At 49.5% G+C, this 130,974-nt stretch overlaps 40 protein-coding genes and 1 non-coding gene across 41 annotated transcripts in view; 27 read left to right on the forward strand and 14 right to left on the reverse strand.

Moving 5' to 3' along the window:
* Positions 1 to 795: 795 nt before the first annotated feature.
* SODALDRAFT_378236 (hypothetical protein) lies at positions 796 to 1,792 on the forward strand (the record flags this gene model as incomplete). The annotated part of the gene is made up of 3 exons (XM_028614967.1): positions 796 to 1,318; positions 1,459 to 1,660; positions 1,779 to 1,792. Exons 1-3 carry the CDS (start codon positions 932 to 934, stop codon positions 1,790 to 1,792), a joined length of 603 nt encoding a protein of 200 aa, XP_028466931.1. The 5' UTR covers positions 796 to 931.
* Positions 1,793 to 1,905: 113 nt separating this feature from the next.
* Positions 1,906 to 2,786, reverse strand: SODALDRAFT_358992 (hypothetical protein; the record flags this gene model as incomplete). The annotated part of the gene is made up of 4 exons (XM_028614139.1): positions 1,906 to 2,149; positions 2,230 to 2,307; positions 2,385 to 2,653; positions 2,691 to 2,786. 4 exons carry the CDS (start codon positions 2,784 to 2,786, stop codon positions 1,906 to 1,908), a joined length of 687 nt encoding a protein of 228 aa, XP_028466932.1.
* Positions 2,787 to 2,844: 58 nt separating this feature from the next.
* SODALDRAFT_358993 (hypothetical protein) lies at positions 2,845 to 4,802 on the forward strand (the record flags this gene model as incomplete). The annotated part of the gene is made up of 9 exons (XM_028614140.1): positions 2,845 to 2,869; positions 2,962 to 3,256; positions 3,339 to 3,420; positions 3,530 to 3,632; positions 3,738 to 3,765; positions 3,832 to 3,970; positions 4,115 to 4,237; positions 4,366 to 4,397; positions 4,787 to 4,802. The coding sequence occupies 9 exons, from the start codon at positions 2,845 to 2,847 to the stop codon at positions 4,800 to 4,802; spliced, it is 843 nt and encodes a 280-aa protein (XP_028466933.1).
* Positions 4,803 to 5,013: 211 nt separating this feature from the next.
* On the reverse strand, positions 5,014 to 9,250 carry SODALDRAFT_323576 (phosphoribosylformylglycinamidine synthase; the record flags this gene model as incomplete). Its single annotated transcript, XM_028609812.1, has 2 exons — positions 5,014 to 7,361; positions 7,504 to 9,250. 2 exons carry the CDS (start codon positions 9,248 to 9,250, stop codon positions 5,014 to 5,016), a joined length of 4,095 nt encoding a protein of 1,364 aa, XP_028466934.1.
* A 13,491-nt stretch (positions 9,251 to 22,741) lies between these two features.
* SODALDRAFT_332550 (PQ loop repeat protein) lies at positions 22,742 to 24,297 on the forward strand. The gene is made up of 3 exons (XM_028611748.1): positions 22,742 to 23,084; positions 23,210 to 23,431; positions 23,564 to 24,297. The coding sequence occupies exons 1-3, from the start codon at positions 22,924 to 22,926 to the stop codon at positions 23,991 to 23,993; spliced, it is 813 nt and encodes a 270-aa protein (XP_028466935.1). The 5' UTR covers positions 22,742 to 22,923; the 3' UTR covers positions 23,994 to 24,297.
* A 351-nt stretch (positions 24,298 to 24,648) lies between these two features.
* SODALDRAFT_358996 (hypothetical protein) lies at positions 24,649 to 25,310 on the forward strand (the record flags this gene model as incomplete). The annotated part of the gene is made up of 3 exons (XM_028614141.1): positions 24,649 to 24,740; positions 24,930 to 25,066; positions 25,162 to 25,310. The coding sequence occupies 3 exons, from the start codon at positions 24,649 to 24,651 to the stop codon at positions 25,308 to 25,310; spliced, it is 378 nt and encodes a 125-aa protein (XP_028466936.1).
* Positions 25,311 to 26,367: 1,057 nt separating this feature from the next.
* On the forward strand, positions 26,368 to 27,563 carry SODALDRAFT_323578 (hypothetical protein; the record flags this gene model as incomplete). The annotated part of the gene is made up of 3 exons (XM_028609813.1): positions 26,368 to 26,470; positions 26,617 to 26,769; positions 26,854 to 27,563. 3 exons carry the CDS (start codon positions 26,368 to 26,370, stop codon positions 27,561 to 27,563), a joined length of 966 nt encoding a protein of 321 aa, XP_028466937.1.
* Positions 27,564 to 27,779: 216 nt separating this feature from the next.
* On the reverse strand, positions 27,780 to 30,777 carry SODALDRAFT_332556 (methylenetetrahydrofolate reductase). The gene has a single exon (XM_028611749.1). It carries the CDS (start codon positions 30,293 to 30,295, stop codon positions 28,244 to 28,246), a length of 2,052 nt encoding a protein of 683 aa, XP_028466938.1. The 5' UTR covers positions 30,296 to 30,777; the 3' UTR covers positions 27,780 to 28,243.
* A 919-nt stretch (positions 30,778 to 31,696) lies between these two features.
* On the forward strand, positions 31,697 to 35,210 carry SODALDRAFT_310401 (leucyl-tRNA synthetase). Its single transcript, XM_028609138.1, has 2 exons — positions 31,697 to 32,364; positions 32,443 to 35,210. The coding sequence occupies exons 1-2, from the start codon at positions 31,786 to 31,788 to the stop codon at positions 34,828 to 34,830; spliced, it is 2,967 nt and encodes a 988-aa protein (XP_028466939.1). The 5' UTR covers positions 31,697 to 31,785; the 3' UTR covers positions 34,831 to 35,210.
* On the reverse strand, positions 35,107 to 35,193 carry SODALDRAFT_t111. Its single transcript has one exon. It is a non-coding gene; the product is annotated as a tRNA-His (tRNA).
* A 411-nt stretch (positions 35,211 to 35,621) lies between the features above and the next one.
* On the forward strand, positions 35,622 to 37,258 carry SODALDRAFT_294397 (WD40 repeat-like protein). Its single transcript, XM_028608749.1, has 2 exons — positions 35,622 to 35,895; positions 36,004 to 37,258. Exons 1-2 carry the CDS (start codon positions 35,850 to 35,852, stop codon positions 37,104 to 37,106), a joined length of 1,149 nt encoding a protein of 382 aa, XP_028466940.1. The 5' UTR covers positions 35,622 to 35,849; the 3' UTR covers positions 37,107 to 37,258.
* Positions 37,259 to 37,478: 220 nt separating this feature from the next.
* Positions 37,479 to 38,881, reverse strand: SODALDRAFT_275584 (glycolipid 2-alpha-mannosyltransferase; the record flags this gene model as incomplete). Its single annotated transcript, XM_028607987.1, has 4 exons — positions 37,479 to 37,635; positions 37,714 to 38,332; positions 38,406 to 38,666; positions 38,740 to 38,881. 4 exons carry the CDS (start codon positions 38,879 to 38,881, stop codon positions 37,479 to 37,481), a joined length of 1,179 nt encoding a protein of 392 aa, XP_028466941.1.
* Positions 38,882 to 39,590: 709 nt separating this feature from the next.
* SODALDRAFT_378248 (Spc97/Spc98 family protein) lies at positions 39,591 to 43,348 on the forward strand (the record flags this gene model as incomplete). Its single annotated transcript, XM_028614968.1, has 7 exons — positions 39,591 to 39,760; positions 39,847 to 42,457; positions 42,552 to 42,682; positions 42,774 to 42,851; positions 42,962 to 42,990; positions 43,070 to 43,085; positions 43,211 to 43,348. Exons 1-7 carry the CDS (start codon positions 39,689 to 39,691, stop codon positions 43,346 to 43,348), a joined length of 3,075 nt encoding a protein of 1,024 aa, XP_028466942.1. The 5' UTR covers positions 39,591 to 39,688.
* A 100-nt stretch (positions 43,349 to 43,448) lies between these two features.
* Positions 43,449 to 44,972, forward strand: SODALDRAFT_294406 (DUF572-domain-containing protein). The gene is made up of 3 exons (XM_028608750.1): positions 43,449 to 43,830; positions 43,900 to 44,011; positions 44,087 to 44,972. Exons 1-3 carry the CDS (start codon positions 43,678 to 43,680, stop codon positions 44,746 to 44,748), a joined length of 927 nt encoding a protein of 308 aa, XP_028466943.1. The 5' UTR covers positions 43,449 to 43,677; the 3' UTR covers positions 44,749 to 44,972.
* Positions 44,966 to 45,924, forward strand: SODALDRAFT_359005 (hypothetical protein; the record flags this gene model as incomplete). The annotated part of the gene is made up of 7 exons (XM_028614142.1): positions 44,966 to 45,012; positions 45,046 to 45,084; positions 45,184 to 45,257; positions 45,355 to 45,393; positions 45,431 to 45,592; positions 45,654 to 45,769; positions 45,805 to 45,924. 7 exons carry the CDS (start codon positions 44,966 to 44,968, stop codon positions 45,922 to 45,924), a joined length of 597 nt encoding a protein of 198 aa, XP_028466944.1.
* Positions 45,925 to 46,347: 423 nt separating this feature from the next.
* Positions 46,348 to 48,396, reverse strand: SODALDRAFT_359006 (hypothetical protein; the record flags this gene model as incomplete). Its single annotated transcript, XM_028614143.1, has 11 exons — positions 46,348 to 46,362; positions 46,459 to 46,582; positions 46,688 to 46,747; positions 47,193 to 47,351; positions 47,416 to 47,515; positions 47,612 to 47,668; positions 47,736 to 47,807; positions 47,923 to 47,962; positions 48,078 to 48,132; positions 48,279 to 48,321; positions 48,375 to 48,396. The coding sequence occupies 11 exons, from the start codon at positions 48,394 to 48,396 to the stop codon at positions 46,348 to 46,350; spliced, it is 747 nt and encodes a 248-aa protein (XP_028466945.1).
* Positions 48,397 to 48,479: 83 nt separating this feature from the next.
* SODALDRAFT_359007 (hypothetical protein) lies at positions 48,480 to 49,163 on the forward strand (the record flags this gene model as incomplete). The annotated part of the gene is made up of 3 exons (XM_028614144.1): positions 48,480 to 48,763; positions 48,808 to 48,927; positions 49,082 to 49,163. The coding sequence occupies 3 exons, from the start codon at positions 48,480 to 48,482 to the stop codon at positions 49,161 to 49,163; spliced, it is 486 nt and encodes a 161-aa protein (XP_028466946.1).
* Positions 49,152 to 49,984, forward strand: SODALDRAFT_152963 (hypothetical protein). Its single transcript, XM_028606878.1, has one exon. The coding sequence runs from the start codon at positions 49,442 to 49,444 to the stop codon at positions 49,907 to 49,909; it is 468 nt and encodes a 155-aa protein (XP_028466947.1). The 5' UTR covers positions 49,152 to 49,441; the 3' UTR covers positions 49,910 to 49,984.
* Positions 49,985 to 50,500: 516 nt separating this feature from the next.
* SODALDRAFT_294409 (FAD/NAD(P)-binding domain-containing protein) lies at positions 50,501 to 52,138 on the forward strand. The gene is made up of 2 exons (XM_028608751.1): positions 50,501 to 50,864; positions 50,985 to 52,138. The coding sequence occupies exons 1-2, from the start codon at positions 50,740 to 50,742 to the stop codon at positions 52,027 to 52,029; spliced, it is 1,170 nt and encodes a 389-aa protein (XP_028466948.1). The 5' UTR covers positions 50,501 to 50,739; the 3' UTR covers positions 52,030 to 52,138.
* Positions 52,139 to 52,502: 364 nt separating this feature from the next.
* SODALDRAFT_359010 (hypothetical protein) lies at positions 52,503 to 53,381 on the reverse strand (the record flags this gene model as incomplete). Its single annotated transcript, XM_028614145.1, has 6 exons — positions 52,503 to 52,609; positions 52,730 to 52,763; positions 52,829 to 52,877; positions 53,040 to 53,142; positions 53,226 to 53,255; positions 53,315 to 53,381. 6 exons carry the CDS (start codon positions 53,379 to 53,381, stop codon positions 52,503 to 52,505), a joined length of 390 nt encoding a protein of 129 aa, XP_028466949.1.
* Positions 53,382 to 53,418: 37 nt separating this feature from the next.
* Positions 53,419 to 54,422, forward strand: SODALDRAFT_332566 (hypothetical protein). Its single transcript, XM_028611750.1, has one exon. It carries the CDS (start codon positions 53,533 to 53,535, stop codon positions 54,256 to 54,258), a length of 726 nt encoding a protein of 241 aa, XP_028466950.1. The 5' UTR covers positions 53,419 to 53,532; the 3' UTR covers positions 54,259 to 54,422.
* Positions 54,423 to 54,490: 68 nt separating this feature from the next.
* SODALDRAFT_378256 (hypothetical protein) lies at positions 54,491 to 55,449 on the reverse strand (the record flags this gene model as incomplete). The annotated part of the gene is made up of 3 exons (XM_028614969.1): positions 54,920 to 55,449; positions 54,665 to 54,792; positions 54,491 to 54,604 (listed from the first exon to the last, which is right to left on the reverse strand). Exons 1-3 carry the CDS (start codon positions 55,071 to 55,073, stop codon positions 54,491 to 54,493), a joined length of 396 nt encoding a protein of 131 aa, XP_028466951.1. The 5' UTR covers positions 55,074 to 55,449.
* A 325-nt stretch (positions 55,450 to 55,774) lies between these two features.
* Positions 55,775 to 57,229, forward strand: SODALDRAFT_332568 (cobW-domain-containing protein). Its single transcript, XM_028611751.1, has one exon. It carries the CDS (start codon positions 56,002 to 56,004, stop codon positions 57,112 to 57,114), a length of 1,113 nt encoding a protein of 370 aa, XP_028466952.1. The 5' UTR covers positions 55,775 to 56,001; the 3' UTR covers positions 57,115 to 57,229.
* Positions 57,060 to 58,482, reverse strand: SODALDRAFT_332569 (S-adenosyl-L-methionine-dependent methyltransferase). The gene has a single exon (XM_028611752.1). The coding sequence runs from the start codon at positions 58,377 to 58,379 to the stop codon at positions 57,189 to 57,191; it is 1,191 nt and encodes a 396-aa protein (XP_028466953.1). The 5' UTR covers positions 58,380 to 58,482; the 3' UTR covers positions 57,060 to 57,188.
* A 294-nt stretch (positions 58,483 to 58,776) lies between these two features.
* Positions 58,777 to 60,465, reverse strand: SODALDRAFT_359015 (hypothetical protein; the record flags this gene model as incomplete). The annotated part of the gene is made up of 1 exon (XM_028614146.1): positions 58,777 to 60,465. One exon carries the CDS (start codon positions 60,463 to 60,465, stop codon positions 58,777 to 58,779), a length of 1,689 nt encoding a protein of 562 aa, XP_028466954.1.
* Positions 60,466 to 61,548: 1,083 nt separating this feature from the next.
* On the reverse strand, positions 61,549 to 67,001 carry SODALDRAFT_344145 (solute carrier family 12 member 3; the record flags this gene model as incomplete). Its single annotated transcript, XM_028613148.1, has 5 exons — positions 61,549 to 63,486; positions 63,555 to 65,555; positions 65,717 to 65,903; positions 65,961 to 66,028; positions 66,926 to 67,001. The coding sequence occupies 5 exons, from the start codon at positions 66,999 to 67,001 to the stop codon at positions 61,763 to 61,765; spliced, it is 4,056 nt and encodes a 1,351-aa protein (XP_028466955.1). The 3' UTR covers positions 61,549 to 61,762.
* A 978-nt stretch (positions 67,002 to 67,979) lies between these two features.
* Positions 67,980 to 71,114, forward strand: SODALDRAFT_310426 (vacuolar amino acid transporter 3). The gene is made up of 3 exons (XM_028609139.1): positions 67,980 to 68,206; positions 68,345 to 70,587; positions 70,669 to 71,114. The coding sequence occupies exons 2-3, from the start codon at positions 68,461 to 68,463 to the stop codon at positions 70,843 to 70,845; spliced, it is 2,304 nt and encodes a 767-aa protein (XP_028466956.1). The 5' UTR covers positions 67,980 to 68,206; positions 68,345 to 68,460; the 3' UTR covers positions 70,846 to 71,114.
* A 180-nt stretch (positions 71,115 to 71,294) lies between these two features.
* On the forward strand, positions 71,295 to 73,456 carry SODALDRAFT_332575 (RBP11-like subunits of RNA polymerase). Its single transcript, XM_028611753.1, has 5 exons — positions 71,295 to 71,519; positions 71,586 to 71,637; positions 72,472 to 72,530; positions 72,608 to 72,718; positions 72,784 to 73,456. The coding sequence occupies exons 2-5, from the start codon at positions 71,621 to 71,623 to the stop codon at positions 72,981 to 72,983; spliced, it is 387 nt and encodes a 128-aa protein (XP_028466957.1). The 5' UTR covers positions 71,295 to 71,519; positions 71,586 to 71,620; the 3' UTR covers positions 72,984 to 73,456.
* On the reverse strand, positions 73,443 to 74,020 carry SODALDRAFT_275852 (like-Sm ribonucleo protein; the record flags this gene model as incomplete). The annotated part of the gene is made up of 6 exons (XM_028607994.1): positions 73,443 to 73,475; positions 73,538 to 73,601; positions 73,677 to 73,704; positions 73,767 to 73,805; positions 73,878 to 73,934; positions 73,996 to 74,020. 6 exons carry the CDS (start codon positions 74,018 to 74,020, stop codon positions 73,443 to 73,445), a joined length of 246 nt encoding a protein of 81 aa, XP_028466958.1.
* Positions 74,021 to 74,633: 613 nt separating this feature from the next.
* SODALDRAFT_276396 (ribonuclease H-like protein) lies at positions 74,634 to 76,398 on the forward strand (the record flags this gene model as incomplete). Its single annotated transcript, XM_028608015.1, has 2 exons — positions 74,634 to 75,627; positions 75,689 to 76,398. 2 exons carry the CDS (start codon positions 74,634 to 74,636, stop codon positions 76,396 to 76,398), a joined length of 1,704 nt encoding a protein of 567 aa, XP_028466959.1.
* A 1,077-nt stretch (positions 76,399 to 77,475) lies between these two features.
* On the reverse strand, positions 77,476 to 77,989 carry SODALDRAFT_359021 (hypothetical protein; the record flags this gene model as incomplete). The annotated part of the gene is made up of 2 exons (XM_028614147.1): positions 77,476 to 77,610; positions 77,963 to 77,989. The coding sequence occupies 2 exons, from the start codon at positions 77,987 to 77,989 to the stop codon at positions 77,476 to 77,478; spliced, it is 162 nt and encodes a 53-aa protein (XP_028466960.1).
* Positions 77,990 to 78,289: 300 nt separating this feature from the next.
* SODALDRAFT_359022 (hypothetical protein) lies at positions 78,290 to 78,887 on the forward strand (the record flags this gene model as incomplete). Its single annotated transcript, XM_028614148.1, has 4 exons — positions 78,290 to 78,306; positions 78,381 to 78,429; positions 78,464 to 78,601; positions 78,678 to 78,887. The coding sequence occupies 4 exons, from the start codon at positions 78,290 to 78,292 to the stop codon at positions 78,885 to 78,887; spliced, it is 414 nt and encodes a 137-aa protein (XP_028466961.1).
* Positions 78,888 to 79,000: 113 nt separating this feature from the next.
* SODALDRAFT_359023 (glucan synthesis regulatory protein) lies at positions 79,001 to 80,707 on the forward strand (the record flags this gene model as incomplete). The annotated part of the gene is made up of 3 exons (XM_028614149.1): positions 79,001 to 79,011; positions 79,076 to 79,128; positions 79,182 to 80,707. The coding sequence occupies 3 exons, from the start codon at positions 79,001 to 79,003 to the stop codon at positions 80,705 to 80,707; spliced, it is 1,590 nt and encodes a 529-aa protein (XP_028466962.1).
* A 150-nt stretch (positions 80,708 to 80,857) lies between these two features.
* On the forward strand, positions 80,858 to 81,967 carry SODALDRAFT_359024 (hypothetical protein; the record flags this gene model as incomplete). Its single annotated transcript, XM_028614150.1, has 4 exons — positions 80,858 to 80,896; positions 80,974 to 81,249; positions 81,481 to 81,583; positions 81,750 to 81,967. The coding sequence occupies 4 exons, from the start codon at positions 80,858 to 80,860 to the stop codon at positions 81,965 to 81,967; spliced, it is 636 nt and encodes a 211-aa protein (XP_028466963.1).
* Positions 81,797 to 83,042, forward strand: SODALDRAFT_332579 (UPF0220-domain-containing protein). The gene is made up of 2 exons (XM_028611754.1): positions 81,797 to 82,182; positions 82,435 to 83,042. The coding sequence occupies exons 1-2, from the start codon at positions 82,090 to 82,092 to the stop codon at positions 82,855 to 82,857; spliced, it is 516 nt and encodes a 171-aa protein (XP_028466964.1). The 5' UTR covers positions 81,797 to 82,089; the 3' UTR covers positions 82,858 to 83,042.
* Positions 83,043 to 111,985: 28,943 nt separating this feature from the next.
* Positions 111,986 to 112,681, forward strand: SODALDRAFT_153168 (hypothetical protein). Its single transcript, XM_028606879.1, has one exon. It carries the CDS (start codon positions 112,103 to 112,105, stop codon positions 112,622 to 112,624), a length of 522 nt encoding a protein of 173 aa, XP_028466965.1. The 5' UTR covers positions 111,986 to 112,102; the 3' UTR covers positions 112,625 to 112,681.
* Positions 112,682 to 119,529: 6,848 nt separating this feature from the next.
* SODALDRAFT_153205 (Pkinase-domain-containing protein) lies at positions 119,530 to 121,270 on the forward strand. Its single transcript, XM_028606880.1, has 6 exons — positions 119,530 to 119,754; positions 119,816 to 119,988; positions 120,048 to 120,131; positions 120,188 to 120,536; positions 120,613 to 121,011; positions 121,088 to 121,270. Exons 1-6 carry the CDS (start codon positions 119,712 to 119,714, stop codon positions 121,219 to 121,221), a joined length of 1,182 nt encoding a protein of 393 aa, XP_028466966.1. The 5' UTR covers positions 119,530 to 119,711; the 3' UTR covers positions 121,222 to 121,270.
* Positions 121,271 to 121,681: 411 nt separating this feature from the next.
* On the forward strand, positions 121,682 to 122,134 carry SODALDRAFT_332585 (hypothetical protein). The gene has a single exon (XM_028611755.1). The coding sequence runs from the start codon at positions 121,775 to 121,777 to the stop codon at positions 122,003 to 122,005; it is 231 nt and encodes a 76-aa protein (XP_028466967.1). The 5' UTR covers positions 121,682 to 121,774; the 3' UTR covers positions 122,006 to 122,134.
* A 426-nt stretch (positions 122,135 to 122,560) lies between these two features.
* Positions 122,561 to 125,682, forward strand: SODALDRAFT_294442 (hypothetical protein). Its single transcript, XM_028608752.1, has 4 exons — positions 122,561 to 122,768; positions 122,850 to 123,325; positions 123,433 to 124,513; positions 124,593 to 125,682. The coding sequence occupies exons 1-4, from the start codon at positions 122,708 to 122,710 to the stop codon at positions 125,375 to 125,377; spliced, it is 2,403 nt and encodes an 800-aa protein (XP_028466968.1). The 5' UTR covers positions 122,561 to 122,707; the 3' UTR covers positions 125,378 to 125,682.
* Positions 125,683 to 126,024: 342 nt separating this feature from the next.
* Positions 126,025 to 127,989, forward strand: SODALDRAFT_378274 (WD domain-containing protein). Its single transcript, XM_028614970.1, has 2 exons — positions 126,025 to 126,254; positions 126,335 to 127,989. The coding sequence occupies exons 1-2, from the start codon at positions 126,158 to 126,160 to the stop codon at positions 127,675 to 127,677; spliced, it is 1,440 nt and encodes a 479-aa protein (XP_028466969.1). The 5' UTR covers positions 126,025 to 126,157; the 3' UTR covers positions 127,678 to 127,989.
* Positions 127,990 to 128,154: 165 nt separating this feature from the next.
* SODALDRAFT_294449 (Sec8 exocyst complex component-specific domain-containing protein) overlaps positions 128,155 to 130,974 on the reverse strand; it is a 3,915-nt gene continuing 1,095 nt past the window's right edge. Inside the window, exons 1-2 of the mRNA XM_028608753.1 lie at positions 129,208 to 130,974; positions 128,155 to 129,100 (exon numbers count right to left, since the gene is read on the reverse strand). The exon at positions 129,208 to 130,974 is cut by the window's right edge and continues 1,095 nt beyond it. Of these exons, the coding sequence (XP_028466970.1) occupies positions 128,434 to 129,100; positions 129,208 to 130,974 (2,434 nt within the window). The 3' untranslated portion in view covers positions 128,155 to 128,433. The remainder of the gene's footprint in view (positions 129,101 to 129,207) is intronic.

A 130,974-nucleotide genomic window follows, 5' to 3' on the forward strand; every position in this document is an offset into this window, starting at 1 on the left:
TGGCACGCGGCATGCACGTACCCAGGATGGTCCCCTACCGTATTTTCATGGAAAAATGCCCGGAGATTTCCGTTTACGCTTGAAATGTATGTGCGTTGTACATGGGATTTTTTCTTTTTCTTCCTCCCCCCGGCTACAACGTACCTACCCGGGTTTGGCTGGTTATAGGTCAGAGCTCGATGGACTGGTCAGATGTCCGAAGTCTTAGAACATTATGTTGACAGCGATATCTCTGTCCTAGCTCTGGTCAGTGCAAAATTCTCTGTTCGAGCTCTGACCTATACCCACCCCTACCCGGGTAGGTACGTAGGAAGTAATACATCGTACGACACGTTCAGGATACCATTTCAGCTTGCACAAGTATCGTCACTGGGCTGGGCACAGCGTTCATCCGCATCACCTGGAAGGAAACATATATATATATATATATATATATAATAAAAAAAAAAAAGAGAGAGAGAGAGAGAGAGAAAGAGATAACGGATCTATTGGTCTGACCCAGAGTGGGTTGTTCGTACGATGCATAATTAAGGTACAGATACTGATCGACAGCTCCGACCATGATTCATGTTGCCTTTGCGATCGACATGCATCATGTGTCCCCAGACTGACTGACAAGATGGTCTGCAGGTTTACGTCAGCAGTTACACACTTTAGTCCCGGTTCTGGTTTTTTTTCTTCTCTTCCTTATTAATGATATAATAATAATAAAGTCGTTTTTCTTCCTGTTCTCAGTGTGGCTTCCAGCGCCATACATATGTACTCCTTAGTGAACGGGTGTGAATACCAGAGGCTAGAGGCATGACAAACCAGAAATCCCTGCCGAGCTGTACATATGTATCACATACCTATATTGCCTCGCTACTAGTGTATAAAACCGGCATTTGCCTTTCCTTGCCTTCTTGGCGACCGAGTCAGATACCTAGTCCATATGGTGGAACGGGGGGAAATCGGTCCCCTAACAAATGCCGCGGTTGTGGTTACGCAAGTAGGTAGACGGGTAAGAATTATACGTACGCCAGCAGCATGTTTCTCGCTATTCAGTGAGTTGGGATTCAGCATTGCGACCCAGACATGGCGCTCCGTTTATTCTACACGTACCAAGAAATGTACAAAAGTGGGGGAAGGACACAAAAGAAACAACAAATGGGAGAGAAGGACAAAAACAAATAGGGCAGATCGGCTCGCCACATGGGTGATGCAGGATGTCTTAAGGAGTGTGGCAAATATGGGTTTATTTTCCGACCCGTCCCGCCTACGACTCTCCCTACGGCGGAGGTACTTCAGATCATCCCCCATGCCCAATAACACCCGTTCTGTAAGGCGCAGGCGCATAATTATACACGTGTAGAGGGAAACTCGGCTTCGGTTGATGTCTCTTTTTCCCGTCTCATCAAGGAGAGAAGAAAGAAAAAGAAGAAAAAGAAGAAAAAAAAACCCTTCGACCGGTGTGGCTAGTTCCAGATCTTCTCGGCACCATCGAGCCAGTCGAGTCGCGAAACGCCGAGCTCGTTGTTGGTATGCCTCGCTGGGGCGCCACCATCGACCGCACGCCGCAATCAGGCATCTCGCGAAATCGTAGGCGAGTCTTGGTTGGTTGGCGCCCTGTCCCCCAAGGAGCTGAGGATGAGTAGCAATGTGAGATGTGAGGCGGGTGAGAGTGCGTGCGGAAATCAAATCCGAAAACAGCCTAGGAAACGAGATGCCAGTATCGAGACTCCCTGAAAGTACGGCGAGAGTCAAAAACCTTGACATTCCTCCCTCTCCGCGCATGCAAGGCAAGTCCAGATAGGGCAGCACCGGACTGCGTCCTCGCAAGGCTACGAATCAGGTGCTTCAGATCGCGCACCGCTCAAGGATTCAAATCGAATCGAGGGTGGCACAGAACAAAGCATTACCCTCCCCTCAGGCGTGCGTGCCATGGACGAGATGGACAGATAGGCTCGGTCTGGATTCGCCGAATTGGGAATGGACATCCAGTGGGAATTTCGCATGCATACGACGCGGCAGGAAGGGGAGAGTCCGCACCGGATTTCCGACGGCGCTCGGGAGTTGGGCGGCACTGGGGGAACCGCTCTGCGATCTGCACTGCACCATGAGAGCCATGCCATGTGTCTCTCGTAGTATCGTGTCTGGTGATCCTCCGTAACTGCCGCGGTCGTCAGCGCGAGGATGAGGCACAGGCAAGAGAGGGAGTAAGAGTAAGAAAAGAGCGTATGTACAACGTACGGATGGATATGTATGTCGGCACGGGGCATAACCTCACCCAGGAGGATGAACGGGGGGCGCAGCATGAGCAGGGCAAGCCTCCCTTACCCACCCCCTTTCTCTGTCTTTTTGGCCCCTTTCCCTCTTTTACTCTGATTTTTTTTTTTTTTTTTCACGCGCTGCTGGGATTCCGGGGAGGTTTCCCGATTGAAAGCCCCGACCTCTGTTGGTCGACCGACGACTCACTGCAGGGCCAACTGCCTGGATAATACTGGGCCTGTTCGGGCCTTTTGATACCCGGCGGCACGGCTGTCATCAGAACCAGGGTGCCAGCGAGTCGGCGGCGGCACAGGGCAAAGGCAGAGGACAAATGGGGGGAGGAAGCGTCGATCTGAGGCCCAGCTGCTGCTGTGCCCGACACTGTGCTCACGATGTATCCCGGTGACTATCCCAAGTTCCGGCTTGTGCTGAACTGGCCATACTGAAGCGGGATCTAGGTCGACTCGATTCAACTGCAAGATCTCGGGCAGCAGTGGCTGGCAGTTGGCAATTGGCAGTTGCGTTGCTTTGCTTTGCATTGCTTGCTTACACGCACGGGCATAGAAAGGAGACGAACCACCCCAAAAATCAAGTGCCATGCCCGCAGCACCCGACGCGGAGAGTTTGAAATGCCGTGTCCGTTCGGGAGGGAGGCTAAAAAAAGAAAGGAAAAAAAAAGGAGAAGAAAAAAAAAACCCATAAACACCATTCCAGTTGGTGAAAATGCATCGCAAACCCGGGCTGAGGCTCCTATCCCCATGCTACCCGGGTCAGCTGTCAGCTCATGCACGGGTGTACGACCGCGGGGAACGAACAGTAGGATCGCCGACCATCATCATGACCAGCACCACCACCAGCACCACCACCAGCACACCTCGTCTAACTGGTTCCCACCCTTACCTCTGCCCTCGTGGTCCATCCTACTGGCAAGGATCTACGAACTCAGATGCATCTCGCTCGCTATCGTGGCTGATTGGACCCTTCGAGCGCCGCAGAGAAGAACTGCGAAGTGATATTACTAGCCACCCTCCTAGCCATTCCTTCCCATAGAGGTGTGGCTGCTCGCCACTCAACTGCGCGTGCGTCTCGAGATCTCATAGGAAGAATATGCCTACAGGCGCCTCGATCGTGTCTCATCAAAAGCCACAAAGTGATCAATCGCCCTTCGCCCAGGTTCGTCAACACCACACCCACACACAGATAACACAGGCCCTCTCTGTGTTTCTCTCTCTCTCTCTCTCTCTCTCTCTCTCTCTCACACACACACACACACACCCCCTAGCCTCTCTCCTCCGTGTCTAAGCGAGAGAGAGATGACAGGATTACAACGTACGCCCTGGACATGTGCCAAGCCCTGCGCCAACAGCCAACAAGCACAGAACAACGTACGACGGGGGAAGAAGGCTGAACAAGGGCCGCCGCCGCCAACAGGGAGGGCCGAGACACCCCTACTTCGTACACTACCACCATGAAACCACAAACTCCCACAGCGTCCATACACAGCGACGCAAAAGAATGGTAATACCACGAGGCAACATAACTTTGTCTCGGTGGCAGTCGGTGCGAATCGCGGATATTTCCCAGTAGAGAAAGTCGACCAGACTCTCGGGACGACCACCAGTTAATTACTTTACTGTTACCTCCTCCCACTGCCGGCTGCCTAACCAAGAAGGCCAAGGAAGGGGGGGAAAACGATGGGGAAGTTCAGTTCTCCATCCCGAGCGTAACGACGGGCCCTTTATTAGTTAGTAATTATTACTTTCGTTGCCGTCTTTCCCCCCCCCCCTTCCCCCCCCTTTTTTTTTTTTGCTTTCTTTCTCCACCGCGTTGTTATTTGTTGGCGCTCCCCTCCCCCCCTTGTTTTCAGGCTCACCTGAATATTGCTGCGGAAATCGTCGCGTGGAAAGTGTTAAAGGAGGAGGGAGGAGGAGACAAGGCCGAGTTTCGACGACAACGACCCAGATGTCCCGTCTTCCAGAAGCTCTACCTGGTCTAAACCTCCTTCTCCTCGCTATCCCGGCTGAGGATTCCGTTCTGCCCCCCTTGGAGATTCCATCTGTCTCACGGCCTGTGCCCTGTGCCCTGTGCCCTGTGCCGTGCTCCTTGACATCGCCGCAGCCTGCCTTGCATCCCCAGCCCCTGGCATGGCAGTTGGCGCTCTTCGATCGTTTAATTTCAGTTTAGTTGTATTTGACGATTGTAAATCTTTTTTCGAGAAAAGAAAAGAAAAAAGTCATCTCTCGTAGGCGTAGACGTAGTCGCCACTGAAGCGAAAAGAACCGATCTTGCATCTGGTGGGCCGCTGTGTCGTGTAACGTGGAATTGACCACCATCCATCATCGATCGTTACGAACAACACGAAGGTGCACCTCGAGGTTTGTCCTATTCGCTTTTTTCCCACGATGCTTTTCTGTTGTATTGCTATTCGGAAGACAGGACCGATAAACTCCCAGATCACAAAAGGAAAAAAGAAAAAACAGAAAAAAAGAAGAACAAAAAATCCCAAAATAACCGCCACCTGAGCACACACTGTCCCAAGACCTACCCCCGTCTGAAATCCACATGGTATTGGTTTCTTTTCATTTTCTCTTCCCTCTCTTTTTCCGCTGTCTATCATCTTTCTTGCAAGTTAGGCACTATCCATAGAATGTGTAGTAGATTTGAATGTGAAATTTGCGTGGTCCCGATCCCCCAGCAGACACCGTCTGGACAGGAGCACCTTGATCAGATGGCTAGGCAAAGGCATGGAGCTGTACTCCCAATGATTTAGCCCACCCAGCGCCTAGCGCTCCTGAACATCCTGACCCACGGCCCAAATTCGCCCCATTCTTCAATCTGCTTGGGGTCCGTGTAACTGGCGACGTCGGCCATGATGGTACGTTCCGGGTGCGGCATCAACGCGAACACCCGGCCGTCCTTGCTCCGGACACCCGCCACACCCCCCGCGCTGCCGTTGGGGTTCGCAGGGTAAGCGTCGGGGCCCGCCACGCGCAGCCGGTTGTCCACGTACCGCAGCGCCACCAGGCCCTCGGCCTCGAGCGACTCGAGCTCGCCGGGGGACGAGAAGGACGCCCTCCCCTCCCCGTGCGACACCGCGATCGGGAGCGACGACCCGCTCATGCCGTGGAGGAAGACGGACGGGGCGGCGGCGCGGCTGTCGTCGACGATGGCCACCATGCTGAAGCGCGCCTCGAACTGCCGGCTCGCGTTCTCGACGAACGTCGGCCAGTGGTCCGCGCCGGGGATGAGCTCGCGCAGCCGCGTCACCATCTGGCAGCCGTTGCAGACCCCCAGCGTGAAGGTGTCCGGCCGCGCGAAGAAGGCCGCGAACTCGGCCCGCGCGTGCTTGTGCTCGAGGATGGACTGCGCCCAGCCCACGCCGGCGCCGAAGACGTCGCCGTAGGAGAAGCCTCCGCCGGCGGCCAGCCCGGCGAAATCGGCCAGCGACCGCCCGGCTAGGATGTCGCTCATGTGCACGTCGACGGGGTCGAACCCGGCAGCTTTGAAGGCGAAGGCCATCTCGGCGTGGCTGTTGACCCCGACCTCGCGCAGGATCGCCACCTTGGGCGCCTGCTTGAAGAAGCTGCCCACCGTGGCCGTCAGGGGCATGATATCCTCCTTGGGCTGGTACCGGAGGTTGTACGAGATGCCAGGATCGCTCTCGTCCGCGATGGTCGCGAACTCGGCGTCCGCGCATGCCGGGTTGTCTCGCTCCCTCTGCATTGCGTAGGACGTCCTCGACCACCACTTCTGCATCTCAGCCCGGTCGAGGCTGACGATCGGCGCCGTGCCGCCGTACCGAATCGTCAGCGTCTGCTTCGACGTGACCTTGACGACGCCGATCTTGTGGATGAGGCCTGGCGGCGGCCCGCAGGTGGCGAAGCACCGCTTGAAGTTGATCTCGTCGCCCTTGCGGACCTGGAACACGGCACCCAGTTCTTCGTTGAAGAGGGCATCGAGGATGTCGGTGGCGGACCCGGACTTGGCGACGCCGTCGAGGAGAAGGTCGACACCGCAACGGCCGGCGAACATCATCTCGGCAATGGTCGCCATCAGGCCGCCGTCGGACCGGTCGTGGTAGGCGAGGACGACGCCACTCTCGTGTAGCTGCTTGAGGGCATCGAAGTAGTCGGCGATAAGCTCGACGTCCCGGACGTCGGGGGATTCGTTGCCCAGCTCGCCCAGAGATTGCCCGAGAGCAGAGCCACCCATGGCCTGCTTCGCGCCGGCCAGATCCACGAACATGAGGACGGACCCGCCAACGTCTTCGATGCGGCGGAGCTGAGGCGTCCAGGTCCTCCTGACGTCCTCGACGACAGAAACGGCCGTGATGATGACCGACATGGGAGCCGTCACACTCTTGGTCTCACCAGTCTGCCGATCTTTCCACGCTGCCTTCATAGACGTCGAATCTTTGCCGACAGGGATGGAGATCTTGAGCTGGGGGCACAGTTCCTTGCCGAGCGCCTTAACAGCTTCGTACAGGCGCGCTCCTTCTCCTGGGTGGTTGACGGCCGCCATCCAGTTGGCGGAGAGCTTGACTCGGTTAAGATCTCCGATGATGTCGGCGGCGCCGAGGTTGAGCAGACTCTCGGCCACGGCCATCCTTGCGGAGGCAGCCGCGGAGATGAGCGCGAGTTGTGGACGTTCGCCCATGGCCATGGCCTCTCCAGTCCTGGGCCGGGGTCCGAGGCCGAACGAGGTCGCCGTCACAGCGCAGTCAGCCACGGGGGTCTGCCAGGGACCAACCATCTGGTCTCGGACGGAAAGACCGCCAACAGTCCTGTCGCCAATGGTGATGAGGAAGGACTTGGAGCCGACGACCGGAGTGCGGAAGGCTCTCTCCGTGGCGGCAGCAATCAATGCAGCATCGGAAGCGTCGTTCCCCAGGACGGACTTGAGAGAGGAGACGGCATTGAATGCGGGTAGGTCGAGCTGGCGAGATTCAACCACTCTTTCGAGGCGGCGACCGGGGGGAAACAGGGCTGACATCGGAAGATCGATGGGAATGGGATGGTCGGACGAGTCCCTGTCGGTGACGACAAGCTTCGCTTTGCCATTTGCGTCCTTGGCAACAACTGTGCCAACATCGGAGAAGGGGCACCTTTCGCGACCTGAATGAAATTGTAATAAGCACTTGGGCTTCTACCGTGGGAACCCATACACGCGGATATGGAATATGGAATATGGAAGTGGAAAAAAAAAAGAAGAAAGAAGAAGAAAAAAAGAAGAAAAAAAAAAAGAAAAGAAACTCACGGCAAATGCTCACAAAACGGTTCAAGCTGTCCTTATTTACGAGGACGACGTAACGTTCCTGGGACTCGTTGGACCAGATTTGAAGCGGGCTCATGCTGCCATCGGCAGTGTGGACCTGGCGAAGCTCGAACTTGCCACCAAACCCGGCGTCCTTGACCAGCTCAGGGAGCGCATTCGACAATCCGCCGGCGCCAACATCGTGAATCATGGCAATAGGGTTCTCGTTGCCGAGGGAGACGCACGCGTCGATGACCATCTGAGCGCGTCTCTCCATCTCCGGGTTGCCGCGCTGTACGCTGGCGAAGTCCAGCTCGGCGGTTTCCTCCGTCGAGGTGGTACTCGAAGCGGCTCCTCCACCAAGACCGATCAGCATGCCGGGGCCTCCTAGCACGATGGCATGAGCGCCGTCGAGGACGTCCTCGGGGTGCTTGAGAGCATGCTGGGGCCGGACTGTGCCAACGCCGCCGGCGATCATGATGGGTTTGTGGTAACCGCGCCATTCGGGCGAGTCGTCTTTGCCGACGTTGGTCAGGAGGGTGCGGAAACATCCCAGGAGGCAGGGTCGGCCGAACTCGTTGTTGAACCGAGCGCTTCCGATGGGGGCCTCCAGCATGATGTCCAGGCTGCTGGCGAAGTGGGCCGGCTTGCCGATATCGACCTCCCAAGGTGCTTTCTCGTCCGGGAGAAGCAGGTCAGATACCCAGAAGCCGCACAGTCCGGCCTTGGGCTTGGAACCACGACCGACGGCGCCCTCGTCGCGGATTTCACCTCCGGAACCCGTGGCGGCACCGGGGAAGGGGGAGATGGCGGTGGGATGGTTGTGCGTCTCAACTTTGACGAGGACGTGGACAACTTCCTTTGTGAGCTTCCAGCTACCGGTGGAGTAGTCGGGGGCCCAGAAGCTGGCGGTCTCGCCCTGGATCACGGCGGCGTTGTCGCTGTAGGCAGAGACGGTGAAGTCGGGGGTCGTCTTGTGTGTATTCTTGATCATTCCGAAAAGACTCTCGGCCATGGGCTCGTCGTCAATGGTCCAGCTGGCGTTGAATTGCTTGTGACGGCAGTGTTCCGAGTTGACCTGGGCGAACATGAACAGCTCAATGTCGTGGGGCGGGCGACCCTGCTGCGTGAACACCTCGACGAGATAGTCCATCTCTGAGTCGTCAAGAGCTAGGCCAAACTCCTTATTGTAGGCCTTCAGGCTGTCGATAGGGGTGGAGCCAGGAGCGAAGATATCCACAACCTGAAGGGGATATCTCTGACCCTCGACGAACATGGTAGCCAGATCGGGAAGATCCAGGCTCATGGTCTCGGTCATGCGATCATACAGGACATCTTTGAAGGGGATTTCGTCACCCTCGACATCCTTTTCAAACGTCAAGGTGACGGCCCTGCCCCTTTCAATCCGCTCGACCTGTTCCTTCAGACCGCACACATGAACGATGCTCGTGCCCTTGGAGCTCCATGGGGAGATATTCCGCGGGGTCACGTAATATGTCTTAACGGAGGCCGAGTTGGAAGGAAACTGAACAGAAGCCTGCTCCGGCAGTTCAAGCCACTTGGACAGCTTCTCTATGACGAGAGGCCTGTCCTTCCCCTTCAGATGGACGTGGTAGACCCACGTTCCGGCGACTGTAGTGACGGGCGAGACGGGCGAGATGGGCTCCTCATGCTTGTTGATGCGGAGCTTGAGCTCGTCTGCCTGGGAAGGGGTGAAGGCGGGGCCTCCGGTCAGGGTAAGAAAATCCATCCTATCCCAAAGGACTCAATGGGATGTGTTTGGCAGCATGGAGCTAATGATTTCGAGGTGGGAGATGGAAGAATCTCGGTGAGTCAAAGGCGAAATATTCCGTGACGATGAAATTTTGGCGGGGCAAGAACCAAAAGGGTCGTTCGTGGGTGTGAGGGGTCTGGACGCTGTCGTTGGAGGGGCATTTGTGGCGCAAACGTCTTGAGATTTTACGAGGCTTTTTCTTTTTTTCTTTCTTTTTTCCCTCGGCGTTGTGGCTAAGACATTTGCATTTATCGAGTCGAGTCCGTGCGTGCAGATGTCAAAAGGTACAGTGTAACTCCGTACAATTTCAGCTGAGTCATCACACTTGTGGTACTTGAGATATAACCGGGGTTCACCCCATGTACGAATAGGATCCACAGCTCATAGCACCTTGGGTGGAGGCACTCGGCCGTTAGGGGAGCGGGTCCCAAAGCACAGTTCGTAAGACGGAGCACAAGAGCCGAACACATACCTTGCGATGTTGAAACACCGGGGTTGATATAGCAATAGACCTTGTCGTCGAAACAGGAAATCCTCTCGGGTAAGCTTCAATCTACCTAAGATAAGTAAAAGTACGTTGTACCTAGGTAGTGCTTTCACATTTAGGGTGGGAGTGCAGTAGTACATTAATTACTGCATGCTGGGCAGTAGCAGAATCAGGTGTACCTATGGACTATTGAAGGGCCAAGCAGCGGCAGCACGCACCTTGCAGGGGCGGAGGGTCCTGATACAGCAGTTTACAGTCACAACGTACACCCTCCGAGTGACCATGGCAACATCTGCTGCTGGCCAGATATTGATCACGCTTGGGATGATTGGAATAAAACGAGTATCCTACAGGCATTCCCCGTGCAATTCCTGCATGCTGAATGTCGACAGTGAGATGCGTGTATCTGCTCCAAGCGTGGAGCACTGGATGTCACATCAGCTTTCGACTCGTGGGGGTTACCAGGATGTTCAACTGCCGGCGCGGCATATGCCGCATTTTTACGATTTAGATCCAGCCCTTTGTTTCCTCGCCTTGTTAATCATCCATATGCAGGTATCCATAGATTCAAGAACGGCAAGTGTCAGAACATAAATAAGGTATGCGGAATTATATATGTATTCATCTAAGTAAAGTTTGTAATACTTCACGGGAATGTCTAACTATACGGAAAAAGCAGGGGAAATAAGGGTGGATATATAGGACCGAGGTACTCTACACGTCTAACACTATATAGTTTATCACACCCCGATAAGGCGGCTATAGTATCTAATACACCCCCCTAGAACTGCAAAATTGATCCTGACTATTCTGCTTAATTTAAAGCCGTAAATCTAGGGTAAAATAGTGGCCTAGATATTAATCTAACGGTTAAAGAACGGCTTATTAAAAAGCGCGCTCCTTTTATGCCTAAAAATGTTAAAAATATGTAAAAACAGGTAGTGAAATTAACCTTAAAACCACGTTAAAAACAGGTGTCTAAATAATAATCTAAAGGGCACTAAAACCACGGTTAATCTAGGCTATAGATTATAAACTCGGCACCGCGCCTTTTATGAATTGCCTTAGGCCCCGTGGCTTAGGACCTCTATCCCTAATAGATATATAAACGCCCTGTGTTTCTGCGGGGGCAGTACCTTTATAAGGCTATCGCTGACTATATCGTGGGTAGCGATCTAATTAAACGAGACGGTCCCTTTTTAAACGGTTTATCGGATCTAAAGGGCGTGGATATCGAGATACTTTAATTTCGAGGTAACCTATAGCCTAGGGGATTCTAGTAGCTGCTTAGTCTGTTAATTATCGTAGTATACTATTAGTGGTTCCTCTTTAAAGGTTAACGTTAGGTTCTTTATTAAACGCCTTATCGCGATATACTGCCTAGTAGTAGCAGAAAGTGCTATAAGCTCGGCCTTAGTACTAGAGGTCACGACGCTTATTTGCTTATTTACTTTCTAGTCTATAGAACTGCCGAATAGCAGGGTCGTGTACCCTTACGAGCTATACCTGGTCTTACGGTCGTCTGTGAAGGCGGCGTCGGAAGTATAGAAGAGTATAGGCATTTAGTAGTCTTTACGTGGTCCGAAGTAAAGGTATAGGGTCTTTATCGAGCCGAGATACTTCAGGCACTTATCGGCAGCCTTATAATACTATTTTAACGGGTTAGTGCTAAATTCGGTAAGCCTTAAAGCGGCTTTAGAGATATTAGGTCGGGTCTAATAGGCGGCGTAATTAATAGAACCGACCTTCCGAAGATATAGATAGATTAATTCCTCGGAGGCTTATTAGTCGGCAGGTTCTAGAATATCAGGATAAGGAAGAGGGCTTTTAACCCTCTAACCTCTATAATCCACCTATAACGCCTTTATCTTATCGGTGATATAGTTATTAAGCGATAACTATAGCTTATGTTATTAACGATCGCGTCCTACGCGGATTCTAAGGAACCACTTAATTAGTCCTAGATCCCTGATTTAGAAGCTCTGCTATATCTGCTACACTAGGTTATTAATAGCAGATTAATATTCCTCACGGTAGATTAGGATAATATCGTTAACGTAAAAGAAAGTAATCAGGACCTCGTTCTCAAAGACGTAATCGTCTTCGGTTAATTGCTTTAAACCGTACTTACCTAGTACGGAAAAGAGCTATTAGTGCTATAGCTTTAGGGAACGCCGAAGGCTATATAATACTCGACGCAGCTGTTAAATCCCTCTTCGTTATATAGGAGGGCGTTACTTTAAAAGGTCCTCGAGCTATTCGTGGGCTTTAAGGCCCGTAGCCGACTAGAGTAACTACTAACCAGGAGGGTCCTTAATATAAATCTCTTCGTTAAGCAGGGTATTAGTAAATACGTTAACGGCGTTAAGCTACCGAGTCTCGAGATCGAAGTGGGCTATAATACCTATCAGCGATCTAAAGGTCCTTCTAGCGAGGGTGGAGGCGTAGGCGTTAAGGTGGTTATTTAGTTATTAATCCCCTCGAACGTATAGGCGTGCCTTAAACTTATTAACGTAACTAGTAGGATCGACCTTATACTTAAAAACCCATTTAAGGTCTAGTGGCCTTAGAACTGATTCAGGTAGTCCTAAGCCGTGCCCCTACTAGTAGGACTATTCCTACTGTTTAAAGGTGCCTATTAACCTAAGCGTGCCGACCTCCTATAAGGCGGCCTTAATCCATTCTAATTTATAGAGACTCTTTAGTATTTAAGACTAGTTTAGAGGTTTCTTAGGTATATCGCGGCGTAGTAGCGGCTTCTTCGGTATCTCGATCTGATTATAGAAGGTATAAAAGGAAGGAGGGGTATAATAGTCGGTTAGACGCCTACTACGGGTAGGCCGATCGGTAGCGGCCGTCGGAATAATAGGAGGGCGGCTTCTTTTGCTTATAGAAGCAGTTTAGTTAGCTATAGTAGTGGAAGAGGAGGTTTAAGGAGACTTAGCAGGAGCCGTAGATACCGGATTAACGGCGGTGGCAGTAATTAGTTCCTCGTCGAGGACTAATTAGTTAGGGGATAATAATCCTATCGCGACGGTATCACCGGTTACGGCCGTGTCGTTAGATTAATCTTCGGTATCGTCAAGCTATTTAAAAACAGGCGGTAGATCCGTAGTTCCAGTTTATAGTGTAGGAGGACCGTTTATAGTTATTAGAGGAGGGAAAATAGGTGCCGTTAGAGGCATAATTATAGGTGTAATTATAGAAGACGTTAAAGTAGGTGCCGCCGGAGGCGTGGAAGGCGTTATAGGGCTTATTTACCCTATTCCACGTGCTTATTAATTAGGTGCCTCCTACTATTCCTGCTATTATTATTCTTCTGTAGATTCTATAGTGATTATTAAACCTGCACCTCTATCCACCCCCCCAGAAGTATTAGCAGCAGTAGCAGCCGCTATAGCCTCCCTTATAGTATTCTATTCTAGCAGCGTTTAAGGGTGAAAATCGACTACGTTAGTAGTAATACCCAGAGGATCGTGGAGTTAATAATCTATAGGCAGATGAAGCTACTCGAAAACCTTAATTAACACCTTAGGTTCGTAGTCACGATCTTTATATAGCTGTTTTTCGTTAAAGGTAATATCACTCGTCCGTAAGATCCTCCCTAATTTTAGCACCTAAATCCAATATATATATTAGTGCTCTTATAGCCGATTAAATAGCCGATATATACTCTCTCCGCGAGCTTAGCGTTACGGTTACGACCTTATTAATAGTCGGCGGTTAGTGGATATACCCTATAACTATACCTCTTTAAGTGGCTAACGATAGGCTTCGTTAGAATCTTCTTTAGGCCTTATGTATTAATCTAATCCTCTATCTGCCCTTAAGGGGCTTTCCACTAGAGGTCCTTCCGAGGGATAAGATTATATAGATATACTATAGGAGCCACTAGTTCTGGCTATATTTCCTATTAGATATCTAAGGCCGTTACGAGGGTCCTCGCGATAGTAAAAATAACGCCGCTATAGCGTTCTGCCTTCGGATTCTACGCGGCTATATATAGCGATAACCTCTTAAGTAAAATCCCTCTCTTATCGGCCTATTTATTAAAGCCTTTCTAAAAGGATCTTTCTCTATCCAGGCGGATTACTATAATTATATAGTGGTACTATCTCTAAAGAAAGAACTTAAAATTCACTAACGTGGGTAAGGCTAATTTATAGTCACGCAGGAACCGTATAATAGCTTAACGAGTACAGGGATCGTATAAAAGTATCACGACCTTTATACCGTTATAGGCCTTATTAAGGCTAAAAAGGTTAACCTCTACCCTATACCACGGTATCGTCGTTGAGTAGTTAGGCGACTATCTAGATACTACCTTCTTCGCCTTACTAAGGGTATAGGTCTTATAATCTACTATAAGAGGACCTTTTCCTTTAATAACGCCTCCGATAAGGGTATCTCTAATTTTATTAAGGGCAGTAGCGCTAGTATACCCTAGCCTCTTATACTATAAGCGAGCGTCTACCACGCTTATAGTAGGCGTTATAGAGCTATTAAAGAAGCTACTTAGTAGGTGCTATTAATAATCCGTTAGAATAAGAGCGTATTAATCGTTAACGTTATTTAGAGGTAGGGCTAGTAAGCCCTCTACCTTTAGCACTTTAAGGCCGGAATTAAAAACGATACCCTATTTCTTTAATCTTCTAGTTACGATTAAGATTATTATGTAATCTTATATAAAAGTAACACGATTTAGCACTAAAATAAAGGGATTACTATATTCGTCGTCTACTTCTAATTATATCCTGCTATAACCCTTAACTAGCTTAGTCTCTCCATTACCCATCTAAAAACGATACTCTTCTATAGTAGGTTCGAAGTCCTATAATAGGTGTTATTAGTTAGTGATATACCTAGAGGTGCCGGAATCGATTAATAGCTGGTTAAAGAGATTATTACTAACGTTACCGTTTAGTTATAGAAGAGAGTATATCCTATAGAATTCCTCGTCGGAATCCTTGTCCTAGTTATCGATAAAATTAGATACCTTTATCGACGATTCTTTCGGCTATAACTTCTAAGAGTCCTTTTTAGCACCCGTTTTTACTTAATAATCCGGTTATAGCGTTCTAAGATTCTTTTAAAGGTGTGTATCCCTTTTTCCTGCGTGCTTCGTTAACGTTTAGGCACTTCTATAGAGGCTTATAGTTATATTTACTCCTCTTCTTATTACGGTAGTCGTAAAGCCACTCTTTCTTTTACTATAAAGAGGACTACTAATTATCTTACTATTCTGATTATACCCGCTAATCCTTACCTTCTTTATCCTTACCTAGGAAGGTTACCGTATAAAAGGATACTACGGTAGGCTTCTTTTCGAGTCGGTACGGGTAGCGGCGATAAAGCTATATCGTATATTCCTCTATAATAGATTAAATTAAGGGTAGATCCTGCTCTTCTAACCGGATAAACTATATAAAGCGTCCTTCTAACTACTCTAGTACTATATAGCCGATAGCGTTAAAGAAGCCGTTTATCTATTATTCCTTAGTATCGTATTCTCGGACTTTATACGTCTCGGCGTCGCGATATAGCTTTATAAAGTCTTCTAGCCAGCGCTTATAGGGTATACGCCTAACGGTTTAGAGGTATTCGTCCTAGCGTCTTTTAATTAGCGACTTTTAGGCCGCGTTCGTTAGCTTAAGGTGCGTTTTAAGGGTATATAGGATATCTTTAACTTCCTTTTTACCGGCGTACTAATTCTTTAAAGCAGGGCTAACCGTCTTCATGATATAGTTGTAGAGTACTTAAATCCCCCTCTTTTTAGCCTTATACCGATCCTCTTCCACCTACTAGACCTTAAATAGTATATCCTAATTACCTCTTCCTTTAATAGAGGCTAGAGGCGTTAGTGGATCGGTTCGAATACGGCGCTTAGGCCGTTTAGCCTCTTTAAGGTCGGGATTAATAAGGTCGGCGATATCGTAGGAGTGCGCGATAGTTATCACGGCTTTAATCTAAGGCCTTTAGTCTTTCGGAGAGGTAAGCGTTACGAGGCCTATAATAGGCATTACTACCGTGGAAGCTATCGTTATACTAATAAAAAGTAGTATAATAGGATAAACGAAAAGGTTAATTAACTATACTAAACGCTTTAAACGGTGGTGCGATAGAAACAATAAAACGATTAAATAAAAACTAAAGTAGGCGGATGTTACTAATAATACTAAACTACCCGCTATAGACTTAAGGCTGATTTTAATAGCCTAGAAGCTATAGGATCGATCGGAATAGCTTTATTTATTAGAAAGCCGGGCTTATAACTATCAGAATATAAATAAGGTACGCGGAATTATATATATATTTATCTAAGTAAAGTTTGTAATACTTCACGGGAATGTCTAACTATACGGAAAAAGCAGGGGAAATAAGGGTGGATATATAGGACCGAGGTACTCCTATCGCATAGGCAGGACCACGATATAGTCTATAGGGGATCTAGGGTGGATCCACTCTATAACTAAGGGCTCCGGATATCGGGGACTTTAGGTATTAGGATATAATAAGGGTGGATACCGGAAAAGCCCGGATAGGATCTAAATAATATAGTACCCATAATAGAGTCTTCACCACCTAAATTAAGGGTATAAGAGACTCTCCTAGATATAACTTAATATAATATATATACACGAGATTTCTGCTCTACTAAGTTAATTATTGAAGTGCCTTTTAATGTGCGATAGTTATAAGCCCGGTTTAAAACGCCTAAACGATAAATATTAATAAGGCTACCCCTATTCTACTATAAAAAAGTAATCACGTCTATATAAGCACTCTTAAATAACTACTATCGACCTAATTAGAATAATTAAGAGACTAATTGATCTACCTATTAATTAACTAACCGATAAACAATAATCTAATAAGAATATCTTCTAACGTATCTAACGCCGAATAAAAGGCGGCCGCTACCACCCTTGTTAATTAGAGGGATTAGGCAGTTTAGGAGCGCGCTGTATGCGGTAAATCGGCCTCCTACTAGGATAACTACCTTAATCTAAAGCTAAGCAATAAGGAAGCTAACGCCTATTTCCTCCCTATACCTATACTCCCTAATATTCGTAAATATAAAGCCCTCGCCGCGGACCCTAACGCGGAGGAGGCCACGGCTACTATTATCACGGCTACTCCGTCTTCTACTATCACGCTAAAAGGCGATAAGGCCACGGATACTACGGACGCCGCCGCCACGGCCGCTACTACGACGGCCGCGGCCGCCGGTAAAAGGAAGACGGCTGCTTACCGGAAGGCTACGGCTATAACGAAAGAACTAATAACCAGGATGCCTACGTCTATTAATAACCTCTCTAAAAAGGGGCGTACGCGCTACTTATAAGATCGCCGTATATACCGCGAGGAAAAGGCAGACTATAACGCGTAGTAAAAGGAGTTTAACGAGGCACGCTCCTATATCGAAAGGACTATATACACTATATTACGTAACCTCCTCGCTTAGCTATAGGATAATACTGTAAATAACCCGCGGGCCTAGAATACTCTCCTATACGCATATACAGGACCGATACCTATAGACCTCCGTAAGGAAGCCCTAGTCCTATACCGATAATACACCACGCCTATAAAGGCTATACCTAAGGATATAGACGCCTAGGTGGTAAGCTAGAAAATAGCGATAATACACTATAAATATATAGGCGTTTTAGAGTTGTTAAGCGCGGACTATTAGGCAGAAGACGCGTTACAAGCTATTAGACCTATTACCTAGGAATAGAGTAATAACTACCTAGTAAATAACTATAATAAGATTACGGAAAATAAGCTAACGATTAACGACTTCGTAAAGGCTTTAAGGGCGGTTCTTAGTAATATAAAGAGCCTATAATCCTCCGCTATAAAGCCTAGAGTTAGGAGAGGCACCTTTAACACCCTTAGGAACCTCCCCAATACTAAGGATACTACTACTACTAATAATAAAGATAATAAAAAGCGTCCTCGTAGCGATACGTCCTTAAAGGCTATCCCTCCCGTAATAAGGAGGCCCTGTAAGATATACGAAAATACTTATACTACCGCCGCCTATTAGTACGTAAGGCCGGATATACGCCCTTATACCTAGTATAGCCGTGAAGATATTATAAAGGTTGCGGAAAAGAAGATACGTATTTATAGTTTTAAAAGCCGCGTAGACACCGCGATATAGAAAAGGCGGGAAGCAGTAACTACTACCGCTAATAAGATAGTGAAAGTCCAGGAAGATTAACTCTATAATACTACGCTTACTATAATTTATAAAGACCTGTCCGTTACCGCAACGGGGAGACTAGGAGCCCCCTTAACCTAGGGGGTAACGCGTCGTCGTACGACGACACTATTAAGATTATAATAAGAATAAGGGATATCCCTTTCTATTAACTAAGCCAGAGCGCTATTATACTATATAATCCTAGACTTAGGATTATTAATCTATATCTTTAATAATTAAGGCCGTTTTACGGCTATTAGACTACCCACGGTTAATTTATTAACGCTTTAGATGGGTACTTATAAGGCTCCTATCCTCGGATACGGAGACGTTAAGCTACGTGTATAATCTCTAACGGGCACGAAAAGGCTATTACGCCTCCGTAACGTTGTATACTATAAGGAATTTATTATTAATATCGTCTCGGAATACTAGCTACGCTTATAAGGTTACTGCTAGGATACCGTAAACGATACTATTATTAGCTCCGCCGATAACTGGCCTATCTATAAACTACTAGATATCCACGGCTAGTATATAATCGAGTGCGCGGAAGCCACGGCCGCTACCGCGTTCGCGGTCTTAGTAAGGCACCCCCGCGATAACCCGTATAGAAGATCACGATAACCACGGTAACCGTAGAAGACTACAGTATAATAGTAGTATAAACGCCTCGGCCATTACGGTACCGATACTCTTATAAAGATCGTCGACGCTATTTAGGGGGTAAGGATAAAGGGACCACGTATAATAGACTATAACGCGTATAGATAATCGTAAATGCCTATATAGATTCGGCGGATACTATCCCTTTACCCGTTAAAGCCCGGAGAGGCCCTAGCTATTAATTTTCACGATCTAGAAAAGGCGGAGTAGTTAGCGGGCGGATAGTATAAGTCTATTATATTCGTTATAGATATATACACAGGTTATACGTGGGATTACTACCTATAGAAGAGAGACTAAGGCTCTATCCTATACGCTCTAAAGGATATTTTTACCCTACTTAAGACCTAATTCGATATTAGGCCACGCGTTCTACGGGCCGATTCTAAGATATTTTAGCACCTAGAAGTTATTACTTTCCTCGCTGCTAAGGGGGTAAAAGGCTAGCCGTTAGTATTATATTTATAAGATTAGAACAGCGTAATAGAACGGATTAAAGATATCGTTAAGAGAAGGGCGAGGGCTATAAGGATTAGAGCTAATCTACCTATATCTATTTAGCCTAAGATCTTTAAGACTACTATATATCTATATAATAGAACGCCACGATATATTAATAACTGGAAGATACTATATAAAGGCCTACGCGGCCGTTAACCTAACCTTACGCACCTATAAGCTTACGGCTATAAAGCCTTTATAAAAACGCGCGATACCTAAGCTAAAAGAAACCGCCTATAAAGACTAGAACCGAAGGTATAGATCGACTATCACGTCGGATACTAATTCTTGAATAGCTTCTGTATTTAGTTACTATACCTAACGAATATTATTACTACGAGAGATATAGTCTTTAACGAAGACGAGATATTTAACGGTAGGATTAAAACGCTATAAGCTATAGCTTCCGCTAAGGAAATCGGGGAACGCCTATAATCTATCCATATGACCTATACCACGACCGCGAATAAGTTACTATTAAGAGGTATAGCTATAGACGTATTAAATCTTAAGTCGGAAGACTCTTACGCCACTGATATTACTACGGATAAAGGCGAGGCCATCGCTATTACTATAAAAGAGGCTATTACTATTACTATAGACGAGGTTCTAAATCTATAGCCTAATAACTAAGCTATAGATTTAGAACCTCGTAACTTTAACGCCACCGCTATTACTACGGGAGAGGCCACCGCTATTACTACGGATACTTTACGGTTTACCACTACGAGGTTTAAACCGTTTTCCACGCCTCTAATATCCCCTGAAAATCCCGCGCGCGCATTCCTTATAGCGTTAGCGGTGGTTAGGGGCGCTAAGGTAGAAGAACACGATAACCACTAACGGATAGCTATAGGTGCCCCTAGGGGGTGCTTATCGGCTATACTCCCGTCGGCCGCGCGCCTATCTATCACGAGAACTATCGTAAGTCTATACACGACCGAGAAGGTTTAGAACGATAACGCCTAAAAGGCGTTCTTTAACGCTAGCAGGACTTATAACCCTACACGCACGAGGAAGTAAATTATGAATAATAACGATATCGGTGCTATAGATTCCCCTTACACCTCCTAGCCGCTATCGCTATCGTACATAACCCGCGAGGATCTTCTGCCTCTACTAAACTACTACCGCGATATACGCCTTTATCCGTTACGGGAGCGGTAGTTATAGGCCAAGGGGGAATACCTTAAGGGGCACCGATAGACAGACTACTAGCAGGAGGTAGTTAGTGATTAGGCTAATAAGTAATAAGTCCTCGCCTATAGATAGGTATATACCTATAAATTTAATAAGGAGGGCACCCTCCTTAAGTATAAGGCACGCCTTATAGTCCGAGGGGATTAATAAAAACGGTTAGAGACTAAAGATAACTACGCCGTAATACTAGCCTAATAGTCCTTCCGTATACTAATAGCGATTACCGCCCGATTTAACCTAGAGATAAGGCAGTTCGATACCGTTAACGCGTTTATTAACGCTAGCCTTAAAGAAAAGGTATTTATAAAGATACTATAAGGCTACGAAGTACTAGGTAAGGTCCTACTACTACGGAAAGCCCTCTTCGGTTTAAGGGTATCGCCACTACTATAATAAGAGGAATTTAGCGGCACGCTATAAAGGATAGGCTTTATAGCTATCCTTAATAACCCCTATATTATAATCCGCGACGGTTTAATTCTATTCTTCTACGTTAACGATATCGGACTTATATACTATAAAGACCGTAAGACGGACGCCGATAACCTCGAGGCTACCCTTAAGCGAAGCTACAGGTTATTAGGAGGCGAAGAAATCCGTTAGTTTCTAGGAATTAAGGTCCTAAGGGATAGAGCCACCCGTAGGTTATAGCTATTATAGTCCTCCTACGTAGAGAAGATCGCGGTTAAATACTACGTAGATACACTCTGCCGAAAACCACTAAAAGTCCTATTATCTACGGAGCCGGTAATACCCCGAGATAGCACCCGCGCATCGATTCCCGAGGTCTATTAGTATTAAGGAATAATCGGTTCTATCCTATACGCCGCTATCGTGATAAGACCCGATATCGTGTTCGCCTACTTAAAGCTTTCCTAATATAATATTAACCCCTCCTCTAACCACCTTAAGAGGGCTTAATAAGTGCTGCTATTCCTATACTATATAAGATACTACTACCTAGAATTCGGCGGGGATAGGCTTTTCCTAATAGTAAGCGACGCGTCCTTTAGGGATAATCCAGACCGTAAGAGTTCGTAAGGATATACGATAAAGCTTTTTGGCGGTACCGTTAACTAGAAAGCGGGTAAAGAACCGATAATCACGACGTCGTTAATAGAATTAAAATTACTCGCTCTTATAAAGGCCGCTAAAAAGACGTTATTTATTAGCCGGATATCAAGGGATTTAGAGCTTCGGCTAGACTAATAATAGCTGCAGCTACACTACGATAATTAATAGACTATTAACCTTAATAATAAGAAGGCATAACGCCTACGGATAAGGCTATAGCACGTCGATATATATAACTAGTAGGCGTGCTAGTTAGTATAATAAGGTCTTTTTAAGGTTACGTACGTTAATACGAAGGAGATAATCGCGGACGGATTAACGAAGGCACTACCGGAGGCGGGGATTAAAAGACTATAGTAATAGCTTAATTTAACTAATTAAAAGAATCGTATTAAGTGGTCTAAACGACTACACAAAGAGATTAAACGCGCTAAAGCGGCTATAATAAAGGCCCCTAAGGGCGTGGTAGATCCGATAGATATAGATCTAATTAATTAGATCCGGCTAATCAGGATCGAGGAACTAATTAAGATAGAATTAAATTAAACGGTTAAATAGGACGGATTTAGATCCCTTTTACGAGGGCGTTTTCCCTTAACTATTGATTTTACGATAGAAAAGTTAAGAGCGTTTAGTTTAAACCGAAGCCTCTGATTAGTTAGTTAACCTAGGAAGACCCACCTTAACTAAGGGGGTGTATCGTATAGGCAAGACCACGATATAGTCTATAGTGGATCCAGGGGGGATCCACTCTATAACTAAGGGCTCCGGATATCGGGGACTTTAGGCATTAGGATATAATAAGGGTGGATATCGGAAAAGACCAGATAGGATCTAAATAATATAGTACCTATAATAGAGTCTTTACCACCTAAATTAAGGGCATAAGAGACTCTCCTAGATATAACTTAACATAATACATATACACGAGATTTCTGCTCTACTAAGTTAATTATTGAAGTGCCTTTTGACGTGCGATAACTCCACACGTCTGACACTATGTAGTTTGTCACACCCCGATAAGGTGGCTGTGGCATCTGACAGCAAGTAATGCAAATATCAGATTCCGCGAATGCAATAGACATAATAACGAAAGACAGGGGCATTGACAGGGGCACGCCGTCATCGCGTCCTTGTCGGGTACGGGATCGTTTCTAGCTCCGATTGCCCATCATAATTTGCTTCAATTTCTTCCGCTCAGGTAACGATTCACGGTACGACGTCGATGGGCCAGTTCCGATTTTCTTTCCTTTCTTTGGTGAGGTAGAAAATGCGCAACTGTTTTCTTTTTGCTCCTCCATAGACACCGCGGCACAGCGAGCATTTATCCGCACCTATCTATCCCCCCCCCCCCTTCTTTAATCTTCGCGCTGTTCTTCGTCGTCCTCTGCGCTCCGACTCCTTCCGGCTTCTACGGCGTCCGGCGCTGTCCTCCACGCGACACCGGCTTGCCGAACCAAGCGAACGGTCGCCCGAAGATAAAATCAGCTTCCATTGAACTTCGCGACCATGTGGATATCTACCCTCACGGCCGTCTTGGCCCCGGTCTTTATCATTTTATCGCCCATCCTGTCCTACACCGACCAGGCCGTCTCCATGCACAGGAATAAATCCAGCGCCGGCTTCTCTCTCGACATTCCCCTTATTATGCTCGTCGCTTCCATGCTCAAGTATGTCAAGTCCCATTGGCATTGTCTTTCAGCCCTGCACCCGACTGCTACACCCATGAGCTGTTCCACTCCGTCTCTTTCTCTCTCCCTCTCCCCTCCGCCCATGGCTGACGACCACATCCCAGAGTCTTCTACTGGCCTGGCGCGCGCTTCGACAATGCCTTGCTTGTCCAGGCTCTTATCATGATAGTCATGCAAACGATCCTGCTGAAGATCGCCCTCGACCACCGTCCGTCGCCCGCATCGAAAGGAGGAGAAGCCGCCATCCCCTTCTCGGGGGTTGTCAACGAGGATCCCTGGGGATCCAAGAGGCCTTTCAATTTCTGGCAATGGAGGTCTCCTAGACCGTGAGTTGCTTCTGTTCCACTCCAAGCCCCCTTTTGGGGGGCTTTCTTTAAAATAAAATAAAAGAAGAGAAAAAAGAACCCTGGATTTGGCGCCGTTGGACAAGTCAAGCTGACCGTCTTCTCATTTGACAGCTACTGGCAATTCGTCGTCTACTTCTTCCTCGCCCTCACCGCGCTAGAGTTACTCCTATCTCTCATCCCCGCCGTATACCACGTTTATTCCGACACCATCGGGTACATGGGTCTCTCCATCGAAGCCTTCCTTCCCATTCCCCAGATCCTCATCAACGCTCGTTCGCGGTCGTCTCACGGCTTTCGCCTGTCGCTGCTGGGAAGCTGGCTGATCGGCGACGCGCTCAAAATGCTCTGGTTCTTCACGACGACGACGGAAATTCCGGCGGCGTTCAAGCTGTGCGGCATCTTCCAGGCTTGTTGCGACTCGTTCTTGGGCATCCAGTACTGGATGTACGGAGACGGCTCTGGGAACTCGGTCAAGGAGCATCCCATGATTCAACTACACGACAGCCCCTACAAGCCCTCGGCGCATGAGTCGGATAGATGAGTCGGTGACCATGCTCGGAAAGAATTGGGATATTTCATTTTTTCATCTTGGCCGGACCTATATAGACACAACGAATTTCTGATAAAAAGGGCAGCGTTCGGATTGGCGCGACAGATTTATCTTTTTTAATCGCAAGAAACATAGGGTAGACAACCATTTGGCGCATACACTATAAAGTCATCGTGGGGCCCAAGAAAGCCTCTTGCAGGGCGTTTCGGGTTGGGGAACATAGACGGTAATTACGACAGGAACGAATCCGATGGGATGGGGCCTTTATTGTTTGTATAGCAGGGATACAGGGGGTATATGATCCGCTGCTTGTCCTGCCTCCATCACGAGAATGTGGTTATTTTGCGTTAAGGTCGACATTGGATGCTTGGTCAATAACGCACCTAGTGTACCAGATATGGTTCTAATAAATTCTTAAAAAAATAGACTTGAATACTCCTAAGTAGGGTACTTCAATCACATACCTTTTTTATTCTCAAATACTCATCATACCCTGTGTTACTCACTGTCATCTCGAGACCAAGTTGTAGCACACTAACAGAATTGCACGAACTTCACCTCCAGTCAGGAGGTAGCTTAGCCACCCAACCACCTCCTTTTTTCAGACCAAGCATCTGCCACCACTCAACTCAATTAGGGATGAAAGATGCCCTGCATCCATCTACTCCCCTTCTTACTCGACATTCTGTTCTTGCAGATTGATGGATTTCCGGTTACTCTGCCAACGTTGTCCCATCTGTCAGTACCTATTGTCGCATTCTCACCACCCCCCAAGAAGCGTATCCGACACTAAGACGTGATTCATACGGGCAGTGTAAGATCCACCACTTCTATTGCCTCCGTTTCAACAGCCATGTACTAATTCATGTATAGACAATCTTGGCTCTGGGCTCTTTTAAAGAGACTTTTGCGGCTCTGCGTCTGCAGAGCTGTGCCAGAGTCGTCGAGGTGCTGGGCCCATGAATCAGGCCTACAGACATACCGTCCCATTCAACTGCTGTTGTCGTCTTTGCGGCAACGTCTGCTTTGTCGGGAGCTGAACTGCCGAGTTGTCTATGCGTCGAGTAAGTTTTATTTTTATTCAGTCTTTTAGTCTTTCAGTCTTTCATGTTTTGTCCATTCTTTCCCCGGCTTGAAGGCTGCTATCGCCTGTTAGCAGCTTGGCCTCTGCTCCTTGAACCCATCGCTCTCTGGGCTCAGCAGGTGATGTTCACTGCAGGCGCTCGAAACATCACTGCGCCTGCCCAGGGCCAGGATAGTACGTCTTTAGCCTCTGTTGCAACATCTCTTCTCGTCAATATTCGCTGAAGGCACGGCGATTTGGGGGAGCACTTGAGTTAAGGGGTGTTAAGATCTGGGGTTGAGGTGATGGGCGATCTTGCAGGAGAAAGATCAAGAAGTATCTCGGAATGTGTTGAAGGGTGCCGGGCTACCTCTCTTGATTGGAAATATCTGTGCCCCGGGGCTAGGCATTGCACGAGTCGGGGATGTATGGACAGAGTACTCGAGATGAGATCCGAGTATATGGACCGAGTGGTTCAGTGCCCCAGAGTGTATAGAGGCAAGTGGCTATAATCTGAAAGCAAGTGCCTGCTAATAGAGACTGACTGACCAAGAGCTAAGAGGAAGGCAAGCAATAACATGAGGGTGCCTATATGCCCCAGGCAGGAGAGTCATGTTATAGGGATCATCGTCCTTCCTCGTCTCCTTCTCTTTGCCCTTCCTCACCTTCCTATTTTCTATATCTTGCCCTTCTGGTGAGGGTCATATGGCCGCCTCCACCTTCACATACCCATACTCTTTGCAAAAAGCTAGGCCCCCATCACTATCTTATGACCCTTCATCACCACCATCCACACGTCAGTTGCTTATTAGACCCTTCCTTCCAAACCCATCCATCCCGCATCTCACGTATATAATTCGCCTTATCTGACCCCTGGTCCTTTTCTCCCCTTCTCCATTACGCCTCCACTAACGTTAACCACCAGCAAGGTTATCTAGCAACTTAAGCTGCCTGAGGTGTAACCGAAGCATCACCGCACTCCCGCATAACTCAGTCTTCCGACCTTCCTTCCGCTTCCTCAACATCATAGCTTCCTGCTGAGCACTCGATACCTTCCCACCTAGGATCCGTACGTATGCACCTCCCCTTATCCTCTTTTTATTCGTCCTCTCCTCCAGCCTCTTCTCCCCACGCAGAATTTTATATCTGCCTCACGTTGTTGCCGCTATTTCACTCGTTCCCTCCATACACTCTCTGAATCCAAATTGCGCATTACGCTTCACTGCCATGAGCTCCGTGTGATGGATTATGCTGACCTACTCTTCCAGTCGAGACCAGCTCCAGGAAACTGCATCAGTAACCATGGCCCCCGCCACCAAGAGCAATTTCAAGTCGTACGAGGCTCAGGCTCGCCTCCTGCGTGCTATCATTGCCGCTCATCCTGAAGTCAAATGGAACTACAAAGGTAGGTGCACCCATTTTTTCCTTGACAGAATTATCTCTCTATATCTCTTTATATCTCTATTACGTGTTACTTGTTACGGGGAGACGCAAGGCGCCAGCTAGTGCTGTCACTTCCTTTAGTCGGAGTTTTCTCTGACTTTGGAGTAGAGATCTGCAAGCATTATGGTTCGGACATGACTGAATATGCTCTCCAACATCGCTTTCGTACCTTGAAGCGTCATGCGGATGTTGTTTCCCAGGCTGCAAATCAAAACCTCGACTGCAAGGATATTCCGGCCGATCTGCCCAAGGATCAGAATGGTGCGCGCGATGGGGCTTCTTTTTGCACACTTGGGGTTGGGAAAACTAGAAAGCTAACCACTTTGTCTCTGTCATTTCTTATAGAGGTCGCCCGTATCTTTGGAAGCTCGACCCCAGATGGAATCCAGTTCCAGTTCCGCTCGATCAAGAAGGATGCGGATGCCATGCGAACCGCCGCCGACAACGGCGACGACCCGGCCAAAGCCCTCAACATCGGCAGCGCTTTCTCGACACCCAGTCGCAAGCGATCCACACCCGGCGTAGCCGGCTCCGGTGCGTCCAGCCGCGCCTCGGGAGCGGGGTCCCGTAAGCGGACCAAGGCCCACGCCGCTCCCCCGGCCTCGGATGGCGAGGATGACGACGAGGACACGTTCGTCGAAACGCCCACGAAGAAGCGTATCATCAAGCAAGAGCCCTCCACCGCCGCCTCCTTCGATGGCGCCGCCGACATCCCCGACGTCGCCACCTCGCAGGGCCACGTCTCTCTCTTCGGCAGCAGCGCTTCGTCTGCTCGCGCGGCGGCCGTTCACGTCGACCTTACCGAAGAGAGCGAGCAGGAGAGCCGCTCCGGCAACCAGAGCACGCAGGAAACCCAGCCCGCCTTCGCCCTCAATGCGGATGGTGGCAAAGCTGCTAAGGCGCAGAGATTCACGGCTTCGAAACAGGTGCAGAAACCTGCCGCCGCAGCGTCGAATGTCGAGTCTGAGTTTATGCAGGAGCTTGATCATGCTTTCAGCAACGACTTTGTTGATGATGCTGACCACTTCTATTCGGGCGGGTACGACGAGATCTGAATAGTTCTTGGGCAGCTCTACTTCCCACGTCTTTTTTTTGCTTTTCCTTTCTTTCCTCCTCTCTTGCTTAACTTCGTCTTCAGTCTGCCTTCTCTCCGGACGACTGCATAGTCATGGGGCATGGTTCTTGCCCTGCTAACCCAAGCACACCACATCGGGTTACCGAAGTGAAATGAATGCAGACAGGAAATAAATTCACAAGGATGGACGGCCGGTCGGGGCGTTTGGGGTTAGGATTCTCCTATTCTTGTCTTCTCTCTCTTTTTGTCAATTCCACTTCGAGATTTGCCTTCGACCTATGGAGAGAGGTTTTCGAGGGAAACAGATAAGGGGTGGTAATAGGTGTGTGATTACAGACGGTCGGAAAATCGGAAAACAACGGAGGCCATTTTGCTTTTCATTCTTTGCTTTTCTCCTTCATTTCTTCTTCGGCTTTCCTCCATAAGTAGCTACTGGCAGACGCAAGGCGCATTGCAACCATCGGAAAGGAAACCAACATGGACATTCACTCTCAAATGCCTCGGACATGAAATTCCCGCGACGATGCATTTGCATTCGTATGATTATTCGCTTCGACCCTATGCCACGGCAGTATAGTCACCACGTCGACAAGGTTGTCTCATTCTCACTTCCTCAATTCCCCATTTTTCGTTGGTAACGTGGCCATCTCCTCTCCTCGCTCAGCTCTTCAACAACAGCTCCCAGAGCGCGTTGGGCTCAACAAAGTCATGGTGAATCAGATTCACCAGCCAGTAATCTCCCCTGACCCGCCGCAAAAACGCCTCGCTCGGGTGGCCCTTGCCGTAGACGCGCGCCCACTCGCCCCAGATCTTGAAGGCCTCGTCGCTCCACGCCCGAAAGCTCACCTCCTCGATGATGGTGGGCGTCACGATCTCCTTGCCCGGGAAAACGCCCCACGTCACGGCGTTCGTGCTCGCCCCCGTCGCCTCCTGGCCCGCGATCCCGCCGCTGGTGTCGGACGACTCGAACTCGCCGGCCGAGTTGCTCGCGTAGAAGCACACGGCCGGGTCGGTCCGTAGCGTCCCGCTCAGGCGGGCCCAGTCGGCCGAGGGGACGAAGAACTCCACAAAGGCCTTCTGGAAGACGAAACCGTTCCGCGGGCCCCAGCCGAAGGTCCGGTGGTTGGACGGCACGCCGTTGACGGCGGGCTGCGAGGCGACGGTCCACCACCCGCGGGCGTTGAGCTGGACGAGCTGGTCTTGGATGACGTTCGACTCCGGCAGCAGGCCTTCCTCGCTCCAGGGGATGGCGCTCAGCTGGCCGCGCACGTGGCGGATGAACAGGTCGCTGATGTCCGCGGGGGCGGTCGGGTGGCCCCAGAGCCGTACAGCTTGTGTGACGGACATGTGCAGGCTCACGCCGTAGCCATCGATCTCGCCGTAGGCCGGGGACCGGGCATCGCCCCAGCGGCCGTTGGGGAAGTCGTCCCAGGTGGCTTCGCGGCCGAGGGCACCTTCGCCCTCCGAGATGGCGAGGGTGTTGGCACGCGTGTTGACGGGTTCGGCGGGGATACCGGCGAGAGCGGCCGTGGTTTCGTAATCCGGGTTGGACGCTCTCGAAACGATGACGTGATTTCGCGGATCTGACCCGATGGAGGATAGGCGACGGGAGGAGCGGTCCCCGCGCGGTGTTTCGAGGAGACCGTTGATCTGGACGGACGGAACTGTTGCCGCTGCCGCTGGTTCTGGTTCTGGTGCTGGTGCTGGTGCTGGAGGCTGCGCCTCGTCGTCGACGACGGCCTCTTCGTTCTCCTCATCTTTATCCGGAATGAGGTGGGTGCGCTCTAGGATGAAAGACACGGCCTTCTCGAGATTCAGGGTGTAGAAGTGGAACCCTCTAGGTCCGTGGCGGCGACCTTTTACCTCCCTGACTTGCTCCACCAGCTCGCTAAGGATGTCAACACCCACCTGCTTGACCTTCTCGTCGTCCCCCTTGACGGCATCGAGGCGAGCCATGATGTGGTCGGGAATGCTGGCGTGGCTTAGCTTGGTGGTTCGCTTAATCATCTGGTAGCTCTGGATGGGCATCAGACCCGGGATGATAGGTATGGTCTTGAAGGCGCCGCTCGGGTGTTCTCTCAGGGTCCTTTCGAAGTTCTCATAGGCCTTAATATCGAAGAATAGCTGGGTCATGATAAAGTCGGCGCCGGCTTGGGTCTTGTCGACTAGGTAGGGCAAGTCGTGCTCGAGACTCTGGCCCAAAGGATGACTCTCTGCGGCGTGACCCTCGGGGTAGGCGGCGACACCGATGCAGAAGTAATCAGCGTGCTTCTTCCTGATGTACTCGACAAGGTCTATGGCCCAGCTGAACTCTTCGCCATCGTCAGCATCGGAGTCGTCCGAGTCCCGGTACTCGGCGTTCCTAGGAGGATCGCCACGCAGGGCAAGGATGTTGCGGATTCCGAGGACCTTGGCGTCCTCGAGGGCCTTGTCAATCATGCGGCGGCTCATGTTCGTGCATGTGAGGTGTAGGCAGGTGGTGAGGCCGAGTTCGCGCTGGCAAATCTCGGCGAGTTCGAGAGACTTGTCGGCCGTGGAGCCGCCAGCACCCCATGTGACGTTCACAAACAGAGGGCGAAGGGCCCTCTCCATCCTGTCGAGGCGATCTCGAAGGTTTGAGAAACCCATGGCCGTCTTCGGGGGGAAGAATTCGAGGGAGAAGTAGTCGGTCCCTGGCGGCAGCGCCGCGATCTTGTCGGTGATCTTTTCCATGATGATAAAAACGGGCGATGGGATATATGGTCGTTAGGTAACAGGGTATGCTTTGACCCTGGGTCACTAGATTCCTCGCTCGCTAATCCGGGGCAGATGCAGTGGCGTCGTACTTCTGATATGAAGTCGTTGGAACTAGAATGAACGAGAATGGGTATGCGTGGCTCCGACAAGAAAGGTCCGACGACCATGTGTGAGGAGCAGAAAGGAGGTTGACAAGGACGAGCTAAGCTCTATGTGTTGGCAGCCCAGCTTGATGCCCAGTCGGATTTGACCTGGAATTTGTGATACTGCAAGCCGAGATCGAGATATCTGGACGGTAGGTGTATAAAAGGGCAAGGGAGGGTGGGCTCGTTGAGTGCTTCTGATACACGTACAACTCTAGCCCGACGATCTCTGTTTGTGACAACGCAGCTCTCAAAACAAGATGAATATGAGGTCAGTCATTAGCAGATCGGGGGGTGAGTCTTTGCTATGGAAACATCGCGGGGCAAAATCTCGAGGCCACCAGTCCAGTCAAGAAGTAGGGGCGCACTGGCGTTCTCGCCGTTCACCGGTGTGAGTACGTACCGTAGGTGGTGGGGGTGGGGAAGTGTACCCGGTACTCCTTTCTTTTTCTTTTCTTTTCTTTTCTTTTCTTCTTCTTTTTTTCCTCCCCTCAACTTCAAACCTTCCTACATTTACAATACGTATTTCCTGCAAAGGAATTAACTAATCCCAACATGTTTTCTTAGCAAATTGGATACTAAAATTACGTATATCCATCACCTTCTTAGAGGAATATAGAATGTCATGGTGACATGGAGTAGACGCCCCGGAGGGTACCTAGCAGCGGTAGGCGCTGCTCTGCCGTCCCCCGGCCGCGGTATCTCCGACAAAATTTGAACACTACTGGGCGGTATTAGGACATGCACAGCTATTCTGCTCCCCAACTTCGAATGTGCTAAGGCCTCCACGAAATACGACCGTACTACACAGGGACCCCCGCTTACCAATACGTATACGATACCCATTCAAATATATTTCTCAATAAAAACATAAGACTACCTTAGATACCATAACCGGTTATACATATACAACGTTCAACGAATTTGTGCAGAGTATCTGATTTACACGTGTAGGTACGCAATTTACGCACAAAATGCAAAATGACGTCGATCGCCGAAGACCGGCGCTACCTTTTCGTCCCACCTCACATAGATGTAGCTTTGTACCTACCTTACCTAAGTACAGGGTTTCTGGTGCCATTACTGGTCCACTGCTCCGTAAGGTAAGGTACCTGGTAAGTTAAACGTACAATAAGGTAGTGTACAACCTACACGTACAACGTACACTACAACGTACAACGTAAGGTACTCATCAATTTGAAGCTACCCTGGTCCAGGGTCCTTCTCCAGACCAGTGAAATCGTGTGCTTCAACCATCAACACGTCCAGCTTCGTTGCGACCCTCGTAGCATCGAACCACACGATGATAGTGGCAGTGCATCCATGCAGTCAATATATGGACGTCAATTAGGCTGGACCTGGCCCAAAAGGCCCCAGGTCTCGGCTGTCACGACTGCAAAGACCTCAATCTCCCGACCAGGCCCGGCCTTCTTCTCCATCCGAACGAACACTCGCCCTGCTCTCCATCCCGTGCGGCTGGCCCAACTGTCACTGCTACAGCAGCGGAACTACGCCAACCACAAGCTCGATTTTCACGCCATAGACCAAAAATGGCGTCACCAGTGGAAAGCACTCCGTGAATCCCAGTCCGACCCAGCCGCCAGCAATGGCAAGCTGGTGGATGATTCCAGGGTCAAATATGTCTTGCCTATGTTCCCTTACCCCTCGGGCACCTTGCATCTTGGCCACCTCCGCGTCTATACCATTGCCGATGTCATTGCTCGGTTCTACACCTTACGGGGCCACAACGTCCTGCTTCCCATGGGATGGGATGCCTTCGGTCTTCCCGCGGAGAACGCTGCCATTGAGCGCGGCATTGACCCAGCTACCTGGACCAGGACGAACATCGCCAAGATGAAGTCTCAACTGGACTTGATGAACGGTAGCTGGGACTGGGATAGGGTACGTTGCTGTGCCGGCCGTTCTTTCTTGTACTATTTGCCTTCCCCCATCCACTAATGTTTAATCTTGTGACTACAGGAGCTTACCACTTGCGAACCCGACTTCTACCGACACACCCAGAAGCTCTTCTTGATGTTACACGAACGTGGTCTGGCGTACCAGGCCGAATCCGAGGTCAACTGGGATCCCGTGGACATGACGGTGCTCGCCAACGAACAAGTCGACGCCAACGGGAGCTCGTGGCGATCTGGAGCCAAAGTCGAGAAACGCCGCCTGAAGCAATGGTTCTTCCGCATATCCGAGTTTCGAGAAGAACTTCTCCGCGACCTCGAAGTCCTGAATAAGGACGACGCTTGGCCTGAGAGGGTTCTATCCATGCAGAAGAATTGGTTGGGCAAGTCTACCGGCGCGACCATCAAGTTTCCCGTGCTGGCCATGGGACAGGACAGCCATGCAGCCATCGAGGTCTTCACGACACGGCCAGACACCTTGTTCGGCGTCCAGTACCTGGCTTTGGCATCTACCCACCCGATTGTCAAGTCCTTGGCCCTGAGTGATCCGGAGCTCCAGGCTTTCTTGGACACTCTTCCCGGGTTCCCGCGCGACTCCAAGGTCGGCTATATGCTGCCTCAACTGCGGGCCGTCAACCCGCTAGCTTATCACGAGGGCACTCCCGAGGCGACCAAGGCCTCTATTCCCATATACGTGGCGTCGTACGTGCTCGGCGACTACGGCGAAGGAGCTGTCATGGGCGTGCCGGGACATGATGAGCGGGATCACGCCTTTTGGAAAGAACATCGCTACGACGAGCCTGTGCGGTACGTCCTCGCCGCTTCGGAAGACGAGTCGACCACCGCGTTGCGCAACGAGCCCTTCGTCGAACATGGTGTCATGACCGGGCACAGCGGACCTTTCGAGGGCAAGCCGTCGGTTGAGGGATCCAAGATTCTCGTGGCTATGCTGGAGGCCGCCGGTCTCGCCAACCCCATGGACAAGTGGCGGCTCCGGGACTGGCTGATCAGCCGGCAGCGGTACTGGGGCACTCCGATCCCCATCATACACTGCCGTCAATGTGGTCCCGTGCCTGTGCCGGAGGATCAGCTTCCAGTCACCCTCCCCGATGTTCGCGATCACTGGACTCATGGGAAACCCGGCAACCCGCTGGAAAAGACCCCTGACTGGGTCAACGTTAGCTGCCCTAAGTGCGGGGAGGCGGCTAAACGTGAGACGGACACCATGGATACATTTGTCGATTCGAGCTGGTACTATGCCCGTTTCACCGACCCGCACAACGAGCAGCAGCCCTTCTCTCAGGAGGCGGCGCGGCAACTGCCCGTCGACCTCTACATCGGGGGCATAGAGCACGCGATCCTGCATCTGCTGTATGCGCGGTTCATCTACAAGTTTATGGCCTCCACGGAACTATTCCCCCCAACTACGGCAGCCAACGAAGAATCGACACATGAGCCGTTCACGAGACTAATCACGCAAGGGATGGTGCACGGCAAGACATTCAGCGACCCGTCTTCCGGCCGGTTTCTGAAGCCCGACGAACTGGACCTGAGCAACCCAGCAGAGCCCAAGGTTGCTTCGACCGGAGCCACGGCCACCGTTAGCTTCGAGAAGATGTCCAAGTCGAAGTACAACGGGGTGGACCCCACCGACTTTATCGCAAAGTATGGCGCCGACGCCACTCGGGCCCATATGCTGTTCCAAGCCCCCGTCAGCGACATCCTCAACTGGGACGAAGAAAAGATCATCGGAGTCACGCGTTGGCTAAGCCGACTGTACGACTACGTCAAGAGCCTGGCGGAAACCGAACCAGACACGACCGACTCGGATGGGTCGGCAACGGCGCACCTCAGGGAACAAGCAAGACGACTAGACGAGATGACGGAAGCCGAGCTGTCGAGGTGGGACGCCGACGCCGCCATCTGGCGATCGGTGCAATCGACCATCGAGTCGGTGACGGCCTCGTACCAGAAGGTGTACCCGATCAACACGGTGGTGTCGGACCTCATGGGCCTGACCAACACGTTACACGAGCGCAGCGAGACGGCCAGTGCGTTGGTGCAGCGCGAGGCGGCTTCGGCGGCCATCCGCATGCTGGCGCCCATCACGCCGGCTTTCGCCGAGGAGTGCTGGACCGTCCTCTACCCGGGTGCCAGAGGATCGATGTTCCAGACGGCGGCGTTCCCGGAGCCGGATGACACGGCGCCGCTCCTGCAGCCACGGAAGCAGCCTGTGGCGATCCAGATCAACGGGAAGCTCCGCGGGGTGGTGGAGATTCCCAAGCCGCCGGCGCGTCTGGAGGGCGATGCGGAGGCGCTGCGGGAGTGGATGGTGGCCGAGATGTTCAAGACGGAGGAAGGGAAGACGAAGTTCTCCGAAGGAGCGTGGGACGTGCGGAAGCCGAAGCGGGTTATCTTGGCTCGTGGAGGGAAGACGATCAACTTTGTAGTGTAAAATATCTCTTGTATTGCTATTCAGATGTAAGATACCTTATGGACGGGATACCGCGCGGGCCTGACGAAGAAAATGTGGCATTAGTAGAATAGATATCCTAGCTTAGTGAAGATGGGGATGGCCCTGGCAAGCATGGCGTCGACGTTTTGTTGTATCAGATGGTATCAGATTGACTATGTTTGTTGGTGATATTCATCAATAGGTGGACAGAAAAAAAATAAAAAAGGGGAAAGGAGAATAAAAATACGAAGGAAGAAAAAAGAAAGCAAAAAGAAATGCTCGGAGGCGGATTCGAACTGCCGTCAATGCAGTATTGTAGTAGGAACCACAATGCATCATCCTAACCAACTAGACGATCCGAGCGTCTGACTCGCCGCTGCTTGTTGGAAAACGGAGTGTAGAGAGACCTCAAGTAGCTATACTGGCCAGTCTTGATGGGACTCGTATGTTTTGTCGTAGACCCGGAGCTGTCGCTTTGTGGAGCTGAGCGATTTTTTCTCGACTTGAAATCCACCTTTGGGGAGAAAGACGCCAAAGTACGAATAGGAGGTACGTAATACGGAAGTACTCCGTACAAGAGTGAGTGGAGGCACAACCCCTATCCGTACAAGTACAAAAGCGGCTTCTTATTACGGTACGGACTTCAGAGCTTTAGTCAGGATCCGGTAAAGCTCCGTGCTCGGCCCCGATCTTTGGTTTTGACCATATTTCCCTAAAACGGGACCCTAAATACTTACGTACACTACGCTACGGTGCACCACAAGCACGATACTGTTATAACTCATTACCTAGTGCGCTTGGTCCACTTGTGAGACGCATACAACATATGGGCTCGCGACCTCTCATCACAGAGCTCAAGATGGCAGTATAAAACGTCCCTCCCATTCCTGGGATAGGTAGTGGTAGCTGTCGATCCTTTACAGTACGTTATACGAACCACTATCGCCGAATCATGAATCTTTCCCCTAGTGGATCACAACGAACAGCATGGGAAACGAACCGATCAACTCCCTACCACCATGTCATTTCCTGATGAACCCGTTGCCCATCTCTTGGGTTCAAATGGTCCGTTGATAGTCACACCACCCTCGTGTTATCTCATATCCCTTTCCAATAGCTTTTGAGAGGCCGACGGCAACTCGAGTGAACCACATCGCTGACAGCTTGTCCCAGGCCCGATTCACTCGCTCGCATACTCGGCCTCACCCGGCACCTACATCCTCACAGGCTCTTCCGACCGCACCATAAGACTCTATAACCCCTTTCCCTCAAAGCCAGAAACCGTCTATCCCACTCCTTCCACCTCCCACATCACTGCTAAATCCTCGTCATCTTTCCCTGTCATCCCCCAAGGCCGTCTCATCCAATCCTACTCCGCCCACGGGTACGAAGTCCTCTCGCTAGACGTAGCAGCCGACAACGAACGCTTCGTCTCCGCCGGCGGCGACCGCGCCGTCTTCCTCTGGGACGTCTCCACCGCCACCACCACCCGCCGCTTCGGCAGCACCGCCCACGGCCACACCGCCCGCGTCAACTGCGTCCGCTTCGCCGGGGACTCCGACTCCCTCGTCCTCTCCGGCGGCGTCGACACCACCGTGCGCATCTGGGACGCCAAGTCTGGCAACGCCAAGCCGGTCCAGGTCCTCGACGAAGCCCGCGACGCCGTCACCTGCCTCGCCGTCCGCGGCGCCGAGGTCCTGGCGGGCAGCGTCGACGGCCGCGTGCGCGCCTACGACGTCCGCATGGGCCGCTGCGTCGCCGATGTTGTTGGTGCCAGCGTGACGAGCTTGTCCCTCGCCCGCGACGGCCGCGCTGTGCTGGTCGGCTCGCTGGATAGCCGCTTGCGCCTTATGGACCGCGAGCACGGCACTTGTCTGCGCACCTACTCCGACCCGGCTTGGCGGAACGAGGAGTTTCGTGTCCAGGCCGTCTTGGGTGGTCGCGAGAAATGGGTGGTTGCTGGCGATGAGATGACGGCGGCTGGGGCTACCACAGGACCAGGACCAGGACCAGGGACAGGGACGGGAACGGCCAACGTTAGCGACGGCAAGGTGTGGGCTTGGGATCTTCTGACGGGAGAGTTGGCCGCTGTGGTCCGCGTCCCGTGGGGTCCCCCGGGCTCTGAGCCGAAGAAGAAGGTCCTCGGCAAGGACGGCAAGGAGAAAGACAGGACAAACGTCACGAGCTGTATCGCCTGGAAAGAAGACGGCTGGGGCGATCAGTTCTGTGTGGGCGGGACATCAGGCGTTGTCACCGTCTTCGGCACGTCTGCATAGAACATGCTTTGAAGGGTTGCTATCTCGTATCGGAGCTCAGCTCGAGCTTCGAGCTCCGGTTACCACTGTTGTATTGCGCGTCTGTATTATTTGTGTCATGATATTCCCCAATCATCCGTCTATAGAATCAAACACCTTTACCATTGCCGTGCAACTAGTACAACGCCCCAGTCCGACTTGATCGCGCAAGCGACGTGGTAGTGGTAGCCCACGAAATTTTACCTACCCTCCATTACGCCGGACACCCATTCGTGTGTATACCAGATGCCGACGAGAAAATGTTGGTCTTTCAGAGACCGAAGTGCATAATTCGAAGATTTTTGCACGGCACGCGTAACCATCAACACCAAACTTGCAGGTTCCAAATCCTGGTCAATCCATGCCGACATACTTGAACCAGTTCGGTCTACAGTCTTCCCGGTGGAGCCAGGACTCGCCGTCTGTAAACTTGCCCGTGACGCACCCGCGACACTTGGGCGAGTTGGGACAGTTGAAAAAGGGGATATGCTGGTAGCCGATGTCTCGGAACCTGAATCGCGCCACGCGTTAGCAACATCTTGCACCACTAATCCGCGAGGGAAACGGAATTGTCCCGGTATAGACTCACCAGTGTATCTTGCTCTTGTCCTCGAAGAGACCAAGCGCGATACTGTGGACAGGCGCATCACCCCATCTCTCGTAGAAGAACCCTCCAGCGCGGTCCAGGTGGTTAAAATAGTCTTCGTACGGTTTACTCCGCCAGAAGTTCATATCGGCAATCTCGAAATTGCTCCAAAAATGACAGGTTGAATACCCATTGGCCTGCTTGTTGTGTTCGGGCCGGCGAAGGCTGTCGGAGAGCCAGTCCAGGGCGTTATTCTTGTGGAGGTATTCGGGATGCTGAGCCAAGAACTTGATCGTCTCGGGCCACAATGTCGGAATGGATTTAGGAGCGTCGTATAGTGTGATGGTGAAACCGTATGTTTTATTATTGTCTTGCATGTAACGGAAGATGTCGTAATCGATGTCGCAAAAGAAGTGGACATCGGGTTCGACGCGCCAGTAATACCTCACGTTCTCGAGCGCGGGGTGCTTGTAGAACATGCCGCTATTCCAACGGCACATGGAATGGTACGAAAGCTTATCGGCGTACTGGATTTTGTTCTTTTTGAGTGTCTTAACAGACTCCTCATATAGGTCGTTATTAATCCATGATGGCATGTCCCAGTGTTCTTTGGGAATGAGTTCTAGATTCAGACGATTTCGGTCAGAAACAGATTCGGCGGAAGGGACGAGAGACACGATGAGTTTCCATCATACCATATCGGGTCTCTGCATTCGTCAGAGCACTTGTCTTCTCCTTGAATTCTTCCGTAAAGGGGACGTCGTTGAAGAAAGTCCACGGATAGTTGAACTTGTGATTCCATGTCCGTTCGAGATCCCTCATTGACTGAAGCATCCCATGGAGCTCTTCATTCCTAACCAAGGCCAAGATCGTCGCATTGATTCGTGCCGAGTTGGGAATGCCCGGCTTGTATTCATCCGAAGGGTACATCAGGGTCCCTTCGGGTTCGCCCGTTGCTGTTGGAACACCCAAGGATTAGCACTGCCAAACCACGCAGATTCACCTGAAGACCGGTTGCGGTCAACTCACGGTCTAATATTGGATCCGTTTCATGGCCGAAACGCTCTGGGAGCCGGATCTGGCTAGAGGACCCGAAGATCTGGTAGAGAAAGAAGCACCACAGGAATATCGATACAACGATGAGGGCGCGAATTGGTCGGGCAAGTGCCATGGTTGATGGCCGGTGGGCGTCGCAGAGTTGGCGGCAAGTGAGGTGTGGAGTTGGAAGGGGAAGGGGGCTTCACCCTTATTCAGCCATTGAGTGAGGTGTATCCGTATCGTCGTGTCGTGGGAGTATGGACCCGAGATGGATGGAATGAGGATCGTTCATTCGATCGAGGGCGGCGAAAGCCCAGGCGCAAACGAGTTGTAGATGGTCTGACTGGCCAGCTAGTGTATGTGTGAGAGAGAAGGGCGCAAGGTCGCGGTTGGGGGGGTTGGGAGAGGAACTACGGAGTGTCCCTAATCACTTTCGTAGTGGCAGCCAGGCCACATCGTCAAAGTCGCAGCAAGCTTGTGATTGCAAAAGGAGACGAATTACGAAGCAAGGTAATTTGGGAGCTTTGACTTCACGCGGTACGTACGACGTAAGTTTAGATCGAGATCGTCTGTGGCCAATGATGCGCCGGCTTTGGACTTTTTACTGGGTCTGTTAAGGTTTCTGGCCTGCCGTGACTCCTGCAAACAGCGGGTGTTCCCTGTAAGCCGTAATAAGCCCCTGTACAACAGTGTGCCTAAGAGGCTGCAGGGGCGGGCCGGACAAGTGTTGGCGCCCCTAAGGATCTTACTAAGCCGTCCGTCGCGTCACCTCACGCGTCTTCAATCCGACATCATCTCAACTTGGAGATATTACTGCTCAGTATCGCAGAGCCACGCTCATAGCTGAAGGCAGCTTCTCCCACAGCCTCTGTCTCGAGCGGGTCTGTTCTCGATGCATATTCCCTCACATATCTGAACCAATTTATAGCATGCGAACAACATGACCCACCTTGCCAAGTTGAGCGCGTTGACCGATGAGCTCGTCGAACTCATCACAGCAACCTCGAGTAAGGTGTGCATGCTTATATTTATGTCTAAACGATGATACGGGCCTCTTTCCCAGTCGTCAAGGCACCGAGCTGACTGGATTGGTTGTAGGTTGACCGAGACCGGTTTAACCTCTACCGAGAGTCCTCTATTCGTAGCTTGAGGCATCACAATTTTCTCCGCACCAACCAATTCGACGTCGAGGAGAGACTCGACGGACTCGAGGAGAGGTTCAGGATCCAACACCGTGAAGGTCTCGCCGATGCTCTCGGTCAGAGACTCTCCTCCTTGGCCCTAGTCCCTTCAAAATGGCACCCCGAAATCCTCCATTTCCTCCTGGAGGTAGCCGACCAGCCTGCGCAGAAGTCAGCCCTCGCAGCGTTAGACCTACTGAAAGAACCCGATGTTGACCCCGGCCCCCGTTTGACATGGGAGGATATTGCCAAAGAGGACGGTTGGCATGGGGATCCCGATCTGTGGAGGAACGTTGACTACTTGGACAGTTCCGACGATGGTCTTGATGACGCCAAGTCCGCTACGTCTCGGGAGTCCGAGGACACTTCACTTTCTGCACTGGACACCTCGCATGATCGAAAACCCGAGGACCTTCAGGTAGCCACGGAAAATCATGCTGCTCTCAAGGCTGTCCGCGAAAGCCAGTCATGGCGCCTTCCAAGGGCCGAGCAGGGAGGGACGGTGCCTTCGCGCAAAGTTCCCGTAACTGAATTCCAGGTGATACGCGAAGTGCTCTTTATGCTCCAGGGCCACCCGACGTCCCTCTTTTTGGAGAACAGACTCCCAGATACGAAGTACCAGATGGCCAATGTCGCCTGGGAAACTCACCGGGCATTGTCCAACTGGTTCGCCGAAGCCGGACGTCAACTGTCCGTCCTTCGGTCATTCGAAAGCAAGCAACAAACCTCGCCGCTTCTGCAGAGATTCCGCAGCAACGTCTCTACTAGTCTGCAATCTCTTGACAAGCACATATCGACCATTCAATGTCGCCTGGTCGATGCGCAAGAAGACACGGTTGTCAGCTTGATTGCGATTCAACAAGAGCTCAAGCCCCTGCTAGATCCGCTATATTCTTTATCCAATGTTGTGCGGGAGCAACAGGAATATCCCAATATTGGCGCATTTCGCTATCTGGAGCTCCTGTACCATCAGATTGGCGCTGCCCAGGCGTCCGACTGCACAGAAGGGTATCAGCTTCTCGGCCGCATATTCTTCGACTGTTTTCAGGTCTATCTGCGGCCCATCCGGCACTGGATGGAGGAGGGAGAACTTATACCGGGAGACAAGATCTTCTTCGTCTCAGAGTCATCCGCCCAGCTCCTTCGCAATCAGATATGGCGTGACCAATTCAAGCTGAGACGAACATCAAGCGGGCAGCTGCACGTACCCAATTTCCTTCAGCCAAGTGCTGCGAAGATCTTCACTGCCGGGAAGAGTATTGTAGTCCTCAAGCACCTCGGATGGTTCGAGCGCAGCCGGAAGCAGTGGACACACCCCGAGCCTCACTTGACTTTCGACGCCGTTTGCTCGGCCGAGCTGGGGCTTGCCCCATTCTCCGAGCTGTTCGGCTCCGCTTTTCATTCGTGGGTCCAAAGCAAGCAGCATGCAACCTCGGAGGCCCTCAAGCAGGTTCTCATGGAATCTTGTCGCCTGCAGGCAAATGCGGATGCCTTGGAACGACTCTACTTCATGTCCGACGGCGCGGTGGCGGACACGTACTGCCAGAACCTGTTTGCCAGAATCGATTTGCTCAGAACCGACTGGCGTGACCGCTATTTCCTCGCAGGACTAGCCCAGGAATCCTTTTCACCCTGCCTAGATGCACACCTGGTGACTTCGGCCATGACTCCGAACGCACAACGCATCGACCCTGTCCAGGCCCGAGACTCCGTCCGGGCACTTCTGCCAATGATTGGTATCTCCTACCGCCTCTCGTGGCCTGTGCAAATCGTTCTTACCGACGAAACCCTGGCTCGGTACCAGGCAGTGTTCACGTTCCTGTTGCAGATCCGCCGAGCAACCTCTGTTCTCAAAAGACCCCGTCTGCTCGACAAGCACACCTACGACACGGACAATGGGGCTGAGAATGTCGACTATTATGATCTGCGTTTCAGGTTCTTGTGGTTCTGTAATTGCCTGCAGACCTATCTGGCAACGCTGGTTCTAGCGCCCAGCATGGAAAAACTGCGTCGGCAGTTTCAGGAAGCTCACGACGTGGACACCATGATCGCCGTCCATTCTGACCTTACCAAACAAGTGACTGACGCGGCCTGCTTAGGCAGCAAACTAGATCCAATTCGAGACGCGATTCTTGATGTTTTGGACCTAGCAATCAGATTGGCACAGGAAGAGGCCCGGAAGGACGCCCAGAACGCGCGGGAGAAGCGAGAGTTTTCACGAATGTCAGTTATGGTGGCGTCTCCACTCAGAGGATCTCCCAAAACCAAGGGTCCCGGATCATCTTGGCGGTCTCAAGATGGTGATGGGGACGACGACCACGACCACGACGATGATGGATTCGCCAGCCCCGCGGCAGGGTCTTCCTTCCGAGAGAAGAGCTATATTCATTCGCTGAGGGAGATATCCGCCGACTATAACCGGCACCTGCGGTTTATTTGTGGCGGTCTGAGAGGGGCTGCACGAGCTTCAGGGAAGGACGCAGCAGTTAAATGGGACATGTTGGCCGAGATGCTAGAGGCAGGGATACGTGAAGAGAGATGATTATCAGGGAGTAGGTAATTACCTAGGCTAGTGCCCAGCCGTGCCAAGTTATAAGAAACTTGGATTTCTTTCTGCGGCAGCGCTCATCCGGGGATCTACATGGATTTTCCCTGATTTCCCAACGCAAAAGGGGCCATACATACGGAGTCTCAACCCCTGCACCTCCCAGCGGGATCGGGGCAATCCCCGGCGAGTGGAACTTTACGATCGGGTCACCCAGCCATTGAGCCGGGATCTGTTACTGAGATACCCACGATATTACATACGGTTACCTATTCGCAGTCCACATACCTCGCCCATAGACACCCATAACCTCGACTCCGAAGCAGGGTCTGCATGCTGCAGGATGTGGCCTTGAGTGGGGCACCGTGATCCGACTGGTACATATACGTGTACGTACGTACGAAGCAGGGAGTGAATCTTTATTTTCTTCGGGTTGTTTCGTTACGCGGTAGGAATACATAACTCAAGCAGTCTCTGTAGGAAACAGGACAAGAACAAGGACAAGGGGCGTGTGAGGTGGGCCGCCCTTGTTTCTTCGGTACTGTACATTCGAACCCTTTGCGTTGCAATGCCAACCGACGGGCTGACAAGCCAGTGCCAACTACCACCATGTAAGACCCCTAATCCGTAGTCTGGTGATCCGAAGCATGTGAAGGAGGAGAAGGCAGAATGTCCGGGATAGGACGAAGCGAACGGAGATCCAGAACGAAGTCGTCCCGCCAAGCTTGCTCCGTAGAAGTTCACCCAGTTGGAGGCACACGGCACAGAACGTTGGCGAAACGGAGGTTCCATATTGGGAGATGTCTCGCCACGAAACGGTCCCATGAATTATGTCAGCACCATATCGCCTTCCGTCCAGAAGGAGCTGACATAATGATCTTGAAGTCACGGGACAAGGCTGGCTAGCCAGGCCTAAGGTAGTGGCTGGTGGCGGCAGTGTGGGTCACATACTTCGCTTCGTACTCTTATCCTCGACAAACTTAAAGGTACTTCGTACAAGGCTTATTATAAGGAGAAACATATCGAAGTTCAACTCTGAACTACAAACGTCGCCCAAACATAACCACACACGTCTTCTTCCCACCCACGACTTACAATCTCGGACATTACGACTCGCTCTTTCATTTAGCATCTACGGCCTTACGACTTTGTAATCGACGCAGCCCGAACGTCTAGTCAGCTACCCTCCGGCAGTCGCCCACCATGTCTGAGCGGAAAGTGACCACCAAGTACTACCCCCCCGATTTCGATCCGGGCGAGATCGCCCGGAGGCGCGGGCCAAAGCAGACAGGACCTAAAGTCCAGGCTGTCCGTATCATGGCGCCGATGAGCATGAAGTGTACTACATGCGGCGAGGTAAGTCTTTGCATTCTCGACATCACTTCTATCCAAGGCTATCATGACGTGCTAACTGAAATGCGGTAGTACATTTACAAAGGCCGAAAGTTCAACAGCCGCAAGGAGACACCCCCAAACGAACGCTACCTAGGGATCCAAATCTTCTTCTTCTCCATCAAGTGCACGCGGTGCTCGGCTGGTAGGTCCCTTACATTCCCCACACACTTCCTTATATATGAGAAAGACCCTCGAGACTAACAAAAGACGGGTTCAGAAATCATCTTTAGGACGGACCCCGCACGAAACGAATACGCCATGGTCAAAGGCGCCGTTCGGAACTTCGAACCCTGGCGCAACCGCGCGTCCGAGCAAGAAACAGTGGAAGAGCGCCTCGACCGGCTCGAACGCGAGGAGGCCGAGGCCGCAGGCGAAACGGCAGAGGAGCGCGACGCCATGGCCGACCTCGAAGCCAAGAACGCCGACGCCCGCGCCGAGATGGCCGCCGCCGATGCCCTCGACGAGATTCGCCAGCGGAACGCCCGCATCCGGCGCAGCGAGAAGGACGGCGTCGACTTTGCTGACTATATCGTGCGGCCCGAGGACGAGGAGCGGGAACGGCAGGAGCGGGAGGACGAGGAGGCCGCACGCCGGGCTTTCGCGGCGGCGAAGCAGCGCGCCAGGGGAGGAACGTTGGGAACAGAGGAGACCGTGGAAGTGGTGGTAGAAGAGCAAGGCGGACATGGACCGTTAGTTGGCACCGTGGATGGGTCATCATCATCTTCTTCTGTCGTCTCTCTATCCTCGAGTCGCAGTGAGCAGTCAGACGCCGCTGCTATGCCCCCGCCACCTCGGCCACCGACCTTCAAAAGAGCGCCCAAGAAGAAAGTGGACTACGCAGCCAAGCTGGGCATCAGAAAGAAGACACCACTAGTATGAATGTTGATGCATGGACCGGTATTGAAGAAGGAAGACAAAGGAAAGGCACGGGGTCGACAAGTGCGAACTTCTGTTTTGGAACGACGGGCGTTATTATGGCCATTTGGGACACGAGGTTCATCTCTCACTGGGGGATGTCCACATAGTATGCACGACCTTTTTTAAATAAACTACCGATATGCATCGACCCACGATATTGGCCGTACTTATGAAGACGATGCCTTCTCTGCCATCTTTAACAACCCCACTTCATCTTGTCATGCGGTGAGGGGCTACCACGTGTGTGTGTGTCGGAAGGCCCCTGCATGATTTCCAAGTTCCTGTGCAAGCACCCCCGTAGCGAATGGCTTCCGAGGTTAACCTTTGTGATATCTTTCTGGTCGGACGAAGCCAGTATACTTTCCCAAGGAGCAAGCTCCTACCACCGAAATTTAGGCCGTTGGATGAAGATGCGACGATTTCTATTCAAGGCAAAACACGGGCGGCGATGGTGGCAACGAAAATGGGAGGTCAGGAGTGATCATGGTAGTGGACGAAAAAAGAGAACACCATTCATTGCCACTGATCGTGTATGCTGACTAGACTCGTGTTGCTGTTCGTGATGAGTCTTCAAATACGTTTCCAAAACGCCCAAACGCCGCGCATGTACGTGAACCCAAGATAAAACTTCAATCATCTCTAGGCCCAGATTTCAGCTGGTGCATCCGTCCTTTCGGAATGTTGGGATTCGCCCCCGTAATGATCAAACTGCCAGGCTTCTCGTCCTCTCATGGTTGCTGCTGGGAAATGTGTTCAAAAGTATGTGCGAGTCGCCCCTTCGTGTCCAAGCAGTTCGGATCGACATGTGGAGGAAAATGGCGAGTATTGCGGGACGACATCCTACTGACAACACTTCTTATACCGAGGCAATCATCAGGTGGACAAGCTGGCCGAGTTCGTACTTGACGATGCGCTGGGCGCTGACCGGGCGCCCTGTGGCCTCCTGTGGGAAGACTGGCCGGCAGCTTCCAGTAGGCGCTTGGTGTGTTGGTGCATGGACCGTTGGTAGGTGGATAGATCGGCAGGAGGAGACTGAGAAACCGGAACGGACCCGGTCATTGTGGTGATACCGTCCTGATGACCTGGCATGGCGAGATTTGGCCCAAGACCGAATGGATTTGTATTTGGGAGGTTTAGAGGAAGAGTGCTCGAAATGACTTTTCGAGAGCGACGTAAGAGGAGTTAAAAAAACGCTTGATAGTGTGATAGATTCGATCGCCGATATTGACAGAAAGAAAACTTTAGTGGATTGGAGTGACGTTTCGGTGTTGTTTGGTACTCGACCTTGGGATAGACAGCTTTTCACGTCTACTTCTGTAGAATCATGAACGGGATGGGACAGGTATGGCAGAGTCGGGGCAAGGGGGGGGGGAGTCCTTTAATAGCTTGGCCAAGGGCAAAGTGTACAGCTGGGTGGCGGCAGCCTCATAGGTGGTTACTGACGGTGTAGGTAAGACTAGGTGGAAGAGCCAGTTGACCACTTAGACGAGAACATCTTTCTCCAGTGGATACAGGGGTTCTCTTCAGGCGCACTCATTAATTTACGTGTACGTTCAGTCCCTAGTCGTCCCATGCCTACACTTGGAGACAACACACCCCTCTGACTTCACAGCCATTTGAGAGGATGCTACAGGAGTAATTATCGGCATAACTTCGTACTATACGTCGCACGGCAGCAACGGGCAATACAAAGAGGGCGGGTCGAACGACGATCTGAATGATGTCTGAGAAAGGGGGGGTGTGAGGTATGGACGAAAGTACGAAGTAGTTGGGGCCAAGCCTGGAGAGGTTTGTTCTTTAGGTGTGGGAGCAGGCTTTACACTAGGATTCGGTACTGGTGTAGGTACCTAGGAATGGACGTGCTCAGTACCTAAGGTAGGTAGGTACCTTATTAGGCAACGGGAATTTGGGACAAGACGGACAACACCGGGTGAGGGGGGCTCGAGTACTGCCAATGGGCCTGGAACAGGGTGTGAGGGAAATGGAAATGGAGGAAAGAAACATGTCGAAAAGGGTAGGACCCTGCAAATCCTTGACACAAATGGCGCCCGTGAAGTCAGAATCACGCGACTAAGTGTTATTTTAGTGGTCGGAGGCGACTAAGGGCGGGTCGAAGCACCTGCTTGCAGCGTTAGCGTCTTGGCGAATGGACAAAATCTGCAGGGCACCTAGGTATGTACGTCCGAAGTACAAACAACTTACACAAACCCGCATACCTTATTCGCATGCCTTCCCACCTTCAGTAAGAGTTGACAGGAGGACGGAAGTATGCATTACGGCCCTCCCCTTCAGGTATTTGTGACAAGTCTCGAGTATCTAGGTACATATGGTCGCCTTCAGGCAAAGCTTTATGATGTCATTGGTTAACAAGTCTTGGCGTTTTCTTTACTATGTGCTAGGGCCACTTCCCCGCCAATGATTTGTGGAGGGCCTGATTGGGGGAGGGGCTGATCTGTTCACCAGTCTCGTTGGACAAAGTACGCAGTATCCGTAAATGGTTTGCATTCGGAACGGGTATGAAGGCTGGAAGCCTTTGGCGTTCCTCCCTACAAATTCTGGGGTTTCTTGCCAGTGGTGGCCATGGGCGAATTTAAATTTGACATGTTGTGAAGAGCTGTCTCGACTTACGGAGTAGATCTGAGGCGCTCCGGATGGGCGTCTCCGGTCGAGAGTATCTCCGGTTGAGAGATCTCCGGTCGAGAGTTCCCTTCTCCGGGACCCTTGTCCCCTAATTACAAGTCCGCCAAAAGAAGCTTGCAATTTTGCGACCTCTACGGAGTAGGCAAGATACCCAAGACCATCGTCATCCTTTACCTATTCGTACTTGTGTTGGGTCCAAGTTGTATTATGATCATATACGACCAAGGAGTTTTCATTGGCGCTTGAGCCGACCCAACACACTCCCTCCTATAATCGTATGGAGTACCATAGACATGGTAGGCGGGTACGAAATGGGACCACTTCCGTCATGCTACCCGCAATGTGTGTCGCCGCCCGGTGCATCTTTTTGACGACATGGGCTGACGATGATTGCAAATTTCAGATTTCAGAGGCGAAATTTAGGGCCATGGCTTGACGCATTAACCCATTGAGCCAAAATTGCGCGGGAGACATATGTACTCATCCTTCTTTCACAAAAACCCAAGTGCCATGTCCGATGTCGTTCATAGGCGACCTGTGAGGTCAGCAGATATGCTTAATCATTCAATTTTTGTCTAATCACAGCATTTATACGGTCTCCACTTGATAAAACCGCGACTCGATACAACGTATGTGCCTTCTTTCGTCACCGTTTCCCTCTGGCCTAAGGCGGCTGCTTCGTAATCAAACGGTGTGACGACGTGACTGTATTATCATGTCAGACGCCCTAGTAGGTATAGACCTTTAACCCTATCGTTATATTGTCCCTCACCGCCCATTGCCACAAAGTGTCCGGTTGAGGAGGGATGCTACCCTTTTTTTCTTTCTTTCTTTTGTTTTGTGAGGCATACTGCATCCATCTCATGACATATTGCTTTCCGCGATCGGCAGCACCTGTCGTCACACGTGACGACATGCTTCATCTTACTCTGTAATTACCCACAGACCAAACATCGCCAGGCGCCTCATTGCATTTTTCAGCCTTACTGCAATTATCCCGTGTGCTTTATTCAATAATCGGGCGCTAAAAAACTCAAAATACCAGCCCCGACATGTTACTGGGTCTATTGGGAAACAGCATGACGGAAAACGTCACACTCGCCCTTACTCGACTCACCTGCGTATTGATTACGAACACCCCTTACAACCTACGATGCCTGTCTCGGTTTGAGTTCCAGCTTGATCTCCGACTACCCGCAGTAGCATCTGAGACAAATGTGACGGTATCGGTAGCACTCGTGTCTGAGCCTGAGGATGTCTGTCGTAAGATGTGCCAGCGCGCACGGAAGCGCGCCGGTGCAGATGGAGATGACCATCTCCACGATCCATTAGGAACGTAACCTGTTTCCCCTTCTTCCGTGCGCTAACTTCCGGGAGCAGCAAAATGGAAGGCGTGGAAAGCATCTCGAGGCTCTTTCCCCGCCTTGATGTCATGCTCTCCCGCTACGACGACCAACAAGGCCGTCCCAGCGCGCGCCACCCGAGGGCGTCATTAAGATGGTCGCGATATTAGCGGACAATGCTTGCTTCTCTTCTTCCTCGAAAGATAACTTGTTGGGGGACTATGGAGATAGGGAGAGATTGTCTCATCAATTGAGATCATGATGGCATTGTGCCTGGCGGCGTTATCTTTATGTCTCCCGAATATGCTGAGGGTCCGGTCCTTGCTGCAGTCCATCGGTTCCAAGATGACCTTTTTCCTTCACTTTATCTTGACGACACCACACCGACGCTAGTAGATACCACCTAGCACCATGATAATTGGAGGGGCGGTGGGTTGTATTGGCAGTTTAATTGCCCCAATACCCCGTCTCTATTATTACATCCGAGGAGATATTCACAATGGCGGAGGGAAACAATCCGGACTTGGTTTACAACTTGCAGCTCGCAGCATAGTGGCTACGCAGTCCGAGCTTCATATACGACATTATGGAGGGGGGAGCAAAGTCCCGTTGACATATCATGATGCCACAACACTGCAACATTCTGGAGACGTGATGCAGCACCGAGATCGATGGAGCTACAGAAACCATCGGGGAGGAAGCCCCATCAAGTGGCTATATGGGCTAGACTTTCGGATCTAGCGATCGATTATCGCTGGCACAGTTGTCCGACATCGAACTCCCGAAGGCAACTCACTCTTGCACAGCTAGTCCTAGGAAGCATGAGTTACGGGAGAGAGATTGACTGGCGACACCTGGGACACGCAGCTCGCTCCGCTCACTATCCAATATTCTCTCGTGTGGTCAGCGACAAGGACTCTCAACCTGAGAGCTATCGCAACTTCGTCAAGAAGCTGAGTGTGTTATGGCATAGCATCCTAGCTGAGTATACTGACCAAAAGCTCACGGTAGATACTAATTATGGGGGAGAGAACTTTCGTGTGCTGTGCAGCCAGCGGCCGTCGCTTGCGGAGTCTTATCACGGGCATACAGCCCAGTATCTCCAGATCCAGGAAGAAGACATCAAGGAAAGTAAATAGGCACACTTCCACGATCTCAACGAGACGGTACTTGAAGATTTCAGAACAGCGAGTAAATAAAAGGCCAATTAACCCCTAATTTATGTTATACTCACGTGTAGCCATGTCCTTTACCTTAAGGTACCTTATACAATTAACCACCTCATCGAGATCCTCTTCCAGAATTAATCATACTACGACCTATTCTAGCGGTGCCTCAACCGTGAAGAAATATAGTCACGTGATTCGCCTCGCCCTGCCGTCGACGAAACGGTCCGTCTCGACTTGCCCTGCCTGTCTCCATGTTGGTGGAGCGAGCGGAGATCAGGTAGTCAGTCCGTACTGCAGGGTCGGAGATTACCATACATAGCTCAGGATGCGACCAAGCGTAATATCCAAAGTCCGCACCGCGCGGTTGCTTTTACTGAGTACAAGTGGTGCGTCCCATTCACCCCCCTGCCGCTGCCGCGCGCACGGCCCTGCTACGCAGAGGCATGCATCGCTTCACGATTTAGCATAGCAAGGCCATAATTAGCATTTCGCATTCTATCGCGAAGGTGATTATCAACTTGAGGCGCAATGAAAGCTCTAGCTATAACAACGCAGCGCCTGCTTCAGCCCAACTGCCTGTTGAGTTCGGTATTTATTTTCATCGGTTCGCCTAGGTGAATGAACAAGCATCGAAAAGAGACATAGACTGTATAGACATTAGTCTTCTTATAAGCCAGACAGCCCTCTCGTGCCCCTTCCCTCGTCTCGACTCTATATCTATTTCTTCCTCGCTCGGCCCCAGCCTCTTTCTTTGACTCTACGGCCAGATCTTCGAAAGGTTCTTCTTCCACGATCTCGGTATGAAGACTCTTATAGTTCTGGGGGCGGGAATGGTGGGTGTCCCTATCACCCACTATATCCTGCAAAACGCTGTCCCCAAAGCCAAAGATATCAAGGTCATTTTGGTGACGCCCAATACAGATCAGTGAGCAACCGCATTATCCAATCGGATTTTCCTGTATCTGGCAGTAAGATCGGGGCGACGCGACACGGGGGGAATTCGCGTGAAGAAGGCGCCAACGCACTAACACTCTCCCGCATGCAGATACTGGAACCTGGCGTCCGTCCGGGGAATCGTCCCAGGCCAATTCTCCGACGACATTCTCTTCACCCCGCTAAAACCCGGCTTCGAGCAATATCCGAAGGAGAATTGGGAGATCGTCTTCGGCAAAGCCGAGTCTCTGGAGCCTGAAGCGAACAAGGTCGTCATAGCGACCAACGATGGTGGACACCGGTGCATCTCCTACGACGCCCTGGTCGTCGCCACGGGCAGCAGGGCACGGGACGACATGCCATGGAAGGACCTCGACACAACCGAGAAGACCAAGCAGGCGCTGCAAGCGGCACGAGATCAGCTCGCCGCGGCCAAGACGGTGGTTGTAGCCGGTGGCGGCACAACGGGCGTCGAGACGGTGGGCGAAATCGCTTTCGAGTACGGGGGCAAGAAGGAAATCTACTTCGTCATCGACAAGGACCTCCCCCTGGGCTCCCAATTCCGCGAAGACGTGCGCAAGGGAGCCAAGAAGGAGATTGAGCGCCTGGGGGCCAAGATCATCACCAACGCACGTGTCACCGGCGTGACGCAGGCCGGGGCCGGTGGGAAGAAGAAGACGACGACGCTCCAGCTGACCAAAACAACCGGCGAGGTCGAGACGCTCGAAACCCACGCGTACTTCCCAACCGTCGGGGTCATACCCAACACGTCCTTCGTTCCCAAGGACATGCTGGATGCGAACGGGTGCGTCAAGCAGGGCAAGGACCTGCGGGTGCCGGGTCACAAGAACCTGTTCGTGGTAGGAGATGCCGGCAACTTGGAGGAATCGACAATGTACCTCGCGCAGCGACAGGCGCAGCACCTGGTGAAGGTCCTCGAAACATTCCTAGTTAGCGGCGAGGGCGAGATCGCGGGCGAGATCGAGGAATACGTCCCCGAAAACAAGGTGGTCGGAGCCATCACGCTCGGTCGAGGCCGGGCAACGGGCCAGATGGGCACATGGAAACTGTACAGCCTCCTTGTGTGGTGGGTGAAGGGTCGGTACCTGGGAACCAACTCCAGCAAGGCCATTGCCGCGGGGAAGAAGATATTTTAGTCGTTGGCCTGGACGGATGGATGGTGTGTTTATGTTTGAGATGCATGCTATTGTCGGCGACATTTTTTCTTGGTTTCTGTGGCGGACCTTTCAGATGACAATAGATGAGAAACATGGGTCTCCAGTGTTCAGCTTCAAGGCGGCTCGGTTGGTAGGTAATTACATACGGTATTCCTGATTCCTGATGGAGTTGGTTTACGTAAGGTAATCTGTCAATCGGTCCAATGTCTCGCCAATCTGTACCACACCGCCTTCCCACCTCGAACTAGCGTCAATTCCACCAGACTACAAACATCGCAGAATTGGATTTTTTTCCTTTCCCTTTTCCTTTCTTCTTTTTTTCTTCTTCAGATCAAAAAGTAACCAGAGCTGCCACGACCAGCACCACGTATCCCACGGTGTCGCGTTGCCTTCTTCAAACCTTTGAAGATGCTCTGCAGATTAAAATCCCTTGAAATTAGGAAGTTTCTCCTCTAGTAAACCAGAGTGGAGGAGAGATGCTGAGTATGGGGGACATACCATTCCGCAAGTGATATTTGATATGTGGTGACGGTTGGTTGTCTCTGCTCTTTTTCGACAACTATTTTGCTTGAAATTCCGTCCAGATGGATGGTGCCTTTTCCTATCCTTGGCTGACGATGTGCTGATCCGCGGATCGATTAAATTCAAGCAAGACTGAAGAAGTGGCGTGGAAGCGGACAATATTTCTTCTGCACATTCCAGTACGAGGTCGACTCATTCGGAGTGAAACATCGGCTCAGCCTCAACGCTGATACCTATTAAAGCCACCATAACCCACCAGCCCGTTCTTGCTTGCAGCCGGTTTGACGTCCACGTGCACAGCTCGCCTTTGTGGCAGGCGGGTCAAGCACTTATTAACGACCATAATATGCCGACCCGAGGAATGTACGTGGTCGGACCTTTGCCCAACCACCACCTTTGTTACCTCAGTCGCCTCTGGTCTCGCTACTGGTCGTCGATTTCTCGGCACTCGCCATTAAGGAGTGAACAATGCCTTTATCGGAATGCTCTCCGGGTTGTAGAATGCAAGCGCCATAGACCTGTCGGATAGTCCCTGAACTTGGCTGCTATGTGGCGGATCGCGACCATGGGCTGAGATTCCGGGCGGCTGGGAGTGCAATGGTCTCAGCTACGTTATTTCACGTCAATGCATGTCAACTTTTCCCATGCCTCACTGCGGCTCGTAGGTTGGTGTCCTACCTCCTCTATTTGTGCTTTTCGTTCATGTCGTCCGACCATTTAAAGACGTTCTATTCCCTGGAACCAAGACTGTATTTGAGTTGCCTCATCATCGGATCTTCAGCTGTCAAGTCGTCCTCACCGGGAGACATAACAGCTACTTTCGCAGTCATCTCTCTTCAGCACATTTTCCCAGATTCGAACTTATCTTCGCTACGTGCTTCCACTATGAGGTAGGGGATAACCAACATACATGCAGACCGACGTCGACGTCAAGGCTAACTGTCTCCTAGTCTTAACCCGATGCTACTCTCGTCCCTCGCAGCGGACAACTGCCAGCCCGTTTACACATTCACCACAGAAACCATCTACACCACGGTCTGGACCACCAACCTCCTAGCCGCCAACCACGAGTCCACATGGGAAGCCACCTACACCATCACCCAGACCATCACCGGCAATCCGGCCGACTACCGCCGACCGGCTTTCCCCCCTTGCTTCCTCGAGACCACGGTAGATTGTAACCGTTGCGCGGGAGGAGAAGTAACCGTAACCATCACCGCCCCCAGCACGGAGCAGACCCATGGAGTCATCATCAACGGCAACGGCGTGGCGGCCGACCCCCAGCCGGTCCCAGTGAACGACGCCCCGGTACCGACAGACGTCGAGGCACCGCCTGCAGAAGAGGTACCTCCCGAGGAGGTGGCCGAGATTACGGTGACGCTACTGCCACTGCCGAATGTATCAGAGACACCCGGGTTCTCCGAGGACGTGCCCGCAGTACCTCCCGTCACGCCTACGGATGTGCCCGACGAGGTATTGGAGCCCGAGACTGGCAACGAGGTGCCCCCTGGTGCGGCACCTGCCCCCGGTGATGAAGATGATGAAGTCTCTGGGGCACGTGGCGGAATTCCTCCGGCCGAGGCTGGCATGGAGGCGTTTGTTGAGGCTGCGGCACCTTCCACCAGACAAGGACCGGGGCTGCTGTGGTTGAAGGTCGTCGTTGTTGCGGCGCTGATACTTGCTTAAGCCCTCAGCACCCGGGGAAATGATATTGCACTGAAAATCAGGGTTGACTGGGTTTGCTGGGGAGTTGGGTGGATGCCTTTTTTCTTCTTTTATTTTTTTCTTCCTTTTTTTAGTGGTCGATTGGTCTCACCCGTCATTTAGAAGCATATTGTGGCGTTTTGGTATTGGCATCCATTAGGGTATAGTAATATGTAGTTTTACATGGTCGAAATTCGACATACTTGCAATACAGTTAAGAAGCATTACATGCTACCCCTGATGGCCTGACGCAGTATTCGGTGCCCGCATGATAACAGACAGCATTATCACCCCCACGTCTCTCCGGATGGGTCTCGTCGGACAAGGCCTATGTTTTTCAATTCAGGGCCTTATTAACCTGGGTTCTATGCTGTTCCCTCAGGAATACTTCGATCTTGTCATCGTGTATAGGACGTTCGGGGGGTTCAGATGGCGGGGCTTCTTCCTCTCCTGTCTTCTCTTTCTCATCTTGAGGATCACCCAGTACGGACTTGGTGGCGGGTATGTATTCGGTTACTACAACAAAGATGCATGTCAGCAAGAGAATGGAAAGATTGGTTTGGAGTGGACGCCATGGCTGATATACAACGCCCTGGGAGATAGAAATGGCGTAACACGACGAGGATACTTAGGTAGTACTAACCTTTTTTGATGATGGGGTTAACGGTGTTGGTGGTGACGGCATTGTCGTTGTTTTGTGAAGGCTCTTGAGCCTCGTCTGCCTTCCGGTCTAGCTGCTCCTTGAAGCTTGCGTTGGGGGCTTCGGCCTTAGCCTTGATCTCAGCCTCCTGGGACATGATAGCTGTTTCGAAATGGAGAACGAATGCGAGTCTTTTCGGTTGTGGTTATACGGATACGAATCCAGCGGGGCCGTAAGAAATAATCGTTGTTCCGCTTCGGCTTGTTGATTGGCAATAAGCACTGGTACAGCGTTGGAATTGAAACCCAATGCAGTACAGTGTATTTAGAGGGTAGCAGAGATGTATGAGCAGTGGGAAAGGAGAAAGTTTGAATACTCTCGGGACGACTGGGAAAGGGACAAATACGGATATTGAGGCACCATGCCACCATCTGGGAGCGCGCACTGGGAAGTCCAAGGTGGAACGTCTGCTAACTATGTAATTGGATTAATGAGCCGAGGGCTTGCGTAAACGAACCTTCCTTCATTCAGTTGGAGATGACGATGACGCTGTTGGTGTGAGACTGAAGTCTGGGCCTTTTGGGGAATGAGTAAGGTACCTTGCATACGGATATTCGTCAATGGAAGTACACGTACTTCGTGCTCCGGAGCGAAGACAATTACCATGACGTCATATCGGTGGAAATTGAACGGCGGCTCTTGGCGACGCTAAGATAAGGTAAAACTTTGGTGGGAACGGGAACTCTCCGTTATCGGGAGGGACTCCGGACCGAGAGAGTCAGGTGCCTTTCTGGGCCGATTACTAACCCCTCGGAGGGGTAATACTCATCCTCTCCTAATGAGATGCACCGCTGTGGCGTTCCTTTTTTCCCTTGACTGTTCCATAACTTCGGCGCCATTTCACACCCACGGTCGTTTTATCCGTTGGATACTGGTCATCTTCGTTTGTTTACTTCGTCTTACTGCTTTTGGCGTCGCTCATTCTCTTTGATACCCATTGGCTTCAGCATCTTTCCGAGCGGCCGGTCCCTTTATCTGTACCCAACACCACCAGCACCACCACCACCACCAACAACAACAACAGCATGGCACCAATTCCCATCACCATCATTACCGGCTTCTTGGGCTCGGGAAAAACGACTCTCATTCTTAACCTCCTGCCCCAGCTCAAGGCCAAGAACCCAGACTACAAACTCGCACTCATCAAGAACGAATTTGGCGATCTGGCAGTCGATTCGCAGCTCGCCTCGTCAGCCGCCGTCTCGGGCGTCCGGGAGCTTCTCAACGGCTGCATCTGCTGCAACCTCGTCGGCCAGCTCGACGTAGCCCTCGAGGAACTCAGGTCGACCATCAACCCGGACCGCATCGTCATCGAGACCTCCGGCTCCGCCTTCCCCGCCACCCTCGTCTTCGAGATCAACCGTCTGGCGCGCGAGACGGGAGGCGCCTACGTGCTCGACGGCGTCCTCAGCGCCATCGACGTCGAGAACTGGAAGGGCTACGAGGATACCAGCTGGACGGCCCGCAACCAGGCCCGCTACACCGACCTCATCGTCTTCAACAAATGGGAAACCTGCGACGAGCTCCGCTTCGACGAGGTGCTCGACCGCGTTGGCGATCTCGAGGTGGAGACTCCCTGGGTCAAGAGCCGCAAGGGTTGGGTAGAAGCTGACTTGATCTTCGGTATCGACGGCGGCCTCGCCCGGGACCTGACGGAAGAACACACCAAACGTGAGCCTTCTTCTCACGAGAAACACGATCACGGTCACCAGCATGACCACCAAACCGAGGTGGAAGTGCTGTCCGTCGAGCTCACCGGCGGAGCCAAAGGCGCCGGCGTCGATGCCGGCAAGCTTCTCTCGCTTCTCAAAGCGGCCCCCAAAGACGAGGTCTATCGAATCAAGTCCGTCCTTACCGTGTCGGGAACGGCCCGCGACTCGGATCAGGACGACGCCAACCCAACGCCGCCTCACGATAGCTCTCGTTTCATTCTCAACTGGGCGTTCGGGAGGTGGACATTCACGCCCGTCTCCGACACCACAGCGGAGCACGAGTCGAGCGATCGGATTCCTCTACGGATGACCATAATCCTAGCAAGGTACGCGGGCGGGAAGTGGAAGAAGAAGATCGAGGAGGGTGGTTTCCTACAACTAGACGGTGAAGGTACGGGGGCATTGGCTGTGAATAAGATTCTATGAAACAGGATTGGGTAAAAGTAGAGATCCGGATCGCCAATAGAGTGGGTATATACTAGAGCATAATAGATAGAGTATTATAATGACTGCCGAGACATATTGACGTGCGGGCGCACATCTGGTTTAATGAGAACAGATCGAACTTTTCCACTCCCCTTAACCGGGACGTTCCTGCTCTCCTTGCCATGTTCTACCCGCAGTGGCACCGCCTCACCGTCTGTGGGAGGCAAGTCCGGCCAGTCCCTCCAGACCTCGCACCGCGCATCTATCTCGTCGCCGCGCCACGCCATCTTCCGCGCTACGAGCTGCAGCACTCTCGCCGCCTGCGCCTCATCCCCGACCTCAAACAGCACGACCCTAGCGCCGAGCCAGCCCGCGACATCCAGCAGGCGAGCGAAGAAGACGTCTTCGTGGGCGCATCCTTCATACGACGGTACACCTTCGCCCGGAACCAGCGCGAGCGACGGCTCGTACTTGCGCACTGAGTAGCCCAGGTCCCCGCGACCGTGCGCCCACACGTCTCGGGATACGTAAGGTGGATTCGCGACGACGACATCGTAACCCCGACCCCCTCGCGTTGTTTCGTCTCCGGTATTTATGAGGCCTCGCATCGCTTCGTCGTCGAAGACATCTGCCTGCCCAAACGCGAAACTCTGCTTCGGGGCGAGGGGAGCGGCAAGGTTCCCAGCCTCCAGATTGATGCGCAGGTTCTCGCGCGCGAGGTTCACGGCTCGCGTCGAAACGTCAACGCCGCGGACGTGCAGATGTGGGTGGGTGGACTGGAGGCCAGCGAAGAGACCAAGGGCGACGCAACCGGTGCCGGTGCAGAAATCGACGATTCTCAGGCCCCCCTCCTCTTGGTCGTCGGAGCGGCGGCGGCGGTCTGGGAGTGACGAGAGGTCGGCGTCCCTTGCCCTACCCTTGAGACGATCGGCAAGATGCAGGACCCAGGCTTCCGTCTCTGCCCGAGGGACTAGAACTCCGGGGCGACAGCGGAGGTCCAGGGTGCCGAAGGGCTGGGTCCCGAGAACGTACTGCAAGGGTACACCGCGGCCACGGCGGGCGCAGAGGGCGGCGACGCGTTTTTCGAGTGCCGCAGCGGACGCAGCATTGCCGCCATCACCGGTAGCGGTCAAGTGGACGTGCTCGCGGATCCATCTCAACTCGTTGAGGGCCGAAGGGAGGTCACGCGTCGCAGGGAGAAGAGTGCCGAGGTGAGGGGAGATGGTGCGGGCTTTGCGGAAAAGGGAAGGGAGAATGCGGGGCATTAAGGAATTTCGAAGAGCATGGCTGAAACAGTGCCTTTAAGCTTCTATCTCAGTCAAACATGCTAGGGGTGATGGGAAGGGAGGCCACGGCGAGAGTACAGAAATAGTTTGAAGACAAAGAATTGAAACGCGTTTGAGGATTTTGATAGCATCCCGGAGCTTGGACCACGGAATTTCGGTAGATGTATATCTCAGTTATTTGAATATTATTAAAAGCGAATGATGTATCATCCGAGTCGCATGTATAACTGCATTTCGGCACACCGTCTCGACGCCAGCCAGTGTCCATCGACCAGAGGCTCGAGTCCTGACAGACAACACCCCACCATATCCCTCTATTCTGAAGGGAAGTCTTTGAAGATTAAGTCCCTGTCCACAGCTTTCCCCATCCCCCTGTTCAAATCATTCCTCCAAGACCGGGGTTAACAGGCAGAGGCTTGTTCAAGATGGCATGCCATGCGGCCTCGTAGAACACATCTGGTCGCCGCGGCTTAACGTGCGGCGGCGGTTTCCATCGATCTTGAAGGCGGTTCTGTGTTTGATGGATTCGCACAAGATCAAGGCCGTCATTCTCGAGGTAGAACCCTCGAGGAATGCCCCCTTCAGCGACCCAAGCGCTCGGCTGTATCGCTCCCGATTCAGGCTCTAGAGGTCGCGCTCCCCGCTGCTTCAACGTTCGGCTGCTGGGACCTGTCGTGTCGCCATTAAAGAAATCGTGTTCGTTCTCCAGGAAATCGTCTGGCAGCGTCCCAGATTCAAGCCGCGGCTCCCCCTCCAGTCGCCGAGATGAGTCTTCTCCCTCGACCACTACTCCCCCCTGATTGAACCACGGGTTCGGGTTCCCGAAACTATCGGGCGTATCGGGACCCATGTCCTCCCATACAGTCTCTAGACTCCTCGCTGTATGGGTATCGGAGATGGTGGCTTCCCCTGGTGATCTTCTCTTCTTTCGCTTCTCGCTGTGTCGATTGTCCTCGAAATTGTCCGTCTGGAAATAGTATTCGGCCCAATCTCCGTACACCTCGATGTTCCGCTCGAATTCCTCTCTCTGCTCTGGCGTCTGCCAGTCCTGGAACCCCGAGGTGATGCGCCGCCTTTCCTGTTCGGGGGCCTCCACTGGAGATTGAGTAGATTCCAGTTGTTCCGAAGGTTTACCAAGTGGCGGCAGCACCGGACAGCTCGGCGAAGGAGCGATCTTCTCCTCGTCTTCTGAGGTAGCAAGAATGCTGTATGCGATATGGTCTGCATTCTCTGATGATTCTCCTCTTGACAGGTTCTGGTTCTTGCCGATATTGTCGTCTTGCTGGCAGTGCATCGCTAACGGGGAACAGTGCTCCCTGGGACCATGTGGACTCAAAGACCACCGAGATCTCGGCTCTGTCGTGGACTGGGGACTCTGCGGCTGGTGCGTAGGTATGGTCACCTTCGGTCTTGTATCTCGAGGGCCGCGACACCACGGCAACTCTTCATATCCCGAATCCTGACTCTGGTCCGACCAACGTGCCGCCTTCCGATGGGAATGGGATGCCAGCATCCTCAATCGCGTTTGGGCATCCTCGAGTGTCGCGACGCCCCCAACCGGATTTCCGCGCATGCTCTCATTCCTCCGCTCACCGTCATTCCACGACTTCTCGTCAGCGATAGTTGCGTGTGGTTGCTGTTGGTTCCCTGTTCCGCACGGTACTATACTCCTCCTCCCCGGCTTCGTCTGCTCGGCCCGAATGACATTCGTTCTCGCCGTCTGGGGAGGCCGAGGAAAGTCCTTAAGTGGCGGATACGGTTTCCACTCGGCCATATTCGCCCCAGTCACTTTCTTTGGGTCTTCTTCCTCGATGTCGTCGTCGTCGTCGTCATCCCAGCCGAACTTCTTGGGTGACCTGAAAGCCTCCAGGAATCGCATACACTCATCGTCCGTCGGCACCAACGTTGCAGGAGTGGGGTAGACTGGTCGGTCGGGCGTGTGTATGATGCAGAAGGCCCCTTTCCCGTCATGCTCCACCGTCGTCGACGGAGCTTTCACGAGCGCGAGAATTTTGTTGATGTTGAGCTGTCGCAGGCGTCCCCAGCCTGCCCTCGATTCCATCATACTCGCTATCCGTGAACAACACGACTGATGAATCTGTCAAAACTTGGTGCGCTATGGAAAGGGGAAGTGCAAGAGCAAGAGTGAGGGGAGGTCGATGTCTAACGACTGATCAGTCAAAAGGTCGAAAGAAAATAAAAGACACCGGAGTTATTTCTGGGTCTTCAGAATTCGTTTAGAGATTGTTCTCGAACAGCCCCCCTGCGATTAGGGATGACACTGAAAACGTCGCGATGGATGAAAGAAACCAGACCCCCTTCCTCGACTCCGTCAAAGACCTCCAGGAAGACTTGGTGGAGATGCGACGAAAACGACTTTATATGCCAAAGGAGGTTGAATGACCACGAGACTTGCCCACGACAAAGAGGGCCGAGTAGCAACTTTCCCTACTAAGACGCGAGGCAAACGAATGACCGAAATAACTCAGCCCGTCTCCTCCCCCCCCTGACATTCAAAGACCGCTCGTGAGACACCTGGTTGTTCCCAATCAAAAATTTAGGGATAGATATTTTCCATCTTGTCGTGTGATGTCGTCTCCTTTCAGACGCGAGCCACGCTGGTTGCATTCGATACTTATGGATATGCCAACTTCGATAGACAGTTGCCCAGGGATATACGAGTCTGTGCCTGCAATATCCTTCAAGAAGGTAGTTCGTTTTCTTCGACCTCCCTGGGAAGGTGGCTTGTTGAAGAAGTAGGGAGGGTCACATACAACGATCTCCCTCGACTTCGCAAGGATCACTTATAGGGAGAAGGGAAGAGACAGCGAGGGAAGAAAGACTTCAACTGATACTCTGTTGCACTAGGAATGTAATATCTACCCTCCATTCCTTTTGCCCTTACCTCATCAATAGTCTTTCCATTCGAGAGGATCCGAAGCGACGGCTTTTCTAGAATATTGCTTCATGTGTAATGTCCGTCCGGTAGTAACACCAAAGTATTGGGACACACAAAGATGCAAGTGTCTTTGAAGATGTTACATATTGCAGGGAGAGACTTGTCCAAAAGATCACGTATTGGAAAGACTCGAGTAACCGGGAAACTCTTCAAAGGGATTTCTATTTTAAATCAACTTGCAATGATGTTGAGGCGGTGGTATAATAGTCCATAATTCAGAAATGCGCCCGCCCTGCTTGCGATGCATGCATGCTACTTGCTGTAGACAAAGACTTCCAATGCAAAACCAGATGTATGATGTTTCGCGTCATGTACTATGATAAAGAAACCCAGACGATTAAAAAAAACCTCCAAAGCAGAGAAAAGAAGAAAAAAAAAAGAAAAAAAATCATCAGCCCCGTCTCTACAACCCCACCGTGACCGTCATGTTATTGCTCAGAACGAGCAGGATCGGTGGCAGTTCGTGACACAAAACCTCTACGTTGGACAGGTACTCCACACTCGCCTCCTCATCATGGCACGTCCCCTCGCTGGGGATGGGCAGCGTGGTAAGGAGCACGGCCGTCTCGTTGCTCTGCGAGCGCATCAGCTCGTTCAAGATGAGGTGCTGGGCCCGGCTCGGGAGGTCGTTGAACGAGAGCGCCAAGCCCTGCGTAGAGTATGGCGATCCCTCCTCGTCCTCCTCCTGGGGCCATTGCGCGCCAAGCCGGTACCGCTCCAGGATATCCGACATGTTCAGCTGCACGTCGCTCCCGTCTTCAATGTCGGAAAGCACCGACGATTTGCGCGACCGCGACGGCGGCTCCGCGAACGTGATGGTGGGTCCAGATCCGTCGCCGACCGATACCTTGGGTTCGGGAACCGGTCGGCTCGAGAATCGGCCGGCTGATGACTGTCTCGAAAAAGCAGGCCGTTCAGCTCGGGACGGCGCGGGCTTGGACTCTTCGGCAAACATGATGGTGGGGCCTGCAGTGTCCTCCACCGTCACCTTGGTCTCTGGTACTGGACGGCTGGAGAACCGAACGGTCGACGACTGACGGGACATGGCTGGCCGTATCGGGGTTACGGTGCCGGAATCGTCCCGGCATGAAGCTGGTTTGGGAAGGTCGGGGAATGCCTCAGCACCGAGTATCCTTGGAGGAGGATGGAACGTCTTGGACGAAGGGCTTCGGGAGAGCTTGGCAGCTCCGCCAGGACTTGACTGCCTCGTGCCACTATCCCGGGCTTGGCCTTGGCTGCCGTGGGCGTGCTGTGATGATCCGCCCTGCAAAATATCCGCGGGTGTCGGTGCTGAGACTGTGCCGTAAGTGGTCGACATTTCCCCAGGGTGATGTTCCCTTGTCCGTCGGTCCCGGCCTCGTCCATTTGAGAATGCACTGCCCAGGGTCTCGACGCTGAGGCTTCGTCCACCTCTGCTGCCCGACAGGAGTGGGCGCCGGACCGGTTCAACCCCTTGCGCCTCATTTTCACTGTGATCGCTCAGGTCGTCGCCGCCATATTCTGTATCCGACTCCGATTCCGAACTCGACTGCCCTTGATCGTCGTCGCTGGGAATTCTACTCTCAATGCCTTCCTCCCCTTCGAAGACCTCGTCCCCGAGGTGAGACGTATGAATACCCATGCTCACGCCCAACCGCACGAATCTGGACACCGTGGGCTTTCTTTGCAAGTCACCGAGGTCGATTGTGCCCGACAGGCGCCTGGGATTGGCCTCGTCCACCGGGACATGAGGGTTGAAGACCCCCGCTCGCCCCGCCGTCGATTCGATGATGTTGGCAAGATGCGTCAGATCTTGCGCCGAACCCGTAGTCGACATGCGGCCCCGGAATGTCTGCAGTTCACCCCACCAGTCCTCGTTCCTAAGGACCTCATTGACCACAGCCTCGTTCTCTGCATCGTCGGAGCGCCCATTGATGATGTACTCGTAGGTTTTGAGCTCGCCGCATGCCAGCCAGAAAACGAGAATCTTGGCATCAAGCCTCAGCTTGTCCAGAAGAGCCTTAACCCTAGCGTGCTCTTCCGCCACTTCGCTTTCGTATTCGACGAAAACAATGACCCGGAGTGTGTAGACGCGTTTCCAGGCCGGCACCGTGTGGAGGATGTATCCAAGCTGCAAAATCAGGGTGTCTACGCGTGTGGTCAGCTCGTGTCCGCATCCCTCGACCTGTATGCCGGTTGCCAAAGAAAGGTCTTACATGTGTCAAAGTTCGTGGTCAAGAAACTCTTCCCATCGGAGAGCACTTCGGCGGACATCTGGATGGGCCAGAGGTCGATGTACTTTTTGGTATTTGTTCCGTCCGGGCGGGGAGTCTCGAGGTTCTGGAACCCCTTGCCCACAGCTACGTTGAGTTTGTGTTTAAGGGCGAGATCTTCTAGCATGGTCATGTAGTTAGTAACGCCCATCATGTCTTCGGTCCTGATGACGTCTGTCGGCAGAGTCCCCTCCAGCAGACGCGCTGACGTGTCGCCGCGTCTTCGTTTCGAAGCGGCAGCCTTCCCCTCCCTCTTGGGAACTGGCTTAGACGGCATAGTGGGTGACATGGGCATCTCGGGAACGCGGACGGAGGGGCGGGATTTCCTCAAATCATCCATGTTGTAGAACCCTATCACGGCAATGTTGGGACGCATGCCACCAAGTCCCGCCGATAGGATCAGGTTGCGGATGCCCCAGTTGATGGAAGGAGACATGGTGAGCTGGACGAAAGCCTTGATCCTGGATGATTCGGAGATGTACTTGGTCCAGGCTGATTGCTGGAGTCTTGCCTCCTGTACGCCGCTGTCAAAGTCGTCGGTGACGATGACATGTCCAAGAATGTACAAGGACCCTTTCTTCATGGAATTACAGAACTGGATCAGCCTGGTTTGGTTCCTGGGGTTGTTGATGAGTAGAATGATCTGCGGCCGCCAGAATTTGATGTGCTCCGGACGCAAGCGGAGCAGGTATTTGCGGACTTGGTGATAGATCAAGTTCTGCGAGACGTCGCCCCATTGCTTGGGTGGGCTGAGATAGTGGATCAGGGAAAACAGGAAGACGAGCAGGCAGACGGCGAGGGCAGCGTAGGTCCCATTGATAAAGAACATGGCAATGGCCGACATGATACTTCCAGCAAATGCAGTCTGCCAGCTGAAGAACTTGAATGCGGGCCTAAAATTCGGTGCCGATCCTATCTTGAGCAAGAAGCAAGCAAGATTCATGACGAAGAAGGTCATCTGATAACCCATGGAGATGAACGTGGCAATCTGGTTCAGATTGGCCAACATGGCCACCTGGGCAATGGCATAGGTGATGACAACAGCGTAGAGGGGATCTTCCGCTTTGCCCGTGTCCTGAACGACATCGGCCAAGCCGGGTAGGAGCTTATCCTTGGCAAGGGCTATCATGAGCTTGGCCGCACCCGTGAGAGCGAGAACGGCGGAGACGAAGGTGACGGCGACCTCACCGGCCAGGATGAGGGGCGGATAAAGATTGGTGAGAGAGATGATGCTGGGGTTTTGAAGGAGAGACTCTCGGGTTGTGCTCGCGGCCAGAGAGAAGACGACGACGAGATAGGCGATGAAGGTGGTCAACATGGCCCACAGAGTGCCCTTGGGAATGGCCCTGCTGGGATTGCGCAGATCGCCGGAGAGAGAAGCGCCGGCAAAGATGCCCGAGGTAGCAGGAAAGAGAATGCCGAACAGGTCGCGGAAAGTCTCAAGTCCTCGAAAGCTGTCTCCCTCCGTGTCGGGGGCGAAGTTCCCGACGAGAGTCCCCAGATTAATACCGGTGAAATCAAGGCCGAGAGAGTCATCCCGGAAGGGTGTCCTGAAGAGGGTCGAGGCAGGGATGCTCAACACTGCGATGGTAAGAACAACAAGCAAGGCATTGCTGGCTCGACTCAGAATACCGCTCCCACCCAGCACGATGCCAGTGCAGACGAACAAGGCGGCAGTCTGTATGCCATAGCCAGTCCAGAAACCCTGAGGGAAGACATCTCCCACATAAATCCTGATGCAGTCGATGAGACCAACGACGTTCAGAGCCGCGTTCAAAACCTGGGCCAGGTAGAAGAGCACGCCGATGGAGCCACCGAATTCAGGACCGAGAGAGCGCGAGATGAGATAATAGGCGCCACCGCCTTTGACTTCACCGTTGGAAGCAATGGCGGACAGCGAGAGTGTCGTCAGAAAGTTGACGAAGTATGCGGTGAGGAGTAAACCTGAGGGTTCATAGTTCATACCGGGCCAGAGAGTTAGTCTGGCTTTGATATGTACGTGTAAGGGCAGCTTCGTTTTCCCTCCTTGGTGGATTGGGGGAGCTGAACCGCCCCAGTCCTGGTGGTTAAGGGGAAGGGAAAGGTTCTTGGGGGAGAAGACAAACCGATGATGCCAAGGAGGCCAACTTGTCCGAGAATTACGCCAAAGCGCAGAAACATGAGAATGCTGAAGATGTTTAAGCAGACGGGGATGTAGACTCCCGAGACCACACCGAGCTTGGTGGCAGGCCGTGTCTGCTCCATAGTAGTGGAACTGGACCGCCGTTTGGCATCGGTAGACCCAGGCATTTTCTACGCTGGCTGCTATGAGAATCCCTGGAAATCGAGTGGGGAAGGAGGGCGAGCCACGGAGAACGGATAACCTGGCCGAGGAGATAGATTATAAGGGACAGTCTCCCGACCGCTTATGACAAATTCTCCGCCGTGTCCTCATACCACATAGTGCCTGCGACGTTCGTTATACAGGCCTGCGAGGCCAGAAGCAAGTGGGTGTGGTGAGAAGGCGGAGGTGAGGACGAAGGGAGAGGAGCGTGGTGTTGGAAGTCGGGCAGCTCTTGATGTGCCAGCACCAGGTGAAGGCTTCGGACGCCCAAGCCAAGGAAGGATAATTTGCCGGCTGGGCAAGAGACCACGAGGCAAGTTCGAGGTCGTGACAGAGGACAGACGCGCGACGAGAGGCGAGAGACGAAAGACGAAAGACGAGAGACGAGATGGTCACCCTTGAGGCTAGCAGTCCAACACGGCCAAGACCTGGAGATCCGAGGTCGATGACTGGCAGAATGTGTGTATGAGTCGAGTACGGAGTAATTACCAGAAAGCGAAGGGACTGCGGATGAACGCCAAGGATTAACCACAGGGTGCTGAAGGTGAGTTGAACATCAGTGGAGTTTGGGGATTTGTGGTTGTGTTTACAGAGGAGGGGCCGTGCTACGAAGGGACGACCGTGCCATGGCTAAGGTAGCTCCGTACCTTACCTAGGTACCTAAGGTACGAGGCTCTGTATTTCGTACAAAAGTCGCCAAGTACCTCAAGATGCGATCACAGGGGTCCAACAAAGGGAGCTACAAAGTGGGGGGTATCGGGGAGTACTCCGTACCTAAGGTAGGAGGCGGTGGCCTGGTGGGCAGTGGTTGCCTGTACATCGTAACATGGCACGTACGTTGTAGGTCGTATCCATGCAAAAACAAAAACCACCAAAAAGACAGTAAAGTCGGGCAAGGAGGACAGGAATGAGGGGCCAAAGGGAGACACAGATGAGAGGGGCAACGTCAGCCAAGACCCTCCAATCCAGCTCACGAGATCTCCGCTGCTACTTCGTGCATACCACCGGCCCTGCAGGCTGCAAAGGGATGACAGGGACTCGACTCGGGAGTTGCAGTCGCACAACATTGATTTCCTATCTGCCAACCCCAGAGAGTATGACGTGGGGAAATGGAAAGGAGGACATGAACGAGGCAATGTAATTACAAAGGGCCCCGAAGAAAAGCTTGGGATCGATCCTCGGGTTCCCTTGAGCTGAAGGGGGAGCTGGGTGTGAGATAGCATATACGAAGGACAGTGGAGTGGTCATCTCATTCTCGGCGTTTGGTATGAGAATATAGCACATAAAGCTCGGATACCGTACGAAAGATCAGGCAAAGATTCTCATTTTCTCCACTCGATATCAAGAGTTCGCCGCGAGTTTTCTTAACTTGAGAGAATAATTGGTTAGGAATGTCTTTGGTGCCGGCCTGTGTCCCTGTGTCCAGTGTCTCTCCTTTACTGTCCCTGTCCCTGTCCCTGTCCCTGTCCCTAAACAGGCAGCCTGGCGTTTCCATGACTTTCCCGTTTCTAAACGTTCACCGCCACGGGCGTTAAACGGTGCAATCACAATCTTAATATGGACGTGAGTAGTAAACCGGCAGTACACGTATTACTTCGTAGTTCCTTTCCCTCAGTGCGGACCTACCTCCCAGACTCCTACGGAGTACCTACCTTAGTTAATAATATACGCTCAAATGGTAGGTAGCTGGGGAATCTGATGTGAGACCACACCCTGCCCCCATTTTAGTAATTTCTTGTACATTATCATCCGCACACACAGATATCTAAGGCAAGGTACAGTGGGTGAGCAATAATTTAGGTATATTTCAAAGATCCAGTGATTCGTTAAGGTACTTTTGCAAGATAACATGGTTTTGCCCTGGTAGAAAAGTGTTCCCCAAAAGCTTCGAAACATTCTAAGGTATCCCGAAACTTTTGCTCACTTACTGTACGGTAGCTACCTTAGAATCTGGCTACCTGATTATTAGTGCTAGGTAGTTCCGCCCTATCGCTAGGTACCTCCGTCAACCATAGCCTGTACACTACCTTAGTAGGCACCCAAGGCAGCTTAAGCCGCCGTGCTGACCCGTACCGGTACCTGAGTACAAGACGTTGATCCTGTAGAACCAAGCCTGGCACAGAGTCACAAGACCTGCGTCCAACCTTCCGCGCTCACGTCACGGGCCCGGACGCCTATCAGCCAAACACGAGCTCGTCTTCTTGTCAAGTGTCTCTGGTCACGATAACCTCTTCCAAATCCTATCTTTACCTTACTGTACATACCAAGTTTGGTAGGTATATCCAACCCCCCCTCCCCCTTTTCGTTCGGCAACATCACAGCTCTTCCTGCTTCGGCCTCTCTGATAACGGAGCCCCAGCTCCCCATCTTGACTCGTTGCTAACCAGATATCCGTCTTTTCCCGAAACAGGCTTATCACCACGCGGCATTCCAAGCCTCTATCTCGCTCCTCTGCCTTTTTCCTCCCCCAGAGATAAGGGATAAAGAATGGGATAAGACCTTCTCAATATCTTCATCGACTTCAGAATGGCCTCCCCTTTCCGAGACCCCGTCAGCATACCTCGTTCCGCCTCACCCACATCCTTTCCCGCCAGGCAGTACTCGTCTACCCCGCGATCTGATGTTACCGCCCGGTTAGCCGCCCCAGTATCCTCCCAGCACGTCGGTTCGCCCTTAGCCGGCCATTCGATTTCGGGCACTCCAGTGCCGCGGTCCACCGATGGTCCCAACTCGAGCAATACCACGCCCTTAGCCGGCGCCGAAGGGCCAGGAAGCTTCGCCGCGAATGGCCCCGGAATCTCTGCCCTGGCAGCTGCCCTTTCCAACTCGATCGGCGTCTCTCCTCCCAAGTTTGGCACGCCGCCCGTTCGCTCAGCGACTCCTCCCGCCCAACCCGGCTCCTCCGGCGCCTCTGCCCACCAGGTTTTCGGGAGCCCGCACACGAACTACGGCTCCTTCGACTCGCGTAGCCGCAACAACGCCGCCGTGTACGAAGACCCCGAGATCGTCAAGCGGCATCTCGTCCTGCCCTCGGATATCACTTCGGAAGAGTCCAGCGTGGTGGATGGCGCCAAGGGCAAACAGCCCGCAGAGGTAGCCGGCGCGGGGCTGCACGACGAAGAGTTCTCCAGTCTCCGTCTACAGGGCGGCGATGTCACCCGCCCCATCTACAAGTGGACCGAGGCCGAGTCGAGGAACAAGGTGCAGCGGAGCAAGAGCTTCAGCGTCTCCCGCCCGGGACCCGAAACCGAGGTGCTCGATATCAATGCGATCAGAGTACCGGGCGGGTTCAGGAGGAACTACCTGAGGCGATCGGCCAAGAACCCGTCGGCTGATCAGAACAGCTCGGAGACCGGCGAGGATTCCCATCATCCGAGGCTGCTGACCTCCAGTTTCCTCGAGTTCTTGTCCATCTATGGCCACTTCGCCGGCGAGGAACTGGAGGAGGACGACGAGGCCTTGGGTCCGGGCGAATACTTCTCCTCCGGTGCCGAGGGTGACGAAGAGTACGATTCGGACGAAGGGAGCGAGGATGACCGGGAGCCCATGGAGGATAGCGCCCTGTTGACGCCCTCCCGTCGGCGGCGGAGGCGGAAGCCGCGTGGCGGCAGTGGCACGAACAGCCCAATGGGCGCGGCTCTGCTCCTGCTCAAGTCCTTTGTCGGTACCGGTGTTCTATTCCTCCCACGCGCGTTCCTCAACGGCGGCATGCTCTTTGGCAATCTCGTTCTCCTTGGTGTGGCGGCCCTGAGCTACTACTGCTTCGTCTTGCTCGTCACTACGCGCCTCAAGGTCGAGGGATCCTTTGGCGACATCGGAGGGATACTCTACGGCAAGTGGCTGAGGACCTTGATCCTGTTCTCGATCGTGCTGAGCCAGATCGGCTTCGTCGCGGCGTACATGGTCTTCACCTCGGAAAACCTGCAGGCTTTCGTCCTCGCTGTGACCAAGTGCGAGACGGCTATGGAAACCAAATGGTTCATCCTGATGCAGATGGCCATCTTCATGCCCTTCTCCCTCCTGAGGGATATCGAGAAGCTCAGTTTCACCGCACTCATCGCCGACGCATTCATCCTCGTCGGCCTTGCGTATCTCTTCTACTACGATATCCTCACCCTGAGCACCAATGGCCTGGCCGACATCATCATGTTCAACAAGGACAGCTGGACCCTTTTCATCGGCACCGCCATCTTCACCTTCGAGGGTATCGGCCTGATCATCCCGATTCAAGAGTCCATGTCGCACCCCGAGAAGTTCCCTCGCGTCCTGTTCGTCGTCATGATCATCATCACCGCCCTCTTCACCGTCATGGGCGCTGTCTCTTACGCCGCGTACGGCTCGAAGACGGAAACAGTCGTTCTGTTGAATTTGCCGCAGGACAGCCGACTCGTCAATGGAGTCCAACTCCTGTACTCGGCCGCCATCATGTTGTCGACCCCGCTGCAACTCTTCCCGGCCATCCGCATCACCGAGAATGGCCTGTTCACAAAGAGCGGAAAATACAACCCGTACATCAAGTGGCAGAAGAACGTGTACCGTTTCTGTTTCGTGCTCATGTGTGCCGCCATCGCCTGGGGCGGCGCCGACAACCTGGACAAATTTGTCGCCCTCGTTGGCAACTTTGCCTGCATCCCGCTCGTTTTCATCTACCCGGTAAGGGGGTTTTTCTTCTTTTTTTTCCCCACGTTACAATCCAGAAAAGTCATAGTAGACAGCTGCTGACAGGAACCATAGCCCTTGCTTCACTACCGTGGTGTCGCGAGAAACCGGTTCTGGCGAGTGGCGGACGTTGTTCTCTGTGTCTTTGGCTTCGTGGCCATGGCATATACAACGACCCTGACAGTTGTCAGCTGGGCCAGCGGTCCCTCTGGACCGACCCTTCCAGGACACTGTGATCCCAAGGGGCTTTAGAAGTGGAAGCTATAAAGCTAGGAGACCCGAGCGCCCTACATACCCTATAAGAAGAAAGATGGCAACCTGATTGTTGACATGGATTCATCTCTACCTTACCCACCTAGACGAGAGACTTGCGTGGATTGTTACATATCTATGGAGGCGTCAAGGCAGATTACCTGACGAGATTTGGGTTGTCTGCGGTGATGTTATAGATTGTTTTTGGATTGTTAGAAGTACAGGAGGATTCCTATACCTGTCCGTATAACATTTAGACTTGCAGCAACTAGCATCTTGTCTTTTCCAATTCGATGTTTGCGTGAAGCATGTACTGTGCGACATAGTTTCGTGTTGATATAACATACTGTATGGGTATACGCCACAATTATGTGGCTGGTGAGAAATCGACCTCGACAACATTTGCCTTCTGGGTAAGCACCCTTTTCGATCGTACCTTCCTTTGGGTTTAACGCCGGAATTTCAACTCCAATTCACTTGACTGACTTCATTGCTTTCTCTTCTTGGTCCGAGTTTTACTTTACAGAGTAGATTACGGATACATATAGTCCATGCGCCTTCCAAGTCTTGACACTGAGGTGTGACTTGAACCTCAAACTCCGGAAGATTATTCTCTCTCAAGTCGCCCCTGTCACTGCACATTATCTGAAGTGCTCCCAAACTACTCGTCCTAGGTGCGTATATTTCTTCAATTAAGGCGTATCTCTGTCATCATAGTATGGTGCTTACACTATCTTTAGTTTAATTACGAGACGGTGTTAAATCCTTCTTCACAATGAACGCACCAGACCGGCAAGTGAACACTCTTTTACTTATCACATACGGTGCTTCACCATTATTCTGCCGGTATCATGGTAAAGAACATTGGCCTGTAGTTCAGGCTCTGTGTCTTTCAATTGGCATAGTGCCCTCTGCTCTTTGTCCTTATATCCTTATAACACATACTCTTATCACAATACTGTCTGAGAGGAGAACACTGTTCCTCGCCCCTTCGACATGTCACAGCATATCACAGCATGTAACGAGACGGATGCTATGGCTGTTGAGCCACTAATGTTACGAGGCCGGGATTAACATCAACGGAGCCGGTATATAATCTCGAGGGCCCGGGCCTAGTGGGCAAGACACCTAGGCAGCTCTCTAGGGTCAGTGGCCACGATAAATGAGGGCTTCGCGGATGTCTGTAGGTTACAGGCAGTCCCCCGGACAAATAAGTGAGCAGACTGGCGGTGCCTTCCAGAATTTCAGATCATGCAACGGCCATAAGACTTGTGCGTTCGAATAACCTCCATGGTCGTCACAACGACGGCCTCGTTTCTTTGGTCTCTTACGAGCGTTTTCTTGCCTTGGCCATCCTTTTCTCTTTCCTCTACACCTCGCATCAATCCCTTAGGTCTCTCTCCTTCAGCTCTGCTGGCTCTCATAACCCTTCTCCATCATACCACTTCTATCATACAACCTCAACCAAGAGCCCATCTCCAAACATCTGACACCATGGCACCTAACAAGGACAAGCGCCCTTTTGAGACTGGTCCACGCGTTTTAAACCAGCCTAGACCTTGATTCTTTCTACCTCGTTGTTTCGCTTGTCTTGACATATAAGGCTGACTGGCACCTTACAAACAGCTTCGAGCTCTTCCTCCTCGGCCCCGGGGAGAAGAAGATCGATGAGCGTCCCGTTGCCGGTTCGTGTTTTCCAAAGTCCCCTACTCTTTCCCATCCAACGGAAGAATAACTGACAGCCTGACCTCGCACGTCACAGCCATGGCCAACACTTCGGACTTCCTCATCAAGAAGGAGGACCATACCTTGGGCAATCTCCTCGCTGAGCATCTCAAGATGCATCCTCAGGTTCTGATGGCTGGCTACAAGGGTGAGTCTCCACACCCCTCAAGCTCCTCGCTTCACATCACTAAATGCTGAGATAAACGTTGATAGTCTCGCATCCCAACGTCCCGGAGATGTTCGTCCGCGTCCAGACCAACGGGGAAATCACTCCCAAGGAAGCCGTCGTTAGCGTCCTCAAGGACTTGCTGAAGATGTTCTCCAACCTCTCGCAGGAGTTCATTCGAGAATTTGAACTCCGTCGCGTCGTTGAGGCTCGTCGCAATGATGACGCCAACCCTGGCCAGGGCTAGTCTCTCCTTTGTTTTCCGGCCGTTGCATTCTCCCCCTTGGGTACCTGGTATACGGACAACTTTACACGGCGTTCGGGGTGTTCAGTGGCCTGGCAAGGCCGCGAGGGAACATGTGCATCTTTGCTACTTCATTGCTTCGTCGGAGACTGTGCTTCTTATAAGTCAGAGAGAAAGTCCGGAACTTCAGCTGTGACCTCAGGGACGTAGCATGGCATGAAATTTACATCAAGCTCCCGCATGGATTCTCTGGAACGTTTGGCGTGGTCATAATCATAAAATAGCCTGCCTGAGTCTTAACCTCATGTCGGACGCCCCCCGAAGCACGCCCTGACGGACCATAGAAGCCTACATGTCAGAAACATGATACGGCGATCGGCTTGAGATACCTTCGACCGATAGTTACCAAGGTCTCTGAAGCCGCCATCATACCCACCGATTACTCGAAAAGAATCTTGTTTCTCAAGAAACCGGCCCCTCGCCTCCAGGGATTAGCTACAAGGGTCGAAAGTCAGCGTCCTGAATAGTTTTTACAGCGTTAGGACCACCGTCCTTACCATGCAGATGTTGTTCCCGTTCAATAGAATCTTGGGAAGCTTAACGTGTTGACCAGAGTAGTCACTGATGAGACAAACAAAGATTAGCCCGAGCAAGTGAGATTGGTTAGTCCCGAAGGGCAACATCGGGCATGCCTACAATTCTGTGACATCTTCCAGGACCATGTCTAAAGTAGGACGTTAGCACACCGCATCTCGCAAATAAAGACCTCGGCAAACCGCTACTCACTAACGTAGTCGTCAAATCCTACGAGAGTTCCGCTAAATTCTGCCAGACAAAGATGTTAGTCGTGGTCTCAGCATGCCGCAATGGATTCTCAGCCCGATCTAATGGTCGTACCCTTGTCGCCCTTCATGATGACCCATATCCTTGAGCCGACGCACTTGTCGATGAGCTCTGGTTTTGTGTAAGTTACTCTCCCGCCAAGTCCTCGGACAGCTAAATTCGACGGGCGTACCAAGGGGGAGTAGTTGTGTGGCCATGTCGGTGGCCTCTTCGTCGGGACTGATATAGGACGGCTACTGTGGTTTGCGGGATGTGTTGCCGGCCCGAGCTGATGATTGTATCCCCGGTTTTGGAGTTCCGAGTGCTTTATGTCTGACAAACTCCGTTGGTTTCCTAATAGTTGTCTGTCGATTTGATACCGGGACAAGCTTTCAATGAGATAATACGGGACCTCGAAGCAACAGACAGAGGGAGATAGAAAGTCACGTGTTATCGCGCGTATGACTCAGCAACCGTTACGAAGCTGGCCTTTAATCCTGGAGGTGAAGAACCGCCCCGCGGAAACCCCAACTCCAACTCCGCATCTTGGAAGTGCCGACCCCCGCCAAGGTGTCGACGCGTCTGCCTGGGACCTCTTACGCTCTCAAGTCATGCCATTTGGTCGCCATGGCACACCTTCGGCGAAAAGTACTCTTCTGCGGCTACAGAAGTACGTAAGGCTCGATGGGAGGGCTGACGGCCTGTCGCAATGCCGATTCTATTCCAACTCCGTCCGACTGTCCAGGTACGTTTCTCAACCAACGGCGCGTAAATGAGAAAGGAGATTTGCTGATTCGAACGCGTGCGGATTCCAGGCGTCACCCTTTCCAAATGGACACTTATCCTTTCAATCAACTGTGGCATCGTTCTCGGGGCATCGTGTTTGGCCAGAGGCGAGAGCAGCAGGTCGCCGTGAACCCCTCTCCCGACGGGAGTGACTTGCCTCCATCCTCCACCATCCGAAATCCAGCGAGCGAAGAGGAACTTTGGAATGGCCGACAGACTGAAGGGGACGATTCCGACTCAGAAACCGCGTCGTTTACCACTGCCCATGAGCACAATGACAAGAGCGTTCCCTCGACCGGACAGCCCCAGGTGGACGAAAGTGTTGAGACTGCCCCAGACGGATCGGCTCCTACGGACGAGCCGAAGGACAAGAACATCTTCGACAGGCCGCCCGTAACGAGTCTAGTGTTCAATATACCCGAGGAGGTGTTCGTGGAGGCCGAGAATGCTCCGGAGGGCTCGATGGAGTCCTTTTGGTCGTACACTCTCTACCGAGCCAGCCAGCCCAAAGGGGAGGAGCGTAGGGTCAAGGTTCATTACTGCAAGAGCAGGCACACAATGGAGCGGGTATGCAAGTACTTCGTGGACGAAAAAGTCATCGGGTTTGACCTCGAATGGCAACCCGAGGCGAACAGGTTCTCGGGGCCCCGACAGAACGTGTCTCTGATCCAGATGGCCAGTCCTAGTCGCATCGCGCTCTTTCATGTCGCTCTCTTCCCGAAAAGCGATATGAACCTAGTCTCTACCACGTTCCGACAGATCATGGAGGATCCCGATGTGAGCAAGGTCGGAGTCGCCATAAAAGGGGACGGCACACGTCTGCGCACTCATTTGGGCGTTGCCGTGAGGGGCCTCTTTGAACTAAGCCACTTGTACAAGCTCGTCAAGTACTCCGCCTCCGGTGACGTCCACCTGATTAATAAGAAGGGTGTTTCACTGGCGAGACAGGTTGAGGATTGTCTGGGGCTGCCCATGTTCAAGGGGCAGGATGTCCGGGCCAGCAACTGGAGCCAGCCCCTGAACATGGCTCAGATTGTTTGTAAGTGGCGTCATTTACATCAACGAGACGTTCCGAGTTGAAGTCGTCTAACCGAGCTCAGATTCCGCATGTGACGCGTATGCTGGTCTTCAGTTATATCATGTGCTCGATGAGAAGCGTCAAGCGCTAGACCCTATGCCTCCTCTTCCCTACCATGCGGAGCTTGGTCAGCCGATCCGTCTGGCCGAGGGCACAACTGTTTCTACGACAGTGAATACGGTCGAGGTGCTTGATGCAGAAGACACCACCGCAACAGTGGAGACGACTACGACTACGACTACGACTCATATAACGACCCCTACAACGACTTTAGACTTCTCAAGTGCTCAGCAGACCGTTCAGGTAGAAGTGGAAGGCGACAATGAGGAGGTCACGCCGCCAGGGCCAAGAAAACGCCCACTGTCGACGCCATCTTCGTCGATTACGAGGCGGCCGAAGGACGACCGGGTATTAGCAGCAGAGGCACAAGTCGCCTCTTACCGCGCTTCCCACGCCACTATCTGTGCAAGCAACCCGCAGCTTCGATCTTATTACATATGGCACGACAATGAGGGTCTAGATCCCAAAGAAATAGCAAGAATTCTTCGTCAAACCCCACTGCAGACCAACACAGTCGTGGGTTATATACTAGAAGCCATCAGACTCGAGGGACTTCCCTTTGACGGGAGGAGATTGCAGGAAGAAGTACTCAATCTTGTGTCGAAGGAGAGTCGGGAACGGAGGTATGCGAAGCTTGTCAAGCAGGCTGACAAAGCAGATAGAGTATTGTGATTTGGAGGTTAGAAGCATATAAATACAGGTAGTATAATACTCTATAGATAACCCAGTATCAATAGCTCGTTTGCTTGGGACAGGAAGTGCCCGTCACCAATGTCCACTGCGACGGCGGATATCCACTAACCAGAGCACTTCGCGTCAAAACCATCACTTCTGAAACGTATTTAGAGGCGGTTGAAATTCTAAACCCCGTGATACTTTCAGCCGGTCATCCGTTTTGCAAGGAGTTATCCGTAGCCATATGTAGTTGTATGGAGTAGAACCCTTCAACCACGGTCAGCCACTGCCGACAAGACGTGCGGAGAAGGGACCCCAGCCAAGAATGGGCACCCGAATTGGCGAAGCTTCTGCATGATGACGATGCATTTTCGTCAACATACATGAGCTAGACGGTAATTACTCCGTCCTGAACTCTCGAAAATCATGGCACCCTAAGTGCCACAAGGAGCCAACGACGACATGCTAACGCCAGCTCCAAACTCCTACAATTGTTTAAGGAAGGTACCAGTACTCAAACTATTATCCGCAGTTTCGACTGGAAGGAGGAGAAGAAGGTGTCCTGGTCAGTGACAGCCATTGGGATGGATGATGGAGGTGTTAAATGATATGGGGTGGCCGTGCCATGATCGGTCTACAGGTGTCAAAGATGAGGTGACGGTGAACCGAAGCTACTCGACTTGGAAGCGGCCACGGGATTCTTCACGAGGGACTCGCACGAGGAAGAGTGAAACGGCGAAAGTGCCGAGATAAAATAAAATCAAATTGAATCTGACCAGAGTTCGTTATTGAACGTTGAAGGCCTCATAGACCGGAGCTTTCTGTTTTCGTCGACTACGATGACACAAACGATTCATCCCATGATGATGACTTGGATGCCATCATGTCGAGCTGACTACCTAGGTAGTGACCGGGGCTACTTAGTGCTGTCTTGGTTTCCTATGACCTGTTCGTAGGGGCAAGACGGAGCAGCTTTTGTTCTAGGTTATCCCATTTCTTCCCCACGGAGTCCTACCTCAGTTCCTCTACATAGGAATTGCTACGTGCAGCGTTTCCCTGGGAAGTCCTGGTCATCTATACCGAATGTCCCAGTAGAGGTGCTGATTTGGATGATGAGTTGTCCTGGAAAATTGCACTGCCAAGCTGGCACTGGTGTGCACCCTTGTCCAATCCAAGAAACGAAGCTTCCTCCATGGTATCCGTTTGGGCCTATGAAACGAACAATCAGATCCAGATATGCAGTAATTACAGAGTGTTACTTCGTATATCTGCGTACGGAGAGGTAGTACGCATATATCTAATTTTACTCCGTATGCTGTGGTGAACGCTTCGCACCATGTAACTAATACCTACCTAACCTGGTAATTACTTCGTAACATAACGACCATACCTATTATTTTGCCCCTAAATGGCTCGTCCAACATGGAGGTTCCCTTTAAGAACCGAGGAGACAGACCATGTTTCTCCGATTGCTTGGTCATCCCTCCATCTTATCCGGGTGCCTTATCACCGCGTGCCAGGAACGAAATTGGCCCTCCAGCAGCTGAATCCCTCTACTTACTTTGTTGTCGTGTCGGTCATGAATCATGGTTCATAATGGGAATAATAACAAGAGGAAAAGTTAACGAAGGCCCGTAGTAATTAAGGTACATGAAGTAATCAAGCTAGGATAGTTAGAACGCCGAATTTTGTTCAACGAAATACATTGATCGCAATGCAAAACCACACGCAGATACCTACCTTAGGTATACAACGGTATCTTCGTCATTTCACTTGCCTACTAAGGTACTAGGTATATACCGTACCGGGCCAAGCAAGGTACCAAGGTATGGTAGCTATTTGTTAGCCTGTTAGGAGATTATTCTGCGGAGTCCAGGAACTGCCGCCCATGTTTCCGCCAATCCTGTGCTCCTACCTTTTTTAACGGATATTCCGTGGCTCTACCCCTTTTATTTCGCCAGAAGGTGCCATCTCCCCAGCGCTGTCATCTTAGTGGCCAAAATCCCCCTGCACGTAACCTGCCTGCCTGTGAGCGACCTGCTACGGAGTCTTCCTTCCACAGCCAGGTCACCGGCACGGCGGAAGCGCGACAGGAACTCAAAATTCCACCACCAAACCAACCACCACCATCCATCTCTTCCTTTTTCACTACCTTAGTCACATCACTCGTTACCACCTTATCGACAACATTGTATTCAACGTCGGAAAACCGCTGCGTTTCGGCTCCGTGTCTGGCCGTATAATCAAAACAGCACTGTCATTCGTTCCTTCGACAGTTCGACTCAAACGGGACACTGCTCTTGCCGGATTCCCAGAGTTCCACTCTGCCACCCAGTTCCTTCCACCGCTTCACCGACACCCAGTCCCGTCGCGGTCGGTCACAAGGAAATATCCGGTTCAGCGTAGTTGCTCCACCGGTCGTTCATTCCCCGTCTGGTCCTCTCCTCGATCGCTTGTACGAATCCGTCTTCGAGTCTCCCTTTTAGCCCGCCTTCCGTGTTCGCCGATTCGGAACGGTCTCCTTTTTATATTCTTTCACCTTTCCCCCCATCGCATTTTTACCCTACCACCTGGCCTGGTGCCTCCGTCCACGCCCATCATGGCGTTCTCGTAAGTCTCCGCCTGTCAGTGGATTGCCTGATCTCGATTATTGACGCGGCATGCCCTTTGATAGATTTAGTCACGCTCTACGCTCCGTCTGGCATACTATGACCAGCTACGATCGACGTATGTCCAAATTTAGACCACCTATGGGAAGAACATTTGACTGACTTCGACAGATGCAACCATCGACTCACCGTACCGAACCGGACGCCATACTCCTCTCGTCAGTAATCGAAACAGCGTTCTCACGTCCGTCGCCACAGCGTCCGAATCGCACACACATATCGCGTCGCCGTATCTCGACGAGAATGGTCAGTCCTTATCGCGGGAGAATAGCCACTCTCAGTTCAATGGAGCAGGCTCAGTTTCTCCATACACACCCTCGAGTCCCGCTCCTTATTCGCCCGGGATGAGGTCACAGTCCGCCCGCCGGGAAAGCCAGGCCGATGGTTTCGAGATGCAGGGCTCCGGCGATGTTCCCATGCAGTCTTTCCAGGACGGCCTACCCCCACCGCCTCCCGTCTCCCACTCGTGGCGCAAGATCGATGCGTGGGCCGAAGAGAACTATCCCGAACTGTACGACCAGCTTTGTGAAGGGGCTACTCGCAATGATCTCAACGAGTTGGAGCACCAGCTCGACTGCACACTTCCTCAGGATGTACGCGAGTCTCTGATGGTCCACGATGGCCAAGAACGCTGGGGAACCCCGACCGGCATCATCTTCGGCTCGATGCTCCTCGACTGCGAGGAGCTCGTGCAAGAATGGGAGACCTGGCGCAAGGTGAATCAACAGTTCCTTTTGGACACCGCTGGTCCCAGGCCCGCCGCCCCCACCAGTCAGGCGTCCTCTTCGACGGCTCCCCCCGCCCGGGCAGGCCCCAACAACCCGGCGTGGCGGCAGGACCTCCTTGGTCGCCAAGATTCAGTGCCTCCCGGTGCCATTCAGAAGGCATATGCCCACCCAGGTTGGATTCCTCTTGTGAGGGACTGGGGTGGCAATAACCTAGCTGTCGACGTGGCGCCCGGTCCTAATGGGAAATGGGGCCAGATAATCCTTTTCGGTCGCGATTATGACACGAAGTATGTCGTGGCCCGCTCCTGGGCGCACTTCCTTGGCATCGTGGCCGACGACCTTTACAGCGGCAAATGGTTTGTGGACGAAGAGACCAACGAGCTCAAGCTGCGGGAGTTCAGGGAAACACGAGTGGAGCCTCCCTACTTCAGCATCTTGCGGTGGCGCATGGATCAGAAGCACGGCCGCAAGGTCGCCAACCGGAAATCCCGCGTGCCCCCTAACCGAACTGCATCGCCCGTAGGATCAGGCGCAAATTCGCCATATACTAGCCCCACCGAGCCTTCCAATGCTGAGCCCCGGGGCCGGTCTATGCAGCGCCTCAGCAGCTCGAGTCCCCTCGCCAGCCCCCGACCCGCTATCGGCAAACCGAGTCCCCTGGCACGCGTAACCGAAGAAACAGCTCTGCCTGACCTGGCCGAGAGCAGTTTGAACCCCGCTAATCTGGTTGAACTGGAAACACCTCGCCCTAGTGAGGATGAGGTCAAGCAAACCCCGTCCCAGACGTCTCTTTTACCTGGTTCCGATTCCAACGAGGGGAAGAATGGCAAGGAAACTGCGCCTCCGCCAGCCAGCGGGAACAAGGGTGCCGAAGCGGCGTCGGAGCCGATGAAAGAAATCGAAATATAGAAAGAGCGCTACTACTGGATACGACACGGAACGACGACATGTGGATTTCCCGCGTTTGATTCTTTTGAGCTTTGCCTCAACAGGACAGAGATCACTCTATGTTCAGCAACTATCGGAGGAGTTCGCGGCGTCCGAGGTTTCTGATCGATCATGACTGGATGTCGGCCGGAGAAGCAGGCCGACACGGTTGTAGCATGATTTCTTGCACTTGACATCCCGGTGTATGCGACCGAGGGTTGTCATGGCCTTATACATTCATTTTTGAGGCTGAGGCTTCGTTTGGTTTCGTTTTCCGACTGTACTTCTCATCCGCACATACCTTCCGAGTAGTGTCGACAATTGCGCGATGGCCTGGTGGTTACTTTTTCTTTCTCGGTGTCTGTTTCTCCCTCAGCGGGTTTATGAATAACCGCCGGTCGCTTTGTTCCAGGCACGACCTTGCCTACCTATATTCGACAACATCGAGGCCCTGGTTACGCCGGTCTCGGGCAACTTTCTTTCCGTCCTGCAACCGCATCCGAGTTGGGCAGGTTGATTTCATGGTTGCTCAATGGTCTCGATGATTGCCGAGTTTGGTGGATGGGACGATAGGGGGCCTAAGCGTCTTCAGGCAGGACATTGGGGCAGTAATGGCTACCTAAGCACCCTGTGATATCTTGTTGTACATTTAGAGCAATGCGTTCTTTCTGCTTCTACTGGGAATCCATAATGGCGGCCCTAATGTATACCATGCGCATACAATGGTTTTCACTTGACTTTGTTGAACAATGTAGTCTCGAGCTTGGGATGCAGTGCTACTATCATATTCCCAGCTAAAGCGAAACGCAACATTACATGTAGTATACGAGTTGTCAGAGGCCAACAAACGAAGACCAAGTGCGCGGTTGAAAGAAAAGAGAGTCAAGACTTCAGGTATTCCTGGATGTGAGGAGCAACGCGTTGCTAAGTAATAATATCACTTGTCTCGACTTTGGCTCTGATATGTCACGTGTATTGTCCTCTTCTCCCCACTTTTTCCGGTGGTTAACAATTGGATGGTCAGCCACGCCAAGCCAAGTTCTCTTCCAGCTGCCCAAGGTACCTCCTGCCAAGTACCTAGGTACCTGCACTTCCGTCCAGGCTTCGGTCGCCATCTCGTCTTTCCACCTCCAACCCCCAGACCAACGCTTTACCACACGAACATTGATCTTCCTCATCCGAGAGGGAGAGAGCCCCTTGACGACTTCAAGCCAGCTCTTCGAGATTAACCTGCGCTGCTAGAGGCACTTGATCAAGAATTGGCTGCAGCCCGGCGCATGAGAGGGGTGTGATATCATTACCCGAACGATAACGACGGCGCAAACTCGACTACAAATAGGCAGCTCCGAGCGAACTAGACAGCCATGGAGGAAGATCGTCTTTGGAAATTTCGCAGGCCGGAATGGCTTAACAGCGCTTGGACACGCAATGCTGGCGTTTACGCCTCTGGGGCTTTGGTATGCATCCCTTTCCCATGCAGCCCGTGTTTTCCTGCTCTTTTCCCCTCGTCATCCTCGCGGGTGACGTATGTTATCATCTTCTACGTTGGATGAACCGGGGATTTCTCCGGAAGTTGCGCCCCTTCCTATCTCCCCGCATCTGCTTCCGTGGACTTCGAGGGAGATTGCCCCGCCATGACACCGGGAGAGCCAGCAGACCAAGAGACGCAACGCCAGACACAAGGCTAACGCATCGTGCTCACGCAACAGTTCTCCATCGCCTTCTACGTCATGCTCGACAGCGCCGTGTGGTCCAAGTCCTCGCGCAACGGGTCCGACACGCACGTCACCTTCGTCGACTGGCTCCCCCTCATCTTCTCCAGCCTGGGCATGCTCATCATCAACAGCGTCGAGAAGACCCGCCTGTCCGGCGACTCGTTCAGCTACTCGGGCAACGGCGTGGCGTGGAAGGCGCGCGTGGTGCTGTTCCTCGGCTTCGCCGCCCTTGCGGGTGGGATGGCGGGCGGCGTGACCGTGTTCGTCCTCAAGTTTGTGGTCCGCGACGTCGCCATGCCTGCCCTCGGCATGGGCATCGAGAACATTATCGCCAACGCCCTCGTCGGACTCAGCAGTGTCGTGCTCTGGGTCAGTCAGAATATGGAGGATGAATACAGCTACAACCTCTCTCTCTGAAAGCTGTTCCGGTGACATATGGGAGTTCTAGGTGGTGCAAGTGGGGAATGGTCCCATGGGTGTGAAGCATCTTCCTTCATTGTTTCATGGACTCGGCAGACTGGGCTAGGGATCTGGAAAAGGCGGTGCAGATGGTATCTGAGATCTCGATCCAGGCGGTAACGACTTGAAGAGAAGGGGCGCTTCGACTTGTGTGCGTGGAAAGGAAGATGCATCCTTTGAGCACAGTAAGGCTCGAGGAATAAATGTATGGTACGGTTGCTTGGGGCTACGGTTGTTGTTTAGGACTCTGGAAGGTAAACGGTAGCCATCACACTAAATTCCCGATATTTGTTCTCCCTCGTCGCGTCATGGTTAATTTGCTTTTTTTTTTCTCCTATTGCCCGTGGCTGCACCACACCCCCTCTGGTGCGAACCAAGCGTCCGGGCACTGGTTTTGACTTCTATTTGAAGCGCCTGCACAAGAGTGTTTATGTGCAAAAGAAGACTGTAGTCTCCTACGGTTGACGTTCGGGCAGTTGGGCTGTGGATTTGCATTCAACACAATTGGCACAGGAGCCAGAATCTCGGTTCTGTTTTGGGTATCACAGCTCTCAAACATTTTAATTGCACTGAGAACGTCAGTATCCGTGGGAAATGTACGTGTACCTCTTTTACGAGGTGGTGCCCACACATATGCCAGCTGTTGAATTAACGGGAGCGTGCTTGCAGGGAGCGTTGATTCAGGAAATGTATGATTGTATTGTCTATAAAAGAGAAAGAAAAAGGGGCGGGTATACGTGTCCTAAATATATCTGCCACCTTCTAAGCGAGGATAGTGGGGCACCTCTAACTAATAGGAGAGCACTATACCGTGGCTTACGTGATAGAATATAATATACCCCCTAATTATTACGCTGTGATTAGCGGAACGATTACTTAGCCTAACCTTAACCTAGCCTTATTTTTAACCTTAAAATAGCCTTAAAGGGTTATATAATACCCTTAATATTAAGTTAAAAGGCAGGAATAAAAGCTATAAAATAGTAAAGAATAATAATAATAGTAGTAAATAATAAAGGAAAAGTGCTATTAATAGTAGTAGTAAATAGATAATAGTAGGGCCTTCCGTAGATAAATTAAAGGCGTTATACCGGCGTTTTAGAGCTTTTGGATCTTCCCTCTTATAACCCTTGTTCTGTTATTTTTTAAGGATTGTTTAACGATTTTAATCCAAATTTTCCAAATTTTTCCCTTTAATAGTAATAGAAATAATAATAATAGCGATATAGTAAGTATCAGAGCTTTATTTTCAGTGGCGCGTGCTAACTAGTAGCGTCGTTTAGGCTCCCCTTACCCTCTCGGCCGTTACCCGTGCCGCGGTAGCTAAGAAAGCCTTGGCTAATAGTGTAAAGAAGACTAAGGGCAAAGCCGGCACTAAAAAGGGTGCTTCTATAAGTTATTTCCGAGCGTTAATCTACGATATCTCTACTCTATTCTAAGCTAACTCCTTAGAAGACTACTAAGGGTAGTAATAATAATAATAAGGATACCGAGGATAATTTTATTCCGGTTCTATTTAATCCGCCCTGCCTAGAATACGTAAAGGGTATTTATTCGGGGAAATAGCGCTTATTTAATTACTATATTTCCGTTCCTGGCCGCTCCTATCACTACTAAAAGTATAAGGATAAAAACTATATATACCACCCTCTATAAGTTCTCACCCCCTATCTAAGGCGCTTTACGATTATAATCGTGTGCTAGTTTTACTAGCCTTGTCTCTTTAGTTAAAATTCTTTTTAACTATATTATAGTCCGTAAGATTAATAAGGACTCTAATAACGACGATAAGAAGGTGCGTTTTTCGCTTTATTTCTAAAGTTAAATACTCTAACCAACTGGTTTCGTATAGTTCTTCGCTAAGCTTAAGTAAACGGTGAAGTTTATAATTAAAGTAATAGAGGACGACGATAATAAGAAGTTCTTTAAGGAGGAGGAGCTTAAGGGAGCTTCTAATTAAGGTCCTAGTACGCCGACTACTACCTTTACCTCCTAGCTTACGGGGGTTATAATAGATATTCTACGGGAAAATAGTTTTATTATTACTCCTCCCGCTAGAGGAAATAGCGTAAATATTACGTAGGACGGTGCTTAGGATAGCACTAATAGAGCTTAGTGAATTATCTAGTATACTCCTTTTTATATTTTAGGTTTTGCTTTTAGGTTTAGTATAGTGTTTTAGTATTATAATAACGAGATACCTTTTTACTAAATTAATTATACCGCCGGTATACGGTGCGCTTAGGGCGTAGGATTTTCGACTTTAACTACTTCTTTTTACCCCCTCCGTGCATTTATTATATTAAGATATACTCGGAAGTTCTTAAATTTTTATCGCGGAAGTGCTTTTATTAATCCGTCCGCTAGTATTAAATTCGTAGTAAGATATACGACTCTAAATAATCCTTTTATATTCTCCTACTTTACCTAAAAGCGCTATATATCTATATAGCGAAGTCTAATCTCGATCCTAAAGCTATTATCGATTACTAGGTATATTATTTACGTATTATCGTAGTGGATATCCTAAGGAGATTCTGGATTAAAGCGTATTTCGATGAAAACAGGCTTTAAACCTATTATTTCCTTCGCTACTTACTCTAAAGCGAGTAGCTCTGCTTCGGTTATAGATATTATTACCGTTACTTACTTTATTACTTTCTATATAACTAATCTACTAAATAGACTAATATGGTAACCCTATAAAGATCTTCGTGTGTCTAAATCGTTTGTAGAAGAGGCGTTACTCGCGATAACTATCGCCTATAAACTAATACTCGATCCGTACTAAATCGAGAGGTTCTTTAGTATAAATAAATAGCGGATAGCTTAGTCTACCGCCTTATAGTGCTCGGGAGGGGGGTTGCTAAGAAAGCGGGAGAGGATAGAGGCGGCGAATACTATATCAGGACGTATTATAACTGCTATATAAAGGACTAATCCGACCTTTTCTTAATAAGATTTAATCTCTTAAGCGGTGGCTTTATCTTCTTTTTTCCGGTATTCTATAACAGAAATAAGGATTACTAAGTAGGTATTTAGAGTATCTAAACTAAACCTAGCTATAATCTTTTCGATATATAAGTTATAGGAGAGGAAAACCTTATATCGAGGGCGATCTCGAGTAATCTTAATACCTAAAAACTAATTAGCTTCCCCCTTTTCCGATACCTCGAATCTTATTTTAATCCCTTCGATAATCCTAAGGCCGTTTATAGCACTATCTTTATAAAATAATATAAGAATATCGTCTATACAGAAGATAACGAATACGTCTTAAGCCTTAGTATAGAGTAGGTATAGTTCTTCCTTACTAGCCTTTATCCCTAAGTCTATTAGGGTAGCCGCGAAGGTCTAGAACTATAGTCTAGGCGAGTCGTGTAGTTTGTATAGTATTTTATCGAGCTCTAAGCACTTATCGGGCTACTTAAATCTATCGGGAAGTTCGTATATAACGGGTATTCCTGTTTTACTCCTTTAGGCGTTAATAAAGGCATTAACGATATTAAGTTACTTAATCTCTAGATCAAACTAAGTAGCTAGGGCTATAATATATTAAGGAATAGGCTATAATACCAGGGAAAAGATACACCGTAGCGGATAGTATAGTTCGGACTTTATAGTCGTATATTATTAAGACTTTAACTTAAGGAGGAAAAGGGGACTTTTCCCCCTCTTTACTAACGTGGTAATTTTAGTCTCGCCGAGTGCTCGGCGATCTAAGCGTATCCCTGATTATATATAGTACTAATTCATAGTGCCACTTAGTTCCTTATACTGCCCCCTCTCTAACGGGGCTAGTCCCTTAGGCCCGTTCTATCCCCCCTACCGGGCAGGGCGTGTATATAACTAGCCTTATACGAAGTCCGCCGTCCGGTCGGCGCTTATAATTAATCGGCGTCGGTAAGGCTATATACCTCCTTCTAACTATCACGACTTCTTTCCACGTATTATTAGGTAATCGGTAAACTGTTAGCGGTAATTACGTAGCTAACTCGCTTACTAATTACTATTCTCTTTCTAGCGTCCCGCGTAATAGCCGGCGATTACTCGCCGTATTTTATAATATCGCGCTCGTCGCTATACCTTCCTTTATTATTATAGTGTATAGTATTACTAAATTTATTCTTACTATTCTTTATACTTATTCCCTCTCCGGCCGGATTCGTAACTAAGGCGACCGTTTGCCTTATAGATAAAAGTTCTTATAGTTCTCCCGTAGTTATTCTTCTCTTCTTCTTTCTCCTTATATAATCTTTATTCTTTATTTTACGTTTAGATTTACTATATCTTTATATTTATATTTATAATACCGCCGAATAGTCGCTATTATTTCTATCTTATTTTTCTAGCGTTAAACGATCGCTAATATATCTCTTCCACTTAGCGTTACCCAAGAGTTACGTTATATACTCTATAATACCGATAATAGGTGGCTAAGGAACTTTTCTAACGATCCGCCTTACGGTCGTTATATAGCTTCCCTAGCCACCGATATTTATATAGATTATATTAACCACTCTAACTCTAACGTATATAGGTGCGTTATTTATCTTCGTTTATACTAGGCGTGTATATCTATAAGTTTATCCTTACCTTCGCCGAGCATTCGGCTTCTAAAGTGTTTAGATTCCGGATAGTCTTCTAGGAGCTACCTAGACTACTTAGAATATTACTACTAGCGTCCTTTAAAAGGAGGCCGATAAAAAGCTAACGCCGATTAGTCGGCGCCGCTTCTATCTACGGCTTTAGGCCGTATATAAATAGTTCCGTAAAGCTTTAGACGAAGTCGCTTACCCTCCTGCCGCCGCTAATACTAATCGCCTTATACTCGACGAACTATTATCGATTCGGTCTCTATTAACTATTAACCTAATAATATGGGTCCGTGCCTATTATTCGCCGTTCGGTTAGCTTATACTAACCTTTTCTAGGTCGATAACCTCTAAGCCGATAAGGCCTATTCCCTTATAGATATAGTTACGCCCCCTAGAGACCGTAGCCTTATTACCTTTACTACGCTATAGCGTACTGTCCGTAAGCTTCGGGGCGCGGACGTTAAGGAATACCCCGATAAGCGTGTGGCTTAAACCGCCGGCCTTAACTAGCGCGGTATAAACTCGTTCCCTCGCCTACGGGGATTAGCCGCCGCCCTCGCGAACGCTAGTAAGCCCTATTATCGCCCCCCTATATCCGCCGCCTTCGCCGGTCGCTATACCGCCGCCCGTAGGCCTTAGGGTCACGTTTATTTAGACGATAAAGGGGGTATTGTCGAGTAATCGCCGCCTACTTCTACTAACGCCGCCTCTTCTATGTCGCCCGCCGTAAATATTACCGATACCGCCGTTAGTACCGCTAACGACGCTAGCGCTATTAGCGTTATTTCCCCTACCGCCTCGCTTATAGCCGCTAATAGCCCAGAGGCTATCACCGAGTCGTCGCCTATGGCTGCCTTATCTAAGAGGGAGGAGGAGGAGACAGAGGAGGAGGGTATTAAGCCCGACTCCGATAATATTAAGATAGAGGATACCGATCCCTCGGAGGAGGTTATCGTTATTAGTAGCGATAACGACTCCTTTAAGGGTTTTAATAATTAAAAGGTATAGTATTAGCGGCCGTAAAGCACTATACTAATAGGGCTAGGATCTAATTTATTTTATAGTCGCCTCTTAGTATTATCTCCTATATATATAGCCTATATTTTTACCTTATACACTATTCCGCTATATAAGATAGTATCGATTCTCCTAATATTTTCTAATTATATACCGGCCGTTCGGCGCTAATAGTTATCCTACTTTTTATATATATATTTCTTTTACTTCTAGTATCGCTTCACGATAGCCGGAGCGTTTCCTAAGTAGTCCTCGGGCTCCTAGGTATTATACTCTACCGGCTAGCCCGTCTATTTTACGAGGTAGAACTTCTATCCTTATTCCTCCTTATAAGCCACGATATCCTCGACTTCCTACTTATCCTACTCCTCTATGAGCGGTGGTAGGTTAATCGCCGAACCTTTAGCTATAAGCCCGTCTCTTTATAGTTCTAATAGCGATACCGAAAATATATTATATATCCTCGAGTATTATAGTAGTAGACGAACCCTATACGCTAGCTCGCCGATCCGCTCTAAAACCTCTACCCGGATATACCGCGGCGCGAGTTTTAAGCCGGACTTAAATAGAAAATCAATAGTGGCGAGCCCTATAAATTCTCCTTTTTCGAAACTCCTAGGCTTATACCTCTTATTATAGTGCTTAGCCTAAGTCTTAACCGCCGCCTCCTAATAAGCGCGGACCTATCGGCGGACGTCCGCTAACCGTTTAACGCGTTCTTTAACGCTTTATACCGTGGTATTATCTTTAGGTTTAACGTACTCTACTATCCTCGGGTAATACCCGTAGAGTGCCTTATATAAAGATACCCTAATGAAACTATATAGGCTATTATTATATATAAACTTAGCCTTTTATAACTAGATCGGCTAGTACTCAGCGGCCTCCGCTCCTATTATCCTTAGGAACTTAAATAGCGTCTAGTACGTCCGTTCGGTCTGCTTATCCGTCTAAGGGTAGAATATAGTGGATAATCGGCGAGTAGTCGCCCTTTCGCGGCAGAACTCCTCCTAAAACTAACTCGTGATAAGCTCATCCCTATTATTTATAATTCCCTTTAGGCTCCCGAAACGATATTTAACCTCGCTATAGAAGATAATAGCTAACTAGGGTGCTATAAGTGTTTTATAGGTTAGCACGAAAAGTGCGTACTTTATTAGGCGGTTAACGATTACTAATATAGCGTTATAGGTTTAACCGTCCTTACCCTTCGCGGGTAGGAAACCCGTGATAAAGTCTATAGCGATCTCTTAAAACGGGTACGACGGTAATAGTAATGACTATAGTTATCTATACCGTTTATGCCTTAGTACCTAAGCGCCTTAATAAGCCGAGTATACGGCGATATATTCGCGAATATCGTGCACTAGGTTAACCTAATAAAATTTTCTTAATACTAGCTCTAGTATCTTATTCGCACCTATATACCCCGTACGGGGGTTATCGTGGTGTTAGCGTAGAATTATCGCACGTTAAAAGGCACTTCAATAATCAACTTAGTAGAGTAGAAATCTCGTGTGTGTGTATTATATCAAGTTATATCTGGGAGAGTCTCTTATGCCCTTAATTTGGGTGGTGAAGACTCTGCTATGGGTACTATGTCATTTGGATTCTATCAGGTCTTTTCTGGTATCCACTCTTATTATATCCTGATGCCTAAAGTCCCCGATATCCGGAGCCCTTAGTTATAGAGTGGATCCCCCCTGGATCCCCTATAGACTATATCGTGGTCCTATCTATACGATACACCCCCTTAGTTAAGGTGGGTCTTCCCAGGTTAACTAACTAATTAGAGGCTTCGGTTTAAACCAAACGCTTTTGACTTTTCTATCGTAAAATTAATAGTTAAGGGAAAACGCCCTCGTAAAAGGGATCTAAATCCGCTCTATTTAACCGTTTAATTTAATTCTATCTTAATTAGTTCCTCGATCCTGATTAGCCGGATCTAATTAATTAGATCTATATCTATCGGATCTGCTACGCCCTTAGGGGCCTTTATTATAGCCGCTTTAGCATATTTAATCTCTTCGTGTAGTCGTTTAGACTACTCGATACGATCCTTTTAATTAGTTAAATTAAGCTGTTACTATAGTCTTTTAATCCCCGCCTCCGGTAGCGCCTTTATTAATCCGTCCGCAATTATCTCCTTCGTGTTAACGTACGTAACCTTAAAGAGACCTTATTATACTGACTAGTGCGCCTACTAGTTATATATATCGACGTGCTGTAGCCTTATCCGTAGGCGTTATACCTTCTTATTAACGAGGTTAATAGTCTGTTAATTATCGTAGTGTATCTATAGCTGTTATTAGTCTAGCCGAAGCTCTAAATCCCGTAATATCCGGCTAACGAATAACGTCTTTTTAGCGGCCTCTATAAGAGCGAGTAGTTCCGATTCTATTAACGACGTCGTGACCGTCGGTTATTTACCCACTTCCTAGTTAACGGTGCCGCCGAAGAGCTTTATCGTATATTCTTACGAACTCTTACGGTCTAGATTATCCCTAAAGAACGCGTCGCTTACTATCAGGAAGAGCCTATCCCCGCCGAATTCTAGGCAGTGGTGGCTTATATAGTATAGGAATAGTAGCACTTATTAAGCCCTTTTAAGGTGGTTAGAGGAGGAGTTAACGTTATATTAGGAAAGCTTCGAGTAGGCGAACGCGATATCGGGTCTTATCACGATAGCGGTGTATAAGATAGAACCGATTATTCCCTAATACTAACGGACCTCGGGAATCGACGCGCGGGTGCCGTCTCGGGGTATTACCGGCTCTATAGATAATAGGACCTTTAGTGGTTTTCGGTAGAGTATATCTACGTAGTATTTAACCGCGATCTTCTCCACGTAGGAGGACTATAATAGCTATAACCTACGGGTGGCTCTATCCCTTAGGACCTTAATTCCTAGGAACTAACGGATTTCTTCGCCTCCTAATAACCTATAGCTTCGTTTAAGGGTAGCCTCAAGGTTATCGGCATCTGTCTTATAGTCTTTATAGTATATAAGTCCGATATTATTAACGTAGAAGAATAGAATTAAACCGTCGCGGATTATAATATAGGGGTTATTAGGGACGGCTATAAAGCCTATCCTCTATAGCATGCCGCTAGAATCCTCTTACTATAGTAGTAGTAATACCCTTAAACCGAAAAGAGCTTTCCGTAGTAGTAGGACCTTACCTAATACTTTATAGCCTTACGGTATCTTTATAAATACCTCTTCTTTAAGACTGGCGTTAACGAACGTGTTAACGGTATCAAACTGCCTTATCTCCAGGTTAAATCGGGCGGCGATCGTTATTAGTATATGGAAAGACCGCGAGGCTAGCGTTACGGCGTAGTTATCTTTAGTCTTTAACCGTTTTTATTAATCCCCTTAGACTATAAGGCGTACCTTACATTTAAGGAGGGTGCCCTCCTTATTAAATTTATAAATGTATACCTATCTACAGGTAAGGACTTATTACTTATTAGCCTAATCACCACCTACCTCCTACTAGTAGCCTATTTATTAGTGCCCCTTAAGGTATTCCCCCTCGGCCTATAACCACCGCTCCCGTAACGGATAGAGGCGTATATCGCGGTGGTGGTTTAGTGGAGGCGGGAGATCCTCACGGGTCACGTGCGATAGCGATAGCGGCTAGGAGGTATAAGGGGAATCTATAGCACCGATATCGTTATCGTTAATAGTTTGCTTTTTTGTGCGTATAGGGTTATAAGTCCTGCTAGCGTTAAAGAACGCCTTTTAGGCGTTATCGTTCTAGACCTTCTCGGTCGTGTATAGACTTACGATAGTTCTCGCGATAGATAGGCGCGCGGGTAATAGGCGCGCGGCCGATAGGAGTATAGCCGACGGGTACCCCCTAAGGGCACCTATAGCTATCCGTTAGTAGTTATCGTGTTCTTCCACCTTAGCGCCCCTAACCACCGCTAACGCTATAAGGAACGCGCGCGCGGGATCTTTAGGGGATATTAGAGACGTGGGAAACGGTTTAAACCTCGTAGTGGTAAACCGTGAAGTGTTCGTAGTAATAGCAGTAGCCTCTCCCGTAGTAATAGCGATGGTGTCGGAGTTACGAGGTTTTAAATCTATAGCCTAGTTATTAGGCTATAGATTTAGAACCTTATCTATAGTAATAGTAGTGGCCTCTTTTATAGTAATAGCGACGGCCTTGCCTTTATCCGTAGTAATAGCGGTAGCGTCGCCTTTACCCGTAGTAATAGCGGTAGTATAGTCTTTTCCTATAGTAATAGTTGTGTCCGTAGTAATAGCGGTGCCCGTAGTAATAGCGGTAGCTTAAGAGTCTTCCGACTTAAGATTTAATACGTCTATAGCTATACCCCTTAATAGTAGCCTTTTCGCGGTTGTGGTATAGGTGATACGGATAGATTATAGGCGTTCCCCGATTTCCTCGGCGGAAGCTATGGCTTATAGCATTCTAATCCTACCGTTAAATATCTCGTCTTCGTTAAAGACTACGTCTCTTATAGTGATAATATCCGTCAGGTATAGCAGCTAAATACGGAAGCTATTCGAGGATTAGTATCCGACGTGATAGCCGATCTATGCCTTCGGTTCTAGCCTTTATAGGCGGTTCCTTTTAGCTTAGGTATCGCGTGTTTTTATAAAGGCTTTATAGCCGTAAGCTCGCAGGTGTGTAAGGTTAGGTTAACGGCCGCGCAGGCCTTTATATAGTGTTTTCTAGTCGTTAATATATCGTGGCGTTCTATTATATAGATATATAGTAGTCTTAAAGATCTTAGGCTAGATAGATATAGGCAGATTAGCTCGAATCCTTATAGCTCTCGCCCTTCTCTTAACGATACCTTTAATCCGTTCTGCTACGCCGTTCTAATCCTATAAATATAATGCCGACGGCTAGCCTTTTACCTCTTTAGCAGCGAGGAAAGTAACGACTTCTAGGTGCTGAAATATCTTAGAATCGGCCCGTAGAACGCGTGGCCTAATATCGAATTAGGTCTTAAGCAGGATAAAAACGTCCTTTAGAGCGTGTAGGATAAAGCCTTAGTCTCTCTTCTATAGGTAGTAATCCTACGTATAACCTATATACACGTCTATAACGAATATAATAGACTTATACTATCTGCCCGCTAACTGCTCTACCTCTTTTAGATCGTGAAACTTAATAGCTAGGGCTTCTCCGGGCTTTAACGGATAAAGGGATAGTATCCGCCGGATCTACGTAGGTATTTATGATTATCTATACACGTTATAGTCCGTCGTGCATAGTCCTTTTATCCTTACCCCCTAAGTAGCGTCGATAATCTTTATAAGAGTATTAGTGCCGTAGTGGCCGAGGCGTTTATACTACCGTTATACCGTGGTCTTCTACGGTTACCGCGGTTATCGTGATCTTTTATACGGGTTATCGCGGGGGTGCCTTACCGAGACCGCTAATGCGGTAGCGGCCGTAGCTTCTACGTGCTCGATTATATACTAGCCGTGGATATCTAGTAGCTTATAGATAGGCCTGTCGTCGGCGGAGCTAACGATAGTATCGTTTACGGTATCCTAGCGGTAACCTTATAGGCGTAGCTAGCGTTCCGAGATGATATTAGTGACGAATTCCTTATAGTATACGATATTACGGAGGCGTAATAGCCTCTTCGTGCCCGCTAAAGATTACACACGTAGCTTAATATCTCCGTATCCGAGGATAGGAGCCTTATAAGTACTTATCTAAAGCGTTAATAAATTAACCGTGGGTAGTCTAATAGCTATAAAACGGCCTTAATTATTAAAGATATAGATTAACGATTCTAAATCTAGGATCGCGTAGTATAATAGCGCTCTGGCTTAATTAATAGAAAAGGATATCCCCTATTCTTATTATAATCTTAATAGTGTCGTCGTACGACGACGCGCTACCCTCTAGGTTAGGGGGGCTCTTAGTCTCCCCGTCGCGGTAACAGATAGGTCGTTATAAACTATAGTAGGCGTAGTATTATAGAGTTAATCTTCCTAGACTTCCTTTATCTTACTAGCGGTAATAGCTACTACTTCCCGCCTCTTCTGTATCGCGGTGTCCACGCGGCTTTTAAAACTATAAAAACGTATCTTCTTTTCCGCGACCTTTATAATATCTTCACGGCCACGCTAGGTATAAGGGCGTATATCCGGCCTCACGTACTAATAGGCGGCGGTAGTATAGGTATTTTTATATATCTCGCAGGGCCTCCTTATTATAGGAGGGATAGCCTTTAAGGACGTATCGCTACGAGGACGCTTTTTATTATCTTTATTATTAGTAGTAGTAGTATCCTTAGTATTAGGGAGGTTCTTAAGGGTGTTAAAGGTGCCTCTCCTAACTCTAGGCTTTATAGCGGAGGATTATAGGCTCTTTATATTACTAAGAACCGCCCTTAGAGCCTTTACGAAGTCGTTAATCGTTAGCTTATTTTCCGTAATCTTATCGTAGTTATTTACTAGGTAGTTATTACTCTATTTCTAGGTAATAGGTCTAATAGCTTTTAACGTGTCTTCTGCCTAATAGTCCGCGCTTAATAGCTCTAAAACGCCTATATATTTATAGTGTATTATCGCTATTTTCTAGCTTACTACCTAGGCGTTTATATCCTTAGGTATAGCCTTTATAGGCGTGGTGTATCGTCGGTATAAGACTAGGGCTTCTTTACGGAGGTCTATAGATATTAGTTCTGCTTGCACATGTAGAAGAGTAATCTAGGCCCGCGGGTTATTTACGGTATTATCCTATAGCTAGGCGAGGAGGTTACGTAACGTGGTGTATACGGTCCTTTTAATATAGGAGTATAGCTCGTTAAACTCTTTCTGCTACGCGTTATAGTCTGCCTTTTTCTCGCGGAATATACGGCGATCTTATAGGTAGCGCGTGCGCCCCTTTTTAGAGAGGTTATCGATAGATATAGGCGTCCTAGTCGTTAGTTCTTTCGTTATAGCCGTAGTCTTCCGGCGAGCGGCCGTCTTCCTCTTACCGGCGGCCGTAGCCGCTATAGTAGCGGCCGTGGCGGTAGCGTCCGTGGTATCCGTGGCCTTATCGCCCTTTAGCGTGATAGTGGAAGGCGGAGTAGCCGTGATAGTAATAGCCGTGGCCTCCTCCGTGTTAGGGTCCGCGGCGAGGGCTTTATATTTACGAATATTAAGGGGTATAGGTATAAGGAGGAGATAGGCGTTAGCCTTCTTATCGCTTAGCTTTAGATTAAGGTAGTTATCCTAGTAGGAGGCCGATTTACCGTGTATAGCGCACTCCTAAACTGCCTAATCCCATTGATGAATAAGGGTGGTGGCGGCCGCCTTCTATTCGGTGTTGGATATATTAGAAGATATCCTTATTAGATTATCGTTTATCGGTTAGTTAATTAATAGGTAGGTTAATTAGTCTCTTAATTACTCTAATTAGGCCGATAGTAGTTATTTAAGAGTACTTATATAGACGTGATTACTTCTTTATAGTCGAATAGGGGTAGCCTTATTAATATCTATTGTTTAGGCATTATAAACCGGGCTTATAACTATCGCACGTTAAAAGGCACTTTACTAATTAACTTAGTAGAGCAGAAATCTCGTGTATGTGTATTATATTAAGTTATATCTAGGAGAGTCTCTTATACCCTTAATTTAGGTAGTAAAGACTTTATTATAGGTACTATATTATTTGGATCATATCCGGTCTTTTCCGGTATCTACCCTTATTATATCCTGATACCCAAAGTCCCCGATATCCGGAGCCCTTAGTTATAGAGTGGATCTCCCCTGGATCCCCTATAGACTATATCGTGGTCCTGCCTATACGATAAGAATCTCCTTCTGAATCGTCGCCTCCTTAGGGATTACTAGTCTTCCTCTATAACGTAGTATACCGTTTTCGTCGAGAGAGTACCCCGCTCTCTTTCTAGTCTCTCGTCGAATATTCGCCGTTAAAGATATATAGTTAGCGTTAGTAGACTATAGCCCTCTAACTAACTACTTAAACTCTTCCCTAAACATAAGACGATTTACTGTTTCGCCCTTAGTAAGCTCCTATACTATAAAGCGTAGGATATACTAATCCAGGATTATAGTAACCCTAGCCTCGGTCTCCTCCTCCGGCGTATAGTCGGTAAAGGCCCGCCGGGCTATCGTATTATCACCGCGGGTCTTCTTAGCCTATATAATTACTATAATAACGATACGCGAGGTGCCGTCTTTTAGGCTTAAAGGTGGCTATTACCCTTATCGCCCTACTCTAAAGCTTAGCTGCGCGATATCTTCGCTTAGCGGAGCGACCCGTTATCTCTTAGGTCTAAGGTCCTTCTCCAAAAGTGACCTCCTAGCGGCCTATACATATATGAAAAGAACTGCTTTCTTTAGGGTAGCGTGGATTTATACAATCTATCGGCGAACGCTCGTCTATATATTATTAATTAGACTTAGCTTACTAAAGAGGGTAGGGAGGATATTATTATAGGATATTTCCCCCCCTATATAGTTTAGTCTTCTAGATAGACTATCTGCTAGGTTTATCTTTCCCGGGCGATACTATACTTCGAAATTAAACGATATAAGCCGATATACCTATCTAATAAGCCTTCCGCGAAGGTCTCGCGCCGGCGCCCGTAATACGCCCTTTAGGGCTTTATAGTCTATTAGGACCGTGAACGCTTACCCCGTATCTTTAAGGTAGTATCTCTAATACTCTAAGCTTTCCACGATAGCTAATAACTCCTATTATCCTATAGCCTACCGTTATTCCGTGTCGGTGAGTTTTCGTGAATAGTAGGCGATTAGTCGCTATTACGAGTTATGCTTTTAACTTAAAATTCCGGATACTGCTTTATCAAACACGTCTATCTCGACTCTAGAATCTAGTATAGGGTTCTAATAGCGCAGAATAAGCGCCGAGCTAAAAGCGACTTTTAGTCTTTTAAAAGCTTCTTAAGCCTCCGGCGGAAAGTAGAATAGCCCTTTCTTCACGCCGGCCTTACTACCCTTTAATAGCGCGGATAGGGGTATTATAACCTTCGAGTACCCTTTAATAAATCTCCTATAGAAATTTGCGAATCCTAGGAAGACTTATATATCCTTAAAAGATTCTAGCGCCGGCTAATCGGCTACCGCTTATACCCTCTTTAGGTCTATTATAATACCCTTACGGCTTACTATAAACCCTAAGAAGTTATTACGACGGCTTCCGGTCCTCTATAGTATAACGGATGATAGGGGACTGGCGTCGAGGTTTTAGTTCAAAATAAGAAGAGGATGTTAACTAAAGAGCAGTAACTGTCGTTCGTAGTGTCTGGTCGTAGTTACGTCGTAAAGACTAGGCGTCTTCTTCCTAAGGTAGAGTCAGGCGTAGACTAATAGTCTAGGTGAAGACTTAGATTGATCGATGTCTTGTTCTCTAACAGAAGCAAGACCTAGGATATGCTAGCATATATATCTACGGGATCACGGGTGTCCTGGTGATCTCCTAGTTCGGGATCACGCCGGATCACTTCTCGGACTAAGTAACCCTTAGTGATCCTAGTGATCCTCCTATGCTAATAGGTTCCTTATACGGGTGTATACTATACCGGTTATCTATCACGTAACCCGGCACGTAATATCGTCCTAAGTTATCTTCTGGTTACGCCCTAGTATGCTAACCGCCCTAGTACGTTATAACTAGTATATCCTTAGTGTATATTAGGTCTACTAGCCGTAATATTACCTTCCCCCTTCTAAGCGCTATCCTAGTAGTCGTATAAATAGGTCGCCTACCCCGGGTTTATAACCCCCCGGGTTTTCTTCTTTTCTCTTATAGCTAACTATTATATCTAGTCGTATATAGAAGTCGTAGCTTTCTTATAAGATATAGTATCGAATTAAGTTATCGCGTACTATTAAGCTTTCTGGAGTAGAAGTTATACCTTATTTCTTTTACGAGTTAAAAGGCTTCCGGTGCCTTATAATCAAGAGTATCTCTTATTATAGGGAATATATCCGTCATAGTCGCTTATACGATAGTTCAGGTATCCCTTTATCTTCTCATAGGTGTCTTCCTATTCTCCGCGAGCCGTTTCTTCTTACTAACCGCTCTCCCCAGTAACACGTATTAACAAGGAAATAGAGCGTCTTAAAACGGAGGAGGAGGTGACCGAGGCTTCCCTTTTATCTGCTTATCGCGCGTTAAAGAAAGCATAGAAGGAAGCTTCTAAGTCTTTAGCCCGTTTAGCCCGAATCCGTCGTTAGAGGGAGTCTCTTCGTTCTAAGGGTATAACTATAGTGGCCCGCGGCCTTAAGTCCCTTAATGCTTTAGAGGCGGCGGATCGCGAGGAGTCCGAAGCGGTAGTCGATATATAAGCGGCGGGTACGGTTAACACGATTAACTAGAATCTAATCCTATCGCAGGATATAGGTGATTTTTCGGATATTAATTTTACGTAGACCGCGGCGTCCGGTTCTAGGTCCTGATAGAGTTCTGTCGGTATTGCTTTAGGAGTTATTTATAATGAATTAGGTTGGTTCTGGGTTCCTATATGTTATCGCCGTGGTCGTAATTTTTCTATTTTATAAAATATTCGGTGCCGTCTAGCGTCTCTCGGTAGTCAAGGATTTATTCTGCTTCGTATACGTCGCTAGTGTCTACCACGATCGTATCTCGCGTGGTTCTTACGTTTATAGGTGCTAGTTCTAATAATAAAATATAAAAGTTATTATATATCCTTATTATCGGAGGTAGTAATAGAATATAGTTCGTATCTGACTTTTTCTCTAGGATTTTAAATAGTCCTAATTTTTTAAAATCTAATTTGTTGCATAGTCGTTATGTTCTGATGTTTTTGCGAATAAGGTAGACGCGGTCCCCCCTCGAAAGGGTTAGTCCCTTAATCCTCGATTAATTTACGTATCTACTTATTCGTGTTCTGACTATCTCTAGGTCGGTTTATAGTTCTTCGTGTAGTTTTTTCATGCTTTTAACTATTTTTATCGCTCTTAGTACGTCTAGTCCTTCTAAAGGTTTTCTAAATACTATCGGTGTGTATCCGTAATTTACTTCGAATAGTGTTTTCTTTATTAACTCATTTAACGAGCTGTTATATATAAACTATATAAGTAGCAGGTATTATACCTAATTATCTTATTTATACCCTATATAGTATCGTAGGTATTATTCTAGGACTTAGTTTATGATTTCGGTTTATCTATCCGTTATAGGGTAAAACGCTATCGAATACTTATATTTCGTTGCTAGCTAGCTTATAACTGCTTTCTAGAAGTTACTAGTAAAGAGCTTATCTCTGTCCGTGATAATTTTATTCGGTATACCGTGATCCCTAATTAGGCGGTCGATAAAGATACTTGCTAGTTCTTCTGCTATAGTGTTTTTAATATATAGAATATAAAGAGTGTATTTCGTGAATCGGTCGACGATCACGAATATACTATTATAGGCGGTTCCTATTACTAGATCTTTAGATACTAGAAATCCTATCACGAAGTCTATTATAATCGATTTCTATAGTCTGTCTACTACTAGTAGTGGCTTTAGTAGTCCGTAAGGTTTATATCGGCTGCTCTTTACTTCCTGGTAAATATCGTAGTTACGAACGAAGTCCCTAACTCGTTCTTTGGTTCCTGTGTAGCCGTATTATTATCGTAATCGGTAGTATATTTTATAAACTCCTTAATATCCATACATCGGCGAGGCGTATACTTCTTTAAATATAGTGTCGGTTATCCGATTAATACTATTTACCTCTCTATTCTTTAGAGTAAGAGCTTCTCCTTCCTATTAGAGTATAGCTTACGGTTTAGGTGATTCGTTAAGTGTCCCTAGTCGGCTAAGTGCGTCTGCACGACTATTTTCGCTCTCTTTTATATACTAAATATAGAAGTTGAATTCGGCTAGGAATTCTGCCTATCGGATTTATCGTTTATTAAGAACCTTAGTAGTGGTGAATTATACGAGGTTCTTATAATCCGTGTAGACTTATACCGGGTATCTTATCCTTAACAGATACGGTCTCTATTCTTTAAAGGCTTCGATAATAGCTATTAGCTCTTTATCGTGGATTTAATAGTTAAGTTCTGGTCCACTGAGTTTCTTAGATATAAAGGCTATAGGGTGTAGTCTTCCTTCTATATCGCGCTATCCGAGTTATACTCCTAGAGCCTAGTCGGATACGTCTATTTCGAGTTCGTATTCTTTATTAGGGTCTGGCATTACTAAGATAGGTTCGCTAGTAACCCTTCCTTTAAGAGCTTAGAATACTTCTTCTATTCTTTCGTTCTATTCGAAGTCGAGCCCCTTTTTAGTTATTTTAGTTAAGGGAATAGTAATCTTACTATAGTCCTTAATAAATCGTTAATAGTAGTTAACGAGTCCGAGAAAAGACTAAATATTATAAACGTTTTAGGGTCGCGGCTATTTAGAGACGTATTAGACTTTCGCCTTATCTATATAGATCTTATTAGGTCGTATCGTATAACCTGAAAAGTTAACTTCTTACGTGTGGAATTAAACTTTTTCTGGTTCGACTAATAGGTCAGCGTTTTATAGGAGTTATAGGATCGTGTGAATATGTTATCGGTATTCTTCGAGTATCTTGGAGAAGATCAGGATATTATCTAGGTATACTATAACGAAGTGGTCTAGATACTTCCTTAGGACGTTATTAATAAGTGTTTAGAATAATACCGGCGTATTTATTAGTCTAAAAGGCATAACGAGGTACTCGAAATATCCTCGCTTTATCCGAAACGCTATCTTCCACTCTTCTCCTTCCTTAATCCTAATTAAGTTATAGGCTCCTTTTAAGTTAAGTACCGTAAACTATTACGCTCTAACTAGCTAATCTTATATCTCCGAGATAAAAGGTAATAGGTAGCGGTTCTTAATAGTTATATCGTTAAGTTATCGATAATCGATATATAGTTATAGTTTACCGTTTTTCTTTAGTATAAATAGGATTAGGTATCCTGCCGGTAATTATAATACTCTAATATAGCCTTTTACTAGTATCTTTTCGAGATATTCTTCTAAGGTATCTAATTCTTTCTAATTTAGCCCGTAAATTAGAAAGAATTTTAGGTGTGTCCCTTCCTTTAGGGGTATCTCGTGATTATAGTATCGGTGTTTCGGTAATCCGGTCTCTAGACTTTCGGTAAATAGCTTTCCGTATTTACGGTATTCTAGTAATACCTTAGCGAGTCTATCGTGATCGCTTATTACTAGTCCTTTTTCTACTTCGACGATCTAGTAGATTCCTTTAATAATATTAGTTACGCGTTAATAGTTATACCGTCGCTGCTATCTTAAAGTCTTTTATACTTCCTTCGCCTTAGTCCCTAACTTCTGGCGGCTATCTAAGTCTCCCTAAGGCCCCTTTGTCGGTAAGTCTTTCTGCTGTTTTCGACGGATATCGGGATCGGGTAAGGTTTCCTTCGTGGTCTCCTGCTTATTCTCTAATCTCCACCAGAGCTAGCCAAGCTTCCAGTCTATATCGGGATTCTATTCGTTAAACTATAGTTCACTAAGGATAACGTCCTTATAACCTATATCGTATATATCGAACTTTATTATTCTAGTCTTATTCTGGATTCTAACCCGAAGGTGTATAGTCTCCTAGTCGATAATAACTTCTTCGTAGGACTAGTTCTTTCCCGTATACGGAGTAATCTTATACTCCTCTTCTAGGTACTTTCTAACCCAGGGAATAAAGAACTTTCTTATAGCTACTAGTAAGATAAAGTTTCCTACTATACCTATATCTAATAATACGTTCGTCTTATATTCGTTAAGTCGTATTCTAATATAATAGTGCCCTATACTAATACGTGTTATAGAGTATATCTATTAAGTGCCTCTTATATACTCCTAGCGATAGTATACTCCTAGTTTTTTACCCGTTTAGCTCGGTATTCGAGGGATATTTCCTTATCTAAGAACCCGTACTAGATTAAGAGCCGTTCTATTTATCGTAGGCGCTTATTAAGGGTCCGGAAGCGTGATTCCTAAGCTTCTTAGTCTTATCCTAGTTATCGGATTTTCTTAGAAGCGTGTATTACGTAGCTAGTAGTATCGTATTCGTCTAACCAGTACTTATAGTAATTATGCCTAGGTAGTTAATCGTCCGATCCTTATAGGCTTACTACCCGGTCGGTAAAAGTATCTCGGTCCTCCTAAGCGTAGTAAGGTCGCTAATATATAACTTATTACTATCCCCCGCCAATATTTATCGGTACTATACGGTAGGCTTTACTAAGGTCCGGTTTAGTAAAACAGACTTAGTAGGTTTATCCTAGTAGTTCTTCCGTAAGCTAGTCGAGTATCCGTAGCTAGATAGCTTCCTCCTCGACTAGGTCGGCTACTTCTATAAGTTAATACTAGAAGTTCGTGTTATTATCCGGGATTCCGTCGGACTCCGTTTCCTAATCTTACTCTTCGAGCTTAGCGATTCTTTTTCGGGCACGATCTTCTCCCTCCTGGATTTCTAAGATCTGCTTCTATCTCTTAGCTTCTTCTTTCGTCTATCCGTATTTTTAAAGGATTTCTACGATAGTTTATAAAGCTAGTTTATCCTTATCCTAGTCGGGGATCTCAAGGCTATAATCGTTATCGTACTCGTTACTAGATACTATAACGAGTATCTTCTAGGGTCTCTTAGGGTAGTACCTAGCTCCGTCTTTCCCTAATTAGTGTGTTAGATAATAGTTATCGTAGCAGGTTACCTAATAGAGGTTAACGTATAGTATTTCGTCCCTATAAATTTCTAGGTATCTAATAGCGTTAATTTCCTTTTAGGGTCTTTTTTTCTTAATCGTATTTACTTATTATTACGGTCGTTCTTTCTTAGGCTTATAATAGTCGCGTGCGTAGTAACCTAGCCTATTATAGTTATAACACTTAACTTTTATTATATCCTTTTTACCCTGCTTATCGCTCTATCGGTTAATATTATCGAGCTCTATAAGTCTACTATAGTATCTATATAAGGTGTTTCTAAACTAGCGTGGGTATAATTATTTTTTCTTTAAATTAGCTATATAGAATAAAACGCTTATTTAATGCTTTTTCTAATAGCGTTATTTATAGTTCCGGTTATCGATACGAATTACTATCGCGGTATATTCGCTAAATATTCTAGGTCGGTCTAATCGGTATAGTTCGTCCTTTACTTCTTCCTTAAGTCCTTAGTAGTACCGATCTATAAGGGGCTTATCTGGGTAGCTAAGCTTTAATAAGATTTACTAGAATCTCGTAGTATAGTCCGTAGCTAACTTAGTCTAATATAGCTAGCTTAGTTATTCGGCTATGACTTATTCCTTATCAGGCTAGCCGAAGATAGCGTTAAGTCTCTTAACGAATACGTCGAAGTTCTCGAAGATTGCCGTGGTCCCGGGCTTCCTTAGGATCTCTATTCCTATATTCTCTAGGTAGTCTCTATGGATAGACTCGAACTATTTATACGTATCTCCTATAAGGAGTACCGCGGTATAGAGTACCTTAGTTTCTTTCGTACGGATACTATCCTAGTAGAATAGGAGATAGCCTCTAAGCTAAGTAATAAAGCTCTAAAGCTATCCTCGAGTCCTATTATACTTAGGGGGTATAGGGTATCTATACTTAGCCCTGATTCCAGGATAGTTTAACTAAGCTTTTAGGGTCGTATTCTCCCCCTAAAGCTAAGTAATTATATCGCGAATCTGCTAAAGGTCGTTGCTCCCTTTAGTAGCAGTGGTAGGTATCGCGGTGCTTATAGCGTTTGTGGTACGGTTATTATTATTCGATATATTGGAAGAGTGATTGCTGGCTACTTCGTCGTCTTGTTAAGCTTATTCTGGTCCTTCCTCTTCGTCGGAGGAACTAGATTCTTTAGACGATGATTCTTCTTTAGATAAAGTGACTTCTTCTTCCTTAGGCGAAGTAGCTTCTGCTTCGGGCGTACTACTTATTAGCTATTAAGGTTAGCTTACTAAACAGGATCGATTAAAATATTATAACGGCTTCCGGTCCTCTATAGTATAACGGACGATAAGGGACTAGCGTCGAGGTTTTAGTTTAAAATAAGAAAAGGATATTAACTAAAAAGCAGTAACTATTATTCGTAGTATCGGGTCGTAGTTACGTCGTAAAGACTAGGCGTCTTCTTTATAAAGTAGAGTCAGGCGTAGACTAATAGTCTAGGTAAAGACTTAGATTAATTAATATCTTATTCTCTAATAGAAGCAAGACCTAGGATATACTGGTATATATATCTACGGGATCACGGGTGTCCTGGTAATCTCCTGGTTCGGGATCACGCCGGATCACTTCTCGGACTAAGTGACCCTTAGTGATCCTAGTGATCCTCCTATGCTAATAGGTTCCTTGTGCGGGTGCACACTATACCGGTTATCTATCACGTGACCCGGCACGTGATATCGTCCTGAGTTATCTTCTGGTTGCGCCCTGGTGCGCTGACCGCCCCAGTACGTTACAACCAGTATGTCCTTGGTGCATATTAGGTCTGCTGGCCGTAATAGAAGTCTACCTAGTCCCTATAAAATTCGTATTTCGATAGTTTAGTATATAGTTAATAACGCCGTAACCTTTTAAAGACTTATTATAGGTGCTTCGTGTATTCCTCTTTAAGACGGGAGTAGATTAGGATATTATTAAGGTATACGATATAGCAGATATTAAGTAAACCGGCGAGTACTCGGTAAATATACGCCTAAAATATCGTGGGCGCGTTCGTTAACCCGAACGGTATAACCGTGTACCTAAAGTGCCTATACCGCGTTCTAAATACGGTTTTCTAGCGGTCCTCTTTCTTAATCCAGATTCTATAATAGGTATCTTAGATATCGACCTTCGAAAAGTACTAGGCGCCTAAAAGGCGATCTAGTAGTTCCCTAATTAGTAGGAGCGGGTACTAATTTTTAATCGTAATAGCGTTTAGCCTATAATAGTCGATATATAGGCAAAGGCTATTATCCTTCTTTAGCATAAATAGGATTAGCGACCCCGTTAGGCTAGTTAATTTCTAAATATAACCGCTTACTATACCTTTGGCGATATACTTCTTTAGCTCCTCGAGCTATATAGGTGATAGCGGGTATAAGGGCCCGAACAGAGGCTCTTTCCCCTTTTACAGGTTAATAGAATGTTCTGCGTCCTCTAATAGAAGTGGTTCCTTCGCTACTTCTTCCGAAAATATATCTTCGAATTATCGTAGACTAGAAGGTAAATGCACGCCTTTAGGCTATGGTTTATCGTCGTCTACTAACGGAATTATTATATCCGGGGTACTACCCGTAATAGCGGTGGCTATAATAACGTATATAACGTACGCCTTCGCCCTTTACTTTATTACCTCCCGGGCTTAGGCCTCGGGTTCCGTGATAGAGAGCGGTCTAAAGCCGAATATTCGGTTAGCCATATTAATTAGGATACTCTCCTAATCTATACTACTATTCGATAATAGTAAGTAACCTAACCCCTTTAGCTTTACCGACTAAGACCCATTTCGGGGCTTTTATAGACGTAGTGCTTACCCCTTATACTACGCTAATCCGTTTCCCGGGCTATTAGGGATCTCGGTAATCCGTATATCGTCGTTAAGGGCTAATTCCCCCTAAACCTAAATATTACTTACGTTAGCGCTTTTCTTCGCCGAGCCCTTACCGCTATCCTTACGGTCTTTACTATAGTAGTCCTTAGACCGGTGTCCCTTTTTACTATAGTTATAGTACTCCCTATTAAAGGGTTTATCTAACCTAGAGGTCTTTTAGGCGTTAGGCGTAGTCGTTAACGATAAAGATTTTATCGCTTATTATTACCCTTTCGCGGTGCTTTCTAACTATTTAGCGGACGGATACTATCCCCTCTATAACGAGTTATCCTTCTAATAGTAGGAGTAGGACCTTTTCCGGCTATTAGACTTATTATTCGGGGAGTATATCTCCTAAAGTAACTACGCCTCCTACGCTACTATATAAGCCTCTTTAAGCTTAACCCGCCGCTTATAAAGCTTATCGCGGAACCGTGCGGGTAATCGTCAAAAATAATTATACGTATACTCTTCGCTACTATACGTCTTTTACTCTAATAGGCGATAATAGTTATCCTATTATTTAAATAACTTTATCGGCGTTATCTCGCCGATAATACATAACTTACATAGCTCCTCCTAGTAGTAGAAGTGCTATAAGTCGCGGGATAGGTATTCTCGCCAAATAAACGCCTTGAAGTCGTTCTATATAGGTGATAAGAGCTTCCGTTTATAGATCCGCCACGATATCTAGTAGGATCGTTCTAGCTTAGTTAAAGCCTATTTAATTAGCTAAAGTATAGGGGCCTTTACCCGAAAACGGTTTCCGGCCTTAACCGCGGATACCTAGTCGTTAATCTTAGTAACGGTGGCGTTCTCTTTTAGGGTCTTATAGTTATAGACCGGTGGCTTTTTATATTCGCGCTTTATCGCCGGGTATTCGATAAGCTTTTATAGGATAGCTTCATTCTGCCTCTATATCTGCTAGTTAAACTCTTACTATTACTATACCTAATACGCTAGTAGGGCGAATAGGTTCTCGGTAGTAGTCGGGGACGGTTCCCCTATACGGTCGGAAGACGCGTAGCTCGCCGATTATTCGGCGCTCCTCGCTTATTCGATATCGAGTCTCCGTGGATAACTATCTATAGATAACGTCCGCGTTCACACCGAATTAAGAGACGATAATAAGGCCGTATCGTTATTATTATCCTATTAGTTCTAACGCTCTTCGATACCTTGAATAGGCTCTTCTTATTACACGCCCGTATCCGCCCGCTCGGCGTCGGCAGTGCTTTATAAAGTCCGCTTTAATAGTATCTTCGGCCCGGTAACCTTATAGGTATAGAAGTTAAAGCATTTATTAAGGAATAGGCTATAATACTAGGGAAAAGATACACCGTAGCGGATAGTATAGTTCGGACTTTATAGTCGTATATTATTAAGACTTTAACTTAAGGAGGAAACGGGGACTTTTCCCCCTCTCTACTAACGTGGTAATTTTAGTCTCGCCGAGTGCTTAGCGATCCGAGCGTATCCCCGATTATACACAGTGCTAATCCACAGTGCCACTCAGTTCCTTATATAATAATACGAAAAGATTGTGTAGCGAGCGTTACTATATAGGTTCCCTTAATTATTAAGCTCTTCTATAAGTCCCCTCGGATATATAAGCATGCCTTATATTATTCGAGATATCCGTCTTAGTCGAACTTATAGGTAAAACCCCACTTTAATAGAAAAGGCTTTAATTTCGCCTCTAAGCGCTTAATTTCCCTCTATATACGTTTTTTAATTAGCTTATTCACCTCCTTCGACGCGGCTTCCTTAAACCGTTTATGTATTAGGTGGTTAGTAAGCTCCTGCTAGTACCTTAGTATAGCCTTTAGGTGGTCGCGATAAACTCTGCTATTAATTAAGGGCTTCGGTAACGTTATAGCCTTTTTTTTAGTATTTAAACGGGTATTTATTTTAGTATCGGCTACTCCGAGGATTATTAAATTAAAGGTTAGAAGCCCGTTTAACCTATCCTAGCGCTCTTCTTATTAATTAGATAAGAAAAAGGCATAAGTTAAAGGCACGTTTAGCTTTACCTAATATATCCGTGGATTATTCTAAATAGTCTTTCCTTAAGTATAGCGATCGGTGATTCTTATACTAGCGCGCGTTATTTCCTTTACTAGTATACTCTTTTTCCTTTAGTAGGCGGTTACCTTAGAAGTCGGTCGGATAGGTGGTTTAGATCCGGACGCTATAGTATGGTTAGTGCTATAGTACGGATTAAGGGTAGCTAGTCCCTATACCGTCGCCTATATACTCCTTTTTATAGTTAAAATCGTCGAAGTATCTGTATTAAGCTCTAGTATATATAATCCTAGCGTGTCGGTTACGGTGTCTTCTTAGGTAGCCACTCCGTTATTTTATTAGTCAGAAGAATTATTAATTAAGAGTTTCTCCGAAGGCTACGGCTCTACGCTTATAACCTAAAGATTCCTGCTCTAAGGATTAGGTATTACGCGTGGGGTTTAAAGTCCTATTACGGGCGGTTCGGGTATACTAGGTGCGTCTATATCTAGTAATAGCGAAAAAGCGTCTATTTATGCCTTTACTACTCTTACCCCCGAGTTTAAACCTATAGACTATACTTATTCTCTAGAAGGTACGCTATTAATTAATCCACCCGGAGGGTAGGCCTATAGGATAAAGTCGTTATCTTTATCTTCTTATATTTCGTAAGTTATAAGCTAGTTCCTCGCCTTAGGCTCCGGGATCTATTCTGCTTCTTCGAGCCATAGTTTATAAAATAGCTGCTTATTAAACTGTATATTACGCGTTATAATAACCTTCTAAAGCTATAGAATCTATACTCGGTAAATATTATAGGTAATATAACCTATAAGATACTTAATATATCCCCTTAGTTAAATCTTATATAGTTTTCTATTCCTCCTAGCCTCTTTATCCCTTACTATTAGATAAGCGCGGCTGCTATAGATATAAATACCACTCTAATCAGGGCGTAGGTCGGCTATATACTCTCTTACCGGAATCGGCGTATTATCTCTAAAACATAAGTTAAGGATTTCCACTAAGGATTTCTATCCGTGTCGTTATAAGGGACTTATATTATATAATAACGCTACTATTCTAGTACTCTCTGGCTATTTATCTAGTGGAATTCCTACTCCGTTAAGTATAGCGTTAGACTTTATAATAATTAGTTAACCGGCTCTTTCGCTACCTCTATTCGGTTTATAGGTGTATGGCGGTGTAATTTCTATATCGATCCCTTAACTACTCGCCTATAGCTAGGTTATTAAATCCTCTACTAGATTAACAATTAAGGGCTTATTATTACTACGTATCTTATAGATATATAATATAAACTACCGATTAACCTATTATTCGAAGGCTTATAGCGCGTTATAAACCGTAACGCTATTTTTTAAAGCTAAAGGTAGCACGTAGATCTAGCCGTTATATTCGTCCTTTATTATAAGAAGATATCGTATACCGTTATAGCTCTTAGGTAGCTCTTAAAGATCCTAATAAATACGCTAAAACGGTTATAGGGAGCGGTATTCTAACGTATATCGAGATATAACTTAACGTGCCTAGGTTCTAGAGTATATCTCGTAGTCTATCCGCTTAATTCCCTTAATTAACACGTTCCTAGCGTTATAAACTAATACTCGTAAAGCGCTTAGTCTAAGATAGCCTGCTTTTAAATACTATAGATATTCTTTATCGACTCGTAGATAAGGAGGGTCGCGGGAAGGTCGGTAATATCGGTAAGCTCTAGTTAGTTAATCGACTATTATAATAAGTATATACTAATAGTTATAGTTAATCGGAATAATACTATATAGTATCGGTTAGAATAATAAATAAGAAGAAGAAGATAAAATTAGCTTATACTAAAGGATAGTTATATTAAAGCGTCGAAGCAGCTTTAATAAGACCACGCTTTTCTCCGCTATTCTAAAGCGTAATAAGCAGTTATAACCCGAATACTAGATCCTAACCTTATATAATAGAGCTTCTGATATAATATTCGTGTAAAATCCCTTTATAACGACTATATCGTTAAGCTCTAAGTTAGTTTTCGGAGTACCTAAAGGTCTATTAAGGATTCCCTTAAGAAGCCGTTTACCTTTACTAATAATCGGAAAGTCGGTTATACCGGATTCGATAAATCCCTTTATAGGAATAAAGGAACCTAGAATAAGCAGGTCGATTAAGTTAATAAGGTAAGTTACGCCGTAATTATTAAGAAGAGTGCTCTATAAAAGCGGGTAAAGGTCTAATCAGAGCGCGGTATAGATCCTAAGGACCTCTTCTATAGTATAGATAAGGGCGGGATTTAGGATAGTTATAATAACCTTCCTAGGATACCTATCTCCCTTATTACTACCGCTCTCTAAGCTTTCCTATCTCTTTTTCGATAGTTTTTTCGCGTAAGCTCTTCCGCTTTAGGAGCTTAATCTCCTTCTATATCTCCTTACACCACTTATCGTTAATATAGGTATTAGATCTCTACTCGTATTTTCCAGTTAAAGCGTACTCTAGCTTATTATAGTGCTCTGGCTTTTATATATATTCGCGTCGATAGGGGTAATTAGTACTCTTCTTCTTAGGCTTCTTTCCGTCTTTATTATTATCTAAGCGGTCTTTTAGGGTCGCGTAAACGCCGTGGCACGTGCCGTTTATAGTTAAAGCGCTTATAATAGCGTTAAACTCACGGCTATATATTAGAAAATCGGAAATCTTATCGCCGCGGACCTCTTTTATTATTAGCTCCTAAAGCTTAGTTTCTGCCTAAATAGGCGTAAACTTCTATCTAACTACTATAAAGAAGTTCCGAATAGTAGTAGGTCCTTTAATCTCGGCTACCTTTTACTAATATACGCATCTAATAAGGGTATTCTACTCCGTATATTATATAGCCACTTTAGTATGAGCTCGATAAGTATCTTATAGATACTTTTCGTATACTTATTTTACCTCTTCCTTCGTATAAATACTACTTAGGGCGAAGCTACTCTTAAATTCTTTTACTATATAGCGTAACGTAAAGTGTCGATTTTATTTTTCCTTTTTATAGCCAGGATATTTTTAATAGCCTATTCGATAGCTTATTAATAAGTAAAGGTCTCTATAGTAGTTTTAAGTAGTTAATTAGCCTTATCGAGCGCCTTAATAAAGCGACCGAGCTTTTAATTCCGGGCTATAGTCTACTAATTCTCGATTTCGGCGAGACGTATAAGCTCCTATATTAAGGGTATAATAGTATTATCGCCCTCGCCTTAAGAATACTATTCGTGTAGTTAATCCAGGGATTTAGGTATAATATACTTAGGACGGTTATCTAGCTAATCCTTTTAGCTAGGATTAAGTAATACCTAGACCTTTATCCCTTACGTATACGATTAGATATAAAAGATCTAATCGGCCTATTACCGCGTGGATTTAAGACGCGGGATACCGAGCGCTTTAGCCGTGATCTTAAGCTTATTCGATATAGTATCGAGTAAGGGTTTAGCGAATAAGAGCTTATTATTAGGAGAGAGAGCGTAAGAGGGCTCTATAATACTATAGAAGTATATAAAAATAAACGTAGATAATAGATTAGTAGGAAGTTACTAATTACTACTACTACCCGGGCTTATAACTATTAAATTAACGGGAGTGTGCTTATAAGGAGTATTAATTCAGGAAATATATAATTATATTATCTATAAAAGAGAAAGAAAAAGGGGCGGGTATACGTGTCCTAAATATATCTACCACCTTCTAAGCGAGGATAGTAGGGCACCTCTAACTAATAGGAGAGCACTATACCGTGGCTCACGTGATAGAATATAACACCAGCCGACTTCGGAACAACGCGCATATTCGCGGAGTGGATAAAGAGAGGATTTTCGGAGACATCATATGACGAAGGCATGCTATGAAAACACAAGATCAAACTAGCATAAATTACGTAAGGAATTATATTAATTAGAGAGCTAGGGTAGATATCTAGTCAGGGCGATACAGGCCAGGGTACTTAAGCAGAACGGTTTCCCTATATAAATACCGTTCGTTTGATGTACCTACGCCCGAACAGTCCACCGTTTTTATACCGACGATTTCCCACAGGACTAGTTATCAGACCACGGCTGTGTAGGGCCGATACAGTTGTGCGTTGTGCGTTTACATATGCCACCAAGGCCAAAACGTACACGCACGTATACGTCCACCCACCTGTCATCGCCGATGCAAGGGGCTTCGACGAGGTCAGGCTAGCGAGGCATAGTCTCCAAGCCCGTCGAATATCACTGGAAAACTTCCTTCTTATATCTCCCAGTTGGAGTTTCCGCTGGTCAGATTGTTATGGCCCACAGTGGTGTAAAAAAGAAAAGAAAAAAAAAAGGGACAAGAGAAGAGAAGAAACAAGAAAACAAAATCATATAGAGAGAGATTGGGGAAGTGTGCTGTTATCGAATTGGGTTCCGTTCCTGGCTGAGCATTTGACGCCTCCTCGACGACCAAGATGCCGGATGGCATCCGCGGTGTCCGGGAGATGTCGAAGACTTACGCCCCGAGACCAGGATCAAAATTCAGATTGAACAAAGGACATGCGGGCTGAACAGGCTACAGGTCAATGCATTAATAAGGGCTCAAGACCTACCAATTCTGGTCAGATGACGTTGGATCCTGCAGGCGTAAAGAGAGACTGACATTATGCACCTATACGTACGAATGCAGTATACACCGTGACCCTGTGGACTGTGACAAGGATCGAACGGATGAACAGCTGAATGATTTGCATTCCCAACTGGCTGCTCGAACATTCTGCCTTACTTGGTTGGGTGTCTGAAACCCAAGGGAAGCATGTGTCGTTCGCCGGTCCACGCGGCTCCCAGGTGCATAACACCAACGAGTTGTAACGGCCGTTCAAAGATCCGTCATGAGTCCGCATATGCATGTCTCTCGAGACACGAGCAGAATGACCGTGACAGTGGTTGATGTCTAATTGAGTCTCGAGGGCTGGTACGGGCAATACATGAACATCTCATTAGAACCAAATTGACCAAGTTACCCTGGATAATTTCTATTCCAAGCGATCTCTGTGGTACGTATGGCTAGCTAAAAGTGCGGGTGGCGGCTGGAATTCAGGGCCTGTTCGACGCTAGGGGAACAATGGCTTGCAGTTACCGCTCCGGCGGGAACCAAGGCGTCATGGGCTTCATAGAAGAAGCCTCTCTCGGAATAGGTATAGTATGCGGATAGTAAAGAGGCGGTTGGTGACTGAGGAGATTCTTGTTTGGTCATTTGATGCCGTTGCGGCCCAGGGCTTATTCCTAATAGGTACTGATTCTTAACTTAGAGGCGGAGGAGGGCTTGGCCAATCCGGGCTTGTTCAAACATATTGACCAAGCTGAGCGTAGTCGCCAAGGACTTCGTGCATATGTGGTAAAGAAAGACCACTTGATATCGAGTTGGCGATACCATGACATTGAGGCTGTTTTAAACATAAAACGGGGCTCACGAACTCACGACCGATATACTGATGATGTGGAAGCATGCTTGAATCACGTGCCATATGCGGACACCGTATCTTCCCTTCCAAGTGTCCCTAAAACAGAATGTTGTATCAACCAACGATGGCTTCTTCTGTGTGGGCAGGCCGTCCAGTGTGCTTCAGGTTAGGGTAAATAAATTTATATCATCAGTCCCTTTAGGATCCTTTAGCTGAACCTGGTCCTTTGACGTACTTACTTCAGACCCAATGAGCGGAGAACGAGGATATATTTGGCTGACTGATGCGTGTAGAAAGTAGATAGAGGTGAGACACTTGGAAGATGAACCAACGGACTCCTGAGGATAATGGGGACGTACGGAGTAGATCAAGGTGCGATATTCGGAGAAGATGTGTTGGGCACTGAACGAGCTGTTGGCAATATTACATCCCTCTTCTGCTTCAACTACTTTTCTTTCCTTCGTTCTGAGTCTCAGCTCCCCAGCGCACATGATCAGACGGTTTATGGCACAGCAAGCGGGCACATCTCCTGGCTGAAGAATCAGGGGTCGCCACGTCGAGAACCAAACTGCCTGTCTGCCGCCTTGCATGCTCCGCTGTCTAATTCCATGGCACCGAGCGTGAGGAAGACTTCGTCAACCAACAGGAGGATTAAAACCCTGTACTCATTGTATGTATGTACGCTTTCAACCCGCCGGTGATGGAGTCGGGTGCAAAGCCGTGATTTGTGTTGAGACGATGCAAGCAAAGACAGGGATGATGGAACGGCAAATCCTCCAAGACTCACGCGTCCGCACATCAACGTATGAATTCAAATGCAGCCAATCGCTTACATAGAAAAGCGGTTTTAGAACGGCTATGGATACTTTAGCATTCGAAGTTCTAAAGCCCGAATCTCGATTCGAAAGCGGAGCTGGTGCCATTGGTCGTGAGAAGGGAAGAGGAATAGAGGCGGAGCAATAAAAACGGAAGCGTATTATGATTGAAAAGACGGACTGCGCGTGACGATGTTCTGGACCCATCTGTCGGTGAGGCCAGACGAAGCAGGTCAAACAGCAATACAATGTACGATTGAAGAAGATCGGACAGCGGTGCTACTCCGTCAGCATGAGATTAGCCCGGATCTGGTATGGGGCTTTGCTAAAAGCCCAGCGTGGTTTCTCCATCTCGGTAATGAATTTCTCGACGAGTCCAGGCAACATGCAATTCTTATATGGTCCCAGATCCCAGAGTTGCTGACCCGTGCAATGCGGCTGTTGTAATGTGCTGACCATGACCCTGGAGGCTGTATAATAATAACAAAAGACAAAGAAAAAGTGGCGACCATTGACCAGGTGAGGCTAAAAATCTTCGTCTAGCGCCAGATGTCTGGTCATGAGACCTTCTGCCCCTTTTTTCCCGCTTATTTTTTTTCCTCTCCTGATCTCACCTTACCTTTAGTACCAACTGTTTGTTACTATCATCATCCGGCTCGATTACTCAACCATCTAAAAAAACGGATGAAGCAAAGTTCTCTACATAAGAAGTAACATCGTGGAGCTTCGCTTCTTATAGGCTGGGGAGTACGTCACTGCGATGTTAGACTTGGTTAGTGGCTACCTAGCTTTGGCCTGGTCGTGCCTTTTTTTGGGGGGGGGGCGGGGAGTTGTCTGGGAACTCTTATTGGATCATCTGCCGCCCGTACGCCGCTTCGCGGTAGCGGATTTAGGTATTACACGCGTACAGTACTAGGCAAGTGAATCACTTGAAGTAATCAAGACGATCATAGTCAGACTAATCATGGCCGTATGATGTGACACCCGTCCGGCGGTCATGTTCATTCAGGTCAAGTGGGTGGCTGAAGGTGATACTCGGCTACCTACACCGGTGCCTTTCAGTCCACCGCCGCTGAGGTCGATGAGGCACCTTTCGGCGTGGGGTACCACTGGAGCCATCCAGAATCGGTCGTGTCAAGGAGTTTCGAGTAAGGTAATTAGCAGAAAGTACTTCGTATGTCACAATCGCATCCTTTGGTCGCAAGTAGGCATGGGGTTTCTCGTGCCTATGCGCCCCTGGGAGGTGAGGAAGCAGGCAGAAAGGAGCACGCTATCTAATTATGGATACTCATACATACGTACCGAATCAGGTCTTGGAAGCTTCAGAGACTTACGCCGTGCTTTGTCGTGTTGCAGTTGGAACCGAATGGAGGGCGGGAACGTAGATCAACTCGAGACACGATCGGCATTGAAGCTAATGCCACAGTTGCTCCGCTAGCATTCTTTCTGCTAGGAACGAAGGTTCACGAAGTGATTGGACAAGTCAATGGATACGAAGTTCGATTCCACTACCTTATGCTGGCCGAGTGCCCCGTTTCAACCAGACAGGACTCGACTACCTCGAAGAGCCAAGGTGATTGAGTGATTCTACTCCGTAGGCGAATATTGATATCATCGAGCAATGCGAGACGTTAAGAAGGTACGTCCACTGCCTACGGCGATCGTGAGTTTTGCAATGTGCAGGAAAGCGAAGACGAGCGCTGGTCAAGCCGGCTATCAATGCTGCACGATTCTCGAGTTGCTGTCATGAACCATGTCGAGAAGGAAGGTTGGGAGCGAGCAAGACGAGAGTATCTTCGACCACCAGGCAAGTTCATGAGGGTTCGTCTAAGAGAAGGACGCAGAACGTCTTAAAAGGTTGTCCATCATCTTAGGATTTCGCGGTGAACTACACTATATGAAGTTGGTCGTCAATATTCTCGGCGAAGAAGTAGGTAATCCTCAAACCTCTTCTTCCCCGAATCAGATGGCTGGTGGAAAGGGGTTTCTCCTGGAAAACCCCCGCTAGCCGGGCTCCCTGCAGAAACTGGCAGCGCCAGGACCACCCTATGAGCCAAGCAATGAACTAGTACGATTAGAGCTAGAATATTAATTGGTATCCTCTTTTGCGGCCCCCCTGTCTTTGACTTCCGCCTGCCGAGCTTTAGTGCGTGAGCTGCCCGTCTCAAAATGCGCACATGAGCAAGCCCAGAGATGCGGGTCTTGGGCCAGAAAGCACGGGATACTTAGGTGAGCCGTGCGTACCATCCCAGCGCACATCGGCATCACCAGCATCATAGTCATCGTCCTCAGTAGACATCCGAAGACATGGTCCCTGGCCGATCTCTGAGCTAGAGATCTCTTATCAGGGTTCCTCTGTACCCTTCGGTCATCCCGAGCGAGCATCAAACAGTTCGACAAGCTTGACAGTCCAGCTTCTGGAAAGCCGTGTCCCCACGCAATGTGACGCACGACTCTCTCAAATGAAGTTAGTCCTACGCTTCTGCACGTTGCCAATCAATACCATGTGCCTTTCATAGGTAAGAAAGCAGCATGCTTGATAGCCGAAACATAGAAACATCATCCCGACACTTCCATTATAAGGACAGAGCCTTATCTCAGTTCTCTATCCTATATTCATGCTTTTGGTATTGGACCTGGCGCCCGCAGGTTGGGAATGCAGCACTGAATGTACCTTATATAAGGCACCCAAACATCAGTACTTGTTCATCTTCGAGTCTTTTAAAAACGAGCCGTCTACCTTGTACACTCTCCCCTTTGCCCTCTGTCCTTGTCCAAATCCCCAGCGGGATTCTTCACTTTAAACACACAGACAATGAGTAGTCCGTCACTGCCTTCTTTGTACGTAGAGGTACCTAGGGCTACTCAATTGAAGTACATGTACCTGGTATGACACATTTGGGTCGTACCCACATGTCGCCGCCGCCCCTCTTTCACACTCACCTGACCTGCCTTGGCCGTGTCCCCTCCCAAGACCCAGGCACCTTGCCTCCCCGTCGCCGCCTCTCCTAGGCTTTTTATGTGCTGTCGTCCATCAGCTCCCCGTCCAAGTCGGCCAACCAGCCATCTCTGTCGGTCATTCCACCCCACCCACTTCCACCTCAACTGTCACTCTCGGTCAGCACCTCTAACTGAACAACCCCTCAGGTACCTGTGATACTCTCTCATCAAAGTACTTACACCTCTTGTAAAGGTCTATCGAAAGACCTACTCCGTAAACCACCATGGAAGGCTATTCGTGCTTGGATTAGAATAGCACAGAACCCGTGCAGGTACCTACATTCTGTTGCCTTGAAGGACCAACCAGCACCAAGGTCTCGTTCTCTTGCGGCAGCAGTACGACCTCGAACCTGGAACATAGCCTGGTTCGGGCCCAAGCAATTAATTAACCTGTCCAGGGTGGGCAAGCAAGCCCAAGCTAATTCCTGTCTTCCCAGGAATTTCCTTTCTCACCTGCCTTTTCAATTTCCTGACATCACTCGCTTTATCCTTCCTTTTCACCTTTTCTTTCTTCTTCTACTCGGTAGATACTCTCTTGTCTTCGTCCCTTTGCGCCCCCCCAGCCGCTCTAGCTCAAGGCAGAGAGCTGCACCCCCCCCCCCCCCCCCCCCCATCCCCCCCACCCCCCCCACACCCACCCCCCCCCCCCCCCCCCCCCCCTTCCTTTACAACGCAGTAGGTACCTTTGGGCTCCGCCGCCGTCTCTAGTCCGCCAGAGACCCTGCTATTTCGCTCTGTAGTGCGCCCCCAAGGGCGCATCCGGGATCGGTTCTGCTTGTTCTGGGCTCTCCTAGGTACGGAGTAATTTGTTGGGTCCTTCGCCCGAATTCCTGGAGAAGTGGGAGGTAATAAGGTACCGGTATAGCACCTTCCCAGCGGTGTCCCGGCGGCCGGACCTGGTTCCATCGTGGTCTTGTTGCTCACCCCACTATTAGTCGCGACCTGCCACTGTGTGGCCCACGAGGCCCTCAAAAGATCTGCCCTTCTTTCCTCTCCACTCACGCTTGCCTATACCTACCTTAAACCCCCCCGGGCGTTGCCCCTCCTCCCCCTCAAGTACCTTACCTTTCCAACAATTCGCCTCCACAATCGTCACATTTCACCCACAAGTTTCCACCACGCACGTCCAGCAGCAAGCAGCTTCATCTTTCACCAAACACGAACCTCAACCCCAGCCCGCACTTCGCCAGTGAAAGGTGCAACCTGCCACGATCGCTTTCGACTCTTCGTCGAGCTGATTCTTCAATCTCACCGACTCCTCTAAGGACCGTCAATATATCCCCGTGATTTTTTCTGGCCCGTGCCCGCCCCGTTGCCCACCACCATCGCCCTCGACTACCGTCGACTTGTGCAACCAGTCCTGGAACCATCAGCCGACTCGTCTCAGCCTCTTCTGTCCCATAACCTGCTGTTTTGTGAGTACCTGCCCCCAAATCTGCATTCCCTTCGTCTTGGGCCACCAATTCGAAACCCAACCACGCTCTTTCCACGTACCCTGCTTCACGCAAGACAATTCCTACCTTTACTGTACCTACCTGCCTAGGTACCCTCCTTCCTGTCCAGGTATCCGTACTTACTCATCTCAATTCCCTACCTTGCCTACCTTGCCTTGCCTTGCCTTGTCTTGCCTTCCCCCCGGGTTCTCCCCAGCGATTTTCTTCCACAGAAAACCATTTGAGGGTGTGACCACAGTCCATCTTGAACCTTCCAGTAAGGGAACAAGGCTCTTTCCTCACCAAAAGCACCAAAAGTCTGCATTGTACCTGCACAAACACGCGTCTTCTACTTTGGAGTTTCCGTTGTCTTCTCAGCCACTATTACTGCCCCTCCGCATTGTTTCTTCTTTAGCACCCGCCATCACTTGATTTTCGTCACCTACCCAAATTCCTCCACCATTTCTCCCGCCTCGTGGTCTTCGTATGCCCCGCTCCTCTCCGATACCACCAAGATCCTCCGAGCTCAACACCTCGCCCAGAACACGTCGCGACCGAGCCGGTATGCTTCGAGGCTGACTCATTTTTTTATTAGCAAATTTGTGGCTCTCACAAACTGTCGACGAAGTCGAAGTCAATCCGAAACTGGTTCTCCTTGCCTGCGAAGCAACCTACCCACCTAACCCACACCTTGCCCACCTACGGTTGGGCTGTTTCCGCAACGTGACTTTGGAGACGCCGACAACGCATTCGAGTTGGAAGAAGACGATTGTGGCCGTCGATCGCCAGCCGCCCTAACGCTTCCAGACATCGCAGTAGTCGCTCAAAACGGCCAACGTCGCCTCTGAATTCAATCCTACGCCATCGGTCCCATAGCGACCTCGGACAGCACACCGACGGATAAAGTAAACGGCTTCCTGATATCATGTCAAGCCGCCCGAACGCGCTGCACAATCTTAGGATGGGGGGTAAGCTGTTTCCCTGACGGACGTGGTGCTGAGTGACTTCTAACCATCCCCGCCTACCTAGAGGTTATCCGTGAGAAGGTACAGGACGGAGTGACAGGGGAGACACGTGACTTGCAGTACACGCAATGCAAGATAGTAGGCAATGGGTCCTTTGGCGTCGTGTTCCAGACCAAGCTGTCGCCATCTGGTGAGGATGCCGCTATCAAGCGTGTCCTGCAGGACAAGCGCTTCAAGGTACAAACTGAGTTTTTCTCGTATGCTTGTCATATAATTTGTGCTGACGCGAAAACCAGAACCGAGAACTGCAAATCATGCGCATTGTCCGCCACCCCAACATCGTGCAGCTGAAGGCCTTCTACTACTCGAACGGCGACCGTGTAAGGCTATCCATGGCCTATTCGAAAAGGAGACGACCTGCTGACGTGGTTAACAGAAAGATGAAGTTTATCTGAATCTCGTTCAGGAATTTGTCCCAGAGACTGTCTACCGTGCCTCCCGATTCTTTAATAAGATGAAGACGACTATGCCCATCCTGGAAGTCAAGCTATACATCTACCAGCTCTTCCGTGCTCTCGCGTACATCCATTCCCAGGGCATTTGCCACCGTGATATCAAACCTCAGAACTTGCTTCTGGACCCTGCGACCGGTGTCCTCAAGCTCTGCGATTTTGGAAGTGCCAAAATCCTAGTTGAGGGGGAGCCGAATGTCTCGTACATCTGCTCCCGCTACTACCGGGCTCCCGAGTTGATATTCGGTGCTACCAACTACACCACCAAAATTGGTAAGACATATCACCGAGACCCTTTCAAACGGTTTTCAGCCATACTGAAAGTTGGTTCCTGTCTAACGTGGAACAGACGTCTGGTCGACCGGTTGTGTCATGGCGGAACTGATGCTCGGCCAACCACTCTTCCCCGGTGAATCAGGTATCGACCAGTTGGTTGAGATTATCAAGGTTTTGGGCACGCCGACCCGTGAGCAGATTCGCACAATGAACCCGAACTACATGGAGCACAAGTTCCCGCAAATCAAACCGCACCCTTTCTCCAAGGTTTTCCGCAAGGCTGACGCCAACGCTATCGACTTGATCGCCCGGCTTCTTGAATATACTCCTACGGAGCGACAAGGCGCCATCGATGCCATGGTTCACCCCTTTTTCGACGAGCTGAGGGATCCAAGCACCAAGCTTCCAGACTCGCGGCATCAAACTGGCCAAATGCGTGATTTGCCCCCGCTCTTCGATTTCACTCGGCATGGTGAGTTGCAGCATGACTGACAAGCCTAAGCGCTGGAGGCGCTCATCATTGGAGGTAACTAACTCTTCCGTTTTAGAGCTCTCGATTCGCCCGGAACTGAACCAGAAGCTGGTGCCCCCTCACATGCGACCGGTCCTTGCTTCAAACGGACTCGATATCGACAACTTGACACCATTGTCGAGGCAAGAAATGATGGCGAAATTGGATTGAGGCGGGGATACGACTCCTGCCTGAGACACTGCAATACCCCCAGCTTCCTTGGCTACAAACACAGGAGGACCTTCTGCCGACGCGTGGCTTGGCCGTGTTCATGTACGGCAGCAGAGAAGCAACGACTCTCTCGTCACGAGGCAGCCGATGATTAGATATGATGGAATGACCTCGGGAGGATGCTGCGTCGAGATGCTTGGCTTGAGAAGAAAGGGCAAGGAACAAGTCGGCCAAGGGGATTGCGAAAACTGTATAGCGATGGAGTGGGTGGGGAAGCGACGGCGCGTGAACCCGTCGCTTAAGACGTTTGCCGGTCCGGCCTCCCTGGGCAAACATTCCGCTGCGCCATGGGTGGACGATGTGATGCATATCAGAGGGTACCAAAGTTTAGACCACATGTGGATGCATGGACAAGATGGCTGGGCTGGTGCTTGTTGTTCTTCTCGTGCTCTAGGAAGAAAAAAGAAAAAAAAGGGGGGGGGGGGGGGGCGTGATCGATTGGCGACTAGCCTGGTCCGGAAGAGGGAGTATACTTCTCTGCAGCTAATTCTCAATGACTTCGGGCGTCCTGACGGCATTTCGCAGTATACCGCAGTGGGTTTTGTATGGGCATCAGTTTTGGGCCGTCAGATTCTATTTGTTTGTTTGTTTTCCCCAGGAAACAGTAAGGCCGGGGAGATGTCACGAAACAAGACTAGAAGTATGGACCAACGAATGGTCCTTTGTCACGACAAGACGGTCTGGCAAGGCAATTGTCAAGAGGCGGGAATTTCTGCCATCTTAACTATCATAAAGGGACCAGAGCCTTTATGGCTCGTGATACTGCCCTTGGTGGTAATAAGTAGTATTAATTGCGTACATATGTGCTGTACACGTGTAGCTATGAGATGGTGGATTTGCTCCCGACCCCCCCCCTTCGCGAGCGGTGGGCACAGATCAAAAACCACACCTTAGATACGATGCCTGATATGACATATACGGAGTATGCAGGTGTGATAAATCTTGATTCTAGGATGAGAGGACTGTCCTGCCTAGCACCACACAGATTATGCAAACAACTCTCTTTACCTTCAGGGCCCAAGACGTCTCTTTCTTTCTGGCCGTCGTCACCGTCACCGAATGCCGGCGTCTTGTGGGTCTTGCTTATAATGCCTTGAGGTTCAAGGTGCGTCGTACCTAGGTATGTATCTATCTCGTACCTTCGGTAATCATGCAGCAGGTAGGTACTTCTGTAAGGTACCTTAGGCAGTCACGGAACGCTTACCTAAGCTCGACCATGCTTGCAACGCGCCAGCTGCAAGTCTCGCTCAAGAACGTTTGCAGATACGTACTTTCAGAAGCTCGAGCTCTTCGCTGTGACCTGGACTGGTTTGCCTTACCCTCAATTAACCCCCATCACCCATCCATTACGCCCTTTTTATATTTCAAGCCTTTTAGTTCAAGCCAATTGAGTACGCAAGCGGCGTGGGGACTGCGAATCGCTAGCATGGCGGACTACGATCGGAGACGTTCGGGTGGTCACCACAACAGAAAGCGAAGGTATCGAGGTAAGAGAGAGCAATAAAGATGAACCAACGGGATGCTGCGACAAGGAACTGGTTTCCAAGCTTACCTTGACCTTTGTATAGATGACGATGAGAATGATTACCGGCAGCAACGCCGCCGGTACGACCAACCGCCTCCCCTCCCGGTCCGGATCCGAAAGCAACTTCTGTCGCTGGCCGAGTCGCCTCTCCGCCGGTGGCACGACGAGGTGAATTCGATTGCGCACCTTGTCGCGGACAATGCGGAGGACACGGAGGTGCGCGAGGGCTTCGTCAACTTGGTGCTGCAGCTCGTGCTGGAGCAGCCGCTCAAAACGCCGTTCGTGGCGGCCGTCGTTCTCGTCGTCAACACGCTGCAGCCCGACATTGTGCGCGAGATCCTTGCGAAGACCAGCGCCACCGCCGAAAACAAGATCAAGGACGGCGAATGGAGGGATGTGAAGCTGTGCCTGAAGCTTCTGGCGTGTTTGCAGAGCTGCCTGGGCGGAGATGGCGTGTTTCCCGTCCTCGACGAACTGTTTAACCGAGCTGGCGACCTGCAGACTGCGAGTTCTGACGACGTCAGTTAAATTTTTTTTTTTCCTTTTAACTTCCGTCTATTTGACTTCCTCGACATGAAGCCTCGTAAGTCATGGGCAGAAAGCGGTATGGCTAATGATCAGCACAGACTATCGGCACCGAACTCGTCAAGATTATCCTCTTTACCATTCCTTACATCATGGCTGGGGGCCCTGGACAACAATGGCAGGAGAGGGCAGCAGATCTAATGGACAAAACGGACATCATTGCCTCGGAACCTCACGCTTTGCAGGCTTTGATCGATCCATATCTGCCCGAGAGCGAAGGACAGCCCACCGAATCCTCGAGCATGATTTGCCTGTTGCAGAAGCAGTTGCAACATGAGGCGAGTAATAACTGGGAGTTGGCATGCCTACCGCGCCCGTGGAGACTGCCTCTGGAAGAGATAGAGGCGCAGGATAAGCTCGACAATGCGACGAAACATGACCTGCCGACTATTTCCGTCCCCGAGAGGGTCATCCCGGGGCCTCGACCACTGTTTCCCGAAGTCTACTTTTCCGTATATGCAGGCCAAGACATCCCGTCGGTTCCGCCCGTTACGGATGTTGCGTCCTCTCTGATCCGGGATGCACTGGTGGACACGATTAACATCCTCGACTTCAACCGCCACGCCACCGCCCGTTTCTTGATCGATGTGGATTGTTATTTCGCGGATGGCACGTTTATTAAGCGTGCGACGCCATTTGACCGTCTCCGAGACATTGAAAGCGGCCGGTCTACCTGGAAGCCCGAAGATGTTGCCGTCGACGCCGTCTTTTCGCAGTTGCATCAGCTGCCGGCGCCCGAGCATAAGCTTGTCTACTATCACAGCGTTCTGACCGAGGCCTGTAAGCAGGCGCCCGCCGCCATTGCGCCGAGCTTAGGCAGAGCTATAAGGTTTCTATACCGCAATTCGAGCCGGATGGATCTGGAGTTGAGCCAGAGGTTCATGGATTGGTTTGCGCACCACTTGAGCAACTTCGGCTTCACCTGGAAGTGGACAGAGTGGGTGGATGATGTGTCTTTCCCGGATATCCACCCGCACAAGGCCTTCATTCTTGGTGCTCTAGACAAGGAGATTCGGCTGAGCTTTGCCCAGCGCATCAAGAACACACTACCCGAGGAATACCAGGTTCTTATTGGACCCGAGAAGGAGAATGATGTACCTGACTACAAGTTCTCGGACGACTGTGAGTAGTCCCCAGCGCACTGTTCCCAGGGAGCAGTTCTTCTTGATGGTCTCAGGTTCTAATCTAACTGTCTTTTCAGCGGTGCCTTTTGCAGCCGAGGGTCGGGAAATGGCGACGCTGCTGAAGCGGAAGGCTCCAGATGAGGAGTTCCAGCCTATCGTTGACCACATTCAAGCAGCTGCTGGTGAGCACGGCTTGGATCCCTTTATAGCGAGCACCGACGTGTTCGTCACGGCGGTCTGCTGGGTCGGCTCCAAGTCGCTCAGCCACGTTCTAGCGTGCATCGAGCGTGTCAAGGACCGACTACTCGACGTCGGAGCTGCTTCGGAGGGTGCCCGGGCCCAGATCATTACGGCCGTCATGTCGTATTGGCAAGCGCACCCAGGTGTAGCTCTTTCCATTATCGAGAAGTTGCTCAACTACTCGATTCTCACGCCATCCTCTGTCGTCGAGTGGGCGCTCGGGGCCGGATCCAAGGCCGAAGCTGACGGCGACCGCGCCGGAGATGGCTTAGCAAAGGCGCACGTCTACGAGTTAGTTCACAACACGGTGAACAAGGTGACGGGGCGGGTCAGGTTGCTCCTGGCGCCAGGTGCTGAGGCAGACGAGGAGACGAAGACGCGCGATGTCCAGGCGATGAAGGATCTCTTCAAAGCCATTGAGGATGCGGTCGTGGGCTGGGCTTCGGGCAGCAAAGACCAGATGCTAAGGGACACGGAAGGGGATGAATCGAGAGACCAGCTCCTGCGACAGTGGGGCCAGCGCTGGCTCCGCGTTTTCCGTCGCAAGTCGGCCATCGAGGAAGCCCATCTTTTGGAGGTGCAAAACAACAATGCGCCAGCAGAGGGAGATGACGGGGCCTAGAAGTCAGCCATTTAACCAGCTGCGGACTGGCATTGGTAAATCGGAAAAAAAGGGGGGAAGGGATATTTGCGATCTGTACGAGTAACTGGGGCGGGAGTTCTTTTCAAGTCGGCTTCCTCTGAAACTAGCTCACAGCCTTCATCCATCTCAAGAGAGCTCATCTGAGGTTGGGTAGCTGAAAAAGCGGCGGTAAGGCGCATCACATTCACCGCATTACTCTTAAGGAGATGGCTTGCGGGAGAAGCATGGGAGTAGAAGACAGACTACAAGATAGTAATAAAATATCAAGGACTCAAGTCACCAGTCTTTCGGATTATGAGTGTAGGAATTACGTGATATAAGGAGGAAAGCATGGAACGCGTCTCTTGATACTGGAGACTAAGTGATAAAGGTCTTATTTTGCAAGCAGACTCCTACGGAGTACCGTGCGTCTCACTTTGATCGTAGGTATTTCGTAACATGTGGCGGTGGAATGAGGGGCGAACGCCTGGATTTTCTTCAGCCTTGGACCCCACTTATGCTTTGTAGTTGGATAAAGAATTGGCGACCTGTTATTGGACGGGAAACTCCTAGCACATCTGCAAGTAGCTGCGAGGCTGACGAACTTTTTCTCAAAAATTGGCTATCGTTAAAAAAAAAGAAAAAGAGCGGAAAGATACGAAGCTTCACGGGCGACATTTACACACCAAGTATCACACCGAACAACTACATACCTGCCAACCCTCTCTTCGTCTCTCTTCGTCTTGCGTTCGGGTTTCGGTGAACCATTCATCTCTCACGATGGAGTCTTCAGTGGCTCAGGTGAAGGTCAACTTCACCACGACCCACGAAGACCTACAGCTGCCAGAAACCAAAAGACAGCTCCTAGTGCCGGCCGGTATGCTTCCACTCAGTTCATCCTCTTAGTCACGAAATTATTTCTCCCAGCGAGCTCTATCTAACTGAGGGGTTACCTAGACATCAAACGCTATGGACTCTCCCGCATTCTCAACTCCGAGTCCATGCTCAATACCGCCTCGCCCATTCCCCTCGATTTTCTCGTCAATGGCACATTCTTGAGGACGACACTCGAAGAGTATCTGAAGACCGAAGGCTTATCTTCCGAAACAACGATCACTCTCCAATACGTCCGCTCCCTCCTTCCCCCCACTTACGAAACCTCCTTCGAGCACGACGACTGGGTGGCATCCGTCGATGTCCTGTCGGCCACATCACCTGCGGGGCGTTGGTCAGGGAATGAGTTCGTACAAGACCGGGACAGGATTCTTTCTGCAAGCCACGACGGGCTCGTGAGGATATGGGATCGGTCGGGTGCTGCCTTGGCGACGTCGGCGCCAGCTCGCGGTGGAGGCCACTCCAAACTCCTAACGGCGGCGAGGTTCCTGGGCGCTACCCAGGTCGCCTCCGCAGGCATGGACCAGAAAGTGGTGGTGTGGAAGTACACCGAGACACCGGACGGGCTCTCCGGCGAACTGAAGCCCACTCTCGAGCTCTACGGCCACAAGAAGATGATCAACAGCCTCAACGTCCACGGCCCTTCCAAGCGCATGCTCACCGCGTCCTCCGACGGCCGCGTCGGCGTCTGGCTCGCATCCAAGAAGGCTGCCGACGCCGACCCGGATGACATCCCATCCACACACACCGCCAAGCGCGTCCGTGTAGCCTCGTCCGTGACCGTGCCGCAGAAGGCCGCCCAGGTCATGATCCCCGCCCACGAAGACCACGTCGCCACCGACGCCGTCTTCCACCCTTCGGACCCCACCGTCGCCTACTCCGCCTCCACCGACCACACCGTCCGCACCCTCGACCTGACCACCGGACGCGTCGTCTCCACCCTCTCCACCCTGCACCCGCTCCTCGCCCTCGCCCCCCTGCCCCGGAGCGCCCACGCGCTCGTCGCTGCCGCCTCTGCCGCCCGGCACGTGACCCTCCTCGACCCCCGCGCCCAGGCGACCCAGACCTCCGTCCTCGTCCTCCGCGGCCACACCAACATGGTCTCGTGCGTCGCCGCCGGGCCGGACAACGACTACAGCCTCGTTTCCGGCTCGCACGACGGCACCTGCAAGGTGTGGGATCTTCGGAGCGTGCGTCCCGCCCACAGGGACGAGGGACCCGGCGGGAGCGTGTGCGAGCCCGTCTACACCGTGGCGCGGGAGTCGCTGGGCGGGAAGAAGGTCCCTGCTGGTGGGGAGGGCGTCAAGGTCCTCGGTGTCGCGTGGGATCAGACTTGTGGGATTGTCAGTGGTGGAGAGGATAAGAAGGTGCAGATCAACAGGGGTAGGGATCTATTTGCTTCGTAGGCGGCAGGAAAGGAAGAAAAGTTTAAAAACGAAAAAGAGGTTCTGAGCTTGGATAAAATATCATGATACCCAGCACATTCTATTCGTCTTCATGGGTGTAACTTTATATCTTTGTTCTTGTCGTTGTTACTCTGTTCACAGCATTGGGTACCGTAGATGCTAAGACGTATTACAACTTCAAGTATACGTGGGATATCTCCGACGGGGCTTAGGGATGTTTGATTTTACCTAGGCTTACGATAATACGGATCCAGAGACATAAAAAAACAGAACAACGGAAAAAAAAGGGACCGACTGGCAAAATAGCAGCACATGGTTACGAGATTCGAACCAACAAACAATTCCCAATGTTATATGTGAGTAAATGCCACTAAATATCTAGGCTTTAACCATTACACCAGTTTGCCCTTTAGATTGAATGGTAAAGAACTTGAATTCTATATAAAGTGTAGGTGCGAATTCTAGATAGCTAAAGGTGGACGTGTATCGAAATACGAGGAATGAGGCTTCATGATGGACGCCGTGGCTTCTCGGTGAATATTCGGTCGGTAGCTCGGTGAGTCGGTAAGACAATATACGGGTGGGGTCGATTAGTAAGGGGATACCATCACTTCATTGGAAACGCCTGCGAGTTGCTCTTCCCTTCAAGATACAAGGATTTGTAAAAGGTGGCTCAAAACTTCCCTTATTTACCTACCTATAAAAAAAAAGACTAACCCGAGATTCGTCACGGTACATACACGCTCATATCCCCCATCAAGTCTGCCAAGTATACTCGCTCAACGCCAACATCTTCTCGCCCATCTGGCGCTTAGCCGCAGCAGCGATACCCCTCTCGGGATTCGCCAGCTGTTCGCTAAAGCACAGCTCCATGAGCGCCTCGAGCTCCTCGTACGAGAACCGCATGCTCTTGGCCTCCTCGTCCCCCTCGACGTCGTCGCCCGCCTCCTTGTCCGCCCTGGCCTTCTCGACCACGCCGCCCGGCCCCTTCTCGAACAGCGCGTAATACTCGGCCGAGTGGCGCAGGTCGACGCCTTCCTCGACGTTCTTGAGGTTCTGCTGCAGGACCAGGATGTTGAGCTGCATGCGCCCGCAGCCGTTGTGGTTCATGGGCTTGGCGAGGAGCGCCTTGCGGACGAGGTAGGTGTCAATGAGGCGGCCTAGACCGGTGCGGATGAAGGCCGACTCCCGCGGGCGGAGGAAGTGCCCGACCGTCTCATCGAAGGTGATGAGGTCGCCGTTCAGCGTCAGGATGCCCGGGTCGGGCTCGGTGACTTCCTGGTCGAGGACGTATGGCGCCGATGTCTCGGGCGTAAGTGTGCGGTGTAGGGCGTAGATGATTTGGCAGCGAATCTCCAGGTGAAGGGTGAGGAGAGCTTTCGTAGCGAGTTCCTCGTAGGACGAGACAATGCCATCGAAGGCTCTGTCGATTTTTGTGTTGTTAGCAAGCCCCCCCACCCAAGAGACGAGGAAATGAAATAAGATACAGATGTTAGGGGGAAACATCAGAGGAGGGTAGTGAAAACGTACTGTGCTGTCTCCGGAGTCATGGGGAGGTGTACAGGGCCCTCGTCGCTCGAAGTCTTGGTCGAATCATTCATCAAGGTCCATCGCTTGCTAGATTGTCGAGGTAGAGTCGGCCTAGCGTTCTCGACATCATTTTGTGTGATGTATCGGAGTGCAGCAGTCTTGACGGAGAGCCACTTCATGCTGGTGTACAACATGCAGAGCGATGGCATGACGTCCTTGTCTTGAACCACGTCGCTGAGCTCGAGGGACTTCTCGTCGGCACGGGAGATGAGGAGGTCAATCTCCTTTTCCAGTTGAACGGCGTCAGGTTCCTCAGACGACCAGAGTGCCACGGCTGTTTCGGTAATGGCGCTCGGCTCGAGAGCCAACGTCGCCGACAGTCTTAGAGTCTGGGAGTCGGTCGCTTCGTCCTGGCCTTTGGTCACGAGAGATTTGTACCAACCGAAGCATTTGTCGTAGTACCTCATCATCTGCGTGATGATGAGAGAACTCAGGGCCTGGTCGGGAGGGATGGTGGCGAGCATCTTGCAGAAGGCCGTGACGACCGTGAAGAAGGCCGTTGTGCCTTTGAAGACAGGCTTCTTCGCCACCCGAGCCCACTCTTGATCTTGCAGGAAGGAATCGGCTTCGCCGAAAATGGTATCGCTGAGTTTGTCGAGGGTCTCATCGAGCTGAGGGTGGAAGACGTTGACGAGAAAGTTATCCAGGAACGTCGTCAGCGTGCTGGTGGCCAGGTCAGAACCTGGCGGGACGATCGTCCGAAGTCGCTGGAGGAAGACCAGCGTCGGCGGGAGCAGAAGGCTCATGTTGAAGACGCTCGGTTCGACGAGCGACTTGTGGCTCTCGGAGCCCTGTTTCGTCTCGTAACTGGCAGCAGCGCCCTTTCTTGAGCCGACAGGGTCTAATATCGGCCGGCTGCCTGCTCTCTTGTCAGAAGCCGCCCCCTTCCGATCGTCCGTTAAGCCGGGCACGGCCGCGCGTAGTATGCTCTCGAGGGCATCGTATTCCGCGACGATGTCTGGGGCTTTGGGGTCCGTTTCCGCAAACTTGAATAAATGTTCGCGGGCGGCATCCTTCTTGCCCACTAGGCTCGCGCCTGTCTTGGGCGAGGAACTGAAATGATAGAGGTCGGCATCCGTCGTGACGTAGTTATGCAACAGAGACCGGATCTCGTTCTGATACAGGTTCCAGAGCTCCTTAAAGCTACCAAGTAACGCACTGTTGTTCCCCGCCCCCTCGCGGCGAATAAGAGCTTTGATCGTCTCGTGGAAAACGCGATGGGCTTCGGCGATGGCCTCAAATTTGCCATAGAGCGTCCAAAGAAGGTCGTATATAACGTCTGCCCTCATTTGCGTTTCCCGGCTACCATAGATATACAGGCCCTCCGAGTTTGTCGAACCACCCCTGAGCGAGCTGGGGTGTCGTTGGTCGACCTCATTTATGGTGTAGTTGACAGTCCCAAAGAGCTCCACCGGCATCCTCTGCTTGAGTATGTCGACGGCGGCTTCGAGGCGTCCGAGCTTGTTCAACGCCTCTACGAGGAGACCAATGTAGGAAAACGTATCAGCTTCCGGGTTCTTAGCAGGGTCCTCCGTCGCGGCGCGTTCAAAGTCGATATTCTCGACGCATTCATGAAAGGGTACGATATTGGACGTCGAGTCGGCATACGACCCCGTGGAGGCGCCCTGGTCCTTCGCCAAGCCCTGCCACCTCTCCTGGCAGTACGGCGATTTCAAATACAAGTGCTCGTGGAGTTCCTCCACAAGG

Source organism: Sodiomyces alkalinus (assembly GCF_003711515.1).
Source record: "Sodiomyces alkalinus F11 unplaced genomic scaffold SODALscaffold_4, whole genome shotgun sequence".
NCBI lineage: Eukaryota > Fungi > Ascomycota > Sordariomycetes > Glomerellales > Plectosphaerellaceae > Sodiomyces > Sodiomyces alkalinus.

What these genes read in the sequence shown, in the direction of transcription:
- SODALDRAFT_332550 (XM_028611748.1), top strand. Translation starts at nt 22,924, where the DNA reads ATGTGGATATCTACCCTCACGGCCGTCTTGGCCCCGGTCTTTATCATT. An exon ending in CTCGTCGCTTCCATGCTCAA is followed by an intron (nt 23,085 to 23,209) that starts GTATGTCAAGTC and finishes ACCACATCCCAG; the next exon opens with AGTCTTCTACTGGCCTGGCG. An exon ending in CAATGGAGGTCTCCTAGACC is followed by an intron (nt 23,432 to 23,563) that starts GTGAGTTGCTTC and finishes CTCATTTGACAG; the next exon opens with CTACTGGCAATTCGTCGTCT.
- SODALDRAFT_332556 (XM_028611749.1), bottom strand. Translation starts at nt 30,295, where the DNA reads ATGGAAAAGATCACCGACAAGATCGCGGCGCTGCCGCCAGGGACCGAC.
- SODALDRAFT_310401 (XM_028609138.1), top strand. Translation starts at nt 31,786, where the DNA reads ATGCAGTCAATATATGGACGTCAATTAGGCTGGACCTGGCCCAAAAGG. An exon ending in GTAGCTGGGACTGGGATAGG is followed by an intron (nt 32,365 to 32,442) that starts GTACGTTGCTGT and finishes TTGTGACTACAG; the next exon opens with GAGCTTACCACTTGCGAACC.
- SODALDRAFT_294397 (XM_028608749.1), top strand. Translation starts at nt 35,850, where the DNA reads ATGTCATTTCCTGATGAACCCGTTGCCCATCTCTTGGGTTCAAATG. An exon ending in CCATCTCTTGGGTTCAAATG is followed by an intron (nt 35,896 to 36,003) that starts GTCCGTTGATAG and finishes AGCTTGTCCCAG; the next exon opens with GCCCGATTCACTCGCTCGCA.
- SODALDRAFT_294406 (XM_028608750.1), top strand. Translation starts at nt 43,678, where the DNA reads ATGTCTGAGCGGAAAGTGACCACCAAGTACTACCCCCCCGATTTCGAT. An exon ending in AGTGTACTACATGCGGCGAG is followed by an intron (nt 43,831 to 43,899) that starts GTAAGTCTTTGC and finishes GAAATGCGGTAG; the next exon opens with TACATTTACAAAGGCCGAAA. An exon ending in GTGCACGCGGTGCTCGGCTG is followed by an intron (nt 44,012 to 44,086) that starts GTAGGTCCCTTA and finishes AGACGGGTTCAG; the next exon opens with AAATCATCTTTAGGACGGAC.
- SODALDRAFT_152963 (XM_028606878.1), top strand. Translation starts at nt 49,442, where the DNA reads ATGGAGCTACAGAAACCATCGGGGAGGAAGCCCCATCAAGTGGCTATA.
- SODALDRAFT_294409 (XM_028608751.1), top strand. Translation starts at nt 50,740, where the DNA reads ATGAAGACTCTTATAGTTCTGGGGGCGGGAATGGTGGGTGTCCCTATC. An exon ending in GTGACGCCCAATACAGATCA is followed by an intron (nt 50,865 to 50,984) that starts GTGAGCAACCGC and finishes TCCCGCATGCAG; the next exon opens with ATACTGGAACCTGGCGTCCG.
- SODALDRAFT_332566 (XM_028611750.1), top strand. Translation starts at nt 53,533, where the DNA reads ATGCTACTCTCGTCCCTCGCAGCGGACAACTGCCAGCCCGTTTACACA.
- SODALDRAFT_332568 (XM_028611751.1), top strand. Translation starts at nt 56,002, where the DNA reads ATGGCACCAATTCCCATCACCATCATTACCGGCTTCTTGGGCTCGGGA.
- SODALDRAFT_332569 (XM_028611752.1), bottom strand. Translation starts at nt 58,379, where the DNA reads ATGCCCCGCATTCTCCCTTCCCTTTTCCGCAAAGCCCGCACCATCTCC.
- SODALDRAFT_310426 (XM_028609139.1), top strand. Translation starts at nt 68,461, where the DNA reads ATGGCCTCCCCTTTCCGAGACCCCGTCAGCATACCTCGTTCCGCCTCA. An exon ending in CGCTCGTTTTCATCTACCCG is followed by an intron (nt 70,588 to 70,668) that starts GTAAGGGGGTTT and finishes CAGGAACCATAG; the next exon opens with CCCTTGCTTCACTACCGTGG.
- SODALDRAFT_332575 (XM_028611753.1), top strand. An exon ending in CGATGAGCGTCCCGTTGCCG is followed by an intron (nt 72,531 to 72,607) that starts GTTCGTGTTTTC and finishes CGCACGTCACAG; the next exon opens with CCATGGCCAACACTTCGGAC. An exon ending in TCTGATGGCTGGCTACAAGG is followed by an intron (nt 72,719 to 72,783) that starts GTGAGTCTCCAC and finishes AAACGTTGATAG; the next exon opens with TCTCGCATCCCAACGTCCCG.
- SODALDRAFT_332579 (XM_028611754.1), top strand. Translation starts at nt 82,090, where the DNA reads ATGGAGGAAGATCGTCTTTGGAAATTTCGCAGGCCGGAATGGCTTAAC. An exon ending in TTTACGCCTCTGGGGCTTTG is followed by an intron (nt 82,183 to 82,434) that starts GTATGCATCCCT and finishes CTCACGCAACAG; the next exon opens with TTCTCCATCGCCTTCTACGT.
- SODALDRAFT_153168 (XM_028606879.1), top strand. Translation starts at nt 112,103, where the DNA reads ATGTACCTACGCCCGAACAGTCCACCGTTTTTATACCGACGATTTCCC.
- SODALDRAFT_153205 (XM_028606880.1), top strand. Translation starts at nt 119,712, where the DNA reads ATGTCAAGCCGCCCGAACGCGCTGCACAATCTTAGGATGGGGG. An exon ending in GCACAATCTTAGGATGGGGG is followed by an intron (nt 119,755 to 119,815) that starts GTAAGCTGTTTC and finishes CCGCCTACCTAG; the next exon opens with AGGTTATCCGTGAGAAGGTA. An exon ending in TGCAGGACAAGCGCTTCAAG is followed by an intron (nt 119,989 to 120,047) that starts GTACAAACTGAG and finishes CGCGAAAACCAG; the next exon opens with AACCGAGAACTGCAAATCAT.
- SODALDRAFT_332585 (XM_028611755.1), top strand. Translation starts at nt 121,775, where the DNA reads ATGACTTCGGGCGTCCTGACGGCATTTCGCAGTATACCGCAGTGGGTT.
- SODALDRAFT_294442 (XM_028608752.1), top strand. Translation starts at nt 122,708, where the DNA reads ATGGCGGACTACGATCGGAGACGTTCGGGTGGTCACCACAACAGAAAG. An exon ending in CAGAAAGCGAAGGTATCGAG is followed by an intron (nt 122,769 to 122,849) that starts GTAAGAGAGAGC and finishes ACCTTTGTATAG; the next exon opens with ATGACGATGAGAATGATTAC. An exon ending in CTACAAGTTCTCGGACGACT is followed by an intron (nt 124,514 to 124,592) that starts GTGAGTAGTCCC and finishes CTGTCTTTTCAG; the next exon opens with CGGTGCCTTTTGCAGCCGAG.
- SODALDRAFT_378274 (XM_028614970.1), top strand. Translation starts at nt 126,158, where the DNA reads ATGGAGTCTTCAGTGGCTCAGGTGAAGGTCAACTTCACCACGACCCAC. An exon ending in ACAGCTCCTAGTGCCGGCCG is followed by an intron (nt 126,255 to 126,334) that starts GTATGCTTCCAC and finishes GGGGTTACCTAG; the next exon opens with ACATCAAACGCTATGGACTC.